The following is a 134,737-nucleotide window of genomic DNA, read 5'->3' on the forward strand; positions in this document are numbered from 1 at the left end:
ATTGATTTGTCAGTTTGTAAAGTGGGCACAGCACAGCACAACGGGGAAACACAGCACAAGCGGGCGGCTCAGCATAGCGCGGCGGCGCGGCAAACCCGGCCCAGCGGGGCAGGAGCGGCACGGCGAGGCGCGGGCAGCTGCACGGGCACCGGCAGCAGCGTGGGGGGCAGCCGGGGCAGTGCAGGGGGCAGCCAGGGCAGCACGGGGAGCAGCTGGGGCAGCACAGGGAGCAGCTGCTGCGACACAAACCATCCCTGCGTGCGCTCATCGCCAACCGCGCCTGGCATGCGCAGCAGCTAAGGTGACTGACTGCCCCTTTCTCCAGGCTAGAGAGGGAAGTTCCAACTACCACAGGAGAAACTGGGGAGGCAAAGACATCAGGGGTTTTCCCCTCAAGATGCTGCGAGATTTTGGAAGGCCATAAGACAAGCTGGGGAATGGCAAGGGCTCTGTTCAGCACCAGAGAGCTTTCTGCTGATCCACGTGTTCGGACCCAGCTGGTGGGTTGGGATTTCTGGCATTTCTTCTCATGCCCTATCAAGTCCAGCTCACAAAGCTCTCTCTTCAGCTTAGACCAAGGTGTGCGATTCTAATTACAAGGCATTACAGTGGCTCATCTGTGCTGGGGGAACCTTAACAAAACAGGAGAAACGGGGTATACAGAATGGAATGAGGCAGATCGGGAACTGCGCCAGAGCTCTCGCACCCTGCACCTCCCCTCCCTTCTGTCTGTCCCACCAGCTGGCACAGAGGGGAAAAAATAGCGTCGGGACCTGCAGTGAAGAAAGCTTATCATTCCCAGGCAGAAATTTTCAGTTTAGGGGATTCTTGAAGCAGCTCTGCATCTCAACAAACGCCGTGGGGAAGGGGCTGCAGGGGTGCTACCCTGCGCCCCCCCTCACACCTCCCTCAGGCCGGGAGTGGGGACCGGACCGCATGTGCCCGCTCGGTCCCGACTCCTCGCGCTGCGTGGGGAATTGCTCGTGTTTGTGGGCGACTCCTCCACTTGCTGCCGCCTCTTCACCCCACAGCTGGGCACCCCTGGACGGCCTCGCGGGCTCGGCCGGGCCTGCGGGAGGGAGCGGGCTCAGGAGCCCCATGGTCTCTGCCAGTCTGGAACGTTTCCCGGCCCAGACCGCGCCGAGGGCGCTCACAAGGGAGGAGACCGGTATTTGTGGAAGGCATTTTCCAGGAAGTTCGCCAGCTTTTCACAGTCGTCCTAAAATAAAAGACAAAACATGCCAACGGATCAATTTGGCTCGGCCACCTCGGGCATCTCCTTCCCTATAAGATTCCATCCCAAGCCACCGACTTCACATCTGAATTTTGAGGTGGGAAGGGAACAACTCGCACGCAAATCCAGAACACACCATCAGTAACGACTGTATTTACTGAATAACCCCGACGACCACTCAGGATTGGAGCCTTTTTGTGTCTGTCAGGTGTGCTATAAAGGCAAAACAGCAGCAAGTTCTTTGAAGCGTCCAATCCGAACGGGTCTGGCTTCTTTTGTTTAATTTAATTTCAACTTAACTAACCAACACTGGATCTAGAGTTTTTTTCTATGGCCACGTGTTTTATAATATCTTCACTGCTAACAGCAATAAAAATTAATGTCACTTTTTGTTGGTCTGACAACTATTTTGGGCAGAAATGTCTTTTCTGACACATTCAGGAGTAGGTGGTTTCTAACTTAATTAGAATGTTTATTCCTTAAGAAATTACTGAAATACACAGTGATATGTAAAAGATGCAAAATACCCCCACCTTGTATCATGGAGGGGTTTTGGAATTGCCAGAAACAAGCTCAAAATTCTCACTCAAATGAAAAATGTGGAATCAGTTGTTTCCTTGGTGCTTAGAGGCACCCCTTTGCCACTACTGCTTGTTAAATTACTACTTTTGTTTTAAAAAGCCCTTGGATCTTGAAGACAAAAATCTGTAAGGTGTAGGTAGTATCTTTTGTTAGACCAACCACACAGCTGAAGAACCAGAGGAGCATGTGGGTACACAAGTCCTTCCGTCAGAAACAAGCAGCAGACTCCCCAGCTAAACACAGCGTAAGGAAGCTACAGCACCTGAGGGAAAGGCACCTCGGTCCGAAGGTGCTAGAGAGGGGAAGACGTGTTAAAAGGAGAAAGAAAAAGGTCATTTACAGCCCGTGGGACATGGACCTGCGTGAGGTCTGTGCCCCAGCAGGAGGCTGCCCCAGGGGCCACACGCGCGGGAGGAAGCATCATGCTGTGTCAGGGCTGAGCCGTGCAGCCACCGTGCTCAGATGAAGAAACTCTAAATGTCCTTTTCTCCAGGTTTGCTCGTGTACATTTTTCAGCTTCACTGAGCGACCCCTTCCTTGTCTAATGTCAGCCTCTAGAACGAGGAATTCTCCAAAACTTTGCCTACAGCCCCAGAATGCCCAACTCGTACAAAATAAATAAATTTTTAATTGTCTCCGTGCTGCCCTTGCTGGAGGCTGCGCTGCTGCATGCCCTGAGTGGCCGGGCTGCTCTGAATTCTTTCTTGGGACCATCTGTGAACGCGGAAGGGAGAGCCCGGAGGTCGGGTGCTGGGGTGGCCCATCCCTCTGCAGGCAGAAATCTGCCCAGGCAGCGGGAGCAGCGATGGGAGGTGGCCTCAACCTCCTCCCCTCGGCACTCCCGGCTCCCACTTGGTGCTGCTGAGAGGTTGGGGCCATTAACCCTGACACCACAACACGCCTGTCCCCTCAGAACAGCGACCTGGGGTCAGGCACAAGCAAAGGATGGAGAAAAACAACGACACAACCAGGAAGCGTCACCCGCTGCAAGGGGTTGTCCCTGCGACCGCTCGCCGGCTGCCGACAGAGCGTAGGAGCAATGGCTCCCCGGGAAGAGGCGTCACAGGGACTTGGGGCTGCGGTGGCATGGGCGAGGGGCGGTGAGGCGCCTTACCTCATGGATGAATCCATAGTGCACCAGCTCCATGGCCAGGTCCTTGGAGTTATCAGCTGCAGAGACAGGGAGCGGGGAGGACATGAGCCTTCATGCATCTCTCCGTTCCTCCCCTGCCAGGAAGGTGCCCCTCTCCCAATCCGCAGCACCAGGCTTCCTTAGCTTCAGGGGCACACACTGTTCACTTTAGGTTGGCTAAGTAACTGCTAATTGCATAATCCCAGATTGGAAAAGACCTTGAAGATCATCCAGTCCAACCACTAAATGAATTAATCCTGGGGCAAGCAGAGTGCAGAGGCAGGCAGTGAACTGGCACTCAAAAAGGTGTGGGGCAGGAATGAGCTCCAGTCCCAAACCACACAAAGCACAACAGACTTGGCGATGTGTCCCTTTCTGATTTTTTTTGTCCCCGTTTTGGCTCAGCGTGACAGGCAGCCCACGCACTACCTGTGGGCAGAAAAGCACCGGGAGCTGGTGAAGCAGCAGCTCCCGGGTGTTGATTTCCACGCTCTGTGCTTGGGTTTTGGCCGTAAGGTGGCCGAGGGGCTCCGGCCGTGCAGCCTCCAGCAGCCTTCTGCATGGTTTAGGGAGGACCCTGCTGTGCTGGAGCTCCTCTGGGGAGAAGCAGCCTCCCCCCGAGCCACGAGCTCCCTCAGAGCAGGGCCCACCTTCCCCTCTGACAGGTACTGCTGGGGTTGGGGATGAGGGAAGAATCCACTCGTGTTACCCCAGGAACTGCCCAGCACGTGCCCCAGGGTGAGCTGCCGGGCCTGGATGGCCACTTGCTGGACTCCCGACATTCACTTTAGAGTGCAGGTTACTGCCACGTGCCAGAGGCTGTAAGCCCAGGGTCTGAGTGGGCAAGAACTGGTACTACACAGATATTAGGTTTAGTCTGCTCTCCCAGTACGAGAAGGAAAGAAAAGCTGGCTCTAAACACAATCTAACACAATCTAAGCCTAAAACTGACCAGGGCCACCAGGCAGTACTTCTGCATTCACGCACAGCAATTTACTTGCAAGTGAACCTACTGGGCAGCAAGTCGTAGCTCAGCTGTCGATGCAGTTTGTCCTCCAGGATCAGCAGAAGGGTCAGCTGCAGAAAGAAGAGAGAGCTCTTTGCAAACACCGTTTTCTCCAAAAGAGAGAAAGGTGCTGACTCTCCCAGCAGCACTAGAAACTGCGGCAGTGGTGAGCAGGAAGGATGCTGGTAACTGCTGAGATACTGGATGTCTTTGGCAGGATAGTCTGAGTGCCTTAGGGGAATGTTCTCTCAAGTTACAGCTCACCTGCAACTGTTTGACTAGAAAGAAGGAGAGTTAAAAGATGTCCAAAGACACCAAGGCCTTCCTGTCCTGCAGCCAGAGGGGCTGGTGCCTTCATTCTTCTCAGACTTCTTTTATTATAAAGGGACAAGAGTAAATCCTTTGGGTACTGCAGCAAACAAGCTGAGATCAAGCTTCCTCCTGGTTGGGTGCCAGGGACGGGCACAGAGAGCAGGTCTTGCCCCAGTGCCTCACGCAGAGCAGGAGCTGAATACTTACGTGCCACTGGGTCTTGTCCTCATTCAGCTCCATGTTACACTGCATTTGCACCACCTAGAAGAGGACAAAATCAGCGTCAGCTTGGACACAGCCCCATGGCTCCCCCAGGCCTGCTTTACTTCTTCTCTCCAAGCACGACTTTCAAATTCCTACTTAAAGCCCCTAATTCCAACTGCCAGCCAGACCTTCCACCTCTTCCCACACTTCTCGGAGTTGTGCGGATGGGGCACTGAGGGTGAATCTAGTCCAGTATCCAGCCACGAGCCATGGCCACTGACAGCTGCTCCAGAGGTGGGGGAGGGAGCCCTGTGCGAGGTGCAGTTCTCAGAACCTTTACATCCAGGGTGAATTCTGCTCCATTTGCCAGGGGTAGGCTTCTCCCTGAAGTTCTGCCTAAATTCCTGGTTACGTTTTGATACTGTACTTGTTCACATCCTTATGGGGTGACCAATCCTTAAACCAGACAAAAGAGCAAAACCAAAATCTTGCATATTATTAAAATGACATATGGATTTTCTTCCACGTGTTGCATCGCAGAATATGAGATATGTTAGAAAATGGCATTTCATCACTATGTCATTCTCAACCTTTGATGAAGGAACTGGGTCAGCTTCAAGTCAGGTCAACTTCAAGCTTCACTATGTCAGCTTCAAGTTCCTGTGAAAATGGTTCACACCAAGAGTCCCGTTGTCTGGGCAGAGGAAGGCCAGAGCAAGCCGCAGTCGGGCAGCTCAAACAGCAGGAAACCAAGCGAGGAATCAACATCCCCCTCCATGCGGGGTTTTATTCCTCGATTTCAAGCTTATGCTCAGAGGCGAGTTACATGCTTGTTCCTTCCCCTGACCCTGTGCCCTCCACTGCAGCTCCTCCCTGTGACAACATCCCTGGGCACTGAGCTCTGCTGTCCTCTGGCCATTACCATCCCCAGGCACCCGTTCCTCCAGGGTGAGGTGACCGGCGTGGCCACGCTCCGGGCGGGTGCTCCTTCCCTCGGAGCACTCTGAGCTGGGCAGCCTCTCGCAGGCACCATCAGGGACAAGGCTGGTTATGTCTGAGTGGATCATTACCCCCCGCTCCCTGCCACCTCAACCTGCCGCCTGAGATCAGAGTCACTTCGGTGGGACGGGACATCCAGAGGTCTCTAGTCCAAGCACTGAATTTGGAGCAGGTTGTTTAGGGCTCTGCCCAGCTGGGTTTTGAAAACCTCCACGGAGCTCCCACAGCCTCTCTTCGCCCCTGGTCTGCTGTTTAACCATCCTCACCATGAAAAAATATTCCTTGGATCCATCCAGCATCCATATTCCAGTGCCTCCCAGAACTCTGCACTGTAACTACGCTCAACTGGGACTTGCAGGTTTGTCCAGCTGAAAGTTTTCCTGAAATCTGCAGAAACTCGGTGCTTCTGAGATTACCAGTCCTTTGTCAAATTGGGTAAAACCCAGTTGAACACACTGGTCAGACAGTGCACTCGCCAAACTCCCCTTGGAGCATGAGGTGAAGAAGCAGCGTGTAACGGATGCAAGGAGCCGAAAAGCCGTAAGTGTGTAGGTTTGCATTTACATTCCTCTAACGTGTCTGATCGATCACCACAGCGCTCGCACTAAAAATAAGCACCGAGCACTATGAATAAAGCATAAACTAAGTGCCCTGAAAGCTGCTCCTCAGACAGACAGGAAGAAACCACTGCTGGTGCACTTTCTGAAGAGAGGCATTCCACAGCATCTTGCAGGAATAAGAAGCAGGTTTGGCCTTACATAGTATTTTTAACATCAAGTACGAAACTGCATTCCTGTCATCCATGGCAACACGTAGACAGTGCCGCGGGTGACCAGTGAGTGACTAGAAGTGTCACCCCAGGGGAATCACGGGTCCCACGGGGGTTTTTCAGAAGAGCCCTCTCTCTCTGAAGCTCCTGGCTGCTCTCAGGGTGGCCGGCGGTTCAGGGACAGGAGCTGGAAGAAGCGCCGTGCCTGAGCCGCACACGGTGACGGCGGCCAACAGCCTCATCTCCCCGTATGTGTGTGTCAGCAAAGGACAAACGCCAGCTCCTGCCCCCGGGAAGGAACGATCCCTGGCAAGGACGTGGCCGGGGGTGGCCTGGCTGGCAGGAAGGCTTTGCTGGCGCTGCTGGAGGGACTCTGGGGTCAGGGTGGGCAGCAGGCAGGACATGAGCTGCAACGTGCCCTGGCACCAAGGAAGGCCAACAGCGTCCTGGGGCACAGCCAGGAGATTGAGGGAAATAATTATTCCCCTCTAGTCGGCACTTATTAAACTACATCCAGGAGTTTGGATCCAACTGTATCTAATTTTGGTCCCCCAAAACAAGACAGACATTGATGAACTGGAGCAAGTTCAGTGGAGGGCCATCAAAATGATCCTGGGCTGGAGTGGTGCCCTCTGAGGAGGGAGCAGGGCTATCAGGCTCTGTGGGGACGTGGCGGCAGCCGGCCTGGCCTTGGGAGGGGTGACGCTGCAGCTGGGAACCGCTCGTTCAGCGAAGGTTACGCCGTGGGCTAGGAAGGCCCCACTTCTGTTCAAACGCCCTCGCCCTGTGTCGGTCCCTCCCTGCCCGCCCAGCCCGGCAGCCCTGCCGCTCCCCGCGGGGCCCACAGCCCCCTGCCCTCGCCTTCCTGCCACAACTCGGTGCGGGGACGCGCAGTCCCGCCCGCGCAGCGCCCGGCAGGACGGGGCCTGAGCTGGGCCGGCGCCTCAGCTCCCACCGCAGCGCCAGGATCCGGCGGCGGGATTGCAAACACCCCCCCAGCAAGGAGGCACGGAACGCGCCCCAGAGCCGGTGCGAGGCGGGAGGCAGGGCCGAAGGATCAGAGGCAAGGGGCTGCTCCAGAGGCCTCGGGTGAAACGGACCCCGCTAGCCCCAGCCAGAGGGACTGTCGCGGGCCGGGGGCAGGCGGCGCAGCGAGGAGAAGAGCTCTGAGCCCGGCACGGCGGAGGGCAGAGGCGCTCCCGCAGCGCGGGGTCGGGAGCAGAGACTCTTCACCCACGCCCAGGGCAGCGCCTGTCCCTGGCTGAATCTGGCCTTACCTTCCTGGTCTCCACATCGAAGGGCTCTGGGGTGGGAGTCTTGGCTTTCTGAGGGTCCTCCTGGGGCTGGGAGAGCACCCGCGGGAGGGCGTGGGGTCTGGAGACAGCGAAGTTCATCAGGGGGTAGATCCCGTTCCTGGTACCGACACAGAGGGAGGTCAAACAGCTGAGCCCTGGCACGGGTCTGCTGCGGGGGCCCAGAGCAGGGACCTGCCCCGCGGCATGGCGGGGCTGGCAGTGTGGCCACAGAGCCCCCCGCACCCTGGTGCTGCAGCCCAGCTCTGCTGGCCCCGGGGAGGGGGGCACGGGGGGGTCACACACACCGAGAGCTGCAGCGCGGGCCCCGGCCCGGGAGCCGAGGGAGGGGGCAGACACAGTGCAGGTTGGGCAGCAGCACCCTCCACCCACCTGACGTCTTCTAAGAATTTGTCGAGTTCAAGGAAGGAGACCTCCGAGTACCTGGGAGAGAAGCAGAACGGGGCAATTACTGGGGGAGGCAGGAGAGAAGAGCGGTGCGGAGGACTTCAGTGGCTTTAAACTGGAGGCTCAGGCTGGGCAGGAGGAGAAAATGTTTCCCAGCAAGAGTGGTCAGAGAGTGGAAGAGGCTGCCCAGGGAGGGGGGAGTCCCCATCCCTGGGGGGGTTTCAGGGCCGTTGGGATGAGCTGTGGGGGATGTGGGGTAGGGGAGAACTTTGTAGAGTCGGGCTGAGGGTTGGACTCGATGACCCCGAGGGGCTTTTCCAGCCTGAAGGATTCTGTGACTCTGTGACCCTGTGACTGCTCTGCCATCACCGCAGGATCGCCAGGCTGGATGCAGGTCCTGGGCTCGCGGCTACGGCTGCTCTGAAGCCTCCCCACTCCTCCTCACCTCCACTGGGCTCCGGGCCGACCCTCCCTCCGGATCTCGGCCATCACCATGTTCAGGTCCAGTTCCTTTATCTTCTCCTCCACCACATTCTCTGGCATCAGATCTGGGGCGAGGGCAGACAGGGCCGTCAGCCGGGCAGTCCCGCAGCATGACACCACAGCACAGACCCGCGGGCAGGTCGGTGAGCCGTGACCTCCCCGGGCTGCCCCTCGCCCCCAGCCCTGCTGGGGCAGCAGCAGGAGCTGCAGCGGGGCGGGGGCCGCGCGGTCACTCACACTGGTTGTTGATGAAGCAGTGCGCTGCCAGCAGCTTCAGGGAATGCACCTCAAAGAGCACCCGGTGGAAGAGCAGGTTGTTCGCTGTCGGCCGCTTGTCTGGGTTGAGGGTCAGGCACGACAGAATGAACTCCTGAGGGTCAAAGCAAAGCGTAAACTGGAGGCAAGGCCGGACGTTCCCTCGCCCATCCCCACCGCCGCCAGCCCCGGCGTTTCCCGGGAAGCAGATCTGAGGGGTGGGCAGAGCCAGGGCAGGGCAGGGTGGGCAGGGCAGGGTGGGCAGCGCTGCGCAGGCAGCAGGGCAGCATCCCGCTGGGCACCTGCCAAGAGTCCAACCACAGCACCACCTCCCCCCCTGCGCTCCGCTCCAGGGAGGGGGTGCAAAGCCAGCGAAGGGCCGGGAGGAGGACAGGCAGGGGTGTATCTGGCAGGACCGGCTGGCAGGGCAGCAGCCCACCGGGAGAGGCGGGGTAGGGCCAGAGAAAGGGTGTCCTGAGGCAGCGGGAAGGATTCGGGAGAGCAGGGACACATCTGCCCGTTTCTAGCACGGAGAGAACGAGCCTCCCCTCTCTGCTCTGGCCTGGGGCCAGCCCTGACCTGCCCCGTGCAGTTCCTGTACAGGTATCTGGCTACAGCTGTTCAGAACAGCCACAGAGACCAAAAAACAACCAGAAGGGTGTCTGGGCGGGCACCCCCTGCCCGCCTGCTGCCCACCAGCTGCCCGGAGGTGAGCGGCCATGGCGCGTGCCCGGCCCCGCGGAAGGGACCCTCTGGGACACCAGGCAAAGAAGGGCACTGTTACATCGAAGGGGGTAGGATTTACTGTGGGATGCCTGAGGGAGTTCTGAGATCAAACGGGAGAATCTGGGGAGTGTACAAACTTATTATGGGATGTTGTGGAGACTGGCCAAAGGAAGAGGGAGGGGTTGAGGGGGAGGAAAATGGAGGGGGATAAAAGGTGCCGGCTGCCCGGCAGCACTCTGCTGCCTGCCTGAGCCCTGCCCCTGATCACCTCAGTCTGTCCTGTTTTATTAATCTCTCTTCCTAAGTATTTACAACACAAATTTGTTCTCTGTTCCCTGTGGGCATGTGTGGTCCCCTGGCAAACATCAAGCTGGGCAAGCCAGTGAGATGAAAGCTCAAGGAGGGGGCGGAGATACCAGACGGACCGTGAGTCTGATCCGTAACAGGGAGACTCGTGGGATGGAGCCAGACACCAGTGGCCTGTGAGGGGGATTGCCCTGAGCATCGACGCTAAAGAGCAGGATCTGGTGGTTGGTGCTTCTGTGCCCATGGACGTGGCACCCCCGGTCCGTGCTGAGCTGCCTGCAGTGGCCACGCCTGTACGGAGTGTGTGTGTGTGCATGTGTGTGCGCACACGTGTGTGCACGGGCACCTCCTGGGAACTCACACTCACCCTTAGTACTGGTAGGACTAGGAAATGGGTGTGGGGACCAGCTAGGAGGGCGAGGATCCCCGTACCTTTCACCCAGCAGATCTGGCTGCCCTTGAGTTTGCAGCGGGTCCTTGTCCCTGTTCCCCTTTTACTGGTCTAACCCCCCAGCACGGCCGGGCTGCCTGATGTCGCAGACACCAGCCGAGGGGAGGGATGCTCCCGGGGAGATTTACACCCCAGGAGGGACGCCTGCCCCGCAGGTGGGTCCCCGAGGCCCAGCCGGCTGCACTCACCCGCATGTTGGGATCGTCCAGCGAATGCCGCGCCCGCACGATCGCCTCCTCCGAGACCCGCGTGTCCCCATTGGTCTGGATCTCCAGCACTGCCATCTGGGGAAGGAGGAACCGGCCGCGGGTGCACGTGGCCGAGCCTTGGGTCGGTTCTTGAGCTTCCCAAAGGGACATCCCCTGCCCCAGCGTGGAGCTCGGCTGGGCTGTGGCTCTCCAGGGCTCCCCAGAGCTCCCCAGCGCCGTGTCCCTGCCCTCGGGGCCCACCGCAGCATCGGTGGGTTCCCGGCGGGGCAGGCACGGGAGGCTCTGTGCAGACTGGGGGACAACGCAGGCAGCACCAGCCCCACGGTCTGCCTGGGCACAGCCCCTCGGAGCAGCATGGCCTGTCCCTGCCCGCTGTGCCCTCCCTGCCCAGGGCCGTCACAGCCCAGGAGGAAGAGGAGGCACCAGCCCAGCACAGAGGTGAGCTAAGCCTGTTGCTGCACCCGGGGCAGGGTGGGCAGCGGCAGCAGGAAACGTTCTGCTGACCCCAGCAGTGGTGTCTCCATGGCTGCACGGGGCCCCCAGCTCACAGGTTTGGAAGGGGGCAGGGAGGCTCCTGGGGAAGCCCCCAGGCCCCCACTATCCCCATCCTGCCCCGTGCCCGGGGGTGACAGCAGGGTCCCGGGCACTGCCGCCGCCCTGCTCCGTACCTCCAGCGCGCACATCCCGAAGGAGAAGATGTCCACGGCAGTCCCGTCAGCCTTTTCTGCAAGACCGGGCCGGAACCGCGTCAGGGCAGAGGCACCAGAACCCGCCCGCCCTGCACTCTGCCTCACCCCTGCCCACCCCTGCCCACACCGCCTTCCCCCCCCAGCGCACATTTCCTCCCAGTTCCCTGTGCAAACCTTCCCTGCTTATTCCCCTCAAATTTGCTCAAAAGTATTCAAGGTGGGGGTCACATCACGAGTTGTCACATGGCGCAAAGACTCTTTGCTCCCTTTTCCCTAATCATTGCAGCATTTTACGTGCTTTTGAGCGTTTCTGAGCCGCAAGCTGACGTTCCCAGAGCCACCTGTGGTCAGGTCGAGATCTCCTGCTAACGCAGCCCCCCCCGCATCAGGCATGGCTGTTTTTCCCACGTGCCCAGCTCTGCACTAATCCACACAATTTTACCCACAACGTTATCACACAGTCCCTCACTATCACATGATCTCCTGTGAATCACAGCCAGCAGCTTTACTTGCGAAGGCACTGAGTAATTCTGTGCAGGCTGCGCCCACGCCTGGCGCAGGGCCCCCCCGCGCCCCCCCGGCACCCCCTGGGACCCCCACGCCCCGCACTCACGGCCGTACTCCGGCGGGAAGAAATGCAGGTTGCGGAGCTCTTCCCTCTCAATCCTGATGGGGCTCCGCAGGTCGTCCGGGAGGGCTGCGTCGAAAGAGAGAAACGTTCTGTGCCACGGCTCCTCGGAGGCACCTCCCCAGGGCTGCGAGCACAGATGGGGCTCCAAGGGATCCCCCCTGCCTGCACTCCTGCCCATGAGGCCACCCGAGGGGCACCCCCTCCCCCAGGACACCCCCTGGCTCCCCCCAGAGGAGCAGCAGCTCCCCGAAGGGCCCAGGGCTGCTCCTCTGGGCCTGTGGGGGAGGAACTTCAGCCCAGGGAGGGGAGAAGTGGCAGAGGGACACTCACCGTTGGCAAACACCCTGTGCCAGACTGTGGGTCAGCGCCGAGCCGGGAGCGGCCAGGTGGGGGGGGCACAGGTCCGAGGGAGCAAAGAGAAGAGAAGGTAACTCCATAGAATCACAGAATCAAAGAATCCTTCAGGTTGGAAAAGCCCCTCGGGATCATCGAGTCCAACCCTCAGCCCGACTCTACAAAGTTCTCCCCTACCCCACATCCCCCACAGCTCATCCCAACGGCCCTGAAACCCCCCCAGGGATGGGGACTCCCCCCTCCCTGGGCAGCCTCTTCCACTCTCGGACCACTCTTGCTGGGAAACATTTTCTCCTCCTGCCCAGCCTGAGCCTCCCCTGTGGCAGTTTCCAGCCGTTCCCTCTTGTCCTGTCCCTGATCCCCTGGGAGCAGAGCCCAGCCCCAGCCTCTCTGCAATGTCCTGGCAGGAGCTGCAGAGAGGGATGAGGGCTCCCCTCAGCCTCCTCCTCCTCACACTCAACACTCCCAGCTCCTGCCCTGCCTCCTCACAGGATTGATTCTCCAGCCCTTCCCCAGCCTCGTTGCCCTCCTCTGCCCTCGCTCCAGCCCCTCCAGATCTCTCTCTCCAAGCCCAGCCCAGGTGATCCCCTGAGCCACACTGAGCCCTCACCTCTCCCACCCAGCCAAACCCCCTCGTCACGCCACCCCGCACCACCCGGGATGTCCCTGGGCGGGCAGCCCCCTCCTGCTGACTCTCCTGGCTCCACTCGGAGCGGAGCAGCAGGTTCCTACCTGAGCCGATCTTTATGAGCCCGTTGTGCTGGATGAAGATGGTGTCGCTGGTCAGGTTGCCGTGGATGATGGGCGGCTCGCAGGAGTGCAGGAAGCTGGGGAGGCACAAACCTGCCCTGAGCACGAGCCCAGCCCAGGAGCCGCGCGTGGCGCAAGCGCCGGGAGCTCACCTGAGAGCAGAGAGGATCTGAGTGCACCAGCGCTTCCAGGCCTAGAGCAGAGAGCAGAGCTCGCCATCAGACGAGGCGCCCGCCGCAGCCGGACCGGGTCACTCCCACCCATGACCCCGTGGCCTGGGAACCTGCCCCCCACCAGCCCTGCAGAGCCTCACTCAAAGCTGAGCCACACGCTGTGCCGGCCACAGCAGTGCCCTTTCCATCCCTGTTCAGGGGACGCCGTCAGAGCTGGGAGCTCGCCCTCACCAGGGCTCTCCTGAGCCCCAGAACCCCGGGAGCAGCAGCGACGGGCACATCGCCGCGGGGGCAGAGCCAGCGGTGGTTGTGGGGCCCATCAGCATGGTTCTCTCTGGACACAGCCACAGGGAGGCTCAGCTCTAGGAGGGCCTAACTGTGCTGCTGTGACACTGAGCTCAGACTTCAGGGCAGGGCTTGCAAGGTCAAGCATGGGGCCCCCAGCATGGCCACGCAGCTCCTCAGTCACAGCCAGTGAGTTCTGCCTGCAAAACCATGAGTCAGACCCATACTGGGTGGGTTTGCAGGTGCCAGCAGTAGCCTGGCCACAAGCCCACTGTCCCTGGCGGAGGGTGGTGGGGGTGCCAGCCCCCCGTAGCACGATGCAGCCCCGGGAGCAGTCGGCATCGTGCAGCCTCGCCTCACTGCAGCCGCTTCCAGCGAGTTCCCCCCTCGGGGTCAGATCCCGCCAGCAGGATCCGTCCTGGGCTGTCCTGGGGAGGTTCTGCTCTTGCTCCAGCCCTCACCCAGACACCATCTCCCTCAGCGGAGTTCCTGGGTAACGGGAGCAGCGGTGCCCGTGTGCTCCGGGACCAGAGACCCTCTCTGTGCTCGCAGACAGAGAACCCCTCGCTTCACCCGCGCATGCCCCCGGGGAACCCACCCTGGCATTCATGGCCTTGTGGTTTTTCTTGGTTTTCTTCAGGAACTGCTTCAGGCTCCCTGAAGACACGTATTCTGTGATGAAGATGACCTGGCAGGGAAGAGAGGTGTCAGCTTCCCCCCTCCCTGCACTGCCCGCTCCGTGCACAGCCCGCAGCTGAGAGCGGCCTGGGGAGGGAAGGGTGTCCCGGGGAGGGAAGGGGAGTCCTGGGGAGCGGCGTGAGGAGCAGCGCTGGGGTCCACTCCTGACCCCCACCGGCATCCCCCCGCTGCCCAGAGATCCCCTGGACGCTTCACCTTGCTGAGACCTCCCTACCCGTGCCTTCAGGTCTTTCACGTCCAGCCAGTATTTGTGAAGCTTGACGATGTTGGGGTGATCCACCAGCACCAGCTGCTCAAACATGGTCTTGATTTTCTCCTGCGGGCAGAGGAAGGACAGGTGGGGTGGCAGCTCCTGGGACACTGCGGGACACTGCCGGGAGCAGAGGAGCCGGGGGCTGGGGAGGAGGCTATGCCCCTGCTCACAGGAAAAGCCGTTTGCGGGGCACAGAGGACAACTGGAGCTGCTTTTGAGAGGGAAGCCAAGGGAAAGCACGGCGGGCTGGGATTAGCCCTGCCAATGGGCCGGGGTGTGCACCAGCAGCGGGGACCCGGGGAGTGCAGCTGTGGTCTGTGCCCCCAGAGCTCACCTCATGGGCTTTAAAGGCCTTCTTGTCAGTGAAGAGCAGCTCGTTCCACACCACCTCCACGCCCTCCTCAGTGTCCATGGCAAGGAAGGTGCTCTGGATGCCCGGCATGTTCCCCTGATTCACCTGCCAGGCCAGGACGGGGTCAGACAGTGCTGCCCACGGCTCCCGGCCCCGCCACGGGAAGGTACTGCCCGCGCGTGGGTCGTCTCCGCTGCAGCCCCCGCGGAGAACTGCGGCCACCACGGCCCTGCCCAGGAATTGGGCAGTGCAGCAAAGCCCCAGCCCGCGTGGACGGGGACCCCCAAGTGGACCCCAATTCCCAGCAGCCGTGGGGGAGCATCACACCCTGTAGCTGAACATGGACTGGTGTGGGTTGGGAGGGACCTTAGAGCCCATCCAGTGCCACCCCCTGCCCCGGGCAGGGCCACCTTCCACCAGCCCAGGTTGCCCAAAGCCCCGTCCAACCTGGCCTTGAACCCTTCCAGGGAGGGGGCAGCCACAGCTGCTCTGGGCAGCCTGTGCCAGGGCCTCACCCCCCTCACAGGGGAGAATTTCTCCCTTATAGCTAATCTAAATCTGCCCTCTGTCAGCTTAAACCCATCATCCCTTGTCCTTATGTTGGTGCCCCCAGAGCTGGACCCAGCCCTGCAGGGGGGTCTCCCAGAGCGGAGCAGAGGGGGAGAATCCCCCCCTCGCCCTGTGCCCACCCTGCTCTGGGTGCAGCCCAGCACACGGGGCCTTTCTGGGCTGCCAGTGCCCGTTGGTGGCTCACAGGCCGTTTTCCACCCCCCAGCCCCCCAAGTCCTTCTCCTGGGGGCTGCTCTCCATCCCCTCCTGGCCCAGCCTGGGTTTGTGCTGGGGATTGCCCCGGCCCGTGGGCAGGACCTTGCCCTTGGCCTCGCTGAACTCCCTGAGGTCGGCCCGTCCCCCCTCCCCAGCCTGCCCAGGTCCCTCTGGCTGGATCCTTCCCTCAGCGCGTCCCCGCACACAGCTCGGTGTCGGGGGGAACGTGCTGAGGGGGCTCCATCCCACTGTCCGTGTCCCCAGCAAAGGTGTTAAACTGGTCCCAGTCCTGACCCCTGAGGATGCCGCTCGTCGCTGCTCTGCACTGGGACGCGGGGCTGTTGGCTGATGGTCACACTCACGTTGGACAGCACAAATTAGAAGGTCCAGACAAACCAAAGCCAGAGACAGGGGGGCAACCCCTGATGCCCCGGTGTCTGTCTGATGAGTTCCATCTCCCGAGGTCACGGAGCTGCACCCCAGGACCCCCCGAGAGCAGCTCTGCAGACACCACATGCAGCACAGCCCCCGCCACGGCAGCCCCGACCCTGCGGTGGGTCTCTGCCAGTCCCGCCTCGAGGGCAGCAGCGCAGTGCCCAGCCAGCACCGCCGGGTCCCGGCCCCGGCCCGGGTGAAACCTGCCCCAAAGGCCCCCAGCTCTGATAGGGCTCAACAGCACAGAGACCCCCGCCCCACGCTGCCCCCCGCCAGCGCTGGCAGCGTGGGCAGAGGCTGCCCAGAGCTGCCGGCAGCAGATGAACAGGGGGATTGTTCCGGGGCTGCCAGGGGCCTGCGGGCAGCGTCCTGCTGCGGCGCGGGGCAGCTGTGGGCGCAGGCGCAGGCACGCAGCACCCCCAGCTCGTTACAGGCCACGGACGGGCAGCTCGTGGCCCAGTTCCTGCTGCGGACACACAAAGCACCTCTGTTCCTTGTTCCCCCTGCTCACAGGCTCCACGTGCTCTGCACAAAGCCCGGCACGGCCAGCCAGCGACGTGGCCAGCTGGCCTTGCTGACCGCAGCCTTCCAGCGAGCCCCAGCAGCCTCCCAGTGCTCCCAGTGCAGGCACAGCCAGGGCGCTGCCAGGGCGGCCGCTGCCGGGGGCCGGCGGGGAGACGGCTCAGCCCTCACCCGCACCCACTGCAGCGGGGCCGGCATGCCAGCGCTGTGAACCCCGAGCCGTGGCCCTTTCAGAGAGCCTGATGCTGCGGGCAGAGGGTGAGAGGAGGGGACTGGGGGTGCTGATCGACAGCTGGCTGGACAGGAGCCAGAGTGTGCCCAGGGGGCCAAGGAGGGCAACGGCATCCTGGCTTGTGTCAGCACTGGCGTGGCCAGCAGGGACAGGGAAGGGATCTGAGCCCTGGGCTCGGCACTGGGGAGGCCGCCCCTCGCTGAGTGGGTTCAGTTCTGGGCCCCTCACCCCAAAAAGGCCATTGAATGACTCGAGCGTGGCCAGAGAAGGGCAACGGAGCTGGGGCAGGGTCTGGAGCACAGGTCTGCTGGGGAGCGGCTGGGGGAACTGGGGGGGTTCAGTCTGGAGCAGAGGAGGCTGAGGGGAGACCTCCTGGCCCTCTGCAACTCCCTGCCAGGAGGGGGCAGAGAGGGGGGATGAGTCTCTGGAGCCAAGGCCCCAGCGCCAGGCCCCGAGGGAATGGCCTCAAGCTGCCCAGGGCAGGGTCAGGCTGGCTCTGAGGAAGGATTTCTTCTTTACAAGAGGGACTGCCTGGCCCGGGGGGATCAAACAGCCTCTGCAGGAGCTGGTGCCAGGCTGGGCAGGTCTCGGTGGAGGCTGTGCCGGGAAGGAGAGTGCTCTGTGAAGCTGCTCTTCCAGCTCTCCCCAAAAATGCCCCTGGAAAATCAGCTCACAGTCTTGAGAAAAGTCCTGTCCTGAAACCAGTGAGTGGCCACAAGGCCAAGAACAAGGAGTCACGTGGGGAGCACGGACCCAAACAGCCCTTCGGTTGCCACAAGGACACGCGGGAGCAAGGGAGCTCCACACGGAGGGTGCTGACCTCCAGCTCGAAGGCACAGCCAGGTCTGAAACCCTCAGGTGCCACCTCCCCGTCTGCCTCGTCACGGGGCCACAGCGCTCCTGCATGCAGACACGGAGCCGACAGCCGGAGCCAACCCGCAGGGCCACTGCGCCCCCCGTCCCCTCGCCCGGCTGCACTGCAGCCCCGGTTGGAGAAGCCGCCTCCCGCCTGCCGGGACCTGAGGCAGGAACAGCCGCGCAGAGCGACCCGCAGCAGCGCCCAGGGTTGTCCCTCTACCACAGCCTCCTGGCTCCCCCAGCCCGACGGGGCCTCCCGGTGCTGAAGGCTCTGGTGGTAGATCTGTTGGGATCTGGGAGGCGCTGGGACATGGTGAGGAGCATCAGGGAAACGTCCCCTGTCCCGTGCAGATGCGGACGTGCTCAGGCTTGGGCTGAATGACAATAAAACTGAGACTGAACAGCTGCGTCGCGTGCCGAGCCCCGAGACTGCATCAATAAATAAACGCTGCATTATAATCACAGAGGTGCCTGGGGATGAAAGGAACCGGCCGCAGGTCACCTTGGCTACCTCACGCCGTGCCTCTGCCCGCAGCTCCACGTGCTGCTAACGGTGCCCATCACGTGGAACAGGCAAAACTCCAGAGCCGGGGCGGGCAAACGCCTGGCTCAGGCTGCTTCCAGAAAGCCCTTGGCAGGAGCTGAGGCCAGCTCGGAGAGATCACCAGGGACAAGCAAGCGAAGGTTTACAGAGGATCGGATTGCATCTTACAATAAATCGCTCCCTTTTGAGCTTTTCACGTCAACAAGGACTGAAACAGAGCACGGGAAGAGGCTTAGTGATATAGTCCTGGGGCCTTGGGAGGGCACGAGGCTGGAGAGCAGGGACAGGCATTTCTGCTCCACCAGCATTTAGACCCGATTTGGAGAAAAAAATAAGGACAAGGTGGGTTGTTACCTTTATCGGGTCGCTCAAGAAGAATGGGGAGGAGGCACGGCCATGGCGCCTGGGCCCATCTCTCAGCAGGGACACCCCGCTGCCCTCCCGTGCCCCCCCGGGTGGGAGGCTGAGCACGGAGCAGTCCCAGAGGCCTCCTCTGCTGGCAGCCTTGCGCCCAGGACCCTGGCACAGGGCACACAGCTTGTGGGTGAGGGGAGTGCTCCAGCCCCCAGCACAGATGTTTCTCCTGCACCCGCTCTCCCCTCCTGCCTCTCCAAGGCAGAAGTACCCAGCGGGGCTCCAGCCCAAGGGCAGCCCCTCTGCGCGGGACCCAGTTCCTGCCCAAACCATTTCCAAGGTTCGGTGTAAGTTCACTGCTCTGTCTCCAAGGCAGCCGAGCAGGCAAAGCCTCAGCCCTCGGCGTGGGGTGATGCCAAGCAGCGGCAGGGCCACGCTACCAGCCCTGGCTCCCCAGGACCACTGGCACCACTGAGAGCACACACAGACCCTGCCTGGAAACCTGCGCAGAGGAAGGATAACCTGGAAGTCGCTCTGAAATGAGACAAAGGCACTGAAAACGCTCCCTCTGCCCGGCTTGGCGGGGGCTGCTGGGGAGAGGCAAGAGCAGGCTGTGCCGTTGGCTGGGGAAAACACCAGGAGGGACGAGCTGGAGCAAAGGGGCAGGCAGGCAGGGCAGGCAGGCTGGGAGGTGCCAGGCAGGAGGACAGCGGTGGGACAGCGACCCTCACACCCCATTCATGCAGGTCCCTTTGTCCCCACAGGGCTGCCGGGGCCAGGGTGGGGGTGAGATGCCAGGCAGCAGCGGGGAAGAGGAGGGAAACGGCGTGTTCCCTTCTCAAACCTGACCCTGGGCGTCGGCATCGCATAACCACCCCGAAAAGGACTGACTAACAGCAACGCGGAGGAGACACTCGACCAGGCTAGAGGATGCACCAGCCTCCTGCATCCTGAGGCCAGGAGGAAGAGGATCAAACCTCTTCAGGGATTTTCTGGACTAGTGCTGAGCCAGAGACCAGGGAAAAGATGAAGTTTGGGGGACTGAAGTCTCTCGATCGAAGGCAGCTGCCAGCACTCTGTACACCAGAGCCAAGCTGAGGTCACCCCCTGAGCTGCTGCCCCGCTCCCACCCCTGTGGCTCACGGGGGCACCGGGACGGAGCCCTCCCCACCCAGTGCAGGTGCCCGTGGGCTGCGGAGTGGTCCTGGCTGCAGCAGCCACCTCTTCGGGGAGGGACAGAGGGCCAGGAGGTAGGAAATGGCACTGTCTGGGGGACACCGGGCAAAGCCCAAGAGGCACTCGAAGGGAGACCCGAGCAAGGAGGAGGAGCGGTTACCTGGACTGCAGGGCCCCGGGCTCGCTGGGCTCGAGCACCAGGACCCGCCAGGCCGAACGGCGACAGCAGACGCATTGATGCCGCAGGTCACAACCCAGAGCAGCGCCAGCACTGCTCTGCCGTGGGGCAGAAAGCCCTGGCTGCGGGTGTGGAGGGCCAGCAGCATGCCGAAGGGGCGATGCTCACCTGGACACAGTTTCCCTGCTCCTGGTGACACTGTGACATTACCCCTTGTGGCCCTGGGAACTGGCAGGACTTGCTGCAGCTGCCGGGCTGAGCAGGGAAGGGCAGAGTGCCTGGGGGAGCCCTTGTGAGCAGTAAATCCCCACCTGGCCCTACTAAGCCTGGGTGACAGTAAAGGCCGTGTCTGGGCTTCTCCGGGGGCTTCTGTTGGGGTTACAGGCAGCGAAGGGGTGCTGCAGAGGCCTGGGGACACCCCCCGGCAGCAGGGCCTGTCCCCTCGCAGCGAGGTGCCAGCCGCAGAGCGAGGGCTGTGTGCTCCGCAGGGGCTCGGGCCCAGGCTGTGGCCCAGGCTGGGCTCCGCTCGCCTTCTCCAAACCACACCAGCCCCGAGGGAGCCGCACGCCTCCCCCAGCGCCCCGCGCGATGCGACGGGCAGGGCAGGGCTGCGACTGCGGCAACACGGAAATAACTTAAAAACCTGTGGAGAAATGAGCCAAGAGGGCTGAGGCCCCGCTCTGCCACCTGTGCTGCCTCCTGCAGCTCACCCAGGGACGGGGACAACCAGCGGCACCGGGCAGAGCCGCCGGGTCACGGCTGCGCCCAGGAGAAGCTGGAGCTGCGGGCACCCGGGGGGGCTCATCCGGGAGCGAGTCTGGGGGGAAGAGCCCACGTACCCCCCGCTCCCCCGCAGCGGCGGCGTGGCTCCGAGCTCTGCTCCCAGGGCCCCGTTTCGAGCGCCAGACCTGCCCCCAACAGCCCCTTCGTCCCCAGGGCCGGGACCGGGCTCTGGAGCAATTACAGAGCAACCTGCCCCGAGCTGGCGGGGGGGCTGGCTGGACCCCGAGCTGGCGGCACAGAAGAGCTGGGGGGGGCACCCGCCCCTGCTGCGATCTGCAGCCCACAGCAAAACAACCGACGGAGCCCCCACGTCCTGTGGCTCCGCGGGAGCGGGACTGGGGATCTGCGGTGCCAGATAAACCTGTTCCCCCCGTGCGATCCTCTTACGCAATTACCAGGTGAAGGGAACGCATGAGACAGAAAATATTTTGATTCCAGTGAAGCATTTGATACTGCCTCTCACAAAACCATCTTCCCAGCCTAGCGCAGAGCAGCGCGGCGGGCACAGGGCTAACACGCTGCCAGCTGGAGAGGCCCGGCCGAGTGGGGACAGGGCCGAGCCGGGGGGCACCGGCATGGGCCGGGGCGAGGGCAGGGGTGGGTCTGGCCCCTCTGCCCGCGGGAGGGAGGGAGGGAGGGAGGGAGGGAGGGAGGGCTGGGAGTCCTTCCCTTCTCCCCATCCCCACGGCCGCCCTTCCCTCTCGCTCGGCAGCTGCTGAGCAAACACTGGGATCCCTGTTCTCCTTCCGCCACTGAGAAAAAGGGACAGAAAAGTGTTTCTCCTCTGCCCAGAGAAGAGCCAGGAGGGACCCTGCGCAATCAGGGCAACGTGAGCGTTCATTCCCTGGGCAGGACACGTTGTGCACAGGCCTGGCCGCGGACGGGGCCGGCCCCAGGCACCCGTTTGCTTTACCCCGGGCACCGCACGCCCTCGGGGAGGGGCCACGAGCCGGTGGTCGGCTGAGGCCGAGCGCTGCTTCGCTCCCCGGCTAAACTGCACCTCAGAAATTCGCTGCCAGCGTCGCTGGAACCCAGGCACCGGCTGCCCCGCGGCTCCAGCCCAGCAGGTTTGTGGCGGGTGGCAGAGAATCACAGAACCATGGGCGCCCAGGTCGGAAGGGACCTCAGGGATCATCCGCCTCAACCTTTCTGGCTAAAGCCGGGCCTAGATAAGCCCAGCCCCCTGCCTAGCTGAACCCTGAAAGTTTCCGGTGTTGGGGAACCCACCACTTCCCCAGGGAGATTATTCCAGTGGTTCTCACTGTGAAAAATTTTCCTTTCGTGTCCAGTTGGACTCTCCCCAGGATTAACTTGTACTTGTCACCCCTCGTCTTTCCGTGGGGCTCCTTGTACAAAGGGACTCGCCACCTTCTTTGTAGCCACCCTGTAAACACCGGAGCATGGAGATAACATCTCCTGGCACCTTCTCTTCTCCAGTCTGGACAAACCCAATCTCTCAGCCTTTCCTCACGTGGCTGCCCAGCCCTGTGATCACCTCCGTGGCCCTTCTCTGGGCCCTCTCCAGCCTGGCCACAGCTTTTTCTATTATAGCAGGGACCAAACTGGACACAGGATTCCAGGTGTGGCCGGGCAGGCGCTGAGCAGTGGGGTAACGGCTTTGTTCTCTCTGCAGAAACAGCAGGAAAGGGAAAGGGCCCTGGCACCACCCTGCACCCGGGCACCGGAGGGGCTGGGGTGGGAGGTGGGTGCGGGAGGTGCCCGAGGACAGGCTGGGCATGAAGCACTCCGCCCCCAGTGCCCACCAGTCTGAACTGGGAACGCACACCAGGGATGAGCCTTGCAGTGCTCGTCCCCAGAGCAACAGCCAGCGCTGGCTGGTCACCCAAGCCCAGCTGGAAAACACCAACAGCTCTTTGTGGGTCAGGCAGGAGACCCGTGACCGGTACGAATTCTCCCCGTTTGGTGTGATTCACCCTGTTGGCTGCATCAGGAAGGGGATGTGCTCTCCTGTGGCGGCAGCACAGAGCGAGCCCAAGCTGAAGAGCTGAGCCATCAGCAGTGACAGCGGCAAACCTGCCCTGCTGACCAGCACCCAGCCGCCACGCCACGGCCCCTGGGGTGTTTGCTGCCAAATGCCGACTGTCAAATGGAAGAGCGAGCCAATGAGTCCTTTAATCCGTGTTGTAACACGACTGCGGGACACCTCCCTGGGCCCACAAGCAAAATAGAAAAGCCTCTGGGACCGCGTGTGTTCTCTGGTTACATTAGAGAAAAAGAAGAAAGGAGACACAAAGGTGTACGAGACTCATACACCATGTCTGGCCACTGTCAACAAAAATACCCGCATGAGAAAACCAATGAAAGGGCAAAAAAAGCTTGAGAAAAACAGGAAAGGGAACAAAACACGGAGAATGCCGGTAATTGTGATAGTTCTCTTTGGTGACTCCTCTGGAGGGAGCAGAGACGGAGCAGCCTGAGGGCTGCGGGGCTGCGGGTGCTCGGGCCAGGGTGGAGAAGGCAGAGGGACAGGGAGTGCCCCAGGAGCACAGCAAGCAGCCCAGGAGCACGGAGCTGCAAACAGAAAGGCATTCTTGTGGAGAACACGACTGGAAACGAAAGAGCGTGTTACCGCACGAAAAAGGACAAGTTTCTGCACTAACCTTTAGCACTCGGCTGACGTCACCACCCTCCCCAGCAGAGAACAAGGCAGAGGATTGTTACAGCCGGGTAAGATCATGAAGGATTAAAGGATCCTGGAAACAGAGAAAGTAGCACGGGGAAAGCAGACCTGAAGCAAAAGGCAAAACAGCCCCGGCGTGAGCAGGAGTTGGGGTGGCAAGGGTTTGTTCGGGCCTCGGCTGAGGGCAGAAGGGTGCTCACCCATCTGTGGGGGGGAACCTGGGGTCAGTGGATGGAGGATCGAGTATCACCCACCCGAACGAGAAGGGTAACGAGGGGGACGCTGGATCTAGCGTGCAAACTCTTGTTTGATGCCAGACCCACGGAATACACACAGAGAGGACAGAGAGGAGAACTTCACTGCCTGCTTCCAGCAAAGCTGACCTGTGCGTGAGTTCCACCACCTTAGTTCAAACAATTTCATCTTGCTTTCAGGAATATCCTCAGTTAAAACCACCTGGGGTGCCCCCACCTCCTGCGGAACAGAGAGCAAAGCCTGCCTGATGGGCTGAAGGCAGTGGGTTCACAAGTAAACTCATCCTGGAAAGTCAAACAACAGCAAACAAAAGCTGTAAAACCAGTAAGGGGTAGTAAAAAATAGATTGCATGAAAAGAAAGAGCTAAGTCCTTCAGCTGATCCCCTTGGCTCTGGAAAAGCACTGCACAACAAAACACACTTCAAGTCCCAGTCTCCGGGGAGGGCTGGCAACAAAGCAGCTTTTAAAAATAACTCTGGTGGCAAATATTAAATACTTGGATGCTTTCCAGATAATCTATCACAGAACTGATTATCCTCACTGCAAACTGCAAACATAATTAATACCTAAAAAAAGGGAACCCCTTTGCACCTCAGTGTATTCAAATGCTTAACATTATTTTTTCCATATTTTGTTTTCATTTTCTGATCTGTGGGAACCTATAGCAACACACCAAAATCTCCCCCTCTGACAGACTTTTTAATGTCACTTTATTGTCTTTAAATTCTGCTTCAGCGTTTCTTCTCTTTCTATGATTACTTCCCTTTATCCTTGCTTTCATCCGGCTGGTTTTAGAAGTTAAAAGCTCATAGTTCAAGGGCTTGGCATCGCTACCCATGCAGCCGTTCACCCTTTTACTAAAGAAGGTGACCAAAAGGAGAGCGATGGGCTATTTCACATGAGAACATGCCCGGGCCCGGCCCGGCTGAGCCGGAGGTGCCGGCGCCGCGAGGTCCCAGGCGGAGAGGTTCAGTCCCTGAGCCACGGCCGAGCTTTGCCACTGCGAGCACAGCACTCGTCTGATGGGAGGGTGGCGAAAGGGCCCCAAGGAGCAGCAAAGGCAACCCAGAGCCCCCTCCTCCAGGACGTCCCTGCCGGGAGCACAACGGCCACAACCAGAGATGGGTGGGAGATGTGGGAGAGGCCCCTGAATCAGCGGCCTGAGCAGCAGAGTCACCAAGTACCTACTGGTCATAGCAGTCCCCCTCCCAAGGGGTTTGCAAAAGCAGAGCAGCATGGATAAAACCAGTCTGTTCTGAGTAACAAGGTGCTGGGGTTATTTCAGGAAACTCTTCAGACAGGGAAAGTTGCAAAACTTCTAACACAGGCAGTAAACCAAGTTTCTTCTTTCTTGCTACTCTTACTCCACAGGGTGGATGGAAAAAGTAAATGAAGTCACCAAACCATCACCGAAAAAAACATCTCTTCCTAAATGGAAAAGTCTACAGCAGCAGCATTCCTCCGCTGCACTTCCACCCCAACGGCAGGGAGAGGAATAAGAGAGGCAGAACTGGCGTTGTGCTGGCACCGGACGGGAACCTGCCGGGGGATTCACACGACTGTTTCTCCACACACACTGCAGAGACACTCCAAGGGTTTTTATTTCCTGAGCTGCTCGTGGAAACCTGTGACTTCACACCCACCACGAATATATGCCTCGGGAAGAGGCAAAGGAAGGTGTGAAGGGAAACGGTTTCTCCTCTGCTGGGCAGGGCCAGGCTGGGCACTGCCGAGACCTGGGGCCAGGGCACGTTCTGGGGTTGTGCCCGTGGCCGAGGCGGCGGCAGGAGGCGCGGGGGGGAGCTGAGCCACCGCTCCGCATCCTCCTGGCGCCGTGTGGCCGCGGGCACAGCGCGGGCGTTGTCCTCCTGTACGTGTCATTGACACACACCAGCAATTCCTCATACCCTGCTTCTCAGCCTGCGCCCCCGAGCACCCCGGGTTCAGCGCTGAACCACCACCCGGGATGTGGCCTCTGCCCGCCCCAGCTGCCCAGGCTGCAGACAGCGCCCCGGCGCCCGGCTCTGCTCCCTCCCACCCCCAGACCCGTCCTGGGAACGGCGAGACCCTGGATCCAGCACGGAGCCCTGGATCCCACGAGGGACCCCACTGTTCCAGCAAAAGCAAATTAAGGAGAACAAAATAATTATAACAAATCACCAGGATAGTGAGAGGAAATCCTGACTGGCAAAAATACCTGAAGTGATTACGGCAAAGAGAATGTGTGTTGGAACGGCTGGTCAGAGTCACCGAATCCTTCAGGTTGGAAAAGCCCCTCGGGGTCATCGAGTCCAACCCTCAGCCCGACTCTACAAAGCTCTCCCCTACCCCACATCCCCCACAGCTCATCCCAACGGCCCTGAAACCCCCCCAGGGATGGGGACTCCCCCCTCCCTGGGCAGCCTCTTCCACTCTCGGACCACTCTTGCTGGGAAACATTTTCTCCTCCTGCCCAGCCTGAGCCTCCCCTGTGGCAGTTTCCAGCCGTTCCCTCTTGTCCTGTCCCTGATCCCCTGGGAGCAGAGCCCAGCCCCAGCCTCTCTGCAATGTCCTGGCAGGAGCTGCAGAGAGGGATGAGGGCTCCCCTCAGCCTCCTCCTCCTCACACCGAACACTCCCAGCTCCTGCCCTGCCTCCTCACAGGATTGATTCTCCAGCCCTTCCCCAGCCTCGCTGCCCTCCTCTGCCCTCGCTCCAGCCCCTCCAGATCTTTCTCATATTGAGGTGCCCAAAACTGTTCGTCGGTGTTAAGAGACACCGTATCAGGAGCTTACAGGCAGCAAACAGCGTTTTTCCTTCCTGCTGCATAACCAAGCATCTCTGAACTCACAACAAGCTACCCTCTTACACAAAACTTCCTCCACTTTGCAATTTAGGCAGCGCTACCACTTCCCTGTTCCAGCTCACGTATGTTTTGTCACAGCAACTTCGCAGATCCCAGACCCTGAAAGCTGCACTGGCCAAACAGGGACAGCACCGAAGGCTCCCCAAGAGGCTCGCTGCCCTGGGGGCACGCAGCCCTCCCCGCACACGGGGACTCCTCTCCCCGCACACAGAGGCTCATCCCCCCAGCACTCGCAGCCCTCGGTGCCGTGGCAGGGCCGGAGAGCAGCAGCCGGCCTCCTGCGCTGCCAAGCTGTCACCGTGATGTGTGACCGTATCACGAAGCACCGAGACTCACGAGCCGTCCTGCCGCTGCCTGCAACGCCTTGGGGAGGCCAGTTCACCCCTCCCACCCCTCCGGCAAGAGAAACGCCGGCGGGCAGACAGCACGGCACAGCGACCCGTTACCAGAGCGTCTGTGTGCAAATGTCACCCCACCTCTGTCTCCACTCCCCCCACGCGCTGCACGGGGGTCAGACCTCCAGGGGTCAGTTCCAGCCACCGCCACACCACCCCGGAGAGCTTCCTTGTCAAAATGTAATGTTAAAATACACATCACTGAATGTCACCATTAGGGCAAAAGAGAGGTCCAGGTGAGAAATGACTTGGAGGTCCTTTCAGGCTGTTTTGATGGGTCATGGACTAACACATCATCCACGAACTGTGAAAAAGCACAACACAACTACAGGTCAGAGGTGATTGAAGTGCAGGGCCTCAGCCAGCACCTACACCGCACGTTTCCACCCTGACACCTGTTTCCAGCACACAGAGGGTCATTTTAAGTTGCAGATCTAATTACAGGAGCATCAGGATATTCTCAGCTAAAAAACAAGTTTCCACGCCTGTTTCCTCCAGCTGTTGGGCAGATCCTCGGCGGGAGAGGCCGGGGTCTGTGTCTCTCAGCTGCTGTCCTGTCACCCCATGCCTCCCCCGTGGCACCCGCGGCCGGAGCTGGGGCAGAGCCGGCGCACGGGCAGTGGGACGGCGGCAAAGACGGAGGGAATGACACAAGGCAAAGACAGAGCCGGCTCCCACACCTTGATGCACCACACGGGTGGGATCTGATGCTCCGGGAGTGCCATGGACACGCGGGGGAAGGAGCCACGGGGTTCTGGCGGCGGTGTCGGGTCCGGGCACTCCCCACGCACACGTGGGACACGGCTCAGCACCGGCCCTGTGGCGGGTACCCCGATGTGAGGCCCTGACCTGGAGAGGATGAGAGGTGTAAAGGGGCAGGAACAGAGGGTGATGTATGGGTGTGAAAGCACCAGAGGGATGTGAGAAGGGTTATCAGGAGCTCAGCAAAGCCCAGCCTGGGATCACAGCCTAAACCACCGGCAGGCTGCAGTCAAACCAGAGCACTGCAGGGTACCCACAGGCTGGTACCGAGTGACGGTGGGAAGATAAAGAACAGAATCGGCCTTGGATGGGCCCTTTTACCCCTCAGGAGCTTGGTGGTCTGTCCCTCACTGCTGTCCCACCCCTGCCTCGGGTCAGGATTGACCCTCTGGGTGCCCGGACACAGACTGGGAGACTCGGGCTTTGCTGATACGGGGAACACGTCTGGGAGGGGGTGACGATGGGAGCGCTGCAGAGCCCTGCGGGACACGCTGCAGGGGGCTGTGCCGAGCCCCTGGGCTGGGCAGATAAACCAGAATGGCCCAAAGCCCTCCACTGGAGAGGAGGAACCGGGTTCTCCAGCCCTGGGGCCAGGGGCCACTGCCCTGCCCCACCACTGACCCGGCGAGTCCTCATTCAGCCACCCACAGTTACCGGTCTGCCACCCGCACCGCCGCCAGGCCCAGCCTAAAGGCTGAGCCCAGCCAGGACTGGGCTCAGCGCTGGCTCTGGCAGTGCCTGGGCTTCTTCCAACAGGGCCCACGGGTCGGCAGCGAGTGGGGGGGCAGCGAGTCCGGGTCCCAGCACCAGGACACCCCAGCCCGGGGCGCGATGAGCCTGGCTCTCCGCACCGAGACACCCCACACCGGGCACCCCACACCGGGGCACAGCGAGCCCAGACCCCTCCACTGGCCACCCCGCACCGGGACACCCCGCACCGGGACACCCCACGCCTCCTTCCCCCCCAGGTTCTCCCCCCCGTCCCCAGCAGCTCGGGGGGGCCGGCCCGCGGCCATCGCCCTCACCCGGGGCACCTGCGGCCGGTGCCGGCGGCGCTGCCCGTGCCCGGGGGAGGCGGCGGGCGGGGGCCGGGGGGGGCGGCGCTCGGTGCCCGCAGGACCCGGGACCCGCGGGGCCCGGCCGCGGCGGCATCACCTGCTCCCGGCGCTTCTGCCAGCGCCCGCAGGGGCTCTCCTCCAGGATCTCGCTCTCCTCCTCGCTCTCCTCCTCCTTCTCCTGCGCCAGACGCGCGTCCGGCTCCGGCACCGCCATCCCCGAGCCGAGCCCAGCCGAGCCGCGCCGCGCCGCGCCGAGCCCCGCCGGGCCGGGCCTGGGGCTGCCCGCTCCGCCCGCCCCGCTCCGCCGGAGCGGCCGCCCCCGCCCCGCCCCGCCCGGAGGCCGCGGGCCCGTCCCACCCGCCCGCCGCCGCGGCCGGTCCCCGGGCCGGGCCCACGCGTGTCCGCCCGGCCCCCGCCGCTGCCCCCCGCGCAGCCCCTTCCCCCGGCAGCCGCGGGGCTGCGCCCCCGGGGGAGCCGCTCTGCGCCCCCCGAAACCGCCTCCCCGGGCCCAGCGCGGGGTCGGGCAGATGTTTTCATTCCCCTGGAAAGTTTCTGGCTCGTTTGATGTTTTTCTTCTCCTTCTGGCCGTCTCCGGTTTCTTCCAGCACGGTCACGGCTCGTTCCACCCGCCTACCCCTGGCAGTGGCCACTTGATAGTTGGGGAGTCCCCCCCCCCCCGTTACCCCTCTTACCCGGGGTGGGTGACCGAGAGGGACCACGGCGAGGGCAGCTGAGAGATGAGGAGGTGCCGACGGTGCCCACCGGGGATCCTACACAGATCCCATCCCTGACACACCCTATGAACGAACACGAAGCCTTTCCCCGTGCGGGGCCACCACAGGGCCCAGCCTGGCTACCACCAGGGCTGCCTGGCAGTGCTGCCCTTGGCCTAGCCTTGCTGAGCCCAGCCTGCTAAAACTCGGCTGGTGGGCTGCTGGCCACCTGCACTGACCCCGCCAGCCCCCACCAGACCCTGCCAGCCCCCACCAGCCCCCACCAGCCCCCACCAGCCCCTGCCAGCCCCCACCAGACCCTGCCAGCCCCCACCAGCCCCCGCCAGCCCCCACCAGACCCTGCCAGCCCCCACCAGCCCCCACCAGCCCCCACCAGCCCCTGCCAGCCCCCACCAGCCCCCACCAGCCCCCACCAGCCCCTGCCACCACCTCCCGGCCATGAAAGCACATCCCGGGCCACCCCAGGCATGCACACCCTCAGTCCCAAGCCCAGGGCCACCAGGCCCATGTCCTGTGCTTGCCAGGCATGGCCTGTAGGCAAGTAAACCCCTGGTTCTTATCAAAGGGGAAGGCAGAAGTTCAGCTGGGAATGAGCACAAGGACAAGGAATTAACGTACAACGCCCTTCAGGGCCCGGGTGCCGGTGCCCCCCGATCTCCAGCCGCAGCCCCTGTCCTCTGCACGCCCTGGTTCCCGGAGCCCTGCCCGCTGCCCCTCCAGCTGCCCCTGGCGGGGGCAAGCCTGCACTGGGAGCGACCTGTCGGGTTTAACTTTTTACTTTTGTAAGTCAAAGCTCTGTCCTGACAAGGAAGACAGGCCAAATGTACACCAAGAGAGATGTGGGCAAATAACTGGCCAAAAGGTCAAAATCAGAACCCAGAGAAGGCAGGAACCTGGGCAGCAGGTACGTGGAGCCCCAGGATGATGAGGGTCTAAACAGGGTCAGTGGAGAGACAGGACTATAGTGAAAATGCAAAATTTGTTCTCCCCGGTAGCATTTGCTCTGTAGGAAGCCTTTCTTTTCAGCCCACTCAGTGGAATTGTCTCAAAACGAGGTGACAACAGAGCAGATTCTATAGGGATGGTGACAAACGGCCAGGCTGGGATCCGGGCCGGGAGGTCTGGAGAAACACAAATGTTTCGTGGCCAGAGTATGTCCTGTGGTAGCCAAGGCAGGCTCAGTGCTGGCGCTGCTTTTCAACATGTTCCCGAGCCACCCAGAAAAGGGATGAACAACGAGTTGGCGGAGTTTGTGCCACGGTCAGCTCTAAATCTGGCTTGAAGGGCTGCAGAGGCTCTTGGGACATGGGGAAGGTGGCAAAGGTGTGGATGAACTCCCCCAGGAAACTGCTCAGCTCGGAGAGCAAGAGCCGAGCCAGGGCCACGCGGGGGACGAGGTGGAGAGACAGTCAGTCACCATTTCACAGGCAGCGGGAGCCAGGCTGCCTGATGAAAAGGCTCGGTGAGAGCTGCAAAACACGTCAGGGGGAGTAATTTTTTACTGAGTGTTTCTTGGGGTAAAATGTTCGTGGGTGACACGCCATGGAATTCATTGCCATAGGGCGTTTACAGCGGCCAAAGGAGAAAAGGATTTTAAAAGCCATTAGGCAAATCTGTGGGAGAAAAATTGATTGAGGGCTATTAAACACAGAGACGCAGATGTAGCCTCTGGCTCAAGAGGGCTCTAAGCTGCGGATTGTCAGAAGCTCTGAGTCTGCAACGGATGAAATATTGACCCGTCCCTGCTCTGGTTCCTCTGCTCTTCCTCTTGGGAGCCACTATTGGAAACCTGCGAGAAGAGGGTGTGGGGCTGTGTGGGGCTTGGGTCGGGCCCAGAGGTGCTGCTCTCCCGCTGCTCTGTGCTTTCTGGGCAGGAAACGCTGCTGGCCGCCACGTGTTCTTTGTGTCTCCCTGCTGGTTTCGTTTCACACGTGCGGGACGTGTCCTTAGCCAGGCGGTGCTGTGTCCCCGGCCTGGCCACGCGCTGTGCCTAGGCAGCTCACACCCAAATTCTCGAGGTCCTCTGAGGTACAGAAATTGCCTCAGCAGCAGGGGTTGGCTCTGAGCACTGCGTTCTCAGCCTGTGACACCCCTTCGGGCACGTCAGGGCAGTGAGAGGTGATGCCGGGTCAGGGTGTTCCCACAGCACCCATCCCCTCTATCAGCACTGCGCCCTCACCCCCACCCGGACAATGCCCCTGCATCCCACTTCCCTCACCCCTCATCAGTGCCTCACCCCACAGGACCACAGAACCACTGACGCTGGAAGAGACCTTTAAGATCATCGAGTCCAACCGTTAACCCAACACGGCCAAGTCCAGCACGAACCCACGTCCCCAGGCGCCACCTCCACGCCCCTTTTACTTCCCTCCTGGGATGGTGACTCAGCCTGTTCCAGCAGTTGACAACCCTTTTGGTGAAAAAATTTCTCCTAATAGCCAGTCTAAACCTCCCCTGGCACAACTTCAGGTTGTTTCCTCTTGTCCTATTGGAGTAAACTTCTTTATCTTCCTTCTATGACTTCCTTTCTCTTTACTGGGTAACACATAGTGGAGCATATTTGTCTTGCCAGTTCATTTTCAGGCAGAAGTCATTCGGCCTTTCATGTGCTGGCTGTCCTGACTGTCACATAACCAGCAAGCAGGAAAAACCTGGTCCATGCTGGTGGCCCCCACGCTTTTGTACTGAACGTGACCCCCCAACACAACTGTCTGCCCTGGGCTCTGCTCCAGGTTCACGTTGTTGGCAGTTCAGCTGTGAAGTCCCACGCTCACTGGTGGGCAGGGCAGTGCAGACACCCCGCATCGCGCTGACCCCTGCCCAGGACCCCTCCCCAGCTGTCCTGGGGAGATCCACCATGACCGGCTGCCGCATCTCCAGCCTGGTTGTGCCCGGGAAACAGGGGAAGGGACCCTGGGGAGGGGACCCTGGGGAGGAGACCCTGGGGAGGGGACCCTGGGGAGGAGACCCTGGAGAAAGAACCCTGGGGAGGGGAGCCCAGGGAAGGTCCGCATGCGTCCTGCAGCGCAGAGCCGCAGAGGGAGCGCTGCTGGCGGGACAGCACGCTGACTTGCTGCTGCTTTGAACCCCTCTTTCTTCCAAGTCTTCTCTGGCTGTCCTGAGGAGCAGAGCAGTGGGGTGTCCCTGTTTGGGCTGGGGCTCTCAGCTGCGGAGGTTGGGGGTCTCAGGCAATGAGATTAACAGGTCTAAAGGTAGGGGCTTTGGTTTCCATTCAGGATTCCTGCACAAAGGATTTGCTGCTCGGGGTGAGTTCTCCTTCTGCACTGCCTGGAAGGGCGAGCAGAGCAGCTCTGCTCAGCAGTCCCTGGGCAAGGGGGCCCTGGGACCTGCGGAGCTGCGGCTCCTTTCTGCTCCCGTCCAGTCTCATCAGGTGACCTGGGCACTGCTACCTCTGGGATAGTGGCTTGAACTGCGCTGCCGTGCTCTGAGCCGTGGGCTGACTGGAAGAGCTCGGAGGCTCTGAAAGCTGCTTTACAGCCTGGCAGTCCTGGGGGGTTTGTCCGGCAGAGCCGCGCAGCTAGGCAGGAGCTCCTTGCGTTATCTGATGGGGGTCCCAGGTCAGTGTCATTCTGAACGGGCTCCGACTCTAAACTGCTGGAGTCTGAGGGGATTTCTGAGCCCCTTTCAGGGTTAGTTGGCTTTTATTCCTTTCCAGAACGCTCTGCAGGTTTTGCAGGAAAGCCCAGCTGACACCGCACAGCTGGGACCGTCCCTCCGCGCAGGAGCTGGGCACCCGCGTTGTTGCGCCCGGGCGCTGGTGTTTACCGAGGTCTGGGCTGAACCCCCCCGTCTCCCTTCCTCCCCTCCCTGCTAGGAGGCCCCTCTTGGCTCGTCGTCTATTTTTATCCGCATTTGATGGAGAGAGCTGGGATGTAATGATGTCACATGTTTTTGCACAACTTGCACTTTGTTACGGTTTAAGGTTCAGACTAGGTGCCAGGCTGACTCTGTGAGGCTGACAAACATCTTTCCTTGCTGCTTTGTCTTCTTGCAGCACATTTGTTAGTGGTTTCTGCAGGGCAAACATGTGGCCAGCACAGAGCTTCTGAGGAATCTGTTTGTGTTTACTGACTTAATACACCGAGCTCTGACCTCCGCTGTTCCGCAGCTCCCCACACACATCCTTCACAAACGTGTGACCCCCACGAGCCCGTACCCCGCCCGTGACCCGCGGGCGGCAGCGTGGAATTCGGACTGTGAATTCACGGGAGCGCGTTCGGTGCTGCAGGCCCAGAGCTCTCCTGGGCATAACGCAGAGCAGTTTCCTGAAAACGCTTCTTACAGCTATTACTGCTGAAAGCTTCTCCGCTGCCACCCCTGGGACAGCTCCTGCTTCTGCCAACATCTCGGGGCAAAGGTCAGGCCAGAGAGCTTGGACTTTTATAACCTCCGAGCTCCGCGTGTGTCCCCCGGCAGTGCCCCCGGCAGTGCCCACGCAGTCCGGGGAACGTCTCCAGCCCTTCCCGGCGTGGGAAGCGACCGTGCGTGATGCCGCACCTCGCCGCACCGATGGCCCGGTGGCCCGCGGGAGCAGGGCGCAGCGCGGGGGTCACCGGGACGGCACGGGCTCTAACGGCGCACGGCTCAGCGCTGAAGATGGGATGGCCCGGGGCTGCTCGGGAAGGCTCTGCATTGGCGGGGCAAAGCAGGGGCTGTGTGACCACCTGCAGATGCGAGAGCACGGCCGTGGGCTGCAGGATGGGCTCATCCCGGTGGCCAGAGGCCGGGGGGCTTTGCTGGCGGGGAGGAAGGGGACCCTGTCTGGCCAGGGGGGTGGAGGGAGGGGGATGGCCAGGGGTGAGGGCCAAAGCCCCGGGAGCTGGGTCAGTCATTTCCCTGCAGGAGCCGGCTGTCGGGCGGCTGCTCGGACGGGTACCCCACGGCAGAAGGCTGGTTTTATTTCGCCCGTTGCTCGTCGCTGGTCATGCACAAAGGGCGCCTGGTTTGTGTCAGACCTTGCTGCCTGCTCTGCCTCTCTTGGCAGGTCCCGCAGGCAGCTGAGAGGGCTCGGCGCCGCTCTGCAGCCCTGCCAGGCGACTCCATCAGAGTTTCCTTCCTGCTCGCCTCTTTCCTGCTCTTCAGGCCGTGGTTTCCTTCTGAAAATCTCAGCTGGTTCCTTTAGGTCCCCTCCCGCTTCGCCTCCACGTGGCCCCCCGGACCATCTGGCAGGAGCCCCTCGTCCCTGGGGGAGCTGGTGGGCTCCAGGCCCAGCCCCTGCCCCGGCCCAGGGGTGCTGTGGGTGCAGGGAGCAGGGACGGGCAGATTCTGTGGCTGTGGGGCAGCGAGGTGCAGGGGGGCTGCAGAGAAATGCTGCAGCTGCTGGGGCGCTGCCACCATCCCAACCTCTCCCTGCGCTGCCCGGGGGGGTCCAGCCTGGAGGGCTTTGAGGGAAATCACCTTTTCTTTGCTGTTACAGTGGTAAGGAGTAGGTGTACCTGGGGCTATCGCATCATAGCTGGAGAGTTCCCTGTTCCAACAGCCTTGAAACTCTTTTTTGACCTTTTATTAAGGAGAAGTAGAACCTGTTAAGAGGAAAATCAAGCAAGGCTTTCCTCATAACAATATCTGCTCTTTTTTATATTTGAGGTAAAAACTTTCATTGGGAGAAACTAACAGACTTTTGGCTGAGCACAGAGATGACGTTAGCTGTCATCTCTGGGGCTTGGGAAAAAAGCTAGTGGAGACATCCTGGAGCTCTGTGGCTAAAACCCCCTCTTTGTGCTGTTAAGACGAAACCAAGACGACTGCACGCAAAAGCAGCTCACAACAGTAGTGAGGCCAAAAAAATAACGTGTCCTGCAGCAGTCTTGCTGCCACGTAGATGTAGGCACAGCCCGTGTTCTCCTGCCACTAGGAGATTGGATTATGCTGAAAGGGGAATTATAAGTGAGAATATGGGCTCTAAGAGCCAAATTCATATTTTTATCAAAGACTTTTTGTCATACAGTATCAGGTGCAGGTCAGTGAGCTTAGCTAATGGGTGAGGTAGTGAAATGGTAGAGCAAGGGCTGGAACAGCATTCAGGGACAACGGGTGACATTGAAGGCTGAACTAACAGTCATGGGAGGAAATGGAATGGTACAAAATGCAAAGTCATGCCCTGGAGTCACTGAACAAACATTTATGCCATTAATTAGGCCCCCGATTTGGAAGTGATTAAAGAGGAAAGGGCGTGCATGCGTCCAGCAGCCTCAGGATGAATGTAGGCTGCCATGTAGGGCAGCCACGAAGACGTGGCACATTCTTAACCCTATTGGGATGTATTTCCAGGAGGAGTGGAGAGTGCCAGTGTCATTCTGCAGTGTTATTTACAGACCACGCACCAGCCATGCTAAAAACCATGAACTGAGTTTAGAAAAGGTGCAGAGGAGAGCGGCTGAGATGACTGAGGGAATGCAGAGAGCAGACGAGAGCAGCCCAGCTTGTTGAGACAGACGTTGAGGGGAGATAAGATTGCCCAGCGTAGCTTTATCAGTGAAAAACACTGGAGCAGAAGATCTGCTTAAACTGATGGATGGGTTTTGCATAAGGGGAACGTGGTCAGAGCTGGCTGAAAACTAAGGGGACGTTTCCAGCAGACTACAACGAGCTCCCAGAGCAGGAGGGTTGAGCGCCCGCCCATGTCGCAGAAAGATTTTCGAGCAGGGAGCAGGTGCCGACCCAGCAGCGCCCTGCCAGCCCCGTTTGCTTTGTGCAGGCGGGCTGGTGTGCTCCAGCTGGGGTAACGGGCCTGGCTGGCTCCGTCCCACACTCGGGGCACTGTCACCGAGGTCTGTGGCCCCCACGGGAGGGGGAAGCCACTGTGCTGTGGGCATGCCACCGGCTCCCCACTGACAGTGGTGGCTTCGCCTGGCCCGTGGGCGCAGCGATGGGTTTGCTGCCTTGCCCTTCCTTCTCCATCAGGTCAGGTCCCGGCACTGTTGGTCTCAACCCGTCTGCTCCCACGAAACGGAGAAGTTACCCCGAGCATCCTCTGTGGTGCGGTGTTCCCACAGGCACCGGGCAGCAGGCGCTCAGACTGCCTGACCCTTTCTTTTCCCCTGTTGCCCCCATGCCTCCAAAGAGAATTCAGATACTATTCAGATGCATTCAGTTATGCAACCAGCTTTTAGCTATGCAAATGTATGCAGCTTTTCCCTTACACAATGTCCTGTTTTCTTTCAGCTTCTTTTTTGGAAATTCAGCACTTCCTGTGGGAGTGCAATCTGAGTCCTGGGGAGCCATCTGGAACCCTCCCAGCCTCGGGTCCCCAGGCAGGCTGGAGCTGGCACCGGCTCCTCTCAGCAGACTCGCCACCCCGGCTGCTGGAGCCCTCCTGCCCGCCGTCCACGGCTGCCTGTGCAGGCCAGGCTCCTCGTCCACCCCAGGGCCAGGGGCACGAGCTGCTGCCAGTTCCCTGCAAGGAGCACAGACACAGAGGGGGGCTGGATCTGCACGGCCTGCCCGGGTCTGTGACCTGGCACCAGCCGACGGCAAGTGTGTAGGAAGCAGCGTGAGAACAGGGCAAGAGCGACCAGCACTTCCCTGGTGTGTCCTCACAGGCCCCAGGGGTTTGTGTCTCTGGGAGCTGCTGAAACAGCCATCTCTCTAGTTAGCCAGTAGCCCCTGATGGATTTTCCCCCACAGATTTCTCCCAATGCTCTTTGAATCCGTAGACACTTTAAGCACCCAGAATGTCCTGCAGCAGGGACTCAGCTACCCAGAGAACACAGAATTCCTGCCTTCAGCCTGGCCTTGTGCTGGATTCTGCAATAACTCTCAGTTTCTGGGTGGGAAAAGATGGTGAACATCTCCCCACTGCAGCTGCTGTGGCATCCACCTCAGTCTCCATCTGTCATGTCTGCTCAGTCCTGACCTGTGTTTCCTCATTCTTACGCTTCTCCGAGTCCTCACGAGATGGGACAATGAGATGGGACAATGGACACCTCAGGAGGTGGGATCCTCTTCTCTGCTCCCTTCCCAGCAATTTCTAGCAATTCCATTTCCTCTGTGGAGCAGAGTGGGTAAGCCTGGGAAGTCCCTGTGCTGCTGCGTGCCCAGATGAGCCCTGTGTTAGTCTTTTTGTTAGTAACCTTCCACTGGTGGCGTGGCCCTGGGACTGCAGCGTCTCACAGAGGCCTCTGCCACCGCCTTCCCTGAGCCCCAGCAGGGCCACAAGCTCCCTGCACGCTGGGGCTCACGCGGCCGCCCAGGTGTGAGCAGAGGCTGGCTGGGATGCACGGCCTGGGGCTCTCCGGGCGCTCCCGCATGGCCCCAGCGTGGTGTGTGAGCTCCGCAGCAGAGCGGGACCGTCTCCAGCGAGGGCTGGCAGGGCTGGGGACCCCTGTGGAGCCCCTTGGCCCCAGTGCCATGGAAGTCCGGGGAGCTCTGGGGAGCAGGGGGGCCGTGCCATGCCCAGCACCAAGCCCATGGCCAGGGGCTCCTCCACAGGGGGCTGTGGGGACCTGCCGGGTGGCTTGAGGAGACCCTGCGGGACGGTGGAGCAAGGCCAGGCCTGGGTGCCCTGGTCAGGGCTGGTCTGTGCCTCTGGGCTCTGGGTGCCCCGAGATGGGGTGGGGCTCTGCCTGTGGCACCCTGATGGGCCTTGGGGTGCCTGGGGCCGGCCTGGGTGGGCTGGAGGGAGGAGGGCAGGTTTGCCCAGGACAGCGGTGTTGTGCGGCCATGAGTCCGTGGCCTGAGGGTCCCAGCTGAGACCCAGGTGCGGCCGAAGGCCCGGCTGAGGGCCTGGCTGAGGGATGGGAGGAGGGCTCGGCCCCGGCTGAGGGCCTGGCTCAGGGCTTGGCTGAGGGATTGGCCCGGCACAGGGCCAGGCTCAGGGCCAGGCTCAGGGCCCAGCTCAGCACTTGGCTGAGGACTCGGCTGGGCTGAGGGACGGGCTGAACACTCGGCCCCAGCTGAGAGCCTGGCTCAGGGCCCAGTTTAGGGCCCGGCTCAGGGCCTAGCTGAGGGCTTGGCCAGGCTTAGGACCCAGCTCAGGACTTGGCTGAGGGCTCGGTTCGGCTCAGGGTGCAGCCCAGCGCCCGGCTCAGGGCTTGGCTGAGGGCTCAGCCAGGCTGAGGGCCTGGCTCAGGGCCCAGCTCAGGGCCTGGCTGAGGGCTTGGCCAGGGTTGAGGCCCGGCTCAGGGCCCGGCAGACCACGGCGCCAGCAGAGGGCAGCAGCTGTGTCACACACACGGACACACACGGGCACAGACATACAGCGGCACACACACACAGCCAGGGACACACGCACACGGCGGGATGTGCCCTGTGTCCCCCCTAACAGCACAGCCCTCCCCAGGGTGTGTCTTGGCTCTGCACACACCCGTGTGTGACTGCGGCTCGTGGCTCTGCGGTACCCGTGTGCACACACGTGTGTGTGACTGCGGCTCGTGGCTCTGCGGTACCCGTGTGCACACGCGTGTGTGTGACTGCGGCTCGTGGCTCTGCGGTACCCGTGTGCACACGCGTGTGTGTGACTGCGGCTCGTGGCTCTGCGGTTACCTGTGTGCACACACGTGTGTGTGACTGCGGCTCGTGGCTCTGCGGTACCCGTGTGCACACACGTGTGTGTGACTGCAGCTCGTGGCTCTGCGGTACCCGTGTGCACACACCCGTGTGTGACTGCAGCTCGTGGCTCTGCGGTACCCGTGTGCACACATGTGTGTGTGACTGCGGCTCGTGGCTCTGTGGTACCTGTGTGCACACGCGTGTGTGTGGCTCTGTGGTACCCGCACACACACACGTGCACAGCTCCGCACAGATCCCGTCTGTGCCCGTGGCTGTGCGTGAGCACGCGGGGCTGCGGGGCAGGAGCCGTGCTCAGCCCCCCCGCACCGAGCAGTGTGGGGGTGCTCCCCTGGCGTCTCCCTCTGTGACGGGTGCGCTCCCGCAGCTCCTGCCCCGCGGGCTCTGCCCGCTCCTGCTCCAGGCACTCCCCAGCCCATGGGACTGGGGCGCGGGCTCCGCATTTCCCCTTCTCTGCCAGTGCCAGAATCCCGCGGTCACAACCCTCCCGGCGCTCCCCAGAGTCCCTCCGGGAAAGCTCAGTTGGGCAAAAGAAACCTCAGCCACGTGGTAGTTGAGACAGCAAAGAGTTTAACGAGGCGCCCGCCCGCTGCCGTGCAGAGGATGGTCCCGCTCCATCCTGCGCGTGAGGAGCTGTGCGCAGAGCAAACCCCGGCGAGTGCCGGGCCCACGCCGGCCCCGCAGGCAGCTCCCTGCTAGTGGTCCTGGCGGTGCCTCTTCTTGCGCTGTGGGCCTGTGATGACGGTGGTGGTGATGGTGATCTTGTTCACCATCAGCCCTCCCGTGCCATAAGTGTCGAGATGTGCCTCTCGTTTGTACTCGGAGACTTGCTTGGTGGAGAGGAGCTCCCACACCGACACCCTCTTCTCCTGGAACTGGCCAAAAGTAATGTAGGAGCCCTCGGACTGGAGGAGATCCACCGTCTGCTGGGGGAGCATCGCCAGGGACCGCTCTCTGCTGTTTGTCACGATGGTGCTGCAAGTGGCGGCCAGTTCCTGAATGGTGAGTGTCCCTGCACGGTGCAGCCCCAGCAGCTCCTGCCTCTTCTCCTCAGGGATGTAGTCGGAGAAGAGCAGGTCCCACACAGAGACCTGCCTCCCCTGGAGCCCATCCACAGCCATCTCGATGCTGGTGGACTTCAGGGTCTCTTCCCAGGCCCTGTCCCCCTGCAGGTGGGTGTGCTCAGCTTCTGTGACTCCCGACTCTGCTTCTGGACTACTCACATTTGCCAATTCCTCTGCCCTTGCTGCTTCTGCCTTGGTCACAATAGTGCTGACAACGGTTTTCACCTGCTCAAGGGTTAACCCTCCTGCCTGGTACAGCTCCAGCAGCTCCTTCCTGTTCTCCTCAGGGATGTACTTGGAGTGGAGCAGGTCCCACACAGAGACCTTGCGGCCCCGAAGCTCCCCGACCTCCATGTCGATGACTGTGGTTTTCAAGGCTGTTTCCCATGGTTCTTCTTTGGTGGAGGCGTCATCCTTCTCTGCTGCTGCTGACACAGTGTCCTTGTCAGAAGTCTTGACTGCAATTAGCAGTTTCCTGCTTGTAGATTCTTTTTTCTCAATGAGAGCAGTGATGACTATGATTAACCGCTCCAAGGCCAACGTCCCCATGCAGTACAGCTCCAGGAGCTCCTGCCTCTTCTCCTCAGGGATGTAGTCGGAGAAGAGCAGGTCCCACACAGAGACCTGCCTCCCCTGGAGCCCATCCACAGCCATCTCGATGCTGGTGGACTTCAGGGTCTCTTCCCAGGCCCTGTCCCCCTGCAGGTGGGTGTGCTCAGCTTCTGTGACTCCCGACTCTGCTTCTGGACTACTCACATTTGCCAATTCCTCTGCCCTTGCTGCTTCTGCCTTGGTCACAATAGTGCTGACAACGGTTTTCACCTGCTCGAGGGTTAACTCTCCTGCCTGGTACAGCTCCAGCAGCTCCTTCCTGTTCTCCTCAGGGATGTACTTGGAGTGGAGCAGGTCCCACACAGAGACCTTGCGGCCCCGAAGCTCCCCGACCTCCATGTCGACGACTGTGGTTTTCAAGGCTGTTTCCCATGGTTCTTCTTTGGTGGAGGCGTCATCCTTCTCTGCTGCTGCTGACACAGTGTCCTTGTCAGAAGTCTTGACTGCAATTAGCAGTTTCCTGCTTGTAGATTCTTTTTTCTTAATGACAGCGGTGACAACAGTTATCATCTGCTCCAGAGTTAATATCCTTTCACGGTACAGCTCCAGGAGCTCCTGCCTCTTCTCCTCAGGGATGTAGTCGAAGAGCAGGTCCCACACAGAGACCTGCCTCCCCTGGTGTTTGCCAGCTGGAACATCAATGGTGGTAGCCTTCAAGATGTTATCTAGTTGTGCATTTTTTGTTGAAAAATCATCTCCATTTTCCTCTGCCCTTGCCGCTGCCTTGTGTGAACTTCTGGCGTTTGCAGGTTCTGTTCTGTTTATGATGGTGGTGACCACAGCAGCGACCTGTTCTGTGGTCAGTATTCCTGCTCGGTAGAGCTCCAGCAGCTCCTGCCTCTTCCCTTGAGGGATGTATTTGGAAAAGAGCAGATCCAACAAGGAGATATTTTGACCCTGGAGCTCACCAGCTGTGACACAGATGGTTGCGGACTTTAAGGACTTTCTCAGCTGTTGCTCCGGGGATTGTGTATCCTGGGCTGGTTGTGATGCTCCCACCTGGTTGTTGGGTGTAACTGTGGATGAGCTCAGATCACAGTTTTCCATTTCTGCCCTGGTGACGATGGCGGTGAGGAGGGTGATCATCTCCGAGATGGTGACCTTCCCCGCCTTGTACTTCCTCAGCAGCTCCTCTCTCTGGTGATCGGGGACGTAGCGGGAGAAGAGGAGCTCCCAGACGGTGACGCTCTGGCCCTGGAAGAGCCCCACGCTGAGGGTGGTGCGGGCGGCCTGCAGGGCTTTGCGGGCGTCCTTGTTCAGCTGGTGGAGCACGGAGCCCTTGTCCATCACGTGGAGCAGGAGCAGCCCCGTGTCGGGGTCGGGCACGCAGCGGCGGAGGAGCTGCATGTAGGTGAGGTTCTCGTGGGTGTTGGGGTCAAAGCAACTCCTTGTTTGATTCTTGGGGTTAGAAAGAAACTGGCACATCTCCTGGTCGAAGTAGCCGCGCTGGTAGGCCACCTCCACGGGCAGGCGGTGGCTGTGCACGGGGTCGATGATGCCGCCGGTGGCGATCTGGGCCTCGAGCAGGCGGATGGCGTGCTCCCGGACGATGAACTCTTTCTTCATGGCCTGGAAGAGGGAGATCTGCTGGCCTGTGTAGGGCTCCGTGTACCCCGTCACAGCTCCTTCAGCCGACAGCAGCTTCTCGTAAAAATCTCTGCCTATGACTCCTGCAGTCAGTGCCTCTTTCACCGAGAGTTTCTCGTTCCTCACTGGGTCGGTGAGGAACCCTGAAGCAGCCTGTGCCTCCAGCAGCACCAGGGCCGTACCTGGTGTCAGGAGCCCCCTCATCATGGCATCATAGATACTCATCTTCTTGTTCATGGTTTGGATGAAGACTCCAGCTATGAAGTTACTCCCACCCCCACCCCTCTCTTTGTGTCCATCTGCAATCTGGTGACTTCCCGTGTCACTTGGCTTGTTCTGAGGGGCTGCACTCATCTTCTGCATCGTCTCTGGGGAACAGTCCTGCTACCGTCTTTGTCTGAGGGGAGAAAAAGAAACGACTTGGTAAGACATAAGTTCTTGGGCAGTTTACGTGGTGCGCGTGAAGGAAGTCATGGCCCTGGATGTGGTAGCAGAAGCCCAGAGAGAAGCGGGGTGTGGGGTCTGGGGCTCTGCTGCTGACCTCCTCTCCCAGCAGCAGCCTCAGGGCCAAGAGTGCCCCTGTCAGTTCCCTCTCGAAGGGCAGCTGGGGGCTCTCAGGAAGCAGCAGTGGCGGCTCAGGCGGCATGTTCAGGTGCTCTGCAGTGCTGGGCTCGGTGCAGCGGGTAGCCCTGGCACAGGGATGCAGCCCTGGTGTCACCAGAAGGCTAGTCCCTGTGCCAAAGAACTCCTGCACTCAGGGCAGGAAGGTGGGTAGTGGGTGCTGTGATGGGAATGGACACGGGCAGCGGAGCGGACCCAGGGGCAGCGGGGTCTTAAGGGCCACGTCACAGAGTGGCAGGCTCGGAGACACACACCCCGCAAAGAACCATCGTACCAGCAGCCTGGATGGCCCCGCTCTGGGCCCCGGGGATCTGCCTGCTCCCCCAGAGCCTGACACCACCTCAGACCTGCGGCCTCTACCACCTTCCTCTCTACTGCTTGCTTTTGGGGTGATGCCCTGGGGGGCCAGCAGGGAGCGTGGACACTGCTCACCCCCCCCTCCCTCAGCGCTGGCTCCTGAGCTGCCCTGGGGCTGGCAGATCTAACTGGTGGCCACTGGACAAGCACGAGTCGTGCCACCAGCCACTGCCCAGCTGCAGAGAGGTGCTGGCTAGTGCTGCAACTCGTCCTCTGCTCTTGCCCACGCAGACCATCACACTGCCTGGCTTCGCGCTGGCCACAGGCCCGCTGTGAGCGTGGTGGGACACCGCCAGCACCGAGCAGGGTGGCAGGCGCAGCCTGGCCCGTGGCTGCCCGTGGAGATCCTTCTTCTTGCTGTGTGATCCCGCATCACTCCGGCACGGCACAGGCCGTGAGAACTGATCCACCTGCAGCGGTGGGCCCGGCCTGGCAGAGACCTTCTCTCAGGCTGGGCCTTTGCTGCAGTTGAGATGTCCCTGGGTCTCCGCTTGTTCTAAGGCCCCTGGGTTGGCAGAGCCCCCAGCCCCGTTGTACTCTCCTGTCCTCCAAAGCCACGGTCTGCTGCCGCCGGCGTGCTGGCTCCGCTCCTGGCCCCTGCTGACCTCCGCACTGCGCACGGGTCTGGGGGAGGCCGGTCAGCTGGTGCCAGACACCATCCCGGGGCCATCCTAACCAGTTCCAGTGGCTGGGGACAGGGGCAGCATCAATGGGAGGGTCTGTCTGACCGCGAGCTCTCTCTGCAGCAGGACCAAGGTGCTCTCGCCAGATATCCAGAGAAACTGCTCTAGCAACAGGATGGGGGAGAGAGATGCTCTGGCCGAGGTCCCTGGCACGTGGCCTCTGGACCTCCTGGTCTGCAGCCACCACGGGCTGTTTTCCACGGGCCTGTGCGGTCACGGCTGCGAGTCCAAGCCTGGCGTCAGCCCCTACAGCACCCTGGGGCAGCAAGGCCTGTCATTTACTCACACCTCGCAGGGCAAGTGTTTTCACTGGGAGCTTCTAGCCCCTATGCTGCGGGAGGTCATGAAAGGTCAGTCTTTGTCATTAGCTAATTGTTTTGTAGGTAAAATGGTCGATAAAATATATATAAATGAAAATAAAGATTAGACAGTAGGTCTCTCCCACTCAGGCTCGTCCTCTGCGGTTCGTGTGAGCGGCTGTGGTCGGTGCAGCGGGTGCCCTCACCCCCTCACCCCGTAACCCAGGTGCCAGCTGCGCTGCCTGAGCTGTTTGGAGGGAGGCAGACACAGGCCATGCGGAGTCAGGCCAGGTCTGTGCAGGCCAGAGTCTTGTTTCCATCTCGAGCCATAAGTGGACAACAGGGTGAGGATGAAGAATGGGGCAGCGTGTGTAATATTTCCCCGGTTTCTCTATCAACGAGTGGCTGTTTTCAGCTCAGTGGATTTCATGAGCTGGATGCACTCGGGGTCTGTAGCAATCCCTGACGGGTGGATGTGTCGCTTGCTGTCACCCGGTCTCTTCTGGAAGCCCTGTATAAACTTTCAGCATCTACAACATTGCACGGTGGTGAGGCCACAGTCTCGTAAAAACAGCAAAAACGAAACCCAAACCTTTCCTTGGGAACACCCATCTCCCATAAACTCCAGTGAGTGACAGTAATGATATGTTTAACTCATTATCAGGGTCACAGAGTAACTCTCCGACTGTTTACCTAACTGGTCGAAAAGTCTCTGAGTCATTGCTTCTGATCCATCTAAATATTGGTCGGGTGCTGCTGGAGATGGATCACGATGTTTGCCCCAGCAGCTACAGGCCAGCTCCTGCCTCTCTGGGGACCCTGCCCATGGCTTCAGGCTCTCCTGCAGCCAGTGGCTCTGGTCTGACCGCGGCCCCAGCCCTGGGGAGCAGCTTCTCTGCCCTCCCCTGCCTGACTCCACTGATGCCGCTGGAACCTTCTGGGAGGTGACGGGCTGGTTGTGCTGCCTCAGATGGCACTCGGTCCGGACAGGGTGCTGGGTCACACCCTGGAACAGGCGACACTTATGTAGGACGTGGATGTCGTGTAAACACCCTATACTGGAAAGATGTTGCCCAACTGCAAGCTATCATTAGCTGGTCTCTAATCAGACCTCCTGATGCCGGGGCTTGGCTACACACGCCGCTCCCGGGGCAGGACCTGACTGTCCTTTCAAGCTGTCACAGCAGCCCAGCCCAAAAGGTCCCAGTGGAAGCGGTTTTCCAGCCGGAGCGAGCTGGGGTGGCCTGGCAGTGCCGCGGTCCCAGCCCTGCCTGCCCCCGGGGGGTGGAATCACGTCAGCCCCCCCAGCCTGGCGCTCGCCTCGCAGGCTCCTGCCACCGGGCTCCCAGCCCAGACCCATGGCGCGAGTCGGCAGCCTCCTGCTTCGGGTGCCCGCAGCTCCGGCAGGTCCCGCAGCTCCGGTTGCTCCCTCCCGTACCCCCGTGTCCCCGTGTGCCCGGCTGAAGTGCTGAGGGCACAAAGCCCATCGCAGGGACCAGCAGCTCCATCCCGCCCTGGTGCCGCTCCATCGCTTTGTCCCTCCTTGGTGAGGGACGCGTCCTGCCCAGAGACCTGCGCCTCACCAGAGCCCTGGGCCGCAGGAGCTGCCCCCCCATAGCCAGGTTTTGGGTAGGGGCACGGTCCCCCATTCCTTGCAGGCCCCAGTATCTGCACGGAGCGTGCCGTGTCCCCTCAGGTGGGCTCTGTCCTACCTGCTGGACGCGTATCCAGAGCGCCTGGCTCCCTGGCAGGCTCGGGTCCTCCTCCTCCTCCTCCCGCTGCCTCTCAGCCAGGGTGCGCAGCCAGGCAAGCGCCCAATTTAAATCCTTCCCTCCCCCGCCCCTGGGGATGACAGGGTGGCCCTGCCCTGCGCTGGAATACAGGAGCAGAGCTGGAACACAGACACCCAACCGCTGCAGCGCCCTGTCACAGCACCCCCGGCCTGTGAGCCCAGGCGGGGGCCAAGGGCTGGGGCACAGTGACCGGCCCCGCTGCGAGGTGGGGGGCACATCTCTCGCTGGGGCTTGGGCGAGGGGGGGCTCTGGGGGTGCGAAGGCATGGTGAGGCTTCTGGACTCCCCACCAGAACCTTCTTCCGACGGGTGCCCAGCACGACCGCTCAAGGGCTGCCCTGCCCATGGTCCGGCTGCCCTGGGGGTCTCCACGGATCTGGGCTTGTTCCACCATCTGCCTTTGCCCCAGCTGAGTCCCTTGGGGGGGCAGGGAGCTGCAGCCCCCCTCCTGCTGCTGCCCCGCTCCCCAGCCGGGACAGAGGCCAAGCTGTCCCTCGCCGTGGCCGCGCTGGCGCGGAGCGGGGCTGCGGTGGCTGCCGGGTCCTTCGCAGCCTGTGCAGGGGGCGGTCAGTGCCTCCGGCGAGGCAGCCCCGGGCTGGGACCCTCCCGCGCTCCTGGGGAGCTGGGAGGGCCAGTCTGCGCTGTGGCCAGCGCCCGCCCAGGACCTCGGGCCACACGGTTGGCCGCTGTGGTCTCGGATCTTGGCTGGGCCGCAGGTGGCTTTGACCTTGACGAGACCCAGCTCTGCCTTGAGAGAGAAATGTAAACAACTGAGAGGAAAAGAGGGAGATAAGAAAGCAGAAAAAGAAGTCGGTGACTCAGTCGGTGCGCGTGGACAAAAGAAAGTGGCAAATCAGTGTATTAGCTTAGAGGCGTGAACAAGACGCTAGAGCCAATAGAAAAGCTGTAACTGGTGTGCACATGGTAAGAAAACACATAAAATAGATGAAAGGACATCAATAAAGGTTGCCTGTCTGCATCAAGAAAAAAGAACTCTCTGACTCGTTATTTTGGCCACTACAGGCCGCAGACTGGCAGGGGGCTTGTGCTGGACAGCAGCAGCTCGTGGCTCTCCCAGCACTGGGCTCAGTCCCACCTTTGGGTCTGTTTCCATGTCGGTGTGGGATGAGCCACATCCCACCAGAGCGTGGCCACCGCTCTGGTGAACAGGCTGGCCTGGCACCCGCGTCCAGAGCCAGGGCGGAGGGGTGGGTTGTTCTGGTGCGCGGTGGTTGCTGTGGCTGTGCCTGCGCTCGGGGGTCACCCGTGACCGCGGGGGTGCCACCGTCGGCCTGCACGTGTGTCCCTGCCTCTGACTGTGCGTGTGGCTGTACGTGCCCTCGCGGGACTCCACGTGTGGGTGACTCCATGTGAGCGTGTGCGTGCGCGAGGGACAGACTGTGCAGGTGCTTGGGGCAGCCGCACACACGCGGGCGTGTGCGAGTGTGCGCTGGCCGGCTCTGGCCCTGTGGGGGTGTGCGTGACTCGGTGCCCCTATGCAGAGGAGGTGCTGCCTGCCCCTGGCCTCCCTTCCCTGCGTGTCCTGCTTCAGGTGCACATTCCTGCCTGCGTGGGTGCTCGCCCGACTGGATGATCAGCACACGGCGACGTTTTCCCTCTGACTCACCAAGGTCGGTTTGGCTCTGGGGAACACACCTGGGCAGGAGGCCCCTCTGTTCGCAGGGTGAAGGTGGACGCCAGACCCGTTTCTGTTCTCCTGACTCCCTTCTCAGAATGTCTTCCTTGCCTGACACCTGTTTTCAGCCTGTGTTACGTTGCACTTCTTAATTGCAACTTCACTAATTGCACTTCAGTGTAGGTTCAGCTCTTCCGGCTAAAGCTTTGTCCTGAGCTGCATCCTTGGCAGGAGCGGAGTGCGAGGGGGTGCAAAGGGCCGGGCAGGCCCATCCCCTCTCTCTCCCGTCTCTCAGCAGCCGGCTCTGTGCAGCGCAGACCCCGGATGGCGCCCGCAAGGCAGCGCCGGGTTGCTCTGCTTCGGTGTCCCCGCGCTACCCACAGCTGAGCAGGACGCTCCTCCGAGCTGTACCCGCGGCACTGGGCCACTGTCTGGAGCTGGCCCAGCTCGTTTAGACACCTCTGAAGCGCTGGTAGTTGGCGGCTTCCCTTGGAGGTGCATAACTTTGCATTTGCCAGAACAGAGGCTGTGATTTATCTCCCCACAGTGGACGCCTCCCGCTGAGCTGGAGCCCAGGTCCCGTTACAGCGGCGCAGAGCACAGCAGGACGCTTGCCGGAGCCCAGAGCGTGACTCCTCTGACCCTGTGCACATGTCTGCGGTCGGATGTGTCCACAAAGCAGCCACAGCTCGGGGCAGCTGGGGTGGCCCAAGCCGCACACAAGCGTCACCTGCAGTGAATCAGGCCCAAACATCCCCTCCTGCTGCGTGCAGGTCTCTGAGCCGCCCCACCTCCCCGCAGGCACCACATGGCTCCACAGTTTTATCTCATGGAAATGCTGGTGCCTCGCCTCGGCCCCGCTCCCAGACCGTCCCCTCTTCAGCGGAGAGCAGGGCACTCTCTTCCCCGTGAGGACTGAGCAATCCCTCCTACACTTCCCTCCCTCCCGCCCAGCCTGTCCCCGGGTCGTGACAGACCGCTGAAGCAGCTTAGTTCCTTCATGACCTTCTCTACGGCACCGTCAAAGGCTTTTTGGAGATGGATTAAGTGAGCCGAGCTCTGCTGTACCCAATGCTGACTCCAAGAGGCCTTTCCCCAGGGGCTTAGGGCGACACTGCAGATGCACCCTTGCCTGCACCCCCATGTCTGCACCCCCCGAGGAGGCTGCACCCTCTGACGTGAGGCAAGCTGGGCCCAGCAGCCCCGGGGCTCACCTGCCCCCCCCCCCCCCCCCCAAGAAGGGCCGATGAAGAAGAAAGGTGCCCACAAGCGCATCTCCAGGCAGGGGGCCGCTCCTGTGTCCCGGGGGTGACTCCAGCACCCGCACGCCTTCCCCAGGGAGAGGGAGCGAGGCAGAGTCCCCACCGAGCCTCCCAGCTTCGTGAATGCCACTGGTCCCCGTGCTGCAGAGCTGAAACACCCGTCCTCCGGGACAGGGCTGTGTGTGTGCTGCGTCCCCTCTGGTTTACTCACTGCTTTGGCCACCTGCTGTCAGACACGCAGGGTGTGAATCTCCTCCTGGCCCTTGTCTTTGCCTCTGTGGCTTGGGCCAAAATCCTCTCAGCCCCGGTCCCAAAGTCACCGTGCACTGGTGTGTTAATGGCACAGGGACGCTAGACCCTGCCCAGCAAGTCAGAGCCCAGCCGGAGCGTTGTGCAGCCGGTGCCTGGGTGTGTGCGACTGTGCTGCCTCCAGACCTGCCTCCATCCCTCCCCGCCTGCTCCTGGCGCTCATCATTAGACCTGAGACTTAAAGGAGGGCTCCCGCCTCTGTCCCACCTGGGAGCATCACTGGCATCTTACACAGTGTATTGGGTTTGCATGGCAAGGGTTTGGTAGCCGGGGGGCTACAGGGGGGGGCTTCTGTGAGGAGCTGCCAGAAGCTTCCCCAAGTCCAATGGAGCCAGCGGCAGCCAAGGCCGAGCCCAACAGTGATAGGGGCAGCGCTTCTGGGATAACGTGTGTAAGGAGAAAAAAACCTGCACAGCAGCAGTCAGAGATGAATGAGAATATCTGAGAGAAACAGCCCTGCAGACACTGAGGCCAGTGAAGGGGGGGCAGGAGGTGCTCCAGGGGCCAGAGCAGGGATTCCCCTGCAGCCCATGGGGCAGTCCGTGGTGAGGCAGCTCTGCCCTGCACCCATGGGGGTCCCCGGGGGAGCAGAATCCACCTGCAGCCCGTGGGGGACCCCATGCCGGAGCAGGGGCAAACCCGAGGGAGGCTGTGACCCCGTGGGAGGCCCAGGCTGGAGCAGGGTCCTGGCAGGACCCGTGGCACTGTGGAAGGGAAGGACCCACGTGAGAGAAGTTGGTGGAGGACTGTGCTGTGGGAGGGACCCCCGCTGGAGCAGGGGAGGAGTGTGAGGGGTATGAGGGATGTGAGGGGTGTGAGGAGTGTGAGGAGTGTGAGGGATGTGAGGGGTGTGAGGGGTCCTCCTCCTGAGGAGGAAGGAGCAGCAGAGCCAACAGACCATGAACTGCCCACAGCCCCCATCGCTGCCCCCTGCGCCGCTGCAGGGCAGGAGGGAGAGGAATCGGGAGCAAAGCTGAGCCCGGGAAGAAGGGAGGGGTGGGGGAAGGTGTTTTAAGATTTAATTTTTATTTTCTCATTAACTTACTCTGATTTGGCTGATCCTAAATTAGTTTTCCCCAAGTTGAGCCTGGTTTTGCCCACGATGGTAACTGCTGAGTGATCTCTCCCCGTCCTTATCCACGCACGAGCCTTTTGCTGCATTTCTCCCCCTCGTCCATCTGAGGAGCGGGGTGATGGAGCAGCTCTGGTGGGCACCTGGCGTTCAGCGGGGTCAGCCCGGCACACCCGGTGACACTGATGTCACCGGGCCTATTCCCCATTCTCCTGGCACTGGAAGGCACCAGCCCAGCTCCCACACTTGGCATTAGCAGCTGCAGCCCCACGAGGCCTCAGGAGCAAACAAGGGGCTTGTTCTTGGCCACGGAGGCCTGACTGCAAGACCAAAGGACCTGCAGACTTGGAACGAGAAGAGCTGTGTGAGGAAGGTGGCGTGTCCCAGTCCGTCCCTGGGGGAAACTGTTCCCTAGGCCAGCACCCAGTCCTGGAGTGCCGTGGAGAGGCCTCCCAGGTCCCCCCCGGCCTCGCCGCTCCAGGTGGTGGCAGGTGGGTGCCTGGGCTGTGCCGGCAGTACGTGTGCTGCACGTCCCTGGGGGTGATTCAGGGGCCCGTGTCTGTGCTGAGCGGCGCCGGTTGGTTTGCCCGGGTGATTTCCTCTCTCTGTCAGGCAGCTGCTTTGCTGCTCTGCGCTGGCACCGTCCCTCCTGTGACTGGGGTGGTTTTCCAATCGGGCAGCACTTCCCAGTTTGGTTTCCAAGCCAAAATACAATGACTTCACATGCTGCTTTCCTTGAAGTGCCGGGAGCTGGGTATTTGTGATAATGCAAGTGAAACCACGCTCGGGTTGTCTCGAGGAGGAACGTTGACTTATCTCTTGGCTTCAGGCCTGGGGAGTTAATTGCCCTGCAGTCGCCCTGGCTTCCCCCGTCCCGGACAGCTCGACCGGCAGCACAGACCTCCCGGGCTTCACGGCGCTGCCACGTCCCCCACAGACCCGCCGTCCCTGTCAGCTCTAGCAGGGGCCCTCTGGAGGCGCCACCTCCTTATTTACTGTCGTGGTAACCAGCTGCCACCCCCGGTTGGTCGGACGCCAGGGACGTGGCAGTGGGACAGGCTGGCAGCACCAGAAGTGCTGCCGCTCTCTTGGCCGGGCTCTGCCCTGGGCAGCCGGAGCTGCGCTGCCCACAAACTCCCTGCCAGCTGCCGTGGCCCTGCCAGCGCCCTGAGCCCCGAGTGGGCTGCGAGGGTCTGCCCGCAAGTGCTCGTGGCATGTGCAGAGGGGGGGTGGCATCACCGTCACAGAGAGTTTGTGACACGGCAGGATCCGTACGTGTGGCATTGGGCTGCCGGGGCTGCCGCCAGGCATATCTGTCCGGCCTCAAAGCTGTCGGGCGTTAAAAGCGCAGACGGCCTTTGCCCTGAAAAGAAGTAAATTAAAATCAGGCGAGCGCGCAGGTCTCCGGGATGTCTGAAACACAAGTGTGCGCTGCCTCCACCTCTCCAGCTGCCCCTCGCTACGGGTCTACATCAAGCAGAGCCAGGCTGCAGCCCCACCGAACGTCCCCGGCCGCCGCCGCGCGGTGACTCAGCGCTGGGCCCGCGGCTGCCCGGGGGCAGAAGGTGTGGGTGTCCTTGGCTGAACCACATCAGAGGGCTGGGAGGTGGTTGTCTCACGGATGCTTCGGCACTGGGGTGTTGATCTGGGAACCCTCCTCCGCCAGGGCTTGGGTGCTGACACGACGCCCAGCCGGTCCCTGCAGCCCCAGGACACGCGGACGGGGAGGGATGTAGCGGGCAGCAGCCTCACGCCTGGCGTGGGGAAGGCAGCCCCCGCGCTCGGGCAGCCCTCTGGGGACACCCCACGCGTGGGCAGGCCCTGCACAGGGCTGGGGGCAGCATTAACCAGGGAAACCCAGCAGCAGCCGCTGCCCCTCTGCTGCCGCGGCCCACGGCGTGGAGCTCGCGCACTGGGATTCCCGTTGGAGACGTGTGGGTGCTCCCGGCAGGTGTGGAGCTGACGCGGGACCTGCAGAGCCGCCAGCCAGCGGTGTTGGACCCGAGGGGGAATGTCACCTTGACTGTAGGTGCCTCATGCTGCCACGCCTGCTCTGCCTGTTCTCGCTCTGCCGAGCTGAGCAATGCATCGCGCTTTTGAAGGAAAGAATAACAAAAATGTCCTCTTTCAAAAACCACAATGAACCGGCCAAGCCCAGCATCCAAGGGATGGGCACCGGCAGGCAATTACAGACAAACAGAAAAAACAAAAATCCTTTTTATTCTGGCTTGGAGATACGTGATTGTGCAAGTCCAGACTCTGTGGGAGAGAAACTCTCCAGCATCTTCTTCCCTGACATGTGATTCCTGGGAAACAGGGACCAGCGGGACTTCTGCTGGTGCCTCAGGAGACCTGCCCTGGGGCAGGGGCAGGCCGGAGGACAAGCCTGGGGTGGTGCCAAGGTGTGCCATGGCCGCAGCGGCTTCCTGCTGCCTTCTCAGGAAACCCGCTTATCATTTGCCTTCCCAGCTCCCTGGCAGAGGAGTTTCCTTTCGCAGCTCGTGGGCAGAGCGAGAGGAGGGTAGACACTTCTGAACTGGCCCAGGTCCTCCCCTGCACCCTCCTGCCTTCCCTGCGGGCACATCGGGAGATGGCACGGACACGGTGCTCTGCTCCTGCTGCTCCCGCTCTGGCGGGGAGCACGAGGCCCCTCGACGCCGTGGGGCAGAGCAGAGCCCCAGCTGTCGGGATGGCGCAGAGCTGACCCCAGGGTGCCGCGGGGACATGCCGAGCTGAAGGGAGCTGCTGGGTCTGCCCTGCGCTCCATCCCCCAGCCGGCAGACAAAGCAGCTCTGCCCCTCTCGGGAGCCGAGCACCCGCCCCCCCCGCTCCTCGGGCACAGATGATGGATGGTGGTCGCCGGCAGAGTCGCCTGCTGAGAGCAGCAGGGGAAAAATCTTGCTTTGCAGATCACCGCTCGATAACAGGCCCCCCGTAACGTGACCGCGCTGGCTCTGGGCTGGCTGAGCCCTCGCACGCTCCCTCCTGCTGAGCCCACCCCAGGCCTGCACACGGCGGGACCCCAGCCACCAGCTCCTTCGGGATGGCACCACGTGTGGGCCGCCTGCGCCCAACGGACACAGACACAGCCCTGGGGGCCTTGCAGCCGCCCTGCTGATCGCTGCTGCTCTGCCGAGCGCTCCCGGAACGCCGCTGCCAGGAGCTTGGGAACCCGGGAGGGGCTCTGGGACACGGGGCCTGCTGTGCCAGGCAGAGCCAGGGTGATGCGGCTGCACCCTGAAACCAGAAAACTTCCCTGGCGGGTCTGCTTCTGCTGCAGGCAGGGAGGGAGGTGGGTCCCCACCCATCGGCCCCGTCAGGGCTCGTCTTTACCTCGTTCAGCTTCGCCAGCAGCCGATGCTCGGTGGGGCAGTTGGGTGGGGGGGTATAGGGGCGTTACAGAACCCCCGACCCCGGAGCTGCTCTGTGGTTTGTTGGCTTTGACCAGTGAAGGCACAAGAGCAGAGAGCTCAGGGGTGGGTGGGAGAGGGGGTAAGCGCAGCCCCCACAGATGGTGGCCTGGGGCCACTATAGGTGGCTTCCACGTAGGTGGCTGGGGCTATGAGCCCTTCCTGGAGGGCAAGGGAGCTGTCGGGGGGTGTCGCTGCCAGGAGTGGCCAAGAGAGGTCCGGCAGTGCCCAGCGTGCAGCTGAGCTGGTGGGGAAGGAGGGTCCCGCCACCACGCCCTGATGGGCAAGAGGTGCTGGGATGTCGGCTCAGGACGGCTGGTGGCTCCCAAACAGGCGAGATGGCTCCCAGCCCGCTCACACAGCTCTTGTCCTGCCAGGGGGGTGTCCAGACCTGGGGGAGTCCTGTCCCGGGGCAGTGCCTGTGCTCAGGGGCTGTGACACCTGGGATTCGGGTGGGAGACCCAAAGAGACTGTGGTTCACTCTGTAATGGGGCTGGGGGTGGCTCGGGAGGCAACTGGGGGGCCAGATCTGCCCCGGCCCAGAGGAGGGCAGCTCTGGGACGCATGAAGCTACACGGCAAACGCAGTTCTGGGCCGGGGCCAGGAGCCTGGTGGTGGTGGCCCATGGGTCGGTGCGTGGGAAATGCTGCCGGCACGCGGGGAGCTGCGCGCCGCAGGACTGGAGATCTGACCGCGGGCGAGAGGGGGCAAGAAGGCAGCTGAGCGCTCAGGGGGAGGGCGGGGAGGAAGGCAGCCAGCAAAGGGGGGCAAGGTACACGGGCAGGGGACAGGCACGCCGGGGTGCTGGCGGGTGCTCCCATCTCCTGGAGGCCACGGCTCAGCACCCTTCAGCCCCAGGGGCCAGCTCCGGGTGCTGCCGATGCCCAGTGTGGCCGGGGCACAGTCCTGTGTGTCTGCGTGGTGCCACGGCCCATGGGCACGGTGCTGCTGCCAGTGCGGGCAGCCTCAGGCCGGTCCTTGCTCCTGGAGCTCTGCAGCCGCCGTTGGTATCCTCCAGCTCACTCCTGGCAGCACCACTGGTGCCCGCGTAAGGGGCAGCATCCATCCCCCGGAGCTCTGGGCTGAGGCCTCCACCATGCCAAGGGGATTAGCTCCGGCCTGTGCATCCTCGGCATGTCGGGAACATCACGCCGGGTCTTTGAGGAGCCCTCGGCAGGGACAGCGGGCACTGTCACCACATCAGTTGTGACTCCTGCTACGGCCTCGCCACCTGCACTCTCCCGCGGAGCCGAAGGCAGCAGCAGCAGCTCCCAGCACAGGCAGGAGCGGAGCCCGGCAGCGTCCCCGCACCATCCTGCCAGCTGCCCCTCCAGCCGCCCAGCGCCTGCCTGGCACCTCTTTGCAGAGCAGGATGTGGCCTGCAGCCTGGCTGCTGGAGCCCAGTACTGCCCAGTACAAACCAGTACCACCCAGTCTAGTCCTGCACAGGCAGCCTCCTCCGGGGCTGCAGAGTCTCGAGGTTATTCTCCAAACAGCAGATTCGTGCCCGGCGGGCAATTACCCATCATAACACGCTGGGGAGAGATGCTGTATTTATTCAGGCTGGGTGCTGGGTGGACTTTCCCACAAATCAAGCACCCCAACAGCAGGTTTTCATGCTTCTTTGACACACAAAAATCAGAGGTTAGTGCTTTTCTAAACACGCCTGTTAGATATTGATTGCTACTGATTAACGTACATTTATAATAGGGCTTATGTAATGCTTCTACGACTACGCATGCTGAGGGAAAGGGTCTGAACCTGGGCAGGGCTTTCGGTCTTACAACGAAGGTAGTTCACTGTCAGGACACTCAAAAGTCACTTTCATTGCCAAGTTAATGAATCGTTTAGTCCCTTTGCCAGATTTTCAAATAATTCATCCTCAGCACAACCCCAGACATTCTCCTGATGGTCCAGGACGTTTGTTTATTTTCTAGGCTTTGGAGTTCAAAGTCTATCCTTGACGAATTTCTTATCGCTAATCAAGGTCATCTTGATCACGCTTCAAAGTCTCACTCGACCAAGCTTCAGGACCATGTTATTGTCCCCATATGTGCATTGCCTGTAGCTGCAAAATCATTCCCCACGGCCACTAGCGAAGGTGACATGGCTACTAGCGAAGGTGACATGGCTACTAGCAAAGGCGAGGTCCACTCCATCAGGGTCACTGGTGTGGCACAGACGCGTCTCTCTGCCTTCACAAGCACACGTGCTCTCACGGATCCCCCACGTACAGCCCCTCTGTCCGCCTGGCACCCCCGCACAGTCCCTCGCCCAGGGGTCCCCCACTCACCGCCTGCTCCAGTCTGAAGTTTGCTGGTGACACCCCCACACACACCCCCCAGCACTGGGGAAGATGCTCATGGCCGCGCGCTGTTACCGTTACCAGCCGGCACCAGGCACAGGGGCTGTGACCTCAGCCCCGCACCAGCTGTCGGTGGGGGGCCCCTCGCTCACACCAGCCCCCGCAGCAGCTGGTTTGGGGGGCACAGGCTGGGGGACCCTCCCCAGACCCAGCTGCTGATGCTGAGACCCTCAGGGTTACGTCTGTCCCCGCAGAGAAGTCCTGGTGCGCCTGCGGTTCCCTGAGAGCCCGTCAGCCGGTGCCACTGACCAGGCTTGTTTCTGGTTATTGTCTTCGTTAACGCTAATTGGTCAGGTTGTATGTCTCTGAGTTGCCTCCCTCCATTTCCTTATCACCTCAACGGAAAAAAATAATCATCCCCTCACTCCACACATCCTGACCAACTGGGGCGACTGGCCAGGTTTGTTGCCGCTGCGGCCTCCCGGACCGCTGGTCGATCAGCCCCTGGTTGATGCCCCCTTTGACCAGGTACCCTCGGGGGGGTGCTCTCCCTCCACGCTGCCTTACAGCACCGCGGCCCCGCTGACCACAGAGCTGAGGCCTGGCCGCAGCCCCGCGAAGGGGCCGGGTCTCCTCTCGGGGCACATGTGGCGCCTGTGGCCAGACACAGCTCGTGAGCGTTACCCCAGCTCGGGCGTGTTCCCTCCCTGATCCCCAGGTCGGATTTATTCTGACATCGAATCATCTGTTACAGCTCTCGCTGCTGGCCAGTAGCAGCTCAGAGCTGGGCGTGTGGACACCAGGATTGCTCTCCCCGTCCTACCTTCGGCACAATCTGCTATTTTCATTCCAGTCACTCCATGCCGCTTGGTCTTCCTGCGGTTTTTGCAGCTGGCACTTTTCTTTACTAAACTGAATAATTTAGTACCATCTGCTCCTTCACGGTTCACAGCATTTCCCAGGCTGTGTCTGCCCGCGTTGAACAGCCCAGCTCTCAGCATGGGTCCCTCTGGGCCCCACGGGTGACCCCCTCACCGAGAAGAGGACTCACTTTTTCTTGCCTTTTCTTTCCTGTGAGCATTTGCAGCTTTTGCCTCTGTGACATCCCAGCAGCGACTGCCACAGTTTAATTGTCTGCTGTGGGCAGAAATCTTCCCCGCTGTTTCCCCACAACCTAGTTCTTATGGAAAATAGCAAATATTAGCTCCCTGCTTGCCTTGCCCATGTCATTTATGTTTTTATGACCCTTCTACATCCCCGCTCAGGACCTGCCCTTCCTGCTGAGTGCAGAGGACACTGTCTCTCTAGCTCGGTCTCCACACAGAGCCGCTGCCCTTTTGTCCGCTCGCCTTCCCCCTGCCCTGCTCCCTGGAGCTGGGATTTCGGTCCTGTTGGTGTGTTTGTGACTTTGCCCCCACTCTGAGCTCCCTGATAACAGCCCCACGCTGCCACCAGCACACCCTCCTCCTCCGCTCCGGTGCTTTTTATGCTTTGGGGCCACAGCCTCCTCCTGACGAGCCTCCTCCCAGGAAGGCTGTGGGGTGCCAGGGTTCCACTGAGGGTGAAGCATTCCAGTTCCTCAACCCTATGTATCATATTTATCCCGGTTCTTTACTTTTTTCAGTATTGTGCTTAAATATTTAATATTAAATATTTAATTCTGCATTTCAAACTGCTCTTCTCTTTTCCTTTTCTCCGTGCTGGTTTTCACCATGTTTAGATTTCCTTTGCTTGGAGAGGCAAGACTTTTATGACAGCATCTTTTCAGCTTCTCAACGCCGTTTTACGAATTCATGTCTGTGTCACTATCTGACCTCCGGGTACCGGGACCGTTTCAGGGAATGCTGTCACAGAGGGCCTGGCTTTCATCTCCCTACCTGAAGCCTACATTTTAATGCCAGAACGTCTTTCTTCCATCTGCCTCTGCATGGGGCCCATGGTCACTGTCTCCCCCCAGCACTTATGAGCCTTTCTGGAAACCTCTGCCCTGCAGGTGAGTCACGATGTGACTCCGGATCACAAGCCCCCAGTTTGTTTTGCCTCAGCTCACCCTCTGGGTCCCTCATCAGGAAGGATCATCATCACCACCACGTCCCTGCCAGGATTCATGGCTCAGTCTGGGATGGGAATTTCTTGTGGGTGCTGTTGAAGTCTGTGCCTGTCCCTGTGATGGTCCTGATGGCCACGGAGGCCCTTGTTCCCCTGCCCCAGGAAGAACTGACTGTCTTTAACCGGGCTGCTTCTGCCCCAGCCCTGCAGCCTCCACCCGGGCCAGGCTAACGTGCTGCCAGGAAGGCAGCTCCAGCCGCAGGGTGACTCTTCAGTGCTGCTGAGGAGAGCCTGAGCTGCTCCCCGCAGAGTCCTGGGGGGGTCCCCAGCAGCGCAGCCGGGCTCTGGTGCCGGACCTGTGCTGCAGCACCCTACCCTGTCTTCCTTTGTGCTCTCCAGCCTGTGCACTGCTCCCCCCACTCCCCATCTCTGTCTGAGAGTGGCTTTTTCTGTATCCAGTGCCACAGGGTGATAACAGCCAGGCTTTGAGGAGCTGGACACTGGCAGACGACAGTCTGGCCCAGAGCTAGGAGGCTGAGAACTTCAGAATACTCTGAGTTTTCCCCTCAGTTCCTTTTCTCTTGTATATCCTAGTAGATGTATAAATATTAAGGCACTAGCTTTCAGTTGGGTTCAGTTAAATGGCTTTTAACTGCTGGGTCTCTGTGGCCAGGCACGAGCTCACAAAGGAGGAGGCTGGGAAATGGGACACTTGGAGGCCAGGTGGAAGGTGTAGTGGAGGCTGGAACTGTGGAACTAGAGACTGAATAAGAGGAGACAGTCCGAGGTCGGGGCTGTGGGCAGGACCATGGGAATGGCCCTGGTGGAGCTGGGCAAGAGCCTGCACAGCTGGGTGCTTTGGTGCAGCAGCCGGTAGCGAGGCCTCGGAGCGGCAGGAGGGAGAGAAATCCAGAGCAAAACTGAGTCTGGGACGAAGGGAGGGGTGGGGGGAAGGAGTTTTTAAGATGTGGTAATGCTTTTCGCTGTCCCACTGTGTCTGTTAAGTGGTGGTAGCATTTGAATTAAAGTTCTTCCTTTTCTTCCCCTAACAAGTGTCTCTTGTGCCTGTGACCATAATGGGTGAATTACCCTTTCTGTCGTTATCTCGACTCCCAAACATTTTTCTTCATTTTCTCCTCCCTATCCTGAGGCAGAAGAGGGCTCAGACTACAACTCCATCCCAGAGTCTTTGCATTTAACAACCCTCCGCGGACTTCTTTCCCATTAAGTGGTCCCATCACTTTTTGAACCCATGCACATCTCTGGGCTACACATCAGAGCCTGGCAAGGAGCTCCACGGCTCATCTACACTTGTTTCCAGCTACCAGCTGCACAAGCTGTGGCAAAAAAATCCATTTTCCAGGACATTACTGGGTTAATGAAGGCAAATAGCCTAAGGTAACGGGTTTAAGGAGAGTTAAGTTTCCTTCTATTAAAGAGTAGTAGAATTATTCAGCCTGAACTGTACGGCAGAGTGGTTCTGGGGCTGCCTTCTCTCCAGGACCATGGCACGTGGGCTGAGTCAGCTCAGGACACCGGGCGGCAAAAGGAGCCGAGAAATGGGCAGAGGCCCCAGGTAGAGGGAATGGATCTGCCGCTCCCCTGATGCGGAGGGGTGAGCTGGAAATACGGCACGACAACCTACACGAGGGGCTCTCGGCTCCTGCGTGGATCTAGAGGGTCCATGGAGAGCTGGAGAACTGGAGAGGTGAAAAGCACAATATGTCAGTGAATTGAGTGCACATATCGGTGAGAGACCAAACCACTCTAAACTGGGCGTGTACGTAGTCTAGACACCCCTGGAAAAACTGGGAAGGTTGAGGCACTAGGAGAAAACACAGATGATGTGTCCTGCTCCAGGGACACCTAACACCAACCTGACCTAGTGCCTACATGGAAATGTGCTCTCCGTGCAAAATTCAGGCCTGAAAACCTGAAACTTGAATAATGTCCTGCAAAGCTGCCAGGAAAAAAGCTTCTTCATACATAAAAAAACAAACTGAAGGGAGAATGAAAATACCATTCTCACTACAACTCATGCACCACCAACGACATACTTGCATTTAAATGGCATGAGGAAAATGAGGACAATATATTTCACCAAAATGACCTGAGATAACCCAGGCTGATTCCTGCGTTCCTGAAAGACCACAGAAGACAAAGTCTTAATACGCTGCGCCACAAGGCTGGGGGGAGTCACTTAAAAGCTATAACTGATGTGGGGAGGTTGATGAAAGGAAAGAGAAGAATAAAGAAATTGTCTGACTGGAAACATCAAATTATTTTTTTAAAAAGGATAAATAAGAAGAAAAGAAACAAACAGCAGTAAAAACAAATAGTCACAAGCTAAAATATTGACCAATGCATTAAAAACGTAAGAAATGAAAAAAGATTTAAAATTACTTTGCAAAAATATTAAGGAAATATAGACCAGTCTCCGGGTCAGGCACGCAGCGGCGGAGGAGCTGCATGTAGGTGAGGTTTTCGTGGGTGTTGGGGTCGAAGAAGCCCTTGGTGTCGTCGCTGGGGTCGGAGAGGACCTGGTTCATCTCCTGGTCGAAGTAGCCGCGCTGGTAGGCCACCTCCACGGGCAGGCGGTGGCTGTGCACGGGGTCGATGATGCCGCCGGTGGCGATCTGGGCCTCGAGCAGGCGGATGCCGTGCTCCTTGACGATGAGCCCCTTCTTCATGGCCTGGAAGAGGGAGATCTGCTGGCCCGTGTAGGGGTCGGTGTAGCCCGTCACGGCCCTCTCGGCCGACAGCAGCTTCTCGTGCAGCTCGCTGCCCACCAGCCCGGACGAGACGGCCTCGTCCACGGAGAGCTTCTTGTTGGCGAGCGGGTCAACGACGAAGCCGGTGGCAGCCTGCGCCTCCAGCAGCACCAGGGCCGTGCCCTGCCTCAGGATGCCCTTCCACATGGCCTGGTAGATGCTCATCTTCTCCATCGTGGCGGGGTCGGCCTTGGAGGGCACCAGCACGCCGGCGATGCAGCCCGTGCCGTCCAGGTAGCGCTTGACCGAGGCCATTTCCGTCACCTGCTCCACCGTCTTGGAGCCCTGGACCAGGTCGGCCAGCGTGTCCTTGTCGATGATGCCCGAGTCCAGCAGGTCCGAGGCGGTCACCTGCCTCCTGAAGCCTGTGAATTTGACCTTGCTGCTCCGCTCCACCGCCTCCCTGATGAGGGTGGTGAGGAGCCCGGCCAGCGCGTCCAGCGCCAGGCTCCCGACCCGCACCCGCCCCAGCAGCTCCTGCCTCTTTGCCTCGGAGACGTACGTGGAGAAGAGGAGCTCCCACAGGGAGACCTTCCGGCCGTGGAAGCTGCCCGCCGAGACCTCGATGGTGTGGGTCTTCAGGGCCTGCTCCAGCTCTTGCTCCCCACTCTTCTGGGAGCCCACAGTCTCACCATTCTCAGCCGTTGCAGGGGCCTCCAGCTGCCTCGGTTTGTAGGTCTGTGACCCTCCGTGGCCCTGTCCCTCAGCCCTGGTGACGATGGCGGTGAGGAGGGTGATCATCTCCGAGATGGTGACCTTCCCCGCCTTGTACTTCCTCAGCAGCTCCTCTCTCTGGGGATCGGGGACGTAGCGGGAGAAGAGGAGCTCCCAGACGGTGACGCTCTGGCCCTGGAAGAGCCCCACGCTGAGGGTGGTGCGGGCGGCCTGCAGGGCTTTGCGGGCGTCCTCGGTCAGCTGGTGGAGCACGGAGCCCTTGTCCATCAGCTGCAGCATGAGCAGCCCCGTGTCGGGGTCGGGCACGCAGCGGCGGAGGAGCTGCATGTAGGTGAGGTTCTCGTGGGTGTTGGGGTCGAAGAAGCCCTTGGTGTCGTCGCTGGGGTCGGAGAGGACCTGGTTCATCTCCTGGTCGAAGTAGCCGCGCTGGTAGGCCACCTCCACGGGCAGGCGGTGGCTGTGCACGGGGTCGATGATGCCGCCGGTGGCGATCTGGGCCTCGAGCAGGCGGATGCCGTGCTCCTTGACGATGAGCCCCTTCTTCATGGCCTGGAAGAGGGAGATCTGCTGGCCCGTGTAGGGGTCGGTGTAGCCCGTCACGGCCCTCTCGGCCGACAGCAGCTTCTCGTGCAGCTCGCTGCCCACCAGCCCGGACGAGACGGCCTCGTCCACGGAGAGCTTCTTGTTGGCGAGCGGGTCAACGACGAAGCCGGTGGCAGCCTGCGCCTCCAGCAGCACCAGGGCCGTGCCCTGCCTCAGGATGCCCTTCCACATGGCCTGGTAGATGCTCATCTTCTCCATCGTGGCGGGGTCGGCCTTGGAGGGCACCAGCACGCCGGCGATGCAGCCCGTGCCGTCCAGGTAGCGCTTGACCGAGGCCATTTCCGTCACCTGCTCCACCGTCTTGGAGCCCTGGACCAGGTCGGCCAGCATGTCCTTGTCGATGATGCCCGAGTCCAGCAGGTCCGAGGCGGTCACCTGCCTCCTGAAGCCTGTGAATTTGACCTTGCTGCTCCGCTCCACCGCCTCCCTGATGAGGGTGGTGAGGAGCCCGGCCAGCGCGTCCAGCGCCAGGCTCCCGACCCGCACCCGCCCCAGCAGCTCCTGCCTCTTTGCCTCGGAGACGTACGTGGAGAAGAGGAGCTCCCACAGGGAGACCTTCCGGCCGTGGAAGCTGCCCGCCGAGACCTCGATGGTGTGGGTCTTCAGGGCCTGCTCCAGCTCTTGCTCCCCACTCTTCTGGGAGCCCACAGTCTCACCATTCTCAGCCGTTGCAGGGGCCTCCAGCTGCCTCGGTTTGTAGGTCTGTGACCCTCCGTGGCTCTGTCCCTCAGCCCTGGTGACGATGGCGATGAGGAGGGTGATCATCTCCGAGATGGTGACCTTCCCCGCCTTGTACTTCCTCAGCAGCTCCTCTCTCTGGGGATCGGGGACGTAGCGGGAGAAGAGGAGCTCCCAGACGGTGACGCTCTGGCCCTGGAAGAGCCCCACGCTGAGGGTGGTGCGGGCGGCCTGCAGGGCTTTGCGGGCGTCCTCGGTCAGCTGGTGGAGCACGGAGCCCTTGTCCATCAGCTGCAGCATGAGCAGCCCCGTGTCGGGGTCGGGCACGCAGCGGCGGAGGAGCTGCATGTAGGTGAGGTTCTCGTGGGTGTTGGGGTCGAAGAAGCCCTTGGTGTCGTCGCTGGGGTCGGAGAGGACCTGGTTCATCTCCTGGTCGAAGTAGCCGCGCTGGTAGGCCACCTCCACGGGCAGGCGGTGGCTGTGCACGGGGTCGATGATGCCGCCGGTGGCGATCTGGGCCTCGAGCAGGCGGATGCCGTGCTCCTTGACGATGAGCCCCTTCTTCATGGCCTGGAAGAGGGAGATCTGCTGGCCCGTGTAGGGGTCGGTGTAGCCCGTCACGGCCCTCTCGGCCGACAGCAGCTTCTCGTGCAGCTCGCTGCCCACCAGCCCGGACGAGACGGCCTCGTCCACGGAGAGCTTCTTGTTGGCGAGCGGGTCAACGACGAAGCCGGTGGCAGCCTGCGCCTCCAGCAGCACCAGGGCCGTGCCCTGCCTCAGGATGCCCTTCCACATGGCCTGGTAGATGCTCATCTTCTCCATCGTGGCGGGGTCGGCCTTGGAGGGCACCAGCACGCCGGCGATGCAGCCCGTGCCGTCCAGGTAGCGCTTGACCGAGGCCATTTCCGTCACCTGCTCCACCGTCTTGGAGCCCTGGACCAGGTCGGCCAGCGTGTCCTTGTCGATGATGCCCGAGTCCAGCAGGTCCGAGGCGGTCACCTGCCTCCTGAAGCCTGTGAATTTGACCTTGCTGCTCCGCTCCACCGCCTCCCTGATGAGGGTGGTGAGGAGCCCGGCCAGCGCGTCCAGCGCCAGGCTCCCGACCCGCACCCGCCCCAGCAGCTCCTGCCTCTTTGCCTCGGAGACGTACGTGGAGAAGAGGAGCTCCCACAGGGAGACCTTCCGGCCGTGGAAGCTGCCCGCCGAGACCTCGATGGTGTGGGTCTTCAGGGCCTGCTCCAGCTCTTGCTCCCGACTCTTCTGGGAGCCCACAGTCTCACCATTCTCAGCCGTTGCAGGGGCCTCCAGCTGCCTCGGTTTGTAGGTCTGTGACCCTCCGTGGCCCTGTCCCTCAGCCCTGGTGACGATGGCGGTGAGGAGGGTGATCATCTCCGAGATGGTGACCTTCCCCGCCTTGTACTTCCTCAGCAGCTCCTCTCTCTGGGGATCGGGGACGTAGCGGGAGAAGAGGAGCTCCCAGACGGTGACGCTCTGGCCCTGGAAGAGCCCCACGCTGAGGGTGGTGCGGGCGGCCTGCAGGGCTTTGCGGGCGTCCTCGGTCAGCTGGTGGAGCACGGAGCCCTTGTCCATCAGCTGCAGCATGAGCAGCCCCGTGTCGGGGTCGGGCACGCAGCGGCGGAGGAGCTGCATGTAGGTGAGGTTCTCGTGGGTGTTGGGGTCGAAGAAGCCCTTGGTGTCGTCGCTGGGGTCGGAGAGGACCTGGTTCATCTCCTGGTCGAAGTAGCCGCGCTGGTAGGCCACCTCCATGGGCAGGCGGTGGCTGTGCACGGGGTCGATGATGCCGCCGGTGGCGATCTGGGCCTCGAGCAGGCGGATGCCGTGCTCCTTGACGATGAGCCCCTTCTTCATGGCCTGGAAGAGGGAGATCTGCTGGCCCGTGTAGGGGTCGGTGTAGCCCGTCACGGCCCTCTCGGCCGACAGCAGCTTCTCGTGCAGCTCGCTGCCCACCAGCCCGGACGAGACGGCCTCGTCCACGGAGAGCTTCTTGTTGGCGAGCGGGTCAACGACGAAGCCGGTGGCAGCCTGCGCCTCCAGCAGCACCAGGGCCGTGCCCTGCCTCAGGATGCCCTTCCACATGGCCTGGTAGATGCTCATCTTCTCCATCGTGGCGGGGTCGGCCTTGGAGGGCACCAGCACGCCGGCGATGCAGCCCGTGCCGTCCAGGTAGCGCTTGACCGAGGCCATTTCCGTCACCTGCTCCACCGTCTTGGAGCCCTGGACCAGGTCGGCCAGCGTGTCCTTGTCGATGATGCCCGAGTCCAGCAGGTCCGAGGCGGTCACCTGCCTCCTGAAGCCTGTGAATTTGACCTTGCTGCTCCGCTCCACCGCCTCCCTGATGAGGGTGGTGAGGAGCCCGGCCAGCGCGTCCAGCGCCAGGCTCCCGACCCGCACCCGCCCCAGCAGCTCCTGCCTCTTTGCCTCGGAGACGTACGTGGAGAAGAGGAGCTCCCACAGGGAGACCTTCCGGCCGTGGAAGCTGCCCGCCGAGACCTCGATGGTGTGGGTCTTCAGGGCCTGCTCCAGCTCTTGCTCCCGACTCTTCTGGGAGCCCACAGTCTCACCATTCTCAGCCGTTGCAGGGGCCTCCAGCTGCCTCGGTTTGTAGGTCTGTGACCCTCCGTGGCCCTGTCCCTCAGCCCTGGTGACGATGGCGGTGAGGAGGGTGATCATCTCCGAGATGGTGACCTTCCCCGCCTTGTACTTCCTCAGCAGCTCCTCTCTCTGGGGATCGGGGACGTAGCGGGAGAAGAGGAGCTCCCAGACGGTGACGCTCTGGCCCTGGAAGAGCCCCACGCTGAGGGTGGTGCGGGCGGCCTGCAGGGCTTTGCGGGCGTCCTCGGTCAGCTGGTGGAGCACGGAGCCCTTGTCCATCAGCTGCAGCATGAGCAGCCCCGTGTCGGGGTCGGGCACGCAGCGGCGGAGGAGCTGCATGTAGGTGAGGTTCTCGTGGGTGTTGGGGTCGAAGAAGCCCTTGGTGTCGTCGCTGGGGTCGGAGAGGACCTGGTTCATCTCCTGGTCGAAGTAGCCGCGCTGGTAGGCCACCTCCACGGGCAGGCGGTGGCTGTGCACGGGGTCGATGATGCCGCCGGTGGCGATCTGGGCCTCGAGCAGGCGGATGCCGTGCTCCTTGACGATGAGCCCCTTCTTCATGGCCTGGAAGAGGGAGATCTGCTGGCCCGTGTAGGGGTCGGTGTAGCCCGTCACGGCCCTCTCGGCCGACAGCAGCTTCTCGTGCAGCTCGCTGCCCACCAGCCCGGACGAGACGGCCTCGTCCACGGAGAGCTTCTTGTTGGCGAGCGGGTCAACGACGAAGCCGGTGGCAGCCTGCGCCTCCAGCAGCACCAGGGCCGTGCCCTGCCTCAGGATGCCCTTCCACATGGCCTGGTAGATGCTCATCTTCTCCATCGTGGCGGGGTCGGCCTTGGAGGGCACCAGCACGCCGGCGATGCAGCCCGTGCCGTCCAGGTAGCGCTTGACCGAGGCCATTTCCGTCACCTGCTCCACCGTCTTGGAGCCCTGGACCAGGTCGGCCAGCATGTCCTTGTCGATGATGCCCGAGTCCAGCAGGTCCGAGGCGGTCACCTGCCTCCTGAAGCCTGTGAATTTGACCTTGCTGCTCCGCTCCACCGCCTCCCTGATGAGGGTGGTGAGGAGCCCGGCCAGCGCGTCCAGCGCCAGGCTCCCGACCCGCACCCGCCCCAGCAGCTCCTGCCTCTTTGCCTCGGAGACGTACGTGGAGAAGAGGAGCTCCCACAGGGAGACCTTCCGGCCGTGGAAGCTGCCCGCCGAGACCTCGATGGTGTGGGTCTTCAGGGCCTGCTCCAGCTCTTGCTCCCCACTCTTCTGGGAGCCCACAGTCTCACCATTCTCAGCCGTTGCAGGGGCCTCCAGCTGCCTCGGTTTGTAGGTCTGTGACCCTCCGTGGCTCTGTCCCTCAGCCCTGGTGACGATGGCGATGAGGAGGGTGATCATCTCCGAGATGGTGACCTTCCCCGCCTTGTACTTCCTCAGCAGCTCCTCTCTCTGGGGATCGGGGACGTAGCGGGAGAAGAGGAGCTCCCAGACGGTGACGCTCTGGCCCTGGAAGAGCCCCACGCTGAGGGTGGTGCGGGCGGCCTGCAGGGCTTTGCGGGCGTCCTCGGTCAGCTGGTGGAGCACGGAGCCCTTGTCCATCAGCTGCAGCATGAGCAGCCCCGTGTCGGGGTCGGGCACGCAGCGGCGGAGGAGCTGCATGTAGGTGAGGTTCTCGTGGGTGTTGGGGTCGAAGAAGCCCTTGGTGTCGTCGCTGGGGTCGGAGAGGACCTGGTTCATCTCCTGGTCGAAGTAGCCGCGCTGGTAGGCCACCTCCACGGGCAGGCGGTGGCTGTGCACGGGGTCGATGATGCCGCCGGTGGCGATCTGGGCCTCGAGCAGGCGGATGCCGTGCTCCTTGACGATGAGCCCCTTCTTCATGGCCTGGAAGAGGGAGATCTGCTGGCCCGTGTAGGGGTCGGTGTAGCCCGTCACGGCCCTCTCGGCCGACAGCAGCTTCTCGTGCAGCTCGCTGCCCACCAGCCCGGACGAGACGGCCTCGTCCACGGAGAGCTTCTTGTTGGCGAGCGGGTCAACGACGAAGCCGGTGGCAGCCTGCGCCTCCAGCAGCACCAGGGCCGTGCCCTGCCTCAGGATGCCCTTCCACATGGCCTGGTAGATGCTCATCTTCTCCATCGTGGCGGGGTCGGCCTTGGAGGGCACCAGCACGCCGGCGATGCAGCCCGTGCCGTCCAGGTAGCGCTTGACCGAGGCCATTTCCGTCACCTGCTCCACCGTCTTGGAGCCCTGGACCAGGTCGGCCAGCGTGTCCTTGTCGATGATGCCCGAGTCCAGCAGGTCCGAGGCGGTCACCTGCCTCCTGAAGCCTGTGAATTTGACCTTGCTGCTCCGCTCCACCGCCTCCCTGATGAGGGTGGTGAGGAGCCCGGCCAGCGCGTCCAGCGCCAGGCTCCCGACCCGCACCCGCCCCAGCAGCTCCTGCCTCTTTGCCTCGGAGACGTACGTGGAGAAGAGGAGCTCCCACAGGGAGACCTTCCGGCCGTGGAAGCTGCCCGCCGAGACCTCGATGGTGTGGGTCTTCAGGGCCTGCTCCAGCTCTTGCTCCCCACTCTTCTGGGAGCCCACAGTCTCACCATTCTCAGCCGTTGCAGGGGCCTCCAGCTGCCTCGGTTTGTAGGTCTGTGACCCTCCGTGGCTCTGTCCCTCAGCCCTGGTGACGATGGCGATGAGGAGGGTGATCATCTCCGAGATGGTGACCTTCCCCGCCTTGTACTTCCTCAGCAGCTCCTCTCTCTGGGGATCGGGGACGTAGCGGGAGAAGAGGAGCTCCCAGACGGTGACGCTCTGGCCCTGGAAGAGCCCCACGCTGAGGGTGGTGCGGGCGGCCTGCAGGGCTTTGCGGGCGTCCTCGGTCAGCTGGTGGAGCACGGAGCCCTTGTCCATCAGCTGCAGCATGAGCAGCCCCGTGTCGGGGTCGGGCACGCAGCGGCGGAGGAGCTGCATGTAGGTGAGGTTCTCGTGGGTGTTGGGGTCGAAGAAGCCCTTGGTGTCGTCGCTGGGGTCGGAGAGGACCTGGTTCATCTCCTGGTCGAAGTAGCCGCGCTGGTAGGCCACCTCCACGGGCAGGCGGTGGCTGTGCACGGGGTCGATGATGCCGCCGGTGGCGATCTGGGCCTCGAGCAGGCGGATGCCGTGCTCCTTGACGATGAGCTCCTTCTTCATGGCCTGGAAGAGGGACATTTTTTGTCCTGTGTAGGGGTGGGTGTAACCTGTCACGGCTTTTTCTGCACAAGCAAGTTTTTTTTGTAGCTCGCTGCCCACCAGCCCGGACGAGACGGCCTCGTCCACGGAGAGCTTCTTGTTGGCGAGCGGGTCAACGACGAAGCCGGTGGCAGCCTGCGCCTCCAGCAGCACCAGGGCCGTGCCCTGCCTCAGGATGCCCTTCCACATGGCCTGGTAGATGCTCATCTTCTCCATCGTGGCGGGGTCGGCCTTGGAGGGCACCAGCACGCCGGCGATGCAGCCAGTTCCCTCAAGGTATCTTCTTACAGTATCCATTTGTGCTATTTCTTCTGCTTTTTCTTTCCCTTCATGCAATTTCTCCATTGTTTCTTCTGTAATTATCTGTGCGCTGAGAAGTTCTGATGCCGTTATTTGTTGCCTGATTCCTTGGAACCAGACATCACTTCTGTCCTCTTCTTTTTCCTTGATGATATCTAGTATTGTATCAATGATTCCTTGTAGAATGTGATGAGATTCCTCTTTATATTTTTTCACCAGTTCTTTTCTTTTCTCTTCTGTGATGTACTCAGAACAGAGAAGTTCCCACAGGGATAATACATGACCTTTGTATTTTCCAACAGGCACTTTTACCTTTGCAGTTAAAAGGGCATTTTTTGTGTGCTCATCAATGTAGAAGTAGTCATCGTCTTTTCCCATGACCTGCAGCAGGTACAATCCAGTATCTCTGTCTTTGGAACATCTCTGCATGAGCTGACTGTAACTGATTTTCTCACGCGTGTTTGGATCTATAAAACCTTTGCTTCCATGATCTGGATCAGAAAGCAGGAGAAACATGTCATCATCCAAGTAGCCGCGGCGGTAGGCCACCTCCACGGGCAGGCGGTGGCTGTGCACGGGGTCAATGACACCGCCGGTGGCGAGCTGGGCCTCGAGCAGGCGCGTCCCGTGCTCCTTGGCTGTTATCTTTTGCCTTATGGCCTGGAAGAGGGATATTTTATTTCCTGTGTGAGGATCTGTGTATCCCGTTACAGCTTTCTCTGCCGACAGCAGCTTCTCGTGCAAGTTGCTCCCCACCAGCCCGGACGAGACGGCCTCATCCACGGAGAGCTGCTTGTTTTTCAGTGGGTCGATGAGAAAACCAGTGGCAGCCTGCGCCTCCAGCAGCCCCAGCGCACATTGCTCCGTGAGCAGGCCCTTCCTCAGGGCCTGGTAGATGCTCATCTTCTCTTTCCTTGATGGGAGTAGAACTCCAGCAATGCATCCAGTGCCCTCCAAGTACCTCCTGACAGTGTCCCTCTTTGTGAGGCTGGCAAGGGTGAGGCTTCCATCCTGCAGCTGATCAAGAGCTTTCTTGTCAATGATCTCAGAGTCAAACAACTCTGATACTGACACATCCTCACGGAATCCTTTAACCTTGAGGGCTTCTGCTCTTTGCTCCGTATCCTCAATTATTTTGAAGATGAGGGCAATAAGGTCTTCCAGCGTTAGGGTTCTGCATTTGTACTGCATCACTAGTTCTTTCCTTTTCTGCTCGGAGACGTAATGAGAGCAGAGAATTTCCCAGATGGAAACTGTCTGGTCCTTAAACTTTCCAGTTTCCACTTTAAGGGGCTTTGAGCGCAAAACCTGTTTTGTAAACTCATCGATGTAGAAGTACTTTCCTCCTTCCTGCACAACTTGTAGCATGTACAACCCAGTCTCTGAATCCTGGACGCATCTCTCCAGGAGCTGCATGTAGGTGAGGTTCTCGTGGGTGTTGGGGTCGAAGAAGCCCTTGGTGTCGTCGCTGGGGTCGGAGAGGACCTGGTTCATCTCCTGGTCGAAGTAGCCGCGCTGGTAGGCCACCTCCACGGGCAGGCGGTGGCTGTGCACGGGGTCGATGATGCCGCCGGTGGCGATCTGGGCCTCGAGCAGGCGGATGCCGTGGCTCTTCACAATCAGTCCTTGGTTCATCGCTTCAAAGAGGGACATTGAGGCTTTTGTGTAGGGGTTGGTGTAGCCTGTCACAGCTCTTTCTGCACAGAGTAGCTTCTCAAAGATCTCCCCTCCAATCAGACCTGCAGTTAAGGCTTCCTCCACTGAGAATTTCTTGTTTTTCTCTGGGTCGATGATGTAGCCGGTGGCAGCCTGCGCCTCCAGCAGCACCAGGGCTGTCCCTGGCCTCAGGATGCCCTTCCTCATGGCCTGGTAGATGCTCATCTTCTTATTGCTTGGCTGTATGAGGACCCCTGCTATGAAATTGCTGCCCTCCAGGTACCTGCGGACAGACTCCATTTCAGTGACCTCTTGGACTGTTTTCTTCCCCTGGTTGAGCTCATCGAGGGTTTTTTTGTCAATCAGTTGAGACTGGAAGAGGTCACTGGCGGATACTCTTTTCCGCAGGCCCTTGAATGCAAACTTCTTGCCCTGTGTCTCAGTCTCTTTGATGATCGTGGTCACAATTGTTATGATTTCCTGTAGCACTTCGGTATTCTCATCTTTGTACTTTTGCACTAGCTCTCTTCTCTTCCTGTCTGAGAGGTATTCAGAGTTGAGAAGGTCCCAGACTGACACTGTCTGTCCTTTGAACCGCCCTATGTTGACACAAACAGTCACAGATTTCAACACCTCCATGGTTTGTTCATCCACACAGAACATCGCATTTTCTGACAGAGGAAGGAGCCAGAGACCCGACTCAGCCTCATGAATGCACCTGTCCTTCAGCTGCTGGTAGGTCATATTCTCCTTTGTGTTTGGATCAAAAAAGACTTTGGTGCTGTCATTCAGCTGAGAGAGGGTTTGGTTCAGGTCCTCGTCGTAGAAGCCGTATCTGCGTGCGGCCTGGAGCGGAAGGTGATGGTGGTGGATGGGATCGATGACCCCTCCTGTGGCCAGCTGGGCCTCTAGCAAGGGAACAGCATCTTCCAGGGGAATCAGCTCCTTCCGGAGCGCTTGGCACAGTGAGATGGAGCTCCCCGTGTAGGGGTCTGTGTAGCCGGTCACCGCCCTCTCAGCTAGAAGGAGTTTCTCAGTGAGCTCTTCGCCCACAACAGCGGCTTTCACAGCATCCCTCACGCTGAGCCTCTGGCCTGTTGCTGGGTCAGTCAGGTATCCTGTGGCTGCCTGAGCCTCCAGCAGCCTCAGGGCAGCCCCGGGGAGGAGGAGGTTGTTCTTCATGGCATCGTAAAAGCTCATCTTCTTTTGAGATGCCTCTATGAATACCCCAGCGATGCTGCCTGTGCCCTGCAAGTACCTCTTCACGCTCTCCATCGCAGCCACGTCCTTGGGAGTTCTTCTGCCCTGAGCCAGTTCTTCAAACGTCTGCTCGGTAATGATGCCGGCGTCCAGCAGCCAGACCGCAGGGACGCTGCCCCGCAAACCTTCCAGGGCGATCTGGGTGCGGGCTTTCAGCTCCATCTCCCCAACCAGCCTGAGCACAAGAGCAACCAGCTGCTGCAGCGACATCTCCTCAGACCGGAACCTCTCCACAAAGTCACCCCTCTGCTCCTCGGTGAAGTACCCAGAGTGGATTAGCTCCCAGAGGGACACCCCTTTTTCCTTCACCATGGTTTCCTTGAAAATCCTTTGGATTTGTTCGTTGGTGTAGGCAGGAGCTGCTGCCTGTGGCAGAGGCAGCAGGTGGAAGCCGGAGATCTCGTCCTTCTGGCAGCGCTTGATCAGCTCAGCATAGGTGACGGTCTCTTTGCTGTCCGGGACGCAGAAGGCCCTGTTGTTGTCACTGGGCCTAGAAAGGGCCTTGCTCGTCTCCTCATCCAAGCACCCTCGCTTCTGGGCAGATTCTATGGGGATACAGTGGCCACATGTTGGGTCGATGATGCCTCCTGTAGCCATCTGCACCTCCATCAACTGCAGGGCCTGTTTGTCCGCGATCAGCCCTTTCTTCATCGCCTGGAAGAGCGGAATCTTCTTTCCTGTGAAAGGATCATTATAGCCCGTTACAGCCCCCTCTGCATGCTGCAGCTTCTCATGGACGTCGGGCCCGATGACTCCCTCCTTGACAGCATCATCCACACAGAGTTTCTGGTTGTTCACTGGGTCAATGATGAAGCCTGTGGCAGCCTGGGCCTCAAGCAGTGGGAGAGCTACTCCTGGTACCACGATGTTTTGCTTCATGGCCTCGTAAATGCTTATCCTCTGGTTTGATGGCTGGAGGACGATCCCCCCGATGCTGCCAGAGCCATACAGGTACTTTCTGACAGAGTCCATGTGCAGGACCTCCTCAGGTGTGACGGATCCCTCCAACACCTTCTCAAACAGGGCCTTGTCGATGATGCCTGTTTCCATCAGGTGGTAAGCGCTGACGCTGCCTCTCATGGCTGGGAACTTGATGGGGGCCCATTTTTTCATTTCCTCCTCTAACATGATGCGGATTTGCTCCAGGGTGAGCTTCCTCAGCTGGTAGTGGTTAAAGATCTCCCGGCGCCTCCCCTCGCTGAAGTACTCGGAGTTCAGCAGGTCCCACACAGAGACCTTCTCCCCCCGTAACCGCCCAAACCTGACGGGCAGCCAGGAGCTCCTGAACACCCGTCTGGTGGCCTCGTCGATGAACTGGCGCTTCCTGCTGTTCAGAGGAAGGAGGCAGAGCCCCGTGGATGGCTCCGTGATACACTTCTCCTTCAGCTGCAGGTAGGTGAGGTTCTCGTGGGTGTTGGGGTCGAAGAAGCCCTTGGTGTCGTCGCTGGGATCAGAAAGGATTAAGTTCATCTTCTTGTCGAAGTAGCCGCGCTTGTAGGCCACCTCCACGGGGATGCGGTGGCTGTTGACGGGGTCGATGATGCCGCCGGTGGCGATCTGGGCCTCAAGCAGGCGGATGGCGTGCTCCCGGACGATGAACTCTTTGTTCATGGCCTGGAAGAGGGAGATCTTGTTCCCTGAGTAAGGATCTCTGTAGCCGGTGACCGATTTCTCTGCAGCCAGGAGCTTGTCGTAAACGTCTGGGCCAATGATGTTCGCTCTCAAAGCCTCATCCACGGAATACCTTTTGTTGGCAGCTGGGTCAATGATAAACCCAGTGGCAGCCTGTGCCTCCAGGAGGATCAGCGACGTTCCTGGCCTTAAAAGTCCTTTCCGCTTTGCCTGGTAGATGCTGATCTTCTCCTGGGAGTCGGGAAGCAGCAGCCCTCCAATGCTGCCCGTCCCTTGAAGGTACTTCTTGACAGTGTCCATGCTGACAACTTCTTTGGCTGAAGTTTCTCCCTCCTTCAGTTTCTTAAACAAATCTTTGTTGATAATTTCAGAGCTCAGGAGCTGGTCAGCTGTCACACGGTCCCTCAGTCCTTCAAAGGTGACGTTAGCCGTGGAAGCCATTTCCTCAGCGGTAGCACTGGCTGCCTTACCCAGTTCTTGAGTAGAGAGTGTTCCTGCAAGGTACTGCTGGGCGAGAGCGGCTCTTCGCTCACTCTGGATGTAGTCTGAGAAGAGGAGTTTCCAGAGAGACACTGACTTTCCCTTGAATTTACCTAAAGCAATGGGTACCTCTGTGTTTTCCAGAGCTGTTTGGGTCCTACGGTCAAAGAAGAGGTGGGTCCCCTCGGGTCCTTCTCTGCTGTCTCCACCAAGCGGCAGCAGCAGGAGCCCTGTGTTGGGATCAGTGACACAGAGCTTGAGCAGGTCTGCATAGGTCACCTTCTCCTTGGAGCTGGGGTCGAAGAACCCTTTCACGGCATCGGTAGGACTGGAGAGGAGCTGCCTCGTGGCCTCGTCCAGGTACCCCCACCTGCAAGCCATCTCTGTGGGCACACGGAGGTGCCTGCCCGGAGCAATTATACCCCCTGTGGCCATCTGAGCTTCCAGAAGGCAAACGCCATGATCCTGGGGGATGAAGCCCTTCCGGACGGCTTGGAACAGAGAGAGCATTTCTCCAGTGGCGGGGTCCCTGTATCCAGTGATGGTCCTCTCAGCTGAAGACAGTTTCTCATGAAGCTCTGGGCCGACGAGGCCAACCCTGATGGCCTCATCCACCAAGTAGCTTTTGTTCTTTAGGGGGTCTATCAGGCTGCCTGTGGAGGCCTGGACTTGCAGGAGCATCAGAGCAGCGCCGGGCACGAGGAGATGCTCTCTGAGGGCCTGGTAAAGGCTTTTCCGCTCACCGGAAGGAAGGACAACACCAGCCACGCTCCTCGTCCCATGCAGGAACTGCTGAACGGAGTCGTTCTCCGCTACCTCCTGGGCAGAAACTCTTCCCTCCTCAAGACTTCTGAATGTGTCAGGGCTGATGATGCCAGAGTCCAGCAGATCCCTGCTGCTCACCCTCCCTCCCAGCCCTCGGAACGTGGTTTGCAGGGGCAAGAGGAGGAGGCATGAGGCCGGATCAACAACACAGCCCTTTATAAGCTCCCTATAGGTGACCCTCTCCATAGTGCTGGGGTTGAGGAACCCTTTGCTGTCCCCTTTGCTGGGGTCAGAGAGGAGCTGGCTCATCTCTTCATCTAAATATCCCCTCTCACAGGCAACATCTGCTGGGATCCGGCAGCCAGTGCCTGGGTCAATAATGCCCCCAGTTGCCATCTGGGCCTCTAGCAGCCGGGTACCTTGCTCCCTGCCTATCAGATCCTTCTGGATCGCCTGGTAGAGGGGGATTTTCTCCTCTGTGTAGGGGTCCACAAAGCCAGTGGCAGCTTTCTCTGCAGCCATCAGCCTCTCCTTCAGCTCCAGCCCCACCAGCCCCAGCTGCACGGCTTCTGCTACGGACACTTGCCTGTTCTTCACCGGGTCGGTGATGAAGCCTGTGGCTGCCTGGGCCTCAAGAAGACAGAGCGCTGAATCCAGACTCAAGAGGTGCTCTCTGGTGGCATCATAAAAGCTCATTATCTTCCTTGAAGCCTCTACATACACTCCAGCAATGCTGCCAGCTGCCTCCGAGGGCGGACTAGAAGCACCCGTCACCGTCACATCCCCGTCAGCTGCTTTTTTCTGTTTGCGAGGCGAAACGTCCTGGCACAAGTGGTTTGCTCCTGCCAGGTCTTCCTGATGAGAGACGGGGGCAGCGTGGCCATTCACTGCCGGCCTGCTCTCCATCCTCCCGCTGCACTCCTTTCACAGCTGTCAAGACTCTCTGGAGAAGGGGGAGAGAATGGGAACACTCACTGAGAAATCAGCTTTTCTAGGGTTTCTATGCTAAATGCAGGGAAAAGAGGAAAAAGAAATACCGCAGGGGCAGGAGGAAGGAACAGCCAAAGGCTGAGCATGTTCAGGGGAGCGTGTTGGTCCCTGAGCCTGACATGCTGAGCTAGGCCTGCCAGAGGCAAGCACCCTCTGCTTCCCCAGCTAGACTTGCTGGGTGTGCCCAGACATCCCAGCGTGAGAGAGAGCCTGGAGCAGAAGCACCGGTGGGACCTGTGGAGTGCTGGGCTGAGGCAGGCCTGGCTCCTGCAAGGAGTAAAGCCCCCCCAGCTGTCACATGCCTTTGGCCAACAGTTTGTGTGGGGCTCATCCCTGTACAAAAGCCTTGTGCAGTGCTTCAGAGGGCTGGAGGGCAGCGGGGCTCGGGGAAGAGCATCAGCCAAAAGCCACAACCCCCAGGGGGTTGTGCTCGGCAGCTCTGACACTGGCACAGGGATGAGCAAACCCCGAGTCAGCCAGAAAGGCTGGTCCCCTCTGCCAGGGCCAGGGGTCAGCCTGGTGCCCCGGGACCGTCCCCACCGCAGCACCGCTCAACAGCGGCTGGAGCCACCGCGCACCCAGCAGCAGCCCTGGAGGTTCTTTGCCTGGTGCCCATGGCTGCGCTGAGAGGGGGCATCTGCCCTCCTTGCACGGCTCAGAAAACATCGGGAGGGGGCCAGCGGGAGGAGAGGCCATGGGCCTGCCTGGTTGGAAAGCTCCTGGGCTCAACGACAACGCAGCCATTACACAAGCAAATTATAGTGCTGGAGGGAGCGGGAGGCCATTGTGTGCTGGGCTGGGCACACCAGGAGGTGCTTGTGGCTGAGTACGGGCTGTGGCCAGCAGCAACCTCCTCCAGGCTGTGACTGTGGCACATACTGCTGAGGAGGAGCCTCAGTGCCCATGGCCTGGCTCAGCGTGCCCGTGCCCGGCACCCTTCGGTCCTTGGGCTGGAGGCGGGTCCCGCTGGGCTTGGAGCAGGTTTGAGGAGTGAGGAGCCCGGCCCTGCTACGCTGGGGCAGCAGAGGCGGCTCCTTATTCCCCGGTGAGCCCCATCCCTGAAGGCAGAACCCCTGGCACCAGTGCAGAGTGGGGCGTGCCAGGGCTGGACCGGCCCTACGGCGAGGCCACGGACCATGGGAGACCCCTTGCCTCATCTTCCACAGCCAAGCCGGCAGGGCCGCAGTGCCAAACCCAGCTGCAAGGCCACGGCCGGGGCAGGGCTGCCCCTTGGTACACACCGCTGGACGTGGACGGGCGCCGGCACAGCAGCGCCACGGCGAGCCAGTGCCACGCTGACCCCCCCACGGCAGCTGCATTGAGGGGGACGGTGGGAACCAGCTGTATCTCGCTGCCTGGGGCTCAGCCCCGCGTCCTGCCCCGCGCCACCGGTGTAAGCCCACCCCGGAGCGAAGCGCAGGGTGACAGTGACGGTGGGTGCGGTGCCTGGGGCCTCGCTCACTGCCCAACCAGCCTCTCCCAGGGGGGTCTGTGCCCCTGTGTGCCCACTCCAGCTCGTCCCATGCCCCCCCAGGCCAGGCCAGCACCTTTCCCTGGCGAGGGCTCCTCTGTCCCAGCTGTGCTCCGGGCTCACCGCCCATCTCTGGGGAAAGGTCCCAACAGGCACCAGCTTCATGATGTCAGCGCGAGCGCGGCCACGCCGGCTCGGATCTGCCCGGGCAATGCTGTTGGTGTGTGCAGGTCCAGGATTGCACCCGGTGTTGGCGCCAAGAGGTGGGGACAGTGGGTGGGACAGCAGTGGGTGCTGCTCCCGCTGAGCCACATCGGGCGAGGGGAGGAGGAGGAGAGCAGAGTCAGGACTCGGGGGGGTCTCTGCTGTGGGGGAGGACGAGGCCCCCCCCCTTGCTGGCTGAGAGCCCCTGGGGGACTCTCGTGGGCTGTGGGTTGCGAGCTGAGAGCAAGGGGACCCCAGCCTCGCCACGCTGGCTCCTCTGTCCCGCAGGCTTGTGCTGGGTCTGCTGGTGCCGGGCAGCCCCGTGCCCGCTGCCACGCACATGCAAAGCACCATCGGGCTGGCGGCAGCTCACGGCCGGCTCTGCCCACCCCAGCCTGGGGCTGTGACCCCTTGCAGGATTGGGAAAGCTGCTCCTTTTCTGGGAAAGCGGCTCCTTTCCTGTCAGGGAGATGCCGGGTGAGACGGCACAGGCTGTGCCGCACTTGGGGGGGAGCTGGGATCAGCCCGGCCACGCTGCGGGCACAGAGTGAGGCTGTGCTGGGTGGGGGGCTGTGGTATCCAGAGACCCCTCATGTGTCCCAGACCCGAGACAGCCACCGGCAGCAGATGGGAATTTGGGCACTGCCACCCATAACACGTGTCAGCAGGGAAGCCTAATCCCCTCTGGGGCTGGGGGGCCGGGGAAGGCCCCCCCCCCCCCCGGGGCTGAGGTGCCTTCATGGGCAGGGGAGGAGGCAGCGGGCAGAGGAAGGAATCTTCTCCTTTTAATCAGACAGCGTCAGCCCCATGGAAACTTTTAGTAACCGCCTCTGCCCACAACGCCAGGGAGGCTGCTGGCGGAGGTTCAGGCGCTGGCACCTGCAGCCCTGCCCGGGGCCACGGGCTCTCCCCGACGCGGGCAGCTCTCCCTGGCAGCGGCAATCGCGCCTTTGGCTTCTGGCTGCGTCGGGAAATGCGGGTGCTGGCGTGGGCCACGGCTCGGGACGGCGCTGCACGGGCGCACGCCCAGGCCCTTCGCGCCCACCTTGGCACCCACCGGGGCCGCGAGCCCGCGCGCACCTCCCTGCCCGCGTGAGTCACCTGCACCAGCTTCCTCCTACACCCAGCGCAGGGACAGCGTCGCAGCTGAGACACCCCGTGTCCCACGGGACCACCCCGCACCCCTGCACCCGCCGCCCCGGCTGGGGAGGGAGAGGCTGCTGGGGGCCGTGAGGAGGGACTGGGAGAAGGGACAGGTTTTACTGGTACAGTGGGGCGGGGGGGGGGGCAGGGTTTCAGGGAGGGGTGGCGGAGGAGGTGTCTGTCGGGGAAGGGGCTGCAGAGAGTTGGGGAGGGGCTGGGGGGGGGGGGTGTGGGAGCCTGGTGGGGCTGGGGGGAGACTGTGGGGTGGTGTCTGGTGGGACCGGCTGAAGCTGGGGGCGTCTTGGGGGGGGGGGAGCGGTAGAGTTGGCTGGGGCAGTGACGGCAGGGTGACAGGGACAGGGAGAGTGGCTGGGGGGCTTTGGGGGGGTCCCATCTCTGAGCGGGGATGGGGAGCCGCCAGACACGCAGTGCCCGACACTGCTGCAGCTGCCACGGCATGGGGGGACGCGGTGATGGGGTCCCCCCGACGGCAGACGGGCTCCAGCCCCCTGACCCGCCCCGGGAGGTGCCCCTGGGAGCGGGGCTGCTCCTCCGCTGCACGGCAGGGTGGGGGGTCACAGCCTGCCCACGGGGGACGATCCCACTGCACCCCGTGCCCACCCCACCGGCTGCTCCAGACCCACTGCCCGCCCCTGCCTCGGCACCCGCCGAGCCCCACCGAGCCCGTCGGAGCCCCGAGGCACCCGGGGCTTTCCCCGGCAGCCGTCCTGCCGGGGCAGTCACCACGTCCCGGGGCACGGGGGGCTCGGGGACCCCCACCCGCGCGTGCCGCAGCACGGTGTGGCCGCTGCCTTACGCCCACTGTCCCACCCCGGCACCTGGCTGCAGCCAGGCCGGGCAATGCCGCATTCCTCACATACCCGGGGCCTGCGCCAGCCTCTCTCCGTCCGCTGTAGCCCCCCGGCACGGCCCCACGACGCCCGGCCAAGCCCCTCGCTGCCGGAGCTCTGCTACCGCGGTGCCACCCGGACGGGCTCCTGGCAGGTGCCCGCCGTCCCGCTGCTTCGCCGCAGCTTCCTGCCCGGGACCCGAGCACGTTTAAAACCTTGCCCTTCCCCGCCCCTGGGGATGACACACCGGCCCAGCCCTGCCAGAAACACGCGGGCCAGCCCTCCCTGGGGCTCCTCGGGGCGCCGGGGTCCCCCCTTGCAGAGAAAACGGGGCGGGGGACACACCCACGGGGCCAGCGCTGCTCCCGGCCTTCTGCCCAGCGCCCCGTGACCACCCACCCACTCTGCCAAGGGCCCTGCAGTGCCCCCACGCCTCGTCCTGCTCCTCTCCCACCCAGCTCCTCTCCCCTGCAGCCCCCGCAGCCCCCCCCCCCGCTGCTTCTCCATTTCCCATCGCGTTGGCCCTGTCGATTATCGGGCTGCAGCTGCAGGGCTGACAGACCCCCAGCACCCCGCTGCCGGCCTGACCCCGGCACCACGGCAGCCGGGGTGGGGAGGGGGACCCTATCCCGCTCCCTCCCACCGTGCCCACATCCCTGGGTGTGCACATGGAGCCTGAATTGCCCAAAACATGCCCAAGCCACCCTGTTGCTGCCTGAGTCACCCAAACACCCCTGCCTCTGTCTCCAGCCCCACACCCAGCTCCCCGCTCCACCCCCAGCACCCCCTCGCCTCACCCCGGGGCCAAGGGCGCTTGGGGGGCCCAAGGGAGCAGCGGGCACCGCACATGGGGATAGGGACCTTTGGGGTCACGGGGACCTTTGGGGCCACGAGCATTGCGGGGTCGTGGTGCAGCCACCTCCCGGTGCCATCCCCGCGGGACATCGCGCTGAGGAAGGGACGCGCATCGCTTGGGCAAGGTGTTTATGGTGTGTGGGAGTGTGTTGTCTGGAGAGCTGCCGGTATCCAGGCACGGGGCTGGCGGGGCGAGCCTGCGGCGGGGCGCAGCATGGTCCGGCGGGCACGCGGCCCCGGCGCCAGCCACGGGTGCGGCTAATCCCAGCAGTGGCAAAGCAGCCCAAACGCAGGGGCATCCCCCCACCTCTGCACCCGCTGCTTGGACATCGCCGAGCCAGTGGTCCCTGGAGGGCAGAGGGACCCTCAGGAGGGTGTTGTCACCCCAGAGCAGCCAGAACTGAGGGGCTGGCCCGGACGATGCTCCACACCCATGGGGCCAGTGAGAGGGGCACGGGCTGCATCCACCCTGGCAGGGCTGGTGGCTACCGCCGTTCCTGTAGCACGTGGGGAGGAGGATGCACCTCAGAAACCAGCGTGGGATTCCGATGGCTGCCCCAGCATGGCCCACAGCTGAGGCAGAGGCGTCGCTCCTGGGAGGCGCTGAGGAGTCTTAATCCGAAGGCAAACAGGGACGAGGTTTGGCTGTCGCCGCCAAGAGCTCGGCCCCAGTGCGCTGGAGCAGTGCCATCACCACAGAGCTTCCCGCTGGCCCGCTCACCCTCCAACGAGGCAGGGCCAGGGGTGCCCCCCTGTAGCCTCCCCGGGGCCCGGCCAGCCCCTGCTGGGTGCAGAGATGGCCCCGGGGCCACAGCGGGGCCGGGCACGGCACAGCCGGCCACTGACCAGGAGCCTGGCACGGGGGCTGGCACGGCACTGTCTCCCTGCCGTGCTGCAGGGGCAGGATGGGGCCCTTCGGGCAGCGCAGGAACCAGTGCACTGTGCTGGATCATCCTGGGCTGTACTGGGCCATAATGGGCAGTCAGTGCTGGGCTGCAGTGGGCTATATTGAGCTGTGCTGGGCTGTGCTGGATCATACTGGGCTGTGCTGGGCCATATTAGGCCATGCTGAGTGGTGCTAGACATATAGGTCTGTGCTGGGCTATGATGGGTTATGCTGGGCCACACTGAGCTATGCTGGCCTGTACTGGTCCATGCTGGGCTGTGCTGGGCCATACTGGGCCGTGTTGGGCCATACTGGGCTGTGCTGCGCGTTTCTGTGCTACACCCGCCGATGCTGTTTCGCTTTTCTCTCTCGGGCACCCGCCCAAAGGCAGAGGAAAGGGTCTGATTACGGTAATTAGTGGTAACGTGGGGTTGGAATCCGTGCGGACGCGTTGGAACGAGTCGCGCGCTGCTTAACCAAAGCATCTCAGCTGTGACTGGCCCGGGGGCCGCTGGTGGCCCCGGTGGGGTGGCAGCAGCCACAGGAGGAGGGTGGGCCAGCTCGGGCGCGAGTCGCCACGCACGGGAACGCGGCCCGACACTGGCTGGGACCCACCGCGCCGGGGCTGGGGCCAGACGCTGAGCTCAGCGCCGGGAGGGGCCGGCGGGGACTTCGCCGCCCGCACGCGCCAACGCTCTCGCCCAGGCGAAGGCCGGTGCTGGCACACGGCCACGGCCCTGCACACGCGTCTGCCATGCCAGCGGGCCTGCGGGCTCACACGCGTGTGCGCGTACGCGTGCCGGCCCCGACCCGCGCCGTGCCAAAGCCTCGGCCCCCGCCGGCCTCCATTGCCACCGGGGCCATCGCCTCCGACCCGCAGGGGCCCCCACCCCAAGCTCAGGCGGTGGCTTTGCACAGGGGGGAGCTGGGGGGGCTGTGGGTTCTCGCCTCTTGCCCGGCAGCACCATACCCCAGGCGCGGGGCAGGGGCTTTGCGCAGGAGGAGGGTGCAGGGGGAGCCCGTGCCTGCAGCCGGGAGCCGGAGCAGCCCAGGGACACCGTGCTGGGGGCAGGAAAGCCGGGGGGACCCTTGGGGTTCCCACCCCCGGAGAGGGGATGGGAGGTGTCTGGGGGGGGCATCTGAGAGCGCCGGGTGCCACAGCCGGGATTTTTTAGGGGGGGATGAAGCAACTGCCACTGGCAGGCGGCTCCATTCCGGGGCTGGGGCGGCTGTGTGGGGTGCGCAGGGTGGGCCCGGCCCCGCTCCCGGGGTTCCCACAGCTGGGGCCAGTGCTGGGGCGGTTGGGCAACAAACAGGGCGGCACCCGCCTCCCCCTCGCTGAGGCGGGGGCCGGCTGGCTCGGCGGGTGACAGCTCCAGAGCCCGAGCAGAGCCCCGCGCCACCCGGCCCCACCGGACCATAGCACGGCTGCGGGGACTCGGGGACCGGCGCCCGGCCGTGGGGGGCCACGGGGGGCCATGGGGGGCCAAGAGCCCCCAGCCCTGCTCGCCCACCACCCCGGCAGCCGCTGGTGCAGCGACGCAGCCCGCGGTGTCCCGGCGCGGCCCCGGCCCCAAGCCGTGGGGGCTCTGCCAGGGGGTCGCCCCTCCGCACCGCCTCTCCCTGGTGTCACTGCGTCCCCAGCCACACGCTCCGGGTCCGTGGCCCTGCCCCTGGCGTTGCCCCAGCTGGGAGGGGTGGATGAGATTTCCACGGGCCGAGGAATGAGCAACGCAACCGGTGTCGGCGGCCCCCGCCCGCGGCGGCAGCGCGGCGCGGCGCGTCCCGGGGCGTGTTGCGGGATGCGCCGGGGCTCGGCCCCGCTCGGGGCGGCTCTGGCAGCGACTGCATGTGGGGGTCCCCCGTGCACGGAGCGGGGGGACACGCCCTGTTCCCAGACATGTCCCCTCTCTGGCTGCCCTCCAAGGCAGAAGCATTTGTTCAGAAAAAAAAAAAATGAGTGTGGAGGCAGTTTCCGGGGACAACAGCGCAGATCTGGGACTGAAATCCCTGCAGGCGGGGCCGGCCGGGAGCGGGGGAGGGAGGAGGCCCCCGGCCCCCCTGCGACCCCCCGTACGGGGGGGGCTTGCACTTGCCCGAGGCCGGGAGGTGCCAGCGAGGGACGAGCCGCTGCGGGGCCCGTCCCCGTGTCTCCAGCCGCCCCGTCCCACCCCGACCCGCGGCCGTTCCCCGCCCCAAGCTCCCCCCGGCCACCCCGGGTCCGTGGGATGGGGCGGGGGGGGCCGGGTGTCCCACCCCGGGGGATGGCACTGGCGGGGGACCCCGCGGACGCTCGCGGTGACCTCAGGGCTGCGGGGGCAGAGGGCGGCCGGCACACGGGGACACACGGGGACGGGGACACGACGTCGCCCGGTGCTGCCGGCCCCAGGCAGAGCAGGAATCGCAGCGAGCGTTCCTGGGAAAGGCGGGCAGGCGGCGCGGTGCCCGCTGGCACCCGCTGGCACCCGCTGGCACCCGCTGCACGCCCCGGGCTCCCCGGCTCCGGCGCCGGGCGGCACCCGGCCGCTGGCACACCCAGGCCTGCCCGGCCACCGCGTGCCACCGCGCCCGGCCCGCTTTGGCGATGTCACATCCCCCCAGTCCCCATCACGGACAGCGGGGCGAGCGCACGGACAGACGGACAGAGCGCGGCGAGTCCCGGCTGCTCATAGAAAAAAAACAAACCTACTTTATTGTGGCCGGCGGGGCCGTGCCGGCCGGGGTTACATTCAGCTCTACTGCTGTCCGGTTAGCGGGGGGACGTGAGCATGCGTCGGCAGGGCGGGGGTCCCGGCACGGCGACGGGGGCGCGAGGGCCCCCCCCTGCCCGCGGCCCCCCAGCCCTGCCGGGGCGGGGAGGGGGCAGCTGCAGCCGGGCCCGTGCGCACACTCCGAAGGCTGAGGGGTGGGGGGTAGCACCAGAAACGGGGTTCTGCCTCCGGCGGGGGGCCTCACGCCCAGGGACCGAGCCCGGCCCCCTCCCACCGGCAGGACCGGGGCCGGGGGGGGGCCGGGACACATGACACCCCCAGCAGCACTGCCAAACGCCCGGCGACAGCGGCAGCCGGGGAGTGGGGGGCGAAGGGCGGCAGGATGCTCCCGGCAGCAGCCCCAGGTGCTTGGAGCTGCCTGGGGGAGCGGTGGGGTGTGGGGGGGCCGTGCCAGCCGGAGCCGGGGGGGTGGTTTGGTGTGTGTCAGGGGGATGTTTGCATATACACCGGGGCCAGGCCCGGCCGGGGGGGTGACGGACAGACAGCTCAGCCCCCGCGGGGGGGGTGGGAGGGGTGGGGGGATGCCCGCTCGGGGGCAAAGGGTGGGGGGGGCCGGAGACCCCCGGGGGGCGCATGGCCACGGCTTCGCCGTCCTCCGGCCACGGGGCGGGCGGCCGCCGGGGAGGAGAGTCCTGAGTGGGGCCGGCCGAGGGTGCTGGACACAGGGCAGGCGGCTGGCAGCAGGGGGCTCAGCGACAGGGGCTGCGGCGCTCCGGGGGGGACCCTTCGGCACGGCTGTCCCCAGGGGGGGCCGCGGCCGGGGTCTCCTCGGCTGCCGTGAACTGCAGCTCAGCCCCGTCGGGCAGCAGTGAGCCGCGGGAGCGCGGGCACCGGTCTCCGGAACGTGTCCTCCGCAGCACCGACTGGGGACGGAGAGGGTCAGCGCCTGGGGGGTGGGGCTGGGGGGGGGTCGGGGGCTCGGGGGGGCTCCCCAGCCTTTACCTTCCTGGCCAGGGGGCTGCTGGGAGCCGAGGCGCTGCTGTAGAGGCTGAGGCTGGAGTTGGAGCGGCTGGGGGACAGCACTTTGGAGGAGGGGGCCGACTGGTTGCCCCCACACTTGGCCGCGGCGGCCCCGAAGGCGTCTGGGGACAGGTACTTCTCGTTGATCTTCAGGTTGGTCCTTCCCTTCACTGGGGGGGGGGCAGTGAGCGGGGCTGGCACTGGGGGTCCCATGGTCCCAGGCTGGGGGGTGCAAGACCCTGGGGGGCACCACGGACCCGCAGGGCCCCGCTGGCACCCAGCACCACAGCGGGGCTGGGGGTCCCCCAGCCTTGGGCACCGCAGACCCCTCGGCCCCCCGTGCTGCAGGGGGGGGCACACACGTCGGTACCCACCTCTGCAAGGGTCGTTCTTCACCAGGAACTCGTCCAGCGCGATCCAGCCCCCGCCGACCCGCACCATGAGGGTGCTGCGCAGGATCCGCACCATCCGCAGCTGCTGGGACTCCCCGAACTGCGGAGCAGAGGGACAAGGGGGGGCCGGGGGGGTTCGGCAGGGCTGGGAGCCGGGGAGGGGGGGGATGCCGGCACCCAGATCTGCCCATCACCAGCCCACTGGGTGCCCCATGGCTGCATCATCCCTGCCAGCACTGGGGCCGGGGGGCACGCCTCCCCCCACCGCCGCAGAGGGTCTAGGGCTGTGCGGGGGGGTTGGAGCAAGCCGGGGACCCCCGCTGGGGGTTGGGGGGGCCGCTGGCCACGGCAGCAGGGCAGGAGCCAGCGGCACTGGCACGGGCCAGCACTTACCCGGTACCTGTTGGCACTGATCTGCTCCACCTGGAAGCGCTTGGCACAGTTGCACTGGGCCACTTGCCTGTTCACCTGGGGAGGGCACGTTGGGGCTCAGACCCCCACCCTGGGGACCCCCCCCAAACTGCCCAGCCCCTGTCCCCACTGGCACCTCGTCCTGGATCTGGTCAGCGTCGGCGGTGCGGCGCAGCGGGTCCCGGTTGGGGTGCAGGGCGCTGACAAACTCGTAGTAGTCGATGAAGCCGTCGCCGTTCATGTCGAAGATGCTGGCCACCGCGTTCATCTCCAGGACGTTGGTGGGGAACTCTGGGGGGGGAGAATGGCACCCTCAGCCCACGCACCCCCACGCCATGGCCAGCCAAACCCCAGCCCCCCTCCACGGGGCACCCCGGCCCCCCTGAGGTGGGATCCCCCCCACGGGGAAACCCCTCTGCCGCGTTCAAGTTAACAAATTAATTTGGTAAGAGCTGAATCCCTCTGCGGGGGATCCCACCTCGGCAAGAGCTGCCCCACTGCTCCCCAAACTGCCCCTCCCCAGGCTCTGGGGGCGCGGGGGGAGCCCTGGGGGTGCCCCAGGAGCCAGCCCCGGGCGCACGCACTGGAGGCCAGGACGCTCTCGATGAATTCCCGCTGGCTGATGCGCCCGTCCTGGTCCCTGTCGATGCCTCGGAAAACATCCAGGACGCGGGACTTCATCTGCCCGATCCACTGCATGTAGCGCTTCCTCCACACCCCGAAGTCGAAGTGCGCGAACTCCTCCAGCTTGGAGAGGGACAGACGGGGCTCACTGCGCCGCAGGGGACCCCCCGCCAGCTCCCCCCGTCCCGCAGGCGCTCGGCAGCCACTTGCCCCCCGCGCCTGACCCTGCCGGGGCTGGCAAAGGGGGTCTGGGCCCAGGACCCCGGCTCTGGGTTGCAAGGGGAGCCAGGGGGGTCTGGGAGGGCTCCTGGGCGCTCCCTGCTCCATCCCACCACCCCCGGGGACCCTCCCCATCCATCCGACCCAGGGCCGGGGCGAGAGGAGCCGCCGGCACCCCGCAGCAGGGCCGGGGCTGCCCCTACCTCGCGCAGGCGCTGCAGGGCCGTCTCCAGCCGGTACTGCCGGTCCAGGGCCAGGAGCCAGAGCTGCTGCCAGCGGTGCAGGAGCTGGGCCATGAGGGGGGTCTGGGGCTCCAGCCCCCCCAGCGGCACCGCCGGCGACCCCTGCGCCTTCCCCGTGCTCCGGCGCCCTGCGGCCAGCAGAGACAGGCGGTGAGGGCGCAGCCGGGCACGGTGCAGCAAGGAGGGGGGCAAGGGGGGGTCTCTTACGTGTGGCCAGCCGGCGGGCGGCCGGCGGGCCCAGCTCAGTGGCCAGTTTCCGCTTGCAGCTCTTGGTGACCTTTTCCACGTCGGGCTGCTTGCGGTTCAGCTCCTCCATGAACACCTACGGCAGAGGCCAGTGCTCAGCACATCCCCCCGGCACAGCCAGTGCAGGGCACCTGCTGCCCCCCTCCCCGGGACGCTCCCGCCGTCCCTCCCGCAGAGCCGGAGGGGTCAGGCTGTGCCTGGACGGTGCCGCTGCGTCCCCGCCGCTCGCTCAAACTGCGCCCACGGCCTCAGCCCGGTGCACCCGAAGTCCCTCGGTCGGGTCGAGTGCTCGCCCGGGGGGTCCCTTACGGCGTGCTGGGCGCTGAGCTCCTCCAGCTGCTCGGCCTCCTCCGGCAGCGGCTCCTGGTCCCGCAGGCCGAGGGCCTCCTCGGCGGCCGTGATCCAGTCGAAGAGCTGGGCCGTCTCCTCCCGCTCGGCGGCGAGGCTGGCCGTCTGCGCCTGCAGCCGCTCGCCCTGCTGCTGGGCCCAGCTCAGCACCTGCGGGCACGGCGCGGGCAGCTGGGCCACAGCGGGGGGCTGGCGGGGATGGGGGGCCACGGGGACGGCGTCCGCCGACCCACTGCGCACCCCAGGGCCAGCACTGCGGCAGGGACCCAGGGCCATGGGGCAGGCATGGACCCCTGGCTGGTAGCCCGAGGGACCAGGGGGCAGGGACAGGAGGAGTTCACGGCCCCCCCGGGACCACGGGGCAAGCCCCAGCTCCCACCAGCAGCAACGTGCCGGTGCCGCCGCGTCCTCGCTGAGCCCGAGGCGAGGGGGGCTGGGGAGGGTGGTCCCAGGATCTGCACCGAGGGCTTCGTGCGGGCGAGGGATCGGCCGGACCCATCGGAGCCGTTCAGGAAGAGGGGGGAGCCCGGCGGGGAGGGGGGTCGGGGTGGGGGGATCCCTGGGACGCTGCTCCCCGGGGACTCCCTGACTTGTGGGGACGAGCCACCATCGTGCAGGTGGGACCACGGAGGCCCCCGGGTGACCCCCACGCTGCGTGGCCCTGGGAGGGGGGAGCAGGGCTGGGAGCAAGGGGGTGGCCGGGGGTGGCCGGGGGTGGCCAGGGGATGAGTCCTGGTGGCTCATGGAGGGCCGGGTCTGCACAGGAGGAGCGGAGCAAGACCCAGGGGGTCTGTGCCAGCCGGGGACGGGGCCGAGCACCCCCAGCTCCCCCACCCCTAGAGGCACCATGGGGTTGTGCTCGTCCCGGGCATGGGTGCAAATCTGCTTCCCGGGGGGCAGGGCGGGGGGATAATGGAGAAGGGGCCCCGGCTCACCTCCTGGAAGCGGCTCTTGGCGACGGTGACCCAGGACTTGATGGTGATGACAGAGTCGGGGTGGCAGGTGGCGAGGATCTCCTCCCCCAGCGAGGTGATGCACTCCAGCTCCAGCTCCTGGCACTGCAGCGACTTCAGCAGCTCCTGGGGGGGCACGGACTGGGGTGGCGCCGGGCCCCAACCCCCCACCGCACCCCCCACCGCACCCCCCCAGCGCGACAGGCCCGGGCGGGGGGAAGGCACAGCCTGGGGCGCATGGGACCCGAGATGCCTGCAGCTCAGGGTGCCCGGGGGCCCCAAATGTCACCTCTGGGTGTGACGGGACCCAGCACCCCACGGCTCACTGCGCTGCACCCCAAACCCTGGCAGGCGCGGGTGGGGCCCGGCTGACCCCAACAACTGGGTGGCCCAGGGCAGGGACGGAGACACCCTGGAGGTGGGGGCTGGTGGGGGGTGATGGGTTTAGTGGGGACTGACAGCAGCTAGCAGGGGCTGGCAGGGGCAAGTGAGGGGTGGCAGGGGCTAGTGGGGGCTGGTGGGGAGTGACGGGGGCTGGCAGGGGCTAGTGGGGGCTGGTGGGGAGTGACGGGGGCTGGCAGGGGCTAGTGGGGGCTGGCAGGGGCTAGTGGTGGGTGACACGGGCTAGTGAGGGTTGGCAGGAGGTGACAGGGGCTGGTGGGGGGTGACAGGGGCTGGCAGGAGCTGACAGGGGCTGGCACCGACCTGCAGCTGGTTCTGGCACTCCTGCACTGCCGTCTCCTCCTCGGGGCAGACGCCGTACCTGAGGGCTTGCTCGGACTCGGAGAGGCGGCCCAGGAAGGACTGGACCAGGCCATGGAACTCCTCTGCCTGCCGGGACGGCCGGGACCTGCTCGGCACCCGCCTCGTGCCCGCAGACCCTCGGCCAGGGCCCACCCCCCAACCCGTACCCGCGGTGAGACAGGGGGAGATGCTTGTCCTGCCCCCCACGGCGCCAGGCACCCCACGGCACCCAGAGGAACCCCACGGCACGCGGCTGACCCGCCCAGGTGCTGGCACACACGGGCACCCACCACAGGCACCGGCAGCACCCGGGCTGGCACCCGGCCACGGCACCTTGCGACAGGGCCCCACACGGAGACCCACAGCCCACGCAGAGCCCCACACAGAGCCCCACAGCCCCACACAGAGCCCCACAGCACCACGCCGCACCCACTGCCCAGGCACCCACTGAAACCTCCAGCAGGACGTGCCGGCTGCAGCTCCCAACCTTCCCGCGGCGGGGGGAGGCCCCGTGGTGGTCGCAGCCCCCCCAGCTCTGACCTGCCGCAGCGCAGCCTCCAGCCGGGCCTGCTTGGAGACGGAGAGGGCGCAGACCAGGTCCCAGCGCCCGCCCAGCTCCTCCATCTGCTGCTGCAGCCACTGGGAATCGACGCTGCTGCTGCCGCGCGTCAGGTCCCGCACCGAGCGCTTCAGCATCTTGACGCAGCTGGCTCGCTTGCCCAGCTCCTTCTGGAAGACCTGGGCAGGGGGAGAGGGCGGGAGGGCGTGGGAGATGCTGCGGGGGGGTGGCCCAGCAGCCTGCCTGGCCCCCTGTTACCGTGCAGGGCTCCCCCCAGACCCCCCCAGAACACTGGGCGCCCCAGCACTGCCCCGAGCACCGGATCCAGCTGCGGCCGCTCCGGTGAACAAAGCCCCATCCCCGTGCTGGGATGGGGGGTGGGCAGGGCCCCCCCCGGCCAGGGACACCCACCTTGTGCTTGTCCATGAGGTCACCGACCAGGTCCCGGTCCCCTCCGACGGGCACGTCCTCGCTGAGCTGGGGCTCGGCCCGGTACAGCCAGTCCATGAGGGCCTGCAGCGCGTCCGTGAACTTGCCCGAGAAGAGCAGGTTCTCCTCCAGCTTGTGCTGCCTGTGGGCAAGGGCGCAGGCAGTGCCGGGGCTCAGCCCTGTGGCCACCCCACGGGGAGCCCGGCAGGCGGCACCTGGGCTCGCTCAGGGCCAGGGACGGATCCTGGCGGCACCCCCGGGGCCGAGCCCGGCAGGGCTGGGGCAGCGGCTCCCAAAGCCGGGGCAGGATGCACCAGGACGGGTAGCGCCGTGCCCCGTGCGCAAAGCTGGGGCCAGGGGACCTGGACCACCCATCATATCCCATCCCCATCCCACCGCACCCCACCCCATCCCCACCCCGCTCCAGTCCCCCACCTCTCCCCAGCGCGGCTGCACAGCCCGTCCCAGCGCTCCTTCAGCTCCCCCAGCAGCTCCTCCAGCGGCTGCAGGTCCTCGGGGAGCCGGGCCCTCTCCCGCAGCGCCCGCCCGCTCCGCAGCGTCGCCTCGTACACCGGCCGCTTCGCCCGCAGAATCTTCTGGAAAGCCTGTGGGCGCAGGGGGTGAGCCACCCCCGGGACTCCCCAGGTGCCGTGGGGGTGCTCAGAGGTCTCCCCCCACCCCAGGTCTCCCCGCTTGGCCCTGGAACCACGTCCGACCGCCGCGGCACTGAGCAGACTGGGGTGCTGCCATCACCCTGGGAGCTGGGGACCCCTCCCCTGCCGCCCTGCAGCCCCCCCGGCTCTGCTCCCCCGACGCCAGGCGCCCACAGGGCTGGGGTGCAGGGTGCACCCCACCTTGTGCTCAGCCAGCTGGCACTTGATCTCCTCCTGGCTTGTGGCCGCATCCTGCGGCATCTCCAAGCTCTGCTCCACCTCGTCCATCCAGTCCAGGAGCAGCCGCCGGGACTCGCTGAACTGGAACAGAGCGGGGGGTGTCAGGGGGGGCCTTGGGTGCGAAGACGGGGCGACCTGGACCACCCATGGTATCCCATCCCATCCCCATCCCATCCGTTTCCATCCCATCCCCATCCCATCTCATTTCCATCCCATTTCCATCCTATTTCCATCCCCAACCCATTTCCATCCCATCCCATAATATCCCAGCGCTCCGAGTACCTGTTTGGTGCGTTTCCGGGCCTCCTCCAGCGCCGCCCCCCTCTCCGCCGTGCGCCTCAGCACCGCTCCCAGGCGCTCCCGGGCCGTCAGCACCAGGTTCTGGATGACGGCGCCGTCCTGCTGCCTGCTGAAGTCCCGCAGGCGCGCGGCCACGGCCTCCAGCCCGCTCAGCTTCTCCCCGTGGGCGCTCGCCTCCTTCGCCAGGGCCTGCGGGGGACGGGGGGCAGCTGGGGGGGCGCCGGGGCGGGAGCGCAGAGCCGACAGCCGGCAGCGCAGAGCCGACAGCCGGCAGCGCTGGGGGGGTTCCCCGCGCCGGTGCCGGGACCCTCCCGGGCTCAGCCCCCGCTTGCCTTGTGCTCCTGGATCTGCGCGGTGACGGTCTCCAGGACGAAGCTGGGCGGCGCGGGGGAGCCCAGCAGCTCCTCGGCGTGAGCCACCCAGCGCAGCAGCTCCTGCACGGTGCCGTGGAACTCGGTGCTGACCGTCAGCCCCTCGGCCAGGCGCTCCTGCGGGCAGGGGCACGGCGCTGCCGGGGACCGTCCCACAGCCCCCCCGCCCCGGGATGAGCCACCAGCACCCCCCCGCCTGCCCCGCGCACCTTCCTCTCCTGGGCCTCGGCCTGGACGCTCTCCCACTTCTGCTCCAGGATGCGGAGGCTGTGCTCGGTGCTGCAGGGCCGGCCGGCGCGGCAGGAGGCCAGTAGCCGCTGCAGCCGCTCCCGCAGGCCGCTGTAGGCCTCCTGCTTGGACTCCATCTCCTTGCACAGCTCCTGCGGGGGGGGAGCCTGGGGGTCACTGCCCCCGCCGCGGCACGGGGATGGGGACCGGGAGGGTCCCACTCCACCCCAGGGGCAGGGGACGGGCGCAGGTGGCCCCTTGGCACAGGGAGCGGCGGATTTGGGGCACACGTACACCCCCACGGGGGCTCGGGGCCGGCCCCGGCGCTCACCAGGTGAGCGCTGAGCTTCTCTTTGGTGGTGTCGGGGTGGCCCCACGCCGGCTGGGAGAAGAAAAGCTGCAGCTCCACCTGCTCCAGCCACTGCAGCAGCTCCGTCATCTCCAGCGTCAGGTCCTGCACCTGGAGGGGGGGCACGGGGCGGGGGGGAGCTCAGCGCCGCCCCTGCCAGCGGGCAGCACCGCAGTGAGCAGCACTGGGACAGGCAGCCCGGGAGGCAGGGCCCCGCACCTGGCTGAGGTTGTTCTCCAGCTCCAGCTGCCGGCTCTCGGTCTCGCTCTGCACCAGGTCCCAGCGCTGGCCGAGCTGCCGCAGGCTGCGCTGGAGCCCCTCCACGCTCTCGCCCAGGCTGGAGAGCAGCAGCCCCTGCCCGGCCTCGCTGACCGACTGCACCGTGCGCGCGTGGGACATCACGTCGTTCCTCAGCACCTGGGCACGGGGCACGCGGTCACCGCCAGCACCCCACGGCATCGCCACGGCCCAGGCCCCGGCCCTCGTCTCCTGCGCAAAGCGGGGCAGGTGCCCGCAGCACCGAAACTGCCGCTTCTTGGCAGGGACGGGGCACAGCAGAGGCTGGGACCCCCCACCCTGGTCACCAGAGCAGGCAGCCGGTGGCCAGGGTGGCAGCCCTGTGGCATGTGGTGGCCCCAGTCCCGTGGCCACCCTCACCTTGTGCTTGGCCAGCTCGATCTCGCAGCTCTGCAGGTCGGGGCGCAGCGGCGCGGGCCCCTGCAGCTGCTCGGCGGTGCGGCACAGCCACTGCAGCAGCTCCTCCAGCTGGTGCTGGAACTGGCCCAGCCCCAGCAGAGCCGCCTCCAGCTGGTGCTGCCCCGGCACGGGCGGAACCGGACACCCATCGGCGGGGAGCCGCGGCGGCCCCCACCCCACGCAAGGTGCCCGCACGGCCCCCAGCACCCACGTGGCACCCAGCGCCTGCACGGCCCATGCACCCACCCAGCTCCCATGCGGCACCTCGGGCCCCTGCGCAGCCCCCAGGTACCCACACACCCACCCAGCACCCATGTGGCACCCCATGCACCCACACAGCACCTATGTGGCACCCTATGCCCCGGCACAGACCCCAGGCACCCACCCAGCACCCATGTGGCACCCACACACCCACCCAACCGTGGCTCTTTCCCCATGGCAGACCCGGCCAACAGCTCAGGGGCCACCAGCACCTCTCCGAGCCCCCGGGGCCACAAGAGCAGCCCCCCCTCCCCAGCCCTGCCCCCACGCTGGCTGGGCCCCCTCCCTACCTGCCGGCTGACGATCTCCTCCTCCAGACGGTCCCAGCGCTGGCGGAAGTGGCTGAGGGGGGCCGGGGGGTCCCCCAGCCCCGCGCCCCCCGGGCCGGCCTGGTGCCGCAGGCTCTCCACATCCACCTTGCACTGGTAGAGCTCCCGCTTGAACTCCTGCAGGGCAGCCGCCGGTCAGCGGGCGACCCCCAGCCCCGCACATGGCCACAGGGGCCCGCGTGATGCATGGCACGGCACGGCACAGCACGGCACAGCATGGCACGGCATGGCACGGCATGGCACGGCACAACACAGGCAGGTCAAGTTTAACATGGCACAGCACAGCACAGCAGAGCCAGGTCTGGTTTAACACAGCACAGCACGGCACAGCCAGGTCTGGTTTAACACGGCACGGCACGGCACAGCCAGGTCTGGTTTAACACGGCACAGCACGGCAGAGCTTGTCACGGGCCCGGGGGCCCAGAGCTCCTCCCCAGGGAACGTGGGAGCTCTGCCCATTCCCGGCACCTCGAGGTGCAGGACGGGCCCACCCAGCGCCCCCCACCCACGGGTGCCGTGGGGGCACCAGCACCGCCCCACATGCCACGCTGTGACTCTGAGGCCACCCCGAGCGCCCCGTGTCCCCCCCCGGACCCCCCTGGCCCCCCGGGCCCGTCCTGCGGCAGGACCCACCTTCAGCTCCGCCAGCTGCTGCTGCACCACGGCCGGGTCCCCCCCGACCAGGAACTCCCCGGCGACGCGCAGCTCGGCCGCCTCCAGCCACTCCAGCAGCCGCTGGGGACCCACAGGGACCGTGGGGCCGGGTCCCGCCCCAGCCCTGTCCCCCCACGCCGGGAGTGGGGCTGGGACCCGCCAGGACCCCCAGGGAGGGATGGAACAAGGGGCGGGGGAGGGCCCATCCACACTGAGGGCTTCGAGTGGGTCATGCTGGGCCAGGACATGGGCACGACCCCACGGTCACTCCACAGTCACCCCACGGTCACCCCATGCCCACCCCATGGCCACGTCCCCCCCTCAGCCATGCCCAGGGACCACCACACTGGCCCCATGGCCCCACACCACCCTGAGCGGTGACAGGAGGGTGACACAGGGTGGGGGTCAGGACACGGAGTGGGGTGGGGGGAGTCTGCGCGGGCAGCCCCCTGCCCCCCACCTGCATGGTCTCCTGGTAGCTGAGGGAGGCCTGGAGCTGCTCCTCGAGGCGGGCGTTGCGCTCCGTCCACACCTTGTTCAGGCTGTGCCAGGAGGAGTAGAGCTGCGGCAGGGCGCGGGGGTCAGGGTCAGGGCGCGGGGGTCAGGGTGCCAGGGTTATGGTTGGGGTGCTGGGGCCACGGTGCCGGGGCCAGTGGGCACCGGTGTGACCCTTGGCAGACACGCAGTGCCCTGTGCAGGGACACTGGCCGGGGACAGTCACCCCCCACCCCCCCAGCACCGGCTCTGGGGATCACTCCTGCCCTCTCCCCGGGGTCCAGCCCCCCCCAACGCCTCTCCCCAGGGCCCCGTCCCTCGCTGGGCCCCCACCCGCCGGCACTCACATCGTCCAGGCTCTTGGTGACGTCGGGCTTGTCGGGGTCCCCGCAGGACGACATGAGCTCCACGCCCAGGCTGCCCAGCGCGTCCAGCTCGCCCTGCAGCGCGTCGATCTCCTCCCGCAGCGCCTGCGGGGCACCAGGGCGCTCGGCGATGCCCGTGCCGCGGCGATGCTCACCAAGCCCCCTCCCCAGGTGGTACCTGCATGGTGCGGAGCTGCGTGCGGATGGCCTCGGGCTCGCTGCCGGCCTCCTCCAGCCCCAGGACCAGCTGCTGGGTGTCGCTGAGCGTCAGGGCCAGCTCGGAGAGGCCGTGCCAGAAGCGCTCGGCCAGTGCCAGCAGCTCCCGCAGCCAACACTCCTGCTCCTGGCAGCAGCCCCGCAGGCAGCTCCACTGGGACAGCAGCTGCGCCGTCCGCTCCTGGATCCCTGCGGGGCATGAGGGGGGACGGGGCTCGGCCTGGGGACCCTCACCAAGAGACCCCGCGCCCCGATGTGGTCCCCAACAGGGACACAGCGATGCCAGGACGCCCTGTGCGCAGGGACGTGCTGCTGTGCTGGTACCTCTGGCAGCGGCGTCGGAGTTGGCTGCCCGCATGATGGCCAGCAGCTCGCTGCCCTGCGCCTGGACCGTCTCCAGGGCCGCCCCCAGCTTCTCCAGCTCGCCCAGGGCCAGGCTGTTCTCCCGGATCAGCTCCCGGAGATGCGCCGCGTCGCCGCGCACCGAGGGCCGGCTCTGCAGGCGGCTCTGCAGCCGCTCCAGGCACTCCAGCAGCAGGTCCATGCGCTCTGTCAGCTGCCGGGAAGCGCTGGGGGGTCACCCCGGGGGACCCTGATCCCCACACCCCAACCCCGGTGCCGGCCCCGTACCTGGCTGTACCGCGGCAGCGCATCCTCCAGCAGCGCGGCCGCCTGGCGCGCGCGGTCGCGGATGCGGCCGTACCGCTCCTCCGCCTCCCGCCAGCGCCGCTGGAATGGGGCGGCCTGCTCGGGGCTCAGCTCCGCCAGCTGCGCCGACACGCGCTGCAGCTTCCCCACGAGGGGCCGGTGCTCGGCGATGGCCTCCCGCAGGCACTGGGGGTGGGGGGCACCAGCCGTGGGGGACGGGACGATCCCCGGCAGCGCCGCCACCTCCGTCCCCCTGCCGCTGTGCCCCGGCCGCTCACCTGCAGCAGCGCCTGCTGCTCCTTGAAGGCCTCGTAGCTGATGGCGCTGGGTGAGAGCTGCGCCCCCAGCTCCTGCGTCTCCTCCAGCCAGGGTGCCAGCTCCTCGTGAGCCTCCTCAAACTGGGCGAGCAGGGACTGGGCGTGCTCCAGCTGCACGGCGCAGGCCCCGCTGCGCAGGGAGAGCTGCTCCGCGCGCTCCCGCAGCGCCTGCACCGAGGGCTGCGGGCAGGGGACGGGCGGCTCACCGGGGGGTCCCGACGGCCCTCGCCCGGCCCAAGGGGCAGCCGAGGCCCCGGCGCGGCCCCGGTGCGGCCGCTCACCTGGAGCTGCTGCCGCAGGGGCTCGGGGCAGGCGCGGAGCAGCGGGTCGGCGACACCCAGCAGACGCTCCACCAGCCCCCGGTGGTGCAGGATCTCCGCCGAGAGCAGCTGGAACACAAGGAGGTGCGTGGGAGACGCCGGCCAGCTGGCACGGGGGTCAGGGTGATTTCAGGGCACCCCTTTGGGTACTGGTGGGGCGCAGCTCGGCGCAGGGCAGCACCCCAGACCTACCTTCTGCTCGGAGAGCTGTGAGCGCAGGGCCTGGGCGTCCAGCTGCACCCGGCCGACCTCCTCCAGCCGCTCACCGAGCTGCGCCAAGCGCCCGAGCTGGGACTCCAGGACCTGCTCGAACTGCAGCGCCGAGGAGAGGCGTCAGCCTCGCTGGGACACAGACCCCGGCGCATCCCACCCCACCACGGGGCCGGGCGGAGGGTGATGGTCCCCAGACCCCACATCCCGCACCTTCTCCCTGTCGCCGGCGGTGACCGGGGGCTCCTGGCCGTCCCAGGCGCCCAGCTCCTGCTCGAGGCGGCCCAGCCAAAGCGCCAGGTCCTCCTGGGCAGCGCCCAGGCGGGACGAGGCCTCCAGGGTCTGCGCCAGCCGGTGCGCGGTGTCGGCGCCGCTCTGGCCCACGATGAGATACCGCATCCTCAGGGACTCCATCTTGTCCTGCGCCAGCTGCGCCTCCTCCCCTGCGGCAGCACCACGCCCGGCCTCAGCAGGACCCGGGGACCCGCCACACCGTCACCTTCCCTCCCTCGTGATGCTCACTCTGTCCCCCACGCCTGCCCCCCTCCAGCTGCTCCCGGACACACCTCTCATCCCCATCAGCGGCAAAATTCAACCCCCTGGCTGCCCCCCACCGCCGGTGCGCCCCATCCTGCCGTGCCCCTGACCCCCACGGGCCTGGGTCTCTCCTGGCCAGCCCCTCTCCACCACACAACACTGTGCTCCCGCAGCCCCCGCAGTGCAGCACGGGGTCCCCGTGGCGCTGGCACAACCCACCGTGCTACGCCCACCCCCTCCCGTGTCTGGCGGCCCCCACCCCGCGGCCACTCACCTGTCACCATCGCCAGGACCCGCTGCCCGCGCTCCAGGGCGCCGTCCAGCTCTCCCAGCCGGCCCCGAATCTCCTCGCAGAGGGCCTGGGTGAGAGGCTCCCGTGGCAGCGACCGCCAGCACTGCCCCCCCCAGCCCCACCGCCACCCCCAGCCCTCCCTGTGGCCCCGCTCACGGCTCCCCCCACCCGGCCGCGCCCACATCACCTGACCCGTGCCACGGCCGGTGCCCCCCACCCAACCCGCACCCCGACCTGGGTTTGCCGGTGGGCGTCCTGCAGGAGGCTGACGCAGCCGTTGGCGTGCCAGAGTTGGGCCAGCTGCCGCTCCGTGGCACCGAGCCACTCCTGGAAGGAGTCCACGGCCTCCTGGAAGCCCTGGGCCGCCGGCAGGATCCGCTCCAGGTGGCCGTACCTGTGCCGGGAAGGGGGGGTGAGCCGGGGAGACCGAGGCCCTGGCTGGAAAAGGCTCTTCTCCACTTGCCACTGGGGTCGGAGGATCAATTCCCACCTCGGGGGTCCCTTCCCCACCCCAAAACTTCCCACCCCAAGGCCGGCAACCCCCGCCCAGGCAGCGCCAGCAGCACCCTGAGGACAGGACCTCGGGGGTCCTGCATTGTCCCGGCACACCCCCGGCTGGCAGAGCCCCGACCCACCTGGCTTCAGCCTCCTGCATCAGCTTGCCCCACTTCTCCCCGAGGCCCGACAGGCTGTCGCTCCCCTCAGGCGCCGCCGTGCCGGAGCCGTGTGCCGCCGGCACGGGCCTGTCCTGCAGGATGAGCTCCACCCGCGGCCTCCGCTCCTCCAGCAGCCGCTTCAGGAGCTGGAAGGCAGCGGGACAGGGTGCTGGGCCGGGGACCCCCTCCCTCCCACCGGCACCGCGGGCAGGGAGCCGGCAGCCCCGGGGGTGGCCGCTGTGCCCCCGGCCCCCCCAAATCCCAGCCCGGGACGTGCCAGCCGGGACCTGCTGACCTTCTGCTCCTCCAGCTGGGCCTTCGCCACCTTCACCTCCGCCGACGGTGGCTTCTGGTTGCTCACCAGCTCCTCCATGTCGGCCGCCCAGGCCAGCAGACTCTCCGGCGTGTCCTGGCCACGTTCGGCGCCCGCCGCTGCCTCCTCCGTGCCGGGGACAGCCCGTGGGGCCACCTGGGGAGAGACCGGGCTGAGCCGCCTGGGCAGCGACGCCGGGGACGGAGGGACCCAGCCCAGGTCCCCCCGTGTCCCCCCCGCATGCCCCACTGCCACCGCTGCGCTGGGACGGGCTCTCCCCCGCGCTCCTCCTCGGGGCCGGAGGACCGGGCGCCGCTGGCGGGGTTCCCCGAACCGCCCGCGCCCTGCGGACCCCGGCGGGGGGAGACAGAGGCCGAGACTCGCTGGCAGAGAGGTCAGTGCCGGCGGATCAGCCCTGCGGGCCCGGCACGGCCTCTCCCGCGGCTTCCCGGCGGTCACCTCTGCGGCCTCCGTGTGTCCGGCGCGGCCGCCGGCCGCCAGCTCCGTCAGCACCGTGACCGTGCGGCTGACCAGGGCCTCGCCGCCCTTCTCGCCCGCCGGGTACTCCGTCACCTCCACGATCTCCGTCACGATGGTCTCCGTCACCTCCGTCACCTCCGTCACCTCCCGGGTGGTGACGGGTTTCCAGGACCAGGCGCTCCGGGGGACGCCGGCCCGGGGGGGGGTCCAGGCCGCCCCCCCCGCCTGCCCCTTCCCGGCCGCGCTCCCGTTCTGCACCGCCACCTCGGACCGGCTGCGCCTCAGCGCGGGGCTCCGGCCGCCGCCGCCCACCGCGCTCCAACCGTTCTCCACCGGCGGCTTCTCCGGCGGCCCCGGCCGGGCCTGGGCGCTGCTCCCGGCGGGCAACGGCCCCGCAGCCGGACCCGGGTCCCGGGGCTGCGGGTCCCGCGGGGGCTCCTCCGGCCGCCGGCTCTTCTGGCCCAGGCAGCTGGGCCGGCTCACGGGGTTCCCCATGGCGCCCGCGCCGGGCCCCCGCCTCAGATCCCGGCCTGCAACGAGCCGGGAGGGCGACGCGCGTCAGGGGAGCCCCCGCACCCCACCGGGGGAGCCCCCCCAAATCCCTGCACCCGGCTGCGGGGCCCAGACACCCCCAGCGAAGGGCTGCGGCGAATCGGGGCGCGGGGCCGGGGGGGGGACGCGGATGTGGGGGCCGGGGGGGCGCCGGGCAGATGCTTCCGCGCCCCTTTGTGCGCCTGGGAGTGGGGAGACGCGCCGGGCTGGGAGCACCCCCGCGGGCAGGGCGGGCAGGGCGGGCAGCACCCCCCGCCAGCCCTGCCGCAGCCATAAATCCCCCCGCGCCGTCCGGCAGGACCCTCCCCCGCCAGCCCCTGCCAGCGTCCTGCCGCAGCGCTGCCTGCACCTGCACCCGCTGCCTGCACCCACTGCCTGCATCTGTACCCCCTGCCTGCACCCCCCGCTGCCTGCACCCACTGCCTGCACCCCCTGCCTGCACCCCCTGCCTGCACCCCCTGCCTGCACCTGCACCCGCTGCCTGCACCCCCTGCCTGCACCCCCCGCTGCCTGCACCTCCTGCCTGCACCTGCACCCGCTGCCTGCACCCGCTCTCTGCACCCCCGCTGCCTGCACCCCCTGCCTGCACCCCCCGCTGCCTGCACCCCCCACCGTCTGCACCCCCTGCCTGCACCCCCCCGCCTGCACCTGCACCCCCCGCTGCCTGCACCTGCACCCAATGCCTGCACCCCCCGGTGCCTGCACCCCCTGCCTGCACCTGCACCTGCTGCCTGCACCCACTCCTGCCTGCACCTGCACCCCCTGTGCCGCCCCCAGCCCCCTGCGCCCACCCCTGCCTGTCCCCTGTCCCCTGTCCCCCGGCGCAGGCCCGGGTGCGGCCGGCCCCGTCAGAGCGGGGGGGACGCGGGGGGGACACGCGGGGACACACGCGGGGACACGCGGGGCCGCCCCGCCCCGCGCACACACGCGGGGGCCCCCCCGGGAGCCCCTCCCGGGACCCCCCCGGGGCTCTCCGCGCGCACTGACTCGCCGGGTCACGCCGCCCAGGGGGGGCCCAAGCCAAGGCTGCCGGGGGTGTGTGTGTGTGTGTGTGTGTGTGTGTGTGAACCGGGGACACCCCCCGCTCCCAGGGCAGCGCCGCCCCCCCGCCGCGGGGCCCACGGACACGCACCCCCCCTGCCCCCCGCACTCACCCCTCGGCCGAGCCGCGCGTCCGTGGGGCCGGGCCGGGCCATGGCGGGGGCCGAGCCGGCGGGCGGGGCGTGGGGGGGGGCGAGGGGGGGTCGCGGGATGGGCACGGCGGGGGGGGGGGTCGCTCCCCCGTTACCGGCGCCCGGGCATGGCCCGGCCCCGCCGCCGCCGCCTTTGTGCGCTGCGGGGGGTGCGGGGCGGGGGGGGGCGGGGGGGGGACCCCGGCTGGGCTGGGCTGGGCTGGGCTGACCCCCCCTCCTCGCCCCCCCCGCCGGTACAATCCGGCCGCCCGCGTTAACTCTTCGGGCGCCGGACGGCGCCGTTACCGGGGAAACCCCCGGGGCCTCGCAGCCATCCCGGGGGGGAGGGGAGCGGCCCCGTTCCCACCGCCCGCCCCAAGCGGTGCTGCCCCCCCCTTCCCCCCCCCGGAGCTGCCTGACCCCTCCCTCACCCCCCCCAAACCTGCCCCCACCCGCACCGGCACCGGCTCGGAGGGCGGGGGGCTGGGACCCGTCCTGCACCCACGGCCCCCCCCCGATCCCGGCACTGGGCTGATGGAGGGGGGGGGCAGCTCGGACCCCCCCCCTGGCCCCCCCCCGGGGCCGGGACGCAGAGATGCTGCTGCAAAGCCTCATCGGCCCCCCCTGCCCCGGCCCTGCGATCGAAGATCCCCCCGGCTGGGGGGTCACAGCTCCCCCCTACCTCTGCCCTGCGGGTGGGAGGGTCCCGGGGGGGTCAAGGGGCCGCCGAGGTGCCGGGGGGGGGCAGCTCCTGCCCGTGGTGCACGTGGTGCGGGCCCCATCCTCGGCCTCCCTGAGCCCGGCTCCGGCACAGCGGCCCCCCCCCCGGCGAGGGACCCTCGGGGTGGGGGGTCCGCCCCCCCCAAAGGAGCGGGTGCCCCTCGGGGGGGTCGGGGGGGGGATCTGTGCTGCAGGGAAGCAGGTGGAGGGGCCGGGGGCTTTGTCTGCTCGATGCCGCAGGGGATTAACGTGACCCCGGCTCCCCCCGCTCAGGAGCACCCAGGAGCTCCGCACCCGGCGCTGGATGCGGCCCCCGGCACCCTCGGGGGGGCTCCTGCGCACCCCCAGATCAACGGGGCCTGCCCGGCGGCGCTGAGCACCGGGGGGGCTGTGGGGCGGCGGGGGCACGCACGAGCCTTGGGGACCCCCCAGGCCCCCCATGCGACGAACCGGCTCCTTCATGGCGTCACCGGCTGCCTCCCACCGGGGCTCACCGGGCACCGGGGGGGGGGGTGACACGGGCACCCCGGGCCAAGCGAGCCCAGCGCCGGGCACCGGGCGGGAGCGGGCGGCTGGAATCCGCCGCCTCAGATCCCGGGAGCCGGGTGGGTTTCGGCGCGGCCTCGGCTTTGTCCGCGCCGCGGCGGCGGTGAATGGCCCTTTCAGTTTGTGCTGCCATGCGTGCGCCGGGGGCCCGCGTGCCGCCGGGCCCCGACAAAAGGAGCCGGCGAGGGACGGTTTGGGGGGCGGCAAGGGGCGGGGGGGCTGCGGCGGCCCCCACTCGGCACAGCCGGGGTGGCGGGAGCCGCGGCCGGACACGGCGCCAGGCGGGAGGACACGTGAGGGCTGTACAGCGGGGACACGGCCGTGCCCGGGCGGGGGGACGCGGCTGCGCGCCCCCCCCAACAGCAGTGCGGTGGCACACGGCCGAGCCCAGAGCACCGGCGATGCCACCGGCACCGGGAGCCACCAGCCCCGAGCCCACGGCAGCCGACGGGGGTGTCGGTGGGGACACAGGACCCTGCCCAGGCCGCGATGCCACCGCTGTCACCGTCAGGCTGGTGGGGCTGTGCCAAACCGGCCGTGGCCGGGCACCGTCCACTGTTTCGGGGGCACCACAACCTCAGCAGCCTCGGTGATGACGTGGGCCGGGTCCTGCCGGCCACTGCGCCCGGTGCCAGCCGTTACCTGCGGGGCCGGGCCGGGCTCCGGCAGGACGGGCAACCTCCGCTCCAGGGCCTCCAGCCAGCGCCGCAGGGCCAGCAGCTGCTCCAGCGCCTCCGGCCGCACACCCCAGCGCCACGCTCTGCCGAGAGACCGGGCACGGCCGGGCTGCGGGGCCGCACAGCCACGGCGGATCTGCCCGCACCCTGCCCGCAGCCCTGCCCGCAGCACCCACCCCTGCTCGCCCGGAGGGGCCGTTTCTTGGCAGGTGACCTGCACCCTCCCCGTACTGGCGGCTGGCCCGGACCCCGGGGTGGTGCAGGATCGGCCCCAGCCCCCCTCGTCGCGGTGCAGAGGCCCGGCCCGCGGTGCCCAGCGGTGCCCAGCGGTGCCCGTACCTCTCCATCTCCTCCCCGGCCGGTGACGACCCTTCCACGCTCTCCCCGGCATCGTCGGCATCGTCCCGGCGCTTCTGCAAGGAGAGCAGAGGGCGGGTGGGGAGGGGGGGCGCAGACGTCTCGGGGTGTCACTGTGTCCCCTGCCAGGGACTGGCACGTCCCCACCAGCCAGGGCCACCCCCAACCTCCGGCCTGGCGGCCCTCGCCGGTACCTGCGGGTTTTGGCTCGGCTCGGTCTCCGCTGCTCGGGGCGGCCGTTCCTGCATTTCCCGACCCCTTTTTTTTTTGACCTGGGATCACTCCCTGATCTTGCTCGCTGCCAGCCAGACCTGCCGGCCCCTCCGGCTCGCCCCGGCCCCCGTGCCCCTCCGAGCCACGGACTGAGCCCGAACCAAGGATCAGGCCCCTCTGCCCTGGCACAGCCGGTGCCCTCGCGGGGGTCAGGCAGGACGCGGGGGTCAGCGGGAGATGAACATCCTGGGTTTGGGCTTTTCCGGCCATATGAGCTGGCCTGAATCGGCCCAGGACACCTCGGAGCGGGGAGCACGGGGCGACCGTGTCCCGGCCGAGGAGAGAAGGCGCGGGGGTGAGCAGTGCCCCTCGAACCGGGGCGGCCCGTGGCACACGTGGGCCCCTGGCACGTTTCAGGGCACACGTGTCTGCGGGCAACGCGCCGGGGCAAACGAGGGGCCGCCCCGAGAAGGGAAAGGGGGGTCCCAAAGGCTGGGCCTGGGGGAGTCGCCCAGGAGCTGGGGGGTCCCTCACCCGGCGAGGGGGAGCTGGACCCAGGGAGCCGAGGGGCTTCTGGCTCACGGGGAGGGTTCAGCCCTGGGCACAGAGGGTCGCGGCTGGCTCAGGAGGTGTCCGGCCTTGGGGGGGCTCGGGAAGGTGCGGGGGGACAGGGGGTACCCGAGGGGGCAGTGAGGTGGAGCCTGCATCAGCCCTGTCCTCGCTGCCCTCCCTGGGACCCATCCCGCCCCCCCCGTGATGGGCACAGCCCGTGACCACCCCGGCACGGGGGATGCTGCCCCCCCGCTCCCGCTGCCTCCAACGGCCGCGTCCCGCTGCAGGCAGCCGCGCTGCCGCTAATTGCAGACGCGCAACCAATTAACGGGGCTCCCAAGCTGCCGCCATCTGCCCCGGCCGGCCCCGGGGGGCTGCACCCCGCACACTCGGCCGCTCCCGGCACCGTCCCGCAGCTCTGGGAAGAGCCCCCGGCCCCGGCAGGGTCCCGTGTGGCTCTGGTGGCCCCAGCCAGCGCCACGGACCCCCCCGAGCGGGCGTCCGGCCGCGACGGTGTCTCCCAAACTTGCCGGGGCTGCCTGCTGGCGCGGAGACCCCCGCTCATCTCCGCAGAGACCCGACCCCAGGGCCGAGAGCGGGGCCGCGGCGATGCCACGTTCACACCGGGGGCTGGCCGGACCCCCGGTGCCCCCCGGCCCGCTCCACCGCGACCCGCGGCCACGGGCGAGGAGCCACGAGGGCGAACAGACCACGCGGAGCTGCCGGCTGGTTTTAGGATCGCTTTTACTGACCTCGCTGGGGAGAGCCATGGGTCCATACTGCATGTTTTACAAACACTTCTCAGTATATACAGGTTAGGTTTTTTTTAGTGTTTTTGCCCCCAAAAAGAGATGCTTTTGGATTATTGATCAGCCCCTGCTGCCCTGATGAGAAATGACTGGGAAATCAGGGGAGCGCGGGGCCCCGAGGGAGCGGGAGCCCCGGCGCACGTGGCGTATGGCACAGTCGCCCACATCAGCATGTCATGCAAAAGCAAAACTGAATAATGAGAAGAAGAAGAATAATAACAACGAACGCTGAGGAATAACATGACTCTGTTTACACGTGGCAGATGAGAGCAGGCGGGAAGGAGGAGAGGTGCTGTGGAGATCCGCGGGCGTAGCCGTGGCACCGTGCCGGGAGACCGTCCCCGGGGAGGAGGGGGCGCACCCCGGGCGGGGGGCGAGGGCAGGGCCCGGCGGCCGCGTGGGCGCCGCTGGGGGGGCCGGGGCCGGTCGGGCCGAGCGCGGGGGGCCGGGGCACCCCACTGCTGGCCAGGGGGCTCCGGTGCCGCGGGGCAGCCCCCGTGTGCGGGCGGTGCGACCCCCGGTCTCTGCCCGGGGACTCTGGCAAAGGGAGAGGGGGCCTGTCCCAGCGTCCTCGAGCGCGGTGCCCCTCGCCCCGGGCCGGGGGTACGGGCTCCGTGGCAGCGGTGAGGGGAGTTGGGATGGACATCCAGCCACACTACAACAAAGCGAACAGAAAAGATGGGATGAGACAGGGAGGCTGCTCCGGGAGGTGAAGCCATCGAGCCCAGCCGGCAGCGCCGCGCGCGCCCGCCCCGCGCCAGCCGCCCCAACTCCGCCACGGGCAACCGCTCCCCAAAAACGGCCCCCACGGGGCATCGTGGCTCACCCGAGCCCCGAGAACGCTGCGCCCAGCTAAAGCCCCGACCCGCGACCGCAGGGTGGGGGGAGCAGAGCGGGAAGGTCGGCGTTACCTGCGCCGGTGAGCGCGGCCGAGGAGCCGCCGCCGCGTCCCGGGCTCCCCGCGAGCCCATCCACGACCTGCTGACGTCGGAGACCCAGCTGAGGAACTGGCCCAGCGGCACCGGGACGTCTTTGGCGGGACTGGAAAAAGACGTCTGCCAGAGAGAGAGCGCGTTACTGCGGGTGGAGGGAAGGGGAAGCGGCAGGAAGGGATCACCACGAGGACCCAAAGGAGTCTGGTTTTAGAGATGCGCCTTTTTTTTTTTTCCTAACAAGAGGGCACAGCAATTTGCTGCAGCAACCCGCGACCCTCCCTCTGCTCGGGGGGTCCCGCGGCCTCCATGCCCCTCGGGAGAGTCTGGAGAGCCCCCGGGCAGCGCCGGGGTCCGGGCGCAGGCACCGCACGCGGAGCCGGGCTGGTTCTGGCAGCGCCGGCTCTGCCGAGCGTGGGCTCTGGCGGAGGCCTGTCAATTCGTTAAAGCCACATCAGTGTTAAGAAATCGACCTTGTGCGGAGCACTTCCCAGATACACGGAGAGGCAGACGGACAGACAGACAGACAGACAGACGGGCAGGCAGGCAGGCAGTGGCCGGCCGCCGGCTACCGGCGGCACGAGCCCCGCGGGCCGGGGAGAGCCAAGCGCGGCGGGCGCATCCCGGGGAGCGGGCGGGCTGGCGGCGGCGGCGGCGGGCGAAGCGGCGGCAGGTCCCTCCGCACGGCGCGGAAGCACGGGGCGGGCGCCAGCGGGCACTTACGGTCGAGGCGCCGGCTCCACGGCGCGGTGGCGGGGACGTGCCGGGGGGCGGCCGCCCCCCCGCGCCGAGGGCGGGCGAAGGGGTCCCGGTGCGGAGCGTCTGCGGCCGTCTGGCGCCGAGCGGCGGGAGCCCGCGGAGTCCTGCCCCGGCCCGCCGGCCGCAGGGACAGGGTCGTCTCCTCCTTGAGGGTGCGGGGGGGCGAAGCCAGCGGGGTGAGTTACGAAGGGTGGCGGAGTGGTTCGATGGAAAGACGGAATTTTTCTCCTGTTTTCCAGCTCTGCCTTGCCATGCCCGGGTGGGGCTGGGCGGCTCTGCGGAGGGCAGGAGCGGCAGGAGCCGGGGGCGGCCGGGCCGGGAGGGTAGTGTGTGTTCTCTCTCACCTCTTAATATACAAATACTGTCAGAACAATCGTATATATTAATATATTAGTCTAGTCTTTTTGGTTAAACTTTAGGCACTGCTTTGGAAGAAGAACGGAGTTTAAAAATTAAAAAAAAAAATAATACTAGTGATTAGCCAGCAGCGTTGGCACATGCGGAGCGGGCGAGGCGGCGGGTTCCTCGGGCAGGGGCCGGTGGGTTTCAGGCCACACGGAGCGGAGGGGCCCCGCACAGCCCCGGGCGCTCCCCGCTCGCCTCCAGCCCGCAGCTCCCGCTCGGGAGGGACGAGGCGAGGGCGGCTGCAGCGCTCAGGGGACCAGCAGCGTATCTGCGCCCGAAGCTCGAGGAAGAGTAGGAGGAGGAAGAGAAGGTCATGGAGAAGCCGGAGCCGGTGGCATCGAAGCTGCCTCGCCGGGAGCCTGAGCGGGAGCCGGTCCGGGAGCCTGAGCGGGAGCCGGAGGTGGAGCCGGCGCTGCTGACGTTGTAGGGGCTGTAGTAGCCCTTGCTGGACTGGGAGGAGGCCTCGAGCAGCCGCAGGCCGGTCCCGTCCTCGATCATGCTTCGGTCCATCGCGTCCTTGTAGGAGATCTTGAGCTTGGTTTTGGGGCAGGTGAGATACTTGGAGTAGGTGTTGACGTCCCGCAGCTTCTGGGCCGTGCGCGTGTCGATGGTGCCCTTCTGCAGCGCCTCGTCCAGGGAGACGCGGCCCTCGACATCGGGCTCGATCAGGCCCCCTGTCAGGTACTGCACCTCCAGGAACCGCTGCCCGGCCTCGTAGTAGAGCCAACCCTTCTTCAGGGCCTGCGCTGCCGACATCTTGGTCTTGGTCCGCGGGTCCTCGAAGCCGTAGAAGGCCTTCTGTGCCAGGTTGATGCGGTCCACCATAATCTTGTCGACCAGGCCCTTGTTCACCGCGTCAGCGACGGAGCACTTGTCCCCGGTGTTGGGGTCGATGATGCCGCCGGTGCAGGCCTGGGCTTCCAGCAGCCTCTGCCCCGTGATGTTATCCACGAGGTTGCGGCGCATGGCCTCGGTGATGGAGACCTTCTCCAGGGTGTCCGTGTCCAGGATGCCCGCCACCGGCCCGGTCTCCTCCGTTGGGTCGCTCCACATGGAGATCTGTGTTCGCGTGGGGGCCGGGCTGACGGTGTAGGAGGAGGAGGATCCTACAGAGGACGACCGCGACCGGAAGCCGCTCATGTTGCCGGAGAGCATGTCCGCGAACTCGGTGATGGAGAGGGTGCCCGAGCGGTACTGGTCCAGGGCTGACTGGTCAATCAGGCCCTTGCTGATGGCGTCGTCGATGTCGTACTGGCGCCCCGAGCGCCGGTCGATGATCATGGACTTCACCACGCCATCAGAGGAGGAGGTGGTGATCTCCTCCCACTCGCACTCCTGCTCCGACAGCTCCAGGTAGGTCTGGTGGTCGATGAGGCCCTTGCGATAGGCTTCATACACGGACATCTCCTTGCCCGTCTCCGGGTCGACGATCACCACCCGGCGCTTGCGGACGGAGGACTTTGAGGAGGTCTTCCTCTCCCGCTTCTTCTCCTTCAGGGGCAGGAGGCAGAGGCCGGTCTCGGGGTCAGTGATGCACCGCTCCATGAGCTGCAGGTAGGTGAGGTTCTCCTCGGTGTTGGGGTCGAAGAAGCCCTTGGTGTCGTCGCTGGGGTCCAGCAGGATCTCATTCATCTCCTCGTCGAAGAGGCCCCTCTTGTAGGCGATCTCCACAGGCAGGCGGTGGCTCTCCTCGGGGTCGATGATGCCTCCCGTCGCGATCTGGGCCTCGAGCAGGCGGATCCCGTGGTCCTTCAGGATCAGGCCCTTCTTCATGGCCTGGAAGAGGGAGATGAGCTTGCCCGAGTAGGGATCCCGGTAGCCGGTGACCGCCCTCTCGGCAGAGAGCAGCTTGTCCTTGAACTCAGGGCCCACGATGCCCATCCGCACAGCTTCCTCCACCGTCAGCTTGAGGCCCTTGATGGGGTCGATCACGTACCCCGTGGCTGCCTGCGCCTCCAGGAGCTCGAAGGCAGTGCCTGGCCTGATGATCCCCTTCTTCATGGCCTGGTACACGGACAGCCGCTCCTTCGTGGAGTCCACAAAGACACCGGCGATACAGCTGGTGCCCTCCAGGAACTTCTTCAGGTTCTTGGAGACCTCCTCAATGGAGGTGAGGCCCTCCTGGAGGCGCTGGGCGGTGGCTTCGTCCATCACCTGCGAACGGACCAGCTCCTCCACGGTGATCTGCTTCCTCAGCCCCCGGAAGGTCAGCTTCCTCGTGTCGCAGAGCGGGAGCAGGAGGAGCCCGCTCTTCTCGTCCTTCCGGCACCGCTTCAGCAGCTGCGTGTAGCTGAGCTTCTCCTCTGTAGACGGGTCCACGTAGCTCCGCACCTCGCTGGGCTCGGAGAGCATGTCGTACGTGTCCTTGTTGATGAAGCCCCGCTGGGAGGCCACCTCCAGGGGCAAGTGGAAGCCCAGGTGCGGGTCGATGACGCCACCGGTGGCTATCTGGGCGTCCAGGAGCTTGAGGGCCTCTTCGCTGGGAATGAGATCTTTCTTCATGGCCTGGAAGACGGAAATCTTCTGCTCGCTGTATGGGTCTCTGTAACCAGTCACGGCCCTCTCTGCCGACAGGAGCCGGTCGTGGATTTCAGGCCCCACCACGCCTTTCCTGACCGCTTCATCGACAGTCAGCATCTCGTTCTTCGCAGGGTCGATCATGAACCCGGTGGCAGCCTGGGCCTCCAGGAGGGAGCGGGCCACTTCGGAGCTGATCAGCCCCTTCTTCAGCGCCTGGTAGATGCTGAGCTTCTGCTTGGAAGAGGGGATGTAGATGCCAGCCACACAACCTGACCCGTAGAGGTACTTCCAGACTGTCTCCACGTCCAGGAGCTCCCGGAAGGTTTTGGAGCCCTGCTTCAGCAGGTTGTAGATGTCCAGAGAGATGATCTTGGCCTCGTAGAGGTCCTCGGCCGTGATGCGGCGCCGGACGTAGTCGTAGGACGTGAGGTTCTGCTGCCGGATGATCTCGGTCTTCTCAATGATCTCAATGATGATGATGATCATGCGCTCCTTGGACACACGGCCCGACTGGAACTCCTCCATGAGGTGCTTCCGCTGCTCCTCGGGCAGCAGGTCTGAGTGCATGATCTCCCACAGCGACATTGAGGAGCCCGCCCTGCTGCCCACGGGGATGTCCACCTGCGTCTCCTCAAACACCTTCCGCGTCTCCGCCTCTGTGTACACCTGGGTGGTCTCCACCACTGTGGGCTTCTCGGGCTCCCGCAGAGGCAGCAGGTACAGGCCTGTCTCGGGATCCTCGATGCACTTCTCCTTCAGCTGCAGGTACGTGAGGTTCTCGTGGGTGTTGGGGTCGAAGAAGCCCTTGGTGTCGTCGCTGGGGTCGGAGAGGGTTCGGTTCATCTCCTGGTCGAAGTAGCCGCGCTGGTAGGCCACCTCCACGGGCAGGCGGTGGCTGTGCACGGGGTCGATGATGCCGCCGGTGGCGATCTGGGCCTCGAGCAGGCGGATGCCGTGCTCCTTGACGATGAGCCCCTTCTTCATGGCCTGGAAGAGGGAGATGGTGTTGCCCGAGTAGGGGTCCTTGTACCCAGTCACAGCTTTCTCGGCAGACAGCAGCTTCTCGTGCAGTTCGGGCCCAACCACGCCAGCCTTCACGGCCTCGTTGACATACAGTTTCCGGTTCTTCACAGCGTCGATCAAGAACCCGGTCGCTGCCTGGGCCTCCAGGAGGACCACGGCGGTGCTGGGCCTCAGCAGGTTCCTCTTCATGGCCTCGTAGATGTTCAGCTTCTCCTTGGTCGCCTCCACATAGACGCCAGCGATGCAGTCGCCGCCATGCAGGAACCTCCTCACCGCATCTGTCTCTGAGAGATCCTTCACCGATTTCTTGCCCTCCTTCAGCTGCTCGTACTGGGCTTTGCTGAGGACGCGGGACTCCACCAGCTCGCTGGCAGGTACAGGTGCCCGCAGGCCGCTGAACGTCAGCTTCTCCTGCTTTTTGGTCTCTGCCTCCTCGATGATGGTGATCACGATCTTGATGATCTTCTCAATGGTCACTTTGCCCGTCTTGTACTGCCGGAGGAGCTCCCGCCTGTGCTCCTCCGTGAAGTACTCGGAGTGGATCAGCTCCCAGATGGTCATTGTCTGGCCCTTGAGGCTGCCCACTGGGACCTCCACGGTCGCCTTGTCGAAGCACTCCTTCGCCTGGCTGTCCGTGTAGACCTCCTCCTGCTGCGCCTGGATGGCTCTGTCTGACAGCGGCAGCAGGCAGAAGCCTGTCTGCTTGTCGCGGTGGCAGCTCCTCTGCAGCTGGGCGTAGCTGAGGTGCTCCTGGGTGTTGGGACAGTAGAAGGCCTTGGCCTCGCCGGGGAGCTCAGCCAGAGCCTCTTTTATCTCCGGGTCCAAGTAGCCGCGCTTGTAGGCGACCTCGAGCGGGAGCCGGTGGCTGTTCACAGGATCGATGATGCCTCCGGTGGCGAGCTGGGCGTCCAGCAGTCGGACGCCGGTGTCGCTGGGGATGAGGCCCTTCTTGAGCGCTTGGAAAAGCGAAACCGTCTGGCCCGTGTAGGGATCCTTGTAGCCAGTCACCGCCTTCTCGGCAGACAGCAGCTTCTCATGAAACTCCGGCCCCACCACCTCGGCCTTCACTGCCTCGTCGACGGAGAGCAGCTTGTTCCTCACGGGGTCGAGGATGTAGCCGGTGGCAGCCTGCGCTTCCAGCAGGGACAGGGCGATCTCCGGCTTCAGCAGGTTCCTCTTCAGGGCGTCGTAGAAACTGAGCTTCTGGCCCGTCGACTCCACCAGGACGCCGGCAATGGCATCCGTGCCCCTCAGGTACTGCCGCACGGACTCCATCTCCGCCACCTCCTTCACAGACCTCTTGCCCTGGTGCAGCTGGTTGTAGAGATCCTTGTTGATGATTTTGCTTTCCAGCAGCTCAGCGGCAGGCACAGGGGCCCGGAGGCCCTCGAAGCACATCTGACTCTTCTTCTCGCTCTCCTCCACAACCGTGATGATGATCTTAATGATCTTCTCCACTGTGATCTTGCCGGTCCTGTACTGCTGGATCAGGTCCCGCTTTTGGTCCTCAGTGAAGTATTCGGAGTTGATGATCTCCCAGATGGTCACCGTCTTCCCTTGGAACTTGCCAAACGGTGCCGTCACCGTGGCCTTCTTAAAGACGTCCTTTGCTTCTTTGTCGGTGTAAACCAGCTCCCGCGCTTTGGCTGCCTGGTCGGTGAGCGGCAGGAGGCACAGCCCCGTCTCTGGGTCAGTCACGCACCGTTCCATGAGCTGCATGTAGGTGAGGTTCTCCTGGGTGTTGGGGTCAAAGAAGCCCTTGGTGTCGTCGCTGGGGTCGGAGAGGACCTGGTTCATCTCCTGGTCAAAGTAGCCGCGCTGGTAGGCAGCTTCAACAGGCAGGCGGTGGCTGTGCACGGGGTCGATGATGCCGCCGGTGGCGATCTGGGCCTCGAGCAGGCGGATGCCGTGCTCCCGGACGATCAGCTCCTTCCTCATGGCCTGGAAGAGGGAGATCTTGTCGCCCGTGTAAGGGTCCTTGTAGCCGGTCACCGCCCGTTCAGCCGACAGCATCTTGTTGTGCAGCTCCGGCCCGATGACCCCCTCCCTCACAGCCTCGTTCACCGAGAGCCTGGCGTTGCGCACGGGGTCGATGATGAAGCCGGAGGCAGCCTGAGCTTCCAGGAGGACGAGCGCGGTGCCCGGGCTGAGCAGCTGCTTCTTCATGGCTTCGTAGATGCTCATCTTCTGATTGGTGGGTTTGATCAACAAACCGGCGATGCTGCTCTTGCCCTGCAGGTACTTCTTGATGTCCTCCCTCTGCGAGAGCTCGCCAACGCTCACCGTGCCCTTCGCCAGCTTCTCGAAGCTCTCCTTGCTCAGAATGCCGGCGTCGGCCAGCTTCTCCGCGGACACCTTCTGGCGGATGCCCTCGAAGGCGAACTCGGGCTCCCCGTTCTGGGCGAAGCCGTCCACCGCGTCCCTGCCGTTGGGCACCGCTTTGCTCTCCTGCAGCTGCGCCGCTGTCACCGCCGCCTCCTGGGGCAGGTCGTCTGTCTGGATCATGATCTCCCGCGTCTGGGCCAGGGCGGCCTTGTACTCCTCCTGCATCTGCTCCAGCCTCTCCCTCAGCTTCTTGTTCTCCTCTTCCAGCAGTTTCTCCTGCTGCTGCCGCTGCTTCTCCAGCTGTTGCAGCTCCTCCTGCTTGTGCCGGACGTTTTCCTCCGCTTCTTTCTGGTGCTTCTGGGCTTCATCCAGCATGGCCTTCAACTGCTGCTTCTCCTGCTCCATCTCCTTCTGCTGCCGCTCCTGCTCCATCTTCAGGTTCTGGGCTTTGTTCACCTCGTCTTTAAAGAGCTTCTCCAGCTTCGTTTTCTCCTCCTCGATGAACTTCTCCTTCTGCAGCAGCGCATCCTTCTCCGTCAGGAAGGTCTGTTGGAGGAGCTGCGTCTCCTGGCGGAGCTGCGCCTGCTGGGCCACCTGCATCTGGGGTGGGAGAGAGGACAGTAGAGTCAGAGCAGCCTCTGCCTGGGGGGCAGCATCAGGGGGGCAGCACAGGGGTATGGGGGGCAGGAGGATGGGCAGGAGGGGTGGCACTGGACTGCGGGGGGTGCAGAGCGACCCGACGGCTCCGCCTCGGCGGTGAAGCGTTACGGGAGCAGAGCTGGGGTTAGGGAGCCACAGCAAACAAGGCGTGGGTGCAGCAAGCGGGGAGGAGACACGAGGGGCGGGGACCCCCTGCTGGTGTTGGAGCTGGGGGCAGCTCTTGGCTACGGAGGGGACTAAGGCAGGAGGTGCCACGGGGCCGAGAAGCCCACGGGTGGTGGGGATCATGGCTCCTGCCGCCGCAGTGGGGGGCAGGTCCCGCTCCGACACCTCCCCGCAGGCTCTGCGGCGCTGCTGCCTCTGCACGTGTCCCCAACCCGCACCTGGGGGTCCTGCCCCCCCAGCAGCCGCTCGCTGTGACCCCCCCGGGCAGAGGGAGATGGATGCTGAGGGGGTGAGGGGAGACTGAGTGACACCTCCGCCTCCTGGAGGGTGCTGGCAGCTCTGCGCCCGGTGGAGCAATGACGGTCCTCGGGGACTGGCCGGCACGGCGCCCGGAGCCAGGACACGGCGAGGGGCGGCCGGGGAGAGGGAAGGGCTCCCTGCATGCCACCACCGCTAAGGGGGACCCGTCACCCAGTACCTCCTCTGCCTTCTGCTGCAGCAGCGCCGCCTCCTGCTTCAGCTTCTCCTTCTCCTGCTCCAGGTCGGCGATGGCCCTCCGCAGCTTCTCAGCGTCCTGGTCGCTCTGGTGCCGCTGGATCTCCAGGGTGTGCACCAGCGTCATCTTCTCCTGCGTGGCCAGCTCGGTCTCGTGCAGCCTTTCGCTGATCTCCTCCGCCTGCTTCTTGAACCGCTTGGCTTCCTCCTCGGCCTTGGCCTGGGCCATGCTCATCTCTGCCACGTGCAGCTTGAGGCGCTCGGCCTCGGCCGTGATCTCCAGCTGCCGCCGGCGCTCGGCCTCCAGGGTTTTCTGGAAGCCCTCGGTCTCCTCGGCCAGGCGCTGCTGCATCTGCTCCTTGTCCTCCTGCAGCCGCTTGGCGTGCTCCTGCGCCAGGTCCTTCTGCTTCTGCAGCACCTCCGCCTCGGCCTTCAGCCGCGTGGCCTCCTGCACCGCCTGCATCTTCTCCTTCAGCATCTTCTCTGCCAGCACCCGCTGCTGCGCCAGGTCGTCCTCGGCCAGCTTCCGCATGCGGGCGGCCTCCTGGGCCTCCACGCTGAGCCGGGCCACCTCCTCCGCCACCTGCTTCATCTTCTCGGCCTCCTCCGCCAGGAACTTCTGCGTGTTGTCCTTGTCCTTGAGGATCAGCGCCTTGTTCTCCTCCTCGATCCGGTTCTTCAGCTTCGCCAGCTCCTCCATCTGCACCCGGACCTTGAAGAGCTCCTCCTCCACCTGGGCCTTCTGCCGGACGGCGTCGGTCACCTCCTCCTTCAGGCGCTGCAGCTCCTCGTCCAGGATGCCCTTCTGGTGGTCCGTCTCGTCCAGCTGCAGCTTCACCTTGGTCAGCTCCTGCTCCACCTGCGCCTTCTGCCGCAGCGTCTGCTCGGCGAACTTCTTGTGCTTCTCCATCTCAGCGTCCGCCAGCTGCTTCTGCCGCAGGGCCGCCTGCTCCGCCTGCGCCCGCTTGGCAGCCTCCAGCTCGGCCTCCTTCCGCAGCTTCTCTGCGTCTGCCTGCGCCTGCGCCTTGGCCTGCGCCTCCTCCTCTGCCCGCTGCTTCAGCCGCTCAGCCTCCTCCACGCGCTGCCGGGAGAGGCTGGCGTCCTGCTCGGCCTTGCTGCGGGCGAACTCGGCCTCCTCAGCCGCCCGCCGGGCCCGCTCGGCCTCCTCCCGCAGCCGGTCCAGGAGGCTCTGCTCCTGCTGCCGCGTCTGCAGCAGCTCCTGCTCCTTCTGCTGCACGGCGGCCAGGTGGGCCTTCTCCTCCGCCGCAATCCGCTTCTGCGCCGCTTCCCGCGCCAGCTGGATCTGCCGCTCCGACTCCTTCTCCGCCAGCTCCTTCTGCCGCCTGGCCTCCTCCACCATGGCCTTCAGCCGCTCCACCTCCTCCAGGGCCAGCCGCCGCTGCCGCCCGGCCTCCTCCTCGGCCACCAGGATGGCCTGCACCTTCTCCTCGGCCTCCCGCCGGCGGCCTTCCTCCTCCAGCGCCAGCGCCCGCTGCCGCTCGGCCTCGCGCTCGGCCTGCTCCCGGCTGCGCTGCACCTCCTCCGCCTCCCCGCGGATGCGGCTCAGCTCCCGCTCCAGGTCGGTCTTGCCTGCCGAGGCCTTCTCGAAGCTGGCCTTGAGGGCGCGGATCTCCTCCTCCACCTGCCGCCGCTGCCGTAGCGTGTCCTCCACCAGGCCCTTCTGCCGCTCCAGCTCGCTCTCCGAGGAGCGCTTCAGCAGGGCGATCTTCTCCTCGATGTCCTGCTTGTGCTGGGCCGCCTGCTCCTCCAGCAGCTTGCGCTGGTAGGCCTCGTCCTCCGCCAGCCGCCGCAGCCGCTCGTTCTCCGCCTCCTTCTCCTTCAGGGCGATCTCCGCCTCCGCCTTCAGCCGCGAGGCCTCGTTGATGGCCGCCAGCTTCTCCTTCAGGATGCGCTCGGCCTCGGCCCGCTGCCGCCCGGCCTCCTCCTCCGCCAGCTGCCGCTGCCTCTTGGCCTCTTCGGAGAGGGCCCGCAGCCGGGCAGCCTCCTCGGCCAGCTCCCGCAGCTTGCTGGCCTCGGCCTCCAGCCGCTGCTTGGACTTCTCGCTGGTGGAGCGTGACTCCTCCTCCGTCTTGGCCTTGCTCTCCAGCAGGATCTCCATCTCGGCCCGCAGCTTGGCCAGCTCCTCCTCCACCTCCTTCCTCTTCTGGATGGCCTCGCTCACCTCCTTCTTCAGCCGGAAGAGCTCCTCCTCCAGGAGCAGCCGTTGCTGCTCCCCGTTGTCCATCTCGGCCTTCAGCCGGATCAGCTCCTGCTCCGCCGCCAGCTTCTGCTGGGCCGTGCCCTCCGCCAGCTCCCGCTGCTTCTCCAGCTCCTCCTCGGCCAGCTCCTTCTGCCGCAGGGCCGACTCCTCCGCCTTGGCGCGCTTGCGGGCCTCCCGCTCCGCATCCTCCTTCTGCTTCTCCGCCTCCTCCTGCGCCAGAGTCTTCTTGTGGGCCACCTCCTCCGCCTGCAGCCGCAGCCGCAGTGCCTCGTTGGCCTTCTGCCGCCAGCGTTCCAGCTCCTTCTCGGCCTCCTCCCGCAACTGCTCAGCCTCCAGCTGCTGCTTCTTCAGCCGCTCGGCCTCCTCCTGCAGGTGGGCCACGGTGATGTGCTCCTGCTGCAGCGACAGCTCCAGCTGCGCCGTCTTCTCGGCGAAGGACAGCCGCTTGCTCTGCAGCTCGGCCTCAGCGCTGCGCTGGGCCACCTCCTGGGCCACCTGGATCTGCCGCTCCTTCTCGGCCTCCGCCTGCCGCATGCGCCGCTCGGCCTCCTCGGCCTGCAGCCGCAGCTTCTCCAGGTCGGCCACCGCCTTCTGCTTCTCCCGCGCCGCGTCCCGCTCCGCCTGCACCTTCCGCTTCAGCTCCTCCTCCGCCTCCCGCTTCTTCTGGCTCTCCTCCTTCACCTGCCGGCGCAGGCGCTCGGCCTCCTCCTGCGCCTGCCTCTTCTGCCGCTCGGCATCCTCGGCGCGTGCCCGCAGCTCCTGCAGCTCCGTCTCGGCGCCCACCCGCTGCTTCTCGGTGCTCTCCAGCTGCAGGCGGATGAGCCGAATCTCCTCCTCCACCTTCTTGCGGTTGTACTCGGCCTCCTCGATGAGCTTGACCTTGGACTTGATCTGGTGGTCAGAGTTCTGCCGCAGCTGCATCAGCTCCTGCTGGATGTTCTGCTTCTGCTGCTCGGCGTCCACGGCCACCACCTCCCGCCGGGTGACCTCCTCCTGCATGCGGAGCTGCAGCTCCCGCGCCTCCGCCTCTGCCTGCGCCTTGGCTTTGGCGTGGGCCTCGGCCAGCTGCCGCTGCTTCTCCAGCTGGGCCTCCACCTCCGCCAGCCGCTTCCTCTCCTCCTCCTTCAGCTTCTCGGCGGCTTTCTGGAGGGGAAAGAGGGTGCAGAGAAAACAGAGAGGGGAGAGAGAGAGAAATCACAAGGGATGCGACCGAGCCGCGGCGTCAACGCCAGCCACAACCACGCACCCCCAAGAGATGGGGCGGTCCGGGGCGGAGGGGTGGAGGATGATCATGGAATGGCTTCGGGTCCCTGGGCCTCCCCACGAGCCGGAGGCGGTGACACCAGCTTCCAGAAGACGTGCGGCAGACGGGGGACACATGGCCACCGGCGGCTCGCTCGGCACAGCGCGGGCGGGCAGGCAGGCGACAGCACCGAGATGGCAAGCGTGGAAAGTGGGATGGCCACAGACCGACAGAGAGGGAACGGAGCGCCAGCAAAGCCCAAAGCGATGGAGACGGATGCCAGCAGCTCGCACGCCCACCACCGTGCCCACCGCCCTCCGGGGACAGCCCTGCCCCTGCCCCCCGCAGCAGGCAGCTCCCCCATGCTCCCGTCGGGGCTCCCGGTGCGAGAGAGGCCAGCACGGAGAGCTGCCACCTCGGGGACAGGAGAGACTCAGCCAGAGCGCGGGGACCGAGCGCAGCTGGGGCCGAGGGAGGGGCTGGCGGAGCTCTCCTGCCCGGGAAAGCCTCGGCCATGCAGGAGAGCGATCCCAGCTCCGGCCCGTGTGCTCCGGCCGGGCCGGGTCCCGCCCCGACTCGGCACCGTCAGCGTGTGTGCGGGTGAGCCGGACCCCGCGCCGTGGGGCCAGGTCCCCTCGTGACACCCCAAAAAAGCGCAGCGGGGGGTGCGAGAGCAGAGGGCGAGCGGCTCGCGGAGGACAGGAGCGCGGCGAGCAGGAGGGGCTTGCAGGCGGGCGGGGGTGAGGCCGAGGGACGCCACGGGGAGGGGGGGCATGCGCAGAGTGAGTACCTGGTGCAGGGCTGCCAGAGTCATCCTGGTTTTTTTTTACCCTCCATTAGATCCCCACCAACACAAACATCCCCCAAGACAAAGCACTGGCAAAGCGGCTCGGCTTCCGAGGGCAGAAACCAAGAGTTAGAGAGGTCACCGAGAGAGAGAACACCCGCGGGCGCCGGTCCCGCCGCGCCGGCTCGTGCGGAAGGCGGGTGCCCACTGCGCTCCGTGTATCTGGGAAGTGCCTCCTACCACCAGTCACGCCAGAGCCCAGCGGTGTCGCGGGCCGGCCCTCCCGGCTGCGCCCAGAGCCGGCGCCTTCGGTCCCGGGAGCCCGGATCAGAGCGGGGTTAGAGGCCATGGGCCAGCGTTAGTGATGGGGGGGGGCCGGCAGTCGCCACGAACTGTGTTCCCCGCCGTTACCCCGCGCGCCGCTCCCCTACCTCCTCCTCCTCCAGCCGCCGCAGCGTCTCCGTGATGAACTTGATGTACTGGCTGGTGAGCGTGGTCAGCTCGCTGTACCGCGTCCGCAGGTCCACGTACTGCGGAGACGGCACAGCTCAGCGGGGCGGAGGGAGCGCGCCCGCGGCCCCCCCAGTCCCGCTGCCCCGACAGCAGCGGCGGGGCCGGACAGAGCCGAGCCCTCACGCCACCCCTCCACCCTACCCACCCCTTGGGCAAAGCACCGTGGCCCCCGGCCGCTGGGGACGGAGCTGCCGGGCTGGGTTGCATGCGGAGACCCGCTGGGCACCCCGGGGGCCCCCCCCTCACCTCCTGGATGATGCTGTCGGATGCCGACTGCACTTTGGGCTTCTTGGCCGGCGAGGCCATGGGCTCCACCTGCGCCTTGAAGCTCACCAGCTGCAGCTCATAATCCTGCCGGGAGAGGGGTCCTCAGCACACCGGCCAGGGTCCCCCGCAAGCCCCCCAAGCCCCCCGGGGCCACCTGGGCACGGCAGGGAGGCCAGCCCAGCGCAACGGGCCCACCTTGATGGCATCGATGTACTGCTTGGCGTAGCGCTGGCACTCCTCCACCTTCTCCTTGTTGCGGTCACACTCCTCCAGCAGTTTCTGGGGGAAACACAGAACCCCAGAATCATCTCAGCTGGAAAAGCCCTTGCAGCTCCTCCAGCCCAACCATGACCCCCCCCGACCCTTCCAACTCCCCCAGATCCCTCAGCGCTGGCTCAGCCCGACTCTTCAACCCCTCCAGGGATCCCGAGGACTCCCCCCTGCCCTGGGCAGCCCATTCCAACGCCCAACAGCCCCTTCTGCACAGAAATCCTTCCTCAGAGCCAGCCTGACCCTGCCCTGGGCAGCTTGAGGCCATTCCCTCGGGGCCTGGCGCTGGGGCCTTGGCTCCAGAGACTCATCCCCCCTCTCTGCCCCCTCCTGGCAGGGAGTTGCAGAGGGCCAGGAGGTCTCCCCTCAGCCTCCTCTGCTCCAGACTGAACCCCCCCAGTTCCCCCAGCCGCTCCCCAGCAGACCTGTGCTCCAGACCCTGCCCCAGCCCCGTTGCCCTTCTCTGGCCACGCTCGAGTCATTCAATGGCCTTTTTGGGGTGAGGGGCCCAGAACTGAACCCCCTCAGCGAGGGGCGGCCTCCCCAGTGCCGAGCCCAGGGCTCAGACCCCTTCCCTGTCCCTGCTGGCCACACCAGGGCTGACACCAGCCAGGATGCCGTTGCCCTCCTTGGCCCCCTGGGCACACTCTGGCTCATTCTCAGCCCCCCAGCCCCTCTCTGACCGGCAGCTCTCCAGCCACTCCTCCCCAGGCCTGTAGCCCTGCTGGGGGTTGTTGTGGCCCAAGGGCAGCCCCCGGCATTTGCCCTCAGTGAAACTCCCCCAGTTGGGCTCAGCCCATGGCTCCAGCCTGCCCAGGTCTCTCTGCGGTGCCTCCCCACCCTCGAGCAGACACGCCGGGGTGAGCCTGTAGCCGTGGCCGTGGCCTACCAAAAGCAGGGGCTGACTGCGGCGCGGGCGATACCTTCTCCTGCAGCAGCTGCTCCCGCACGGTCTTGCTGTCGGTGATGGGCACCGCCTGGATCTTCTCCTGCCGCTGCTTGGCGTCCTGGATCCAGCGCAGCAGCCCGTCGCAGCTCTCGCGGTAGTAGCGCAGCTGGCGGCCCAGCTGGTCGAGCTCGCGCTGGCGCAGGTCGCTCTGGGCCAGCACGGCTTGCCAGCGCTCCAGCAGCTGCTGGACTCTCTCCCGGTAGCGGTCGAGGTCCACGTCGCGCTCGCTGTGGCCCCGCACCATCCGCTCGTTGACGTCCTTGGCCTTGCTCAGGTCCGTCTCCAACGTGCTGAAGAAGGGCTGGTGGCCCTCGGCCTGCGCCCGCAGCCGCTGCGGCAGACGGAGCATGGCTCAGCCACGGCCACGGCCCCCCCTGCTCCCCCCGCCGCCACTGGGCTGCCCCGTTACCTTCAGCTCGGCCTTGCTGGCCTCCAGCTCCTTGAGGTCAGCCGGCACGGTCTGCACGTCCTTCAGCTGGTCCTCGTACTTCTTGACCAGCTCCTCGGCCCCCTGAGTGCTGCGGATCACCAGGTTGATGGTTTTCAGCCTGCGGGGAGAGGAGATGGGCTCAGTGGTGCTGGGCGTGGTGCTGGGCACGGTGGGCAGGACCCCTGGGCCCACCGAGCCCGGCTGGGCTAGCTGAGGAGCCACGCGGGCCACTCACTTCTCCAGGTAGATGCTGGAGAGGCTGTACACCCGCTCCATCTTCTGCAGGGTGATCTCCAGCTCGGAGCGCAGGACGGGGGCCGAGCTGGCCGGCTCCGGCTGCGCCAGCACCTCCTCTGTCTTCTCGCTGACCTTGTCCAGGTTCTTCCTGATGCCCTCCAGCTCCAGGTGGATTTGCTGCGGGGACAGGAGGGTCCCTCAGCCCCCACCCAGCGCCCACCGGGGCCAAGCCCCCCCCCATAACACCACATCACTTCGAGCTGCTTCCTCCTCCACCCGCTCCCGCTCCGCTGACCGGTGGGTGTGGGTGGGCACAGGGACTTTCACACTCGTGGGGACAGACTTGTGCCACCGGATCCAAACACGTCTGTCTGTGGGTTTGTATGTTGTGTGTTTGAGAACACGCGTGTCTGTATGTGCTGGTTTATGGTACCACACAGTAAGTCAGTGTGAGAAATCCCAAATTAGAACCACAGAATCCTTCGGGTTGGAAAAGCCCCTCGGGGTCATCGAGTCCAACCCTCAGCCCGACTCTACAAAGCTCTCCCCTACCCCACATCCCCCACAGCTCATCCCAACGGCCCTGAAACCCCCCCAGGGATGGGGACTCCCCCCTCCCTGGGCAGCCTCTTCCACTCTCGGACCACTCTTGCTGGGAAACATTTTCTCCTCCTGCCCAGCCTGAGCCTCCCCTGGGGCAGTTTCCAGCCGTTCCCTCTTGTCCTGTCCCTGATCCCCTGGGAGCAGAGCCCAGCCCCAGCCTCTCTGCAATGTCCTGGCAGGAGCTGCAGAGAGGGATGAGGGCTCCCCTCAGCCTCCTCCTCCTCACACTGAACACTCCCAGCTCCTGCCCTGCCTCCTCACAGGATTGATTCTCCAGCCCTTCCCCAGCCTCGCTGCCCTCCTCTGCCCTCGCTCCAGCCCCTCCAGATCTCTCTCGGGTTGAGGTGCCCAGACCTGGACACAACCCTCCAGGTGTGGCCTCCCCAGTGCAGAGCACAGGGGGACTGTCACCTCCCTGTCCCTGCTGGCCACACTAGTGCTGACCCAAGCCAGGAGGCCGTTGGCTTTCTTGGCCACCCGGGCACACTGCTGGCTCCTGCTCAGCTGCTGGTCACTGAGAACCCCCAGACCCTTCTCCCCCAGACAGCTCCAGCCACAGGGGGCTGTGGTGGCCCAAGGGCAGGCCCTGGCACTTGTCATCTTTGAATCTGTAGTTCAGTGGCTATTTCAATTGTAGCGTATCTTGCTGAATCATTTAGTAACTCTTTAAATCGGTTAATGATTAAGCGCTGTTAATCATCAATAAATCCCGATTTGCTGCTAAACCACCACCACATCGATCCTGCCAGCCCGGCACCGCGGGCACGCCCCGAGCAGCGGCAGGACAGGGCCCCGTGGCCCGTCGGCGCAGGTCGGTGGCCAGCGGCCCCGCTGGGGGGTCCCCGGGCGGCCGCGGGCGCGTACCTGCTGCTCGGCGAGGCGCTGGGCGCACTCCTGCAGCGGGTCCTTGTCGAGGGGCAGGCGGATCTTGTGGACCGTGCGGGTCTCGCAGCCCTCCAGCTGCAGGCGGATGTCCTTCAGCTGCGAGATGTAGCTCCTGCACAGCGACTCGTCCTGCTCCCCTGTGGCGACACGGGGACGGGGCGGTGACCGCAGGGACACTGGGATGGGGTCAGTGACCGCAGGGACACGCGGGATGGGGTCAGTGACCACGGGGACACCGGGATGGGTTAGTGCTTTTTGGGGATACTGGGGATGGGTTAGTGATGGTGGGAACCCTGGGGAACAGGTTAGTGCCCATGGGGACACCAGGGGATAGGTTAGTGACTGTGAGGACACTGGGGACAGGTTAGTGCTCGTTGGGGACACTGGGAATGGGTTAGTGATGGTGGGGATCTTGGGGGACAGGTTAGGGCCTGTGGGGACCCTGGAGATCGGTTAGTGCTTGTTGGGGACACTGGGGATGAGTTAATGTCTGTGGGGACCCCAGGGATGGGTTAGTGGCTGTGGGGACACGGGATGGGTTAGTGCTCGCTGAAGACACTCAAGGATGGGTTAGTGATGGTGGGGACCCTGGGGACAGGTTAGCACCTGTGGGGACACCAGGGGATGGGTTAGTGACAGCAGGGACCATGAGGACAGATTAGTGGCCACGGGGACCCCAGGGATGCCCCGGGGAGCGGGGGGCAGCCTGCAGCAGGGGAGGGGGGGGTCTCACCTTTCTCCTGGCTGCGCAGCAGCAGCTCGTACTTCTGGGTGCAGGCGTTGTACTCGCGCTCCACGTGCAGCCGGTCGTCGGGCTGGAAGCTCTGCGCGTCCTGGCTGTCCCGCAGGAACTCCTGGTAGTGGGTCTCGAGGCTGCGCAGGACCTGCCGGCACTCCTCCGGCGGCAGCGTGCGGAACTGGGGGGAGAGGGCGCCGTGAGTCCCCCCGCTGCCGCGGGACCCCCTGCTGACGCTGTGACAGCAACGCCCAACACCCACGGACCGAGCTCGCTGCTCTACGGCACTGGGGCACCCGAGGGTGGGGGGTCCCCTTTTCCTACACACGCCCCCCTCCCCCTTTCCTCCCTCTCTCTGCTCTCTCTCTTCCTCACACACGTCCACATGCAGAAGTTTTGTACAAAGTGTGTGATCAGTCGATTGCTGATGGGTTCTTGGGAAAACGATCTCATCGCTGTTATCAGCGGATCCTTCAGAGGGCCTCCATCTGCTCATGGGGGATTGTCAGCTGATGGTGGCCGGGAGGGTTCTTGGTCGATCGTTGCCAAATTCCCCCGTTCCCTCCACGAAGTTCTCAACCAATGAAGTCGCCACCCGAACTGCCCCTCGGAGCCCCTGTCCCGCCCAGACCCCCCCGCAGTGACCGGCCCTTCCCACACAGGCCGGCTCTTGGGGAATCCCAAAGATTCCCCCCCCTCGCATCCCACCGCGTGGGCCGAGACGCCCCCAGGCCCTGTCCGGGGGACACTCACGGTGAGGTGGGACCAGGCCTGGATCTGCTGGATGTCGCGGGTCAGGTACTGCCAGGCCAGGAGGCTCCTCAGGTCCAAGTGCAGCTGGTGCCAGAGCCCCAGGAGGTGCTGGTGGGCGGCCTCCAGCCTGCGGGGGGGCGTGAGCCAGGGGGGCAGCGTGAGCCCGGGAGGGACCCCGCGGCGGGGCTGATTTTGGGGTGTGGGGTGAGGGGGGGGTCCCGTCGCGCCTCACCTGTGCACGGCGTCCAGCGCCTCCTTGTTGGGGGGCGGCAGGAGGAAGCAGACGGAGGGGACGACGGCCTCGCCCCCCCCCACGCCCGCCACCCGCCACTTGTGGGGCTGCGCGTTGCTGAGCAGGGCGCAGGTGTCCCCCTTGTGCACCGTGATCTGGGGGACACACACACACTCGGTCGGCCCGAGCCGGGGGGGGTCCCCTCGTGTGTGTGTCCCCCCATCCCCGCTCCCCCTCGTTACCTCCATCTGTTTGTAGTCGCAGACGGCCTGGACGGGGGGGCGGCCCTGCAGGGGGGCGCCGGGGCTGCGGGGCTTCAGCTGGACGATGGCCTTGGCGCGGCGTGACAGCCCCCCCAGCTGCCCCCCGTAATCCGCCAGCTGCTCCTTCTGCTCCTGAGGGAGACACGGGGTCAGGGGGGCACCCCGCGGGGGGGGTGTCACTGCAGAGAGGGTCTGGGGGGTGGGGGGAGGAAATTGGGAGTTGCTGGAGAGAATTGGGGGGGGGTCACCCCTGCAGCGGCGAGGGGGGTGTCACCCTGGGGTGCTGCAGAGGGGCTCAGGCACCAGGAGGGGGGGAGCGCCCCTGGGGGGTCACTCCAGGGTGCTGTAGCAGGGCCAGTATGTGGGGGTGTCACCCTGGCACCCCACAGCTGGGCACACGTGGAAGGGGGGCCACTCCTGGTGGGGTTCACTCTTTGGGGGGTGTCTCACATTTGGGGGGGTCACCCTGGGGTCTGTAGCGGGGTGGGGTGTTGCCTCTTGGGCTGCAGCGGGGCTTGTGCTTTTGGGGGGGTCACCCCCGGGGCCTCACGCTTTGGGGGGGTCCCGCTCTGGGGGGGTCCCACATTGGGGGGTCCCGCTCTGGGGGGGGTGCTCACCACACAGTCCTGCAGCAGATCCTCCAGGCGCGTGACGGTGACGCTGCGGTCGCACGAGTATTTCTTCTTCATGTTCTCCTGGGTCTTGCGCAGGAACTCCTCGGCCTCCTTCACATCGGCAAAGAACTGGGGGGGCGCAGGGGGGTGCTCAGCGGCGGTGGGTGGCTGCGGGGTGGGGAGGGCCCCCCAATCCCCCCCAGTCCCCCCGTACCTGGAAGTAGGCGCTGTTCTCCTTCAGGTGGGCCTCGATGCAGCAGCAGAGCTGGAGCATCCAGCTCCACTGGGTCTGCAGCGCCGCCAGGAACGCCTGCAACGGCACCGCCACCGGTCACCGAGGGCACCGCCAGTGGCGCCGGCACCAGTCACAAAATGGCAACGGCACTGCCACCGGTCACCGACGGCACCGCCACCAGTCACCGAGGGCACCGCCAATGGCACCGGCACCAGTCACAAAACGGCAACGGCACCGCCACCGCCAACGGCACTGGCACTGGTCACCAACGGCACCGATACCAGCACCAGCCCCCAATGGCACTGCCAACGGCACCGGTCACCGGTGGCAATGGCACCAGCACCGGCACTGCCAACAGCACCAACACCCACACCGGCACCAGCCGGAGTCACCAGCGGCACCAACACCGGGAACAGCCGGAGCCACCACCAGCGCTGCCACGGGCACCGGCACGGCCCTGCCGCTTCTACCCGCTGCCGGCCCCCCCAGCCCCCCGCACGCTGCCCAGTGCCCCACACCACTGCCCCAGCCCCCCCGGCCCCCCCGGCCCCCCCACCTCCAGCGTCTGCCTCCCCGGGTGCTCGTCCCGCAGCAGCCGCTCGCCGCTGCCCTGCAGCTCCTTGATGCGCCGCTCCCGCAGCTCCAGCTCCCGCATCAGCGCCTGCGCGGCCGGGGAGGGGGGTGAGCAACGGCCCCCCAGGGCCAGCACGGGGCGGGGGGGGTGTCTGTGTGTCTGGGGGGGGGGGGAACGGGGGGGCATGGGGGGATGGGAGGAGGGCAGGGCAAGGGGCACTGGGGGATGGGGGGGGCAGCAAAAGATGGGTCTGGGGGTGCTCAGGGGGGGACACACGAGCTCTGAGGATGCTCGGGGTGGGGGACACAGGCTTTGGGGGTGCTCAGGGTGGGGAACATGGGCTCTGGGGGGACACACGGGCTCTGGGGTTGCTCAAGGGGGGGATCATGGGCTCTGGAGGGACACATGGGCTCTGGGGGCGCTCAGAGGAGGGGACACAGGCTCTGGGGGCGGGACACGGGTTCTGGGGGTGCTCTAGTGGGGTACACGGGCTCTGGGGGCGGACAGGGGCTCTGGGGGTGCTCGGGGGGCCAGGATAGGCCCACGCTGACGCCCGTACCGAGTAGTTCTCCTTCTTGGCCGCCATGTTGGGGTTGCGCTCGCTCCAGTCGAAGGTCACCTCCTCCTCCTCCTTCTCGTTCAGCCACATCAGCTCCTTGGTGGCGGCGCTGACGAAGCCGTGGAGGCTCTCGAGGTGCCGCAGCCGGGACTTGGAGGAGTTCTGGGGGGGGTGTGCAAGGACAGGCTGTGTCTGCACCCCCCCACACATCCCCCATGGCCTGCACCCCCCTCCCCACATCTCCCCCCATCCTCCTCCCCACACATCTGCCCCCCCAACACCCCCCCCCCATCACCCCCCATCCTCCCCCCGGTGTCCTTCTCCCCCACATCCCCCCCATGTCCTGTACCCTCCTCCCCCCCACGCCCTGCAGCCCCCATGCCCTCCCGTCCCCCCCACCCCCTCGCGCCCCCCCTCACCAGCAGCTTGCCATACTGCAGGTCCAGCTTGCCCAGACACTCCCTGTAGGCGTTGCGGGGGCCGGGGGAGAGCTGGGCCTGGGGGGATACGTCCTGTGAGCTCGGGGACCCCCCTCCTGACCCATGCCCCCAGCGGCAGCAGCACCCGACCCCCCCCCAGAGCACCCCCGAAAGTCCTGGGGATGGACCCCAACAGCGGGGGCAGCAGGGGGAGGCAGCCCTGGGGTATGAGGGGTTGGGGGGCAGCGGGGTGCCCTCAGGGCTTCGTGTCCCCCGGCCTGATGGGGCACAGAGGGGCTACAGAGCCTGCGGGGGCAGAGCTGGGTCTGGTGGGGGGCTGGGACAGGCTGCCCCCCCCAGACCCTCCCCCCCCAGGCTGAGCAGAGCCACTGCAACTCGGGGGACCCTGGGAGCAGGGGCGGGGGCAGCCTGGGGGGACTCTGGGAGTGGGGTCAACCCTGGGAGGGACCCCCAGGAGCAGAGGAGGTCTGGGGGGACCCCGGGAGAGAGGGCAGCGCCAGCAGGACCCCAGGGAAAGGGGAAGTGCCAGGGGGTTCCCCAGGAGCAGGAGCAACCCTGGAGGGACCCCAAGAATGGGAGTGAGGACAGGCCCAGGGACACCCCAGGAGCAGAGGCAACCTGGGGGACCCCAGGAGATGGGACAGCCCCAGGGGCCACCCCAGAGGCAGGAGCAGCTCTGGAGGGACCCCAAAAGCAGAAGAAGCCCTGGGGGCACCCCAGGAACCGTCCCAGGGGGACCCCAGGAGAAGGGGAAGTGCCAAGGGGACCCCCAGGAGCAGGAGCAGCCCTGGAGGGACCCCGGGAGCCACAAGCCCCGGGGGGACCCCAGGAATGGGAGTGGGGGCAGCCCCAGGGGGACCCCCAGAGGCAGGAGCAGCCGCGGAGGGACCCGGGGCGCAGGGCGATGGCCAGGGGGGGCCGGCGGCGGGCGGCTCACCTCGTCTGCCCGCGCCCGCTCGATCTTGGTGCGGAACTCCTCGATGGAGTGGTGGAGGCCGCGGTGGGCGCCCAGGTGGGACTCCACGGTGGGCAGGTCCATGCCCCACTCGGCCGCCGCCAGCCGCCGCTGGTTCTCCTCCACCCAGGCCAGCAGGTCCTGCAGGTACCGCAGCGTCGCCTCGTCCAGCTCCTGCCGCGGGCGCTGCCCCAGCGGCGCCGTCACCGTCACCGCCGCCGCCGGCGCCCCCGACTTCAGGCGCAGGTTGTACTCGGTGCGGATGGCCACCAGGCGCTCGTGCAGGCGGTACACCCTGCGGGGACACGGGGCGCTGGGGGGCACGGGGGGCGCAGGGGGACACGGGGCGCATGGGGGGCGCAGGGGGATTTGGGGAGGTGGGGGGCACAGGGGGCATGGCAGGCTTGAGGGGCACAGAGAGCACCAGGGGTGCAGAAGACATGGGGGACATGGGGGTCACAAGGGGCTTGGGGGACTTGGGGACATGGGGCCATGGGGGGCACGGGACGCTTGAGGGGCACGGTGGACATGGGGGACATGGGGGCACAGGTGTCATGTGGGACACTAGGAACACACAGGGCTTGGGGGACACAGGGGACATGGGGGCACAGGGGCTGTGGGGGACATGGGGGACATGAGGGGCTTGGGGGTCATGGGGGACACAGGGGACTTGGGGGGCACAGGACGTGGGCTGGTGCCGTGGTGTCAGTGCCGGTGGGGGGGTCAGTGGGGGGGCCGGCGTTGGTGCCAGGGGTGGGGGGCCGTACCTGCGGTACATCTGCTCGCCCTGGGGGTGTCGCCCGTCCTTAAGCGTCTGGACGTCGTTGAAGAGCAGCCGGATCATGGCGTCCGCCTTGTCCAGGTCCCGCTCCACCTCAGCCGCCTTCTGCGGCGCCTTCCCCGCGCTCAGCAGGCGCACGTCCTGTGGGGGGGGCAAGGGGGGGTCAAGGGCACGTCAAGGGAGGTCAAGGGCAGGGGCAGGCCGGGCCGGAGCCCCACTCACCGCCTGCAGGAGGGTGTCGGCCTGGTTGAGCTGCTCCTCGCAGAGCCCCGACTCCATCTGCAGTTTGGTGACGATGCGCTGCAGCCGCTCCAGCCTGCGGGGACACGGCGGGGACGCTGCCACGGGGCCCCCATCCTGCCCGCGGACCGGGCCCTGAGCCACGGGGCCCCCATCCTGTCCCTGCACAGCACCAAGCCCGCCCTGAGCAGCCCAGATGTTATCCAGGCAAGGCACAAATCCTGCCCCACGGGGCACAGGACAGACCCTGTCCCTGCATAGGATGGATCCAGCCCCACACAGTCCTGGTCCTGACCCTGCACAGCACCGATCCCGCCCCACGCAAGGCACAAATCCTGCCCCGTGTGCCACAGGACAGCTCCAGCCCCTGCGCAGGACGGCCCCGTCCCCGCGCCAGCCCAGCTCCTGCCCGTTCTGGCACCGATCCCGCCCCGCCCTGCGCAGGATGGATCCGCCCCGGCCCTGCACACGCAGCGGGGACCCGGGGCCAGTCCCAGCGCCCTGCGCTCCCGGATCCCGGCCCTGCCCGCGCCAGGAGCCTCGTCCCGATTCTCATCCCCGCCCCACTCCTCCCGCTCCTCATCCCCCTCCCGCTCCTCATCCTCCTCCCGCTCCTCATCCTCCTCCCGCTCCTCATCCCCATCCCGCTCCTCATCCTCCTCCCGCTCCTCATCCTCCTCCCGCTCCTCATCCTCCTCCCGCTCCTCATCCTCCTCCCGCTCCTCATCCCCATCCCGCTCCTCATCCCCATCCCGCTCCTCATCCCCATCCCGCTCCTCATCCTCCTCCCGCTCCTCATCCTCCTCCTGCTCCTCATCCCCATCTCACTCCCGCTCTCCCATCCCGCTCCTTCTCCAGCCCCCCCTGCCCTCTCCTGCCTGCGCTGCCAGCCCTGAGCCGAGCCGGGCCGTGCTGGTGGCCGCGCTGGCTGGTGGCCGGTGGCCGCGCTGGCTGGTGGCCGGTGGCCGCGCTGGCTTCCCGGCAGCCGGCAGTGACTCACGCGGTTCCATTGCTGACGGGGGGAGGGGGGGGGGCCGGGACACCCCACCCCGGCCCATCCCTGCGGTTTGGCCGCCCGCAGCGGGGAGCGGGTGCCAGCCCAGCTCCGCCCCAACCCGCGGTGTCCGTGTCCCCCCCCGCGTCCCCCCCGCCCCGGCCCCAGCACTCGCCTCTCGAACTCGGCGCGCAGCAGCTTCTCCCGCTCCAGCACGGCCACGTGCAGCTTCCCCCATTCCTTCTCCACGTCCAGGGGGTGGTACCCGGGGGGCACCTTCAGCTGCCCCGACTGCACCGCGCCCTGCGCCCCCCCGCCCCGCGTCAGGCCGCCGGCACCGAGACCCCCGAGAGCCGGCGGGGACGGGGCAGGGGGGCAGCCCCGGCTGCCACGGCTCAGCCGCTCCAGAGGGACACGGCAGGAGCACCGAGGGATGCTGGGGACCCCCAGACCCCCGGGATGCCCAAGACAACCCAGACCCCTGGCAGCCCCAGCCCCTGGGATTCCAGCCCCTGGGACCCCCAGTCCCCCAGAACCCCCAAGCTCTCAGGATCCCCAGGCCCCAGGGATCCCCAACTCCCTGGGACCCCCAGGACACCCCAGTTCCCAGGATCCCAGACTCCAGGACCTCAGCCCCTCGGGACCCCCCCCGGGACCCCCGTCCCCCTGGAGCTGCCACTCACCTCCAGGGACTGGAAAATGGCCTTGGAGCGGTTCTTGTCGGCCTCCTTGGCCGGCAGCTCCGTCTCCTTGAACTTCAAGAACTGGCGCCAGAGGATCTGCCAAGGAGTTGGGAGGGCTAAGGGGGGGGGCAGCGCGGACCCCCGGGGTGCCACAACCCCCCCACCCTGCTGTGGGCACGGGCTGGGACCCCCCCTGCCTGCCTGCACCAGCGCTGCCTGCACACGGGCTGGGAGGGGGGGGACAGCTCAGGCAATCCCCGCACCCTACCCCCCAATTTTCCATGCGTGCAAGGCTGGCAGGGGGGGGCCGGGGGGGGAAGGAAGGGGCCGGGCGGGGAGCTGGTGTTTTGGCGTTTGCCACCGGTGACTCACACGGAGCCTGGAAAGAGTGAGTCAGAGCGGCCCCCCCGCCTGGGGCACCCCGGCACCGCGGCTGGCACCTCCCTGTTGGCACCAGCACCGGGGCTGACCCCCCCCACAGCCCCCCCCACTCCGGGGACCCATCCGGGGCTCAGGGCCAGGCAGGGTCTCCCCGTCCTTCGCCGCGGAGCACCGGGGCCGGCGTGAACCCGCGCTGGGGCGACTCGCCGCGGCACCAACCAGCCCCTGGCCGGGCCACCGGCCAGCTGGGCCCCGGCCAAGCACCCGTCCCGCCTCACCGGGGCCTTTCATCCCCCGCCAGCGCCGCGGCCCCGTGCCCCCCCTCACCTCGATCTCCTCGTAGCTGGCGGGGAAGCGGCGCTCCTCGAAGAGGACGGTGTGCTGCCGGATCCACTGCAGCAGCACCGTCACCACCTCGTAGTACTCCTGCCAGCGCAGCTGCAGCTCCTGCGGGGGCCGGGGGGGGGGAAAGAAACGCGTGAGGACGAGCCCCTGGCACGGGGAGGGGAGGTGGCCGCCCCCCCGGCCCCCCCCCCGCAACTCACGTTGGCCTTGACGCCGTCCTGCACCTCGGGCACGCGCGGCATGGCGTCGTAGAGCGACGAGACGTAGGTGATGATGGATTTCTCGTCCGGCTGCGGCACGTCCACGTCTGCGTAGAGGGAGGGGGGTGGGTTGGGGGGGGTCTGCGGGGTGTCCCCCCTCCACTCCCAGCCCCGGGACACAGTCCCCCGGCAGCCCCGTGAGTACCTTCGGGGTCCAGCAGACGCGTCACGCCCAGGTCCCGCTCGGCCACGGTGAAGGCCTGGTCCAGGTTCTCCAGGTTGCTCTGACGATAAACCCGGTTCATGTCGATCAGCATCGGCCTGCGGCGGGGGGGGACACACGGCTCAGGCGGGGGGGCCTCTCGGGGGACCCCCAGCACCCAGCAAGCGTCGGCGCCGGTTGTTCGGAGAAACCCCGGGGACGGCAGCTCCGTCCCCCACAGGCGCTGCCGGCGCCGCCCCCACCTCTGCCCGACGCCCCGTCTCCAGCAAACCCCCCCGGCCCCCCCCGCCGCTGCCTACAGCTCCCGCAGGCGCAGGCTGCGCTCGACGGAGTAAAAGGAGCCGCTGAGGCCGGGGGCGGCCGCACACGCCGCGACGTCCTCGCAGACCATCACCACCCCGTCCCGCGGCCGCGCCATGGCGAGAGCGCGGGGGGAGCTCCTGCCGCGGCGGGGCCCGGGTGCCGAGTGCGGCGCGGCTGCGGGCGCCTCTCCCACCCCCCCGCCCCGCCCGGGCGCGTCTGCACGTCCTCGCGCTCCCCAAAAAAACGAGACCCGCGGGGACCTGCCCGCCCGCGCCCCGGCACGCCGCGGTGGGCACGGCGCCCACCGCCTCAGGGAAGGGGGGGTCTGCGCCCGCCTGCCCGCGCAGGCAGCGGGTCGGGAGGACGGGGGGGTGGGGGGGGGAAGCGTGGGAAGGCGGCGGCTCCTCGTGCCGTCCCGGCGCTGCCGGCACAGGCCGATGCGCCGGGACTTGCCGGGAGCACGTGTCTGCGGCGTCGGCGGCGAGCACGTGCCTGACCCGCGCGCGCCATCGCCCTGCGCCGCCGGGGGCCGAGTCCTGCCGGCACGGGCCGGGCACCGCGGGGCCGGGGGCGCCGGGAGAGGGCGGGGGGAGCCCCGACCCGGCCTCGCTGCACCTACTTGTGCCGGTGGATGATGGCGTTGAAGAGCCGCCCGTCCCGCCAGCTGGTGGTGAAGTTGTCGCAGCGCAGGCCCTGGTAATCCTCCACCATCCGCTGCGACCAGAGCAGCAGCTTCTCCTTGGCCGTCATGTCCTCGGACTGCCCCGTCACCTGGATGTCCGAAATCTGCCGAGACAGGGGGGTCACGCTCCCGCCGCAGCCCAACCAAAGCGGCACCAGGAGAGCCCCGCGGAACCCGCAGCTCCCGGCCCCCCCGCGGCCCGCCGGGGCTCGGTGCCCACCTGGAAGTGGAGGATGATGGTCCAGATGAGCCCCAGCGTCAGCTTGGGGTTCCCGTCGGCGATGTCATCGTTGCGGATGTTGACCAGTTTCACCTGCGAGGGGGAGGCAGGCGGCGGCTGCAGGGAGGGCACGGGGCGCACGGGGGGACGGGGGGGGTCCCACCACGCCGGCAGCGCCGCGACACCCCCCCAAGCCTCACCTGGCGATGCTTCAGGTAGTTGAGGGCGATCTGCACGTTCTGCAGCTTGTGGAAGCGCATCCGGCCCTTCTCGCGGGGCTGCGGGGACAGCGGGGGGGCGTCAGCCACCGGCACCCCCACCGCGCCACGGCCCCGCCACCACCCCGGCACCACCGCGCCGCGTCCCTGTCCCCCCTCCCGCCCCGCCGCACATGCCGATGCCACACGCCCTCGCACTTTGCCCCCACCGGGGAGGGGCGGTTTCCCGCCAAACCGGCCCCGGCAGGGCCAGGCAGCACCGCGGCCACCGGCCGCCGCGCCAAAGGAAGCCAAGCGCCAGGCGTGGGGCGAGAGCTGCACCCCCGCTCCCCGCGGCGCCCGTCCCGGGGGGGCCGGCACCCCCAGGGCCGCCCCGCTGAGCACCATCCCCTGCCCCGGCGGCAGCAGCTGCCCGTGCAGGCAGGACAGGCAAGAGGAGCGCAGGCACCGGACGCCCCGTTGCCGCAGGGAGCTTGTGCCCCCACCCTGGCACCGCACGTGGCCACCGCGGCCACCACCGCCGCCGGCCAAGGTGCCACCGCGCCTCGGTCCCGGCACCGCCGGCGCAGGAGGGAGCGGGCAGGAAACGCGCTGCCCGTCCGGCGGGGCCGCGGCAGGAAGCGCTGCCGGGCCGGACAATGGCGAGCGCGGCCGCCACGGCCCTGCCCCTGCCCCTGCCGCGCCGCTCCCCCGGCCCCCGCGCGCTCTGCTTACACCCCGCGGCAGCGACCGGGTGCCGGGCAACCCCCCAAAGCAGGAACTTGCCCACCCCTTCGGAGCCCCGGCTGGGGTCCCCCCTGCCCCGGGCAAGCTCCTGCCTGGACAGACCCCCCGGCCCTGCGGCTGCTGGAAGAGCCAGGGACCCCCTGAGCCCCCCCTGTGCCGCTCAGACACAGCGGCAAGAGGAAAACACGAGAGGGCTGGGTGCCCTGTGGCCACCAGTGGCCCTGGGGAGCTGGAGTTGGGGGTCCGGGTGCCATCTCTTGCCCAGCTCCAGTCCCACGGCACCGCTGCGGGTGCCACCACGCTCCTATCTCGCCGCTGCAGGCGAGGCCCGGCCCAGGGAAACCCGCCCCGGCCGCCGGAGCGCCCCGGGGTGCCGCCGCGCCTCCCCCCGCCCTCGGGCACACGGCGGCGACGGCTTCTCCTCCGCGCCGAGGCGGGACGGTGCGGCCATGCGGGAGCAAAGGGCAGAGCCACACTCACCAACCGCAAGGTCCGGATCACGTCGCGCTCCCTCGGCTGCCCCGGCCGGAGCAGCGCCGGGAGGGCAGGAAGGAGGCAAAGGCCGGCGGGGGGACGGTCAGGGCAGAGCCGCCGGCGGGAGCCCAGCGCAGAGAAGCAGAGAGAGTTCACCAAAGCAAAGAGACGTCGGGGCGTTAGAGCCGCGGGGGGACGGGGGGGGCGGGGGGGCGGCCGCGCCGGCGGGGCTCGGGGGCGCGCCAGCACGGTGCCGAGCGGCTCTCCGGGACGGGACCGAAGCCAGAGGGGAGGGGGAGAGAGGCCGAGCAGGAGAAGAAAGGTGGGAGGCGGGAAGCAGAGGGGGGGGCGGCCGCAGCCGGAGGGTCCCGGCGCGCGGGGTGGCGGCGGTGGCGGCGGCAGGGGGGGCACCTACCAGCGTGTCCCCCGACAGCACCTCCAGCAGCGAGATGAGGTTGTGGCCATCCCGCAGGTCCTCGTAGAGATCGTTGACGTGACGCTGCGCCTGTGGGGAGGGTGACGGCGTGACGGGGGGGCCGGCAGGGGGGCGCGGATGAGCCCTGCAGAGCCCCCCACCACCACACACAACACACACCCCGGGGTGGCAGCCCAGTGACCCCCCCGCAGCGTGCAGCGGGTGCTCACACTTGTCCCCAAGCACAGGCCGGTGTCCCCAACCCCGTGTCACACCCCCCCCAGCGCACACCAGCAGCTCCCCACTGCGCCCGGGCCGGCTCCGGCATCACGCGGGGACCGTGTTGGTGGTCACGGGGGGGTTCAGACCCGCTGCCCGTGACATTGGTGGCCACAGGGGGGGTCAGACCTGCTGCCCACGACATTGGTGGCCACGGGGGGCGATGGGTCAGACCTGCTGCCCACCATATTGGTGGTCCCAGGGGCTCAGACCTGCCGCCCACAACATTGGTGGCCATGGGGGGGGGTCGGACCCACTGCCCAGGGCCCATCCCTGGTGCGGGGAGGGGGAGGCGTGAGAAGAGAAAAAAGCGGTGTGGGGGGCAGCCAGAGAGGGAGAGACCTACCTCTGCTCGCCAGTGCTGCGCGGGGAGAGGCAGAGAGAAG

At 65.1% G+C, this 134,737-nt stretch overlaps 5 protein-coding genes across 19 annotated transcripts in view; all 5 read right to left on the reverse strand.

Moving 5' to 3' along the window:
- Window positions 1–563: 563 nt before the first annotated feature.
- On the reverse strand, window positions 564–28,647 carry NRBP2 (nuclear receptor binding protein 2). Its single transcript, XM_074898254.1, has 18 exons — window positions 28,455–28,647; window positions 14,537–14,659; window positions 14,164–14,265; window positions 13,849–13,938; window positions 12,945–12,985; window positions 12,775–12,869; window positions 12,019–12,042; window positions 11,671–11,754; window positions 11,037–11,092; window positions 10,348–10,443; window positions 8,659–8,791; window positions 8,384–8,486; window positions 7,924–7,974; window positions 7,516–7,651; window positions 4,474–4,527; window positions 3,962–4,025; window positions 2,931–2,986; window positions 564–1,219 (listed from the first exon to the last, which is right to left on the reverse strand). The coding sequence occupies exons 1-18, from the start codon at window positions 28,569–28,571 to the stop codon at window positions 1,151–1,153; spliced, it is 1,494 nt and encodes a 497-aa protein (XP_074754355.1). The 5' UTR covers window positions 28,572–28,647; the 3' UTR covers window positions 564–1,150.
- A 10,667-nt stretch (window positions 28,648–39,314) lies between these two features.
- On the reverse strand, window positions 39,315–42,245 carry LOC141958270 (epiplakin-like). Its single transcript, XM_074901118.1, has 2 exons — window positions 41,349–42,245; window positions 39,315–40,697 (listed from the first exon to the last, which is right to left on the reverse strand). The coding sequence occupies exons 1-2, from the start codon at window positions 42,243–42,245 to the stop codon at window positions 39,315–39,317; spliced, it is 2,280 nt and encodes a 759-aa protein (XP_074757219.1).
- A 17,752-nt stretch (window positions 42,246–59,997) lies between these two features.
- On the reverse strand, window positions 59,998–75,217 carry EPPK1 (epiplakin 1). Its single transcript, XM_074897534.1, has one exon. It carries the CDS (start codon window positions 75,215–75,217, stop codon window positions 60,077–60,079), a length of 15,141 nt encoding a protein of 5,046 aa, XP_074753635.1. The 3' UTR covers window positions 59,998–60,076.
- Window positions 75,218–83,391: 8,174 nt separating this feature from the next.
- LOC141957210 (microtubule-actin cross-linking factor 1, isoforms 6/7-like) lies at window positions 83,392–100,272 on the reverse strand. Its single transcript, XM_074898271.1, has 38 exons — window positions 100,246–100,272; window positions 98,519–99,069; window positions 98,042–98,215; window positions 97,726–97,892; window positions 97,325–97,484; window positions 97,073–97,157; window positions 96,475–96,704; window positions 96,244–96,363; window positions 96,013–96,120; window positions 95,693–95,911; window positions 95,397–95,600; window positions 95,091–95,322; window positions 94,729–94,955; window positions 94,533–94,655; window positions 94,151–94,252; window positions 93,670–93,771; window positions 92,998–93,153; window positions 92,408–92,563; window positions 91,970–92,167; window positions 91,733–91,861; window positions 91,383–91,553; window positions 91,135–91,290; window positions 90,785–90,991; window positions 90,464–90,583; window positions 90,045–90,214; window positions 89,592–89,751; window positions 89,162–89,359; window positions 88,583–88,708; window positions 87,860–88,003; window positions 86,886–87,074; window positions 86,538–86,652; window positions 86,292–86,458; window positions 85,830–85,992; window positions 85,382–85,536; window positions 85,228–85,302; window positions 84,817–84,934; window positions 84,425–84,612; window positions 83,392–84,345 (listed from the first exon to the last, which is right to left on the reverse strand). The coding sequence occupies exons 2-38, from the start codon at window positions 99,032–99,034 to the stop codon at window positions 84,172–84,174; spliced, it is 6,204 nt and encodes a 2,067-aa protein (XP_074754372.1). The 5' UTR covers window positions 99,035–99,069; window positions 100,246–100,272; the 3' UTR covers window positions 83,392–84,171.
- A 5,932-nt stretch (window positions 100,273–106,204) lies between these two features.
- LOC141957208 (plectin-like) overlaps window positions 106,205–134,737 on the reverse strand; it is a 50,758-nt gene continuing 22,225 nt past the window's right edge. For 6 of the 15 annotated variants that reach the window (XM_074898256.1, XM_074898262.1, XM_074898265.1 and 3 more), the window contains 32 exons: window positions 134,698–134,712; window positions 134,073–134,162; window positions 133,664–133,699; window positions 132,440–132,517; window positions 132,240–132,332; window positions 131,957–132,123; window positions 131,017–131,132; window positions 130,812–130,918; window positions 130,594–130,713; window positions 129,886–129,981; window positions 129,378–129,505; window positions 128,191–128,284; window positions 127,955–128,109; window positions 127,170–127,482; window positions 126,212–126,289; window positions 125,793–125,954; window positions 125,216–125,320; window positions 124,639–124,734; window positions 124,428–124,553; window positions 123,790–123,942; window positions 123,548–123,702; window positions 123,316–123,442; window positions 122,560–122,743; window positions 121,806–121,963; window positions 120,337–120,515; window positions 120,081–120,219; window positions 119,646–120,002; window positions 118,648–118,731; window positions 118,432–118,536; window positions 118,104–118,202; window positions 113,405–116,785; window positions 106,205–112,701 (listed from right to left, as the gene is read on the reverse strand). In XM_074898256.1, coding sequence (XP_074754357.1) covers window positions 106,375–112,701; window positions 113,405–116,785; window positions 118,104–118,202; window positions 118,432–118,536; window positions 118,648–118,731; window positions 119,646–120,002; window positions 120,081–120,219; window positions 120,337–120,515; window positions 121,806–121,963; window positions 122,560–122,743; window positions 123,316–123,442; window positions 123,548–123,702; window positions 123,790–123,942; window positions 124,428–124,553; window positions 124,639–124,734; window positions 125,216–125,320; window positions 125,793–125,954; window positions 126,212–126,289; window positions 127,170–127,482; window positions 127,955–128,109; window positions 128,191–128,284; window positions 129,378–129,505; window positions 129,886–129,981; window positions 130,594–130,713; window positions 130,812–130,918; window positions 131,017–131,132; window positions 131,957–132,123; window positions 132,240–132,332; window positions 132,440–132,517; window positions 133,664–133,699; window positions 134,073–134,162; window positions 134,698–134,712 — 13,623 coding nt within the window. In that variant the 3' untranslated portion in view covers window positions 106,205–106,374. The remainder of the gene's footprint in view (window positions 112,702–113,404; window positions 116,786–118,103; window positions 118,203–118,431; window positions 118,537–118,647; window positions 118,732–119,645; window positions 120,003–120,080; window positions 120,220–120,336; window positions 120,516–121,805; window positions 121,964–122,559; window positions 122,744–123,315; window positions 123,443–123,547; window positions 123,703–123,789; window positions 123,943–124,427; window positions 124,554–124,638; window positions 124,735–125,215; window positions 125,321–125,792; window positions 125,955–126,211; window positions 126,290–127,169; window positions 127,483–127,954; window positions 128,110–128,190; window positions 128,285–129,377; window positions 129,506–129,885; window positions 129,982–130,593; window positions 130,714–130,811; window positions 130,919–131,016; window positions 131,133–131,956; window positions 132,124–132,239; window positions 132,333–132,439; window positions 132,518–133,663; window positions 133,700–134,072; window positions 134,163–134,697; window positions 134,713–134,737) is intronic. The other 9 variants (XM_074898261.1, XM_074898255.1, XM_074898269.1 and 6 more) reach the window with 4 other exon arrangements.

The sequence above is a fragment of the Athene noctua genome, chromosome 2, assembly GCF_965140245.1.
Source record: "Athene noctua chromosome 2, bAthNoc1.hap1.1, whole genome shotgun sequence".
NCBI lineage: Eukaryota > Metazoa > Chordata > Aves > Strigiformes > Strigidae > Athene > Athene noctua.

Coding starts and splice junctions, on each gene's coding strand:
- NRBP2 (XM_074898254.1), bottom strand. CDS start 28,571: ATGGCGGTGCCGGAGCCGGACGCGCGTCTGGCGCAGGAGAAGGAGGAG. Junction 12,870..12,944: donor CAGATCCTCTCTGCTCTCAG/GTGAGCTCCCGG, acceptor GTGCCTCCCCAG/CTTCCTGCACTCCTGCGAGC. Junction 7,652..7,923: donor AAATTCTTAGAAGACGTCAG/GTGGGTGGAGGG, acceptor TGTCGGTACCAG/GAACGGGATCTACCCCCTGA.
- LOC141958270 (XM_074901118.1), bottom strand. CDS start 42,245: ATGCAGAAGATGAGTGCAGCCCCTCAGAACAAGCCAAGTGACACGGGA. Junction 40,698..41,348: donor TCACCGCCATCGTCACCAGG/GCAGAAATGGAA, acceptor GCAGCAGCAGAG/AAGGATGACGCCTCCACCAA.
- EPPK1 (XM_074897534.1), bottom strand. CDS start 75,217: ATGGAGAGCAGGCCGGCAGTGAATGGCCACGCTGCCCCCGTCTCTCAT.
- LOC141957210 (XM_074898271.1), bottom strand. CDS start 99,034: ATGGGGAACCCCGTGAGCCGGCCCAGCTGCCTGGGCCAGAAGAGCCGG. Junction 90,992..91,134: donor CGCAGATCCAGGAGCACAAG/GCAAGCGGGGGC, acceptor CGTCCCCCGCAG/GCCCTGGCGAAGGAGGCGAG. Junction 85,993..86,291: donor CCCTGCAGCGCCTGCGCGAG/GTAGGGGCAGCC, acceptor TCCCTCTCCAAG/CTGGAGGAGTTCGCGCACTT.